The 144179-nt window shown below is 39.0% G+C and overlaps 3 protein-coding genes and 1 non-coding gene across 7 annotated transcripts; 3 read left to right on the forward strand and 1 right to left on the reverse strand.

The window, feature by feature from the left end:
• Nucleotides 1-6581: 6581 nt before the first annotated feature.
• On the forward strand, nt 6582-6745 carry LOC135270485 (U1 spliceosomal RNA). The gene has a single exon (XR_010338658.1). It is a non-coding gene; the product is annotated as a U1 spliceosomal RNA (small nuclear RNA).
• Nucleotides 6746-23116: 16371 nt separating this feature from the next.
• Nucleotides 23117-103187, reverse strand: WDHD1 (WD repeat and HMG-box DNA binding protein 1). 4 transcript variants are annotated; one of them, XM_064365884.1, is made up of 26 exons: nt 103130-103187; nt 102811-102903; nt 89843-89954; nt 87115-87266; nt 85494-85605; nt 85200-85250; nt 84161-84256; nt 79499-79591; nt 78164-78270; nt 77777-77918; nt 73588-73798; nt 68915-69102; nt 65910-66094; nt 62902-63143; nt 59146-59283; nt 55711-55867; nt 40277-40391; nt 39481-39612; nt 36591-36808; nt 36068-36177; nt 35831-35884; nt 31790-31833; nt 31244-31414; nt 29903-30033; nt 25842-25980; nt 23117-23912 (listed from the first exon to the last, which is right to left on the reverse strand). In XM_064365884.1, the coding sequence occupies exons 2-26, from the start codon at nt 102885-102887 to the stop codon at nt 23712-23714; spliced, it is 3378 nt and encodes a 1125-aa protein (XP_064221954.1). In that variant the 5' UTR covers nt 102888-102903; nt 103130-103187; the 3' UTR covers nt 23117-23711. The 4 variants fall into 4 exon arrangements, with proteins under 4 accessions (XP_064221954.1, XP_064221952.1, XP_064221953.1 ...); XM_064365882.1 differs by having other exon boundaries at nt 36068-36183; XM_064365883.1 differs by having other exon boundaries at nt 36068-36183; nt 102811-102961; nt 103130-103179.
• A 109-nt stretch (nt 103188-103296) lies between these two features.
• On the forward strand, nt 103297-120601 carry SOCS4 (suppressor of cytokine signaling 4). Its single transcript, XM_012451010.2, has 3 exons — nt 103297-103580; nt 108393-108520; nt 117563-120601. The coding sequence occupies exon 3, from the start codon at nt 117655-117657 to the stop codon at nt 118975-118977; it is 1323 nt and encodes a 440-aa protein (XP_012306433.1). The 5' UTR covers nt 103297-103580; nt 108393-108520; nt 117563-117654; the 3' UTR covers nt 118978-120601.
• A 10717-nt stretch (nt 120602-131318) lies between these two features.
• On the forward strand, nt 131319-143391 carry MAPK1IP1L (mitogen-activated protein kinase 1 interacting protein 1 like). Its single transcript, XM_012451008.3, has 3 exons — nt 131319-135860; nt 136775-137482; nt 139053-143391. Exons 1-3 carry the CDS (start codon nt 135780-135782, stop codon nt 139062-139064), a joined length of 801 nt encoding a protein of 266 aa, XP_012306431.2. The 5' UTR covers nt 131319-135779; the 3' UTR covers nt 139065-143391.
• Nucleotides 143392-144179: the final 788 nt, after the last annotated feature.

The following is a 144179-nucleotide window of genomic DNA, read 5'->3' on the forward strand; positions in this document are numbered from 1 at the left end:
GGCAATGGAGCAAGACTCTGTCTCAAAAAAAAAAAAAAAAAAAAAAGAAATGGGTTTTTGGCCGGGCACAATGACTCATGCCTGTAATCCAAGAACTTTGGGAGGCCAGGGCGGATGGATCACTTGAGGTTGGGAGTTCAACACCAGCCTGACCAACATGGAGAAACCTCTTCTCTACTAAAAATACAAAATTAGTCAGGCGTGGTGGCGCATGCCTGTAATCCTACCTACTCAGGAAGCTGAGGCAGGAGAATCACTTGAACCCAGGAGGCGGGGGTTGCAGTGAGCCGAGATCACACCATTGCACTCCAGCCTAGGCAACAAGAGTGAAACTCCATCTCAAAAAAAACAAAAGATGAAAGAAAGAAAAGAAAAAAGAATGTAAAATACCTCAGATAATTTTTATATTGATCACATATTAATTGATAATATTTATATATATATAGGGATAAATACAATGTATTATCAAAATTAATGTCACCTATTTCTTTTTTATGTGACTAACAGACAATTTTAAATTACATACCCATAAGTGGTCTGCATTTGTGTTTCATGTGATGTTTCTTTTTTTTTTTTCTTGAGATAGGCTGGAGTGCAGTCGCATGATCTCAGCTCACTGCAACCTCCACTTCCTGGGTTCAAGCGATTCTCCTGCCTCATCCTCCCAAGTAGCTGGGATTACAGCATGCAACACTATGCTCGGCTAATTTTTTGTATTTTTAGTAGAGATGGTGTTTCACCATGTTGGTCAGGCTGGTCTCAAACTCCCGACCTCAGGTGATCTGCCCACCTAGGCCTCCCAAAGAATAAGCCACCTTGTCCAGTCTCATGTGATATTTCTGTTGGATAGCACTGTGTCCAAATGTTTCCCAGACCTCAGAAACTCCCATAGTTCTTCAAGATTTTTGCAGTTTCTGCTATTACTGATGGTAATATTATGGAATTATGAAACTATTATTTTTTCACATTATATTGACAGACATTTTACATTAAAGTTATTTTTAAAGGAAGTTATAGATCATGGACTTAATATATTAGCTCAAGTTGTTAATACACATTAAATATATAACTCTTGAAATTTTAAAAACGTCTGTCTCTCAATAAATCTCTGAAACCATGACATGCTGCAGTCATACCAGGCCAACTATACACTGGGAAACCTTGCCCTGCACTGAGGAAGAGGGATTTAGAGGGAATTTCCTTGGGTGGTAGAAGCTCTTGCTCCAATCCCAAGCAGTGCTATTCCTGGCCACCAGAGAATTGGCCACCCAGAGTCATGACCTTGGGAGCAGCTGTGAGACAGAGTAGAATCTGAGCTTCAAAGGAGGGATGGAAATGCATGCCTTAGGGAGAAGACAACTTTAAGAAACACTTAGACAAGGAGCATCTCAGTGGCAATCGGATGGACCAAATAACAAAGATCTTTCTCTGTTTTCCATACATCCCAAAAACAGCCCCCCAACTCCTCATTCTGGTGTTGTTGTCAAAGGAAAAGTTGCCCCACCCTGACATACAGGGTTTGAAGTGAGGTTAAATTTGATTTAGGAAAATAATGTCAGTCTTACCCCCAGGATTGTGGAATAAAATTCAGACCCCTTAAACATATCTGCAACATGGGTGCCATGTCCCCCATATATATATAAATGAAGCTCAGATGGCTTAAGTGACTCCCCACCGTCATTACAGTTAACAAGTGACAGCCTGCTGGCTCCAAATCTGGAAGCCTGTTATACCCATTTGCTCCTGTTTTACAATAGGCATCACAGACACAACAGAGACATGGTCCTGCCCTCCACACACTTGAAATCTAATTGGGACCCCAAATATTTTTCCCCATTATGTATTAGGAAAACACCAGAAAATGTTTTCACTGGCAAATATAAATCCAATTCCCACAAATGGAATCTAAGGCCATGTTCGGCATCCTTCTGTTCACCGCAAATAAATTCCTCGTTATTTATTTTAATTTAATATTTTATAGAGACAGGGTCTCACCATGTGGCCCAGGCTGGTCTCAAACTCCTAGCCTCAAGGGACCCTCCCAACTCAGCCTCCCAAAGTGCTGGGACTACGACAAAAGTGATAATCCCCAGCCATTTATTTTATTTTAATATTTTTCTCTGACCACAAGGAAATGGTCATGTGGCAGCTGTGGTAACAAGAGCCCAGGCTGAAGTCTGACAGACATGGCTTCCAAATCCTAGCTCTGCCCTTCACTGTGAAACTTTGGGGAAATCCTTAACCTCTTTGGGTTGCAATTTCCTCACTTGCAAGAAGGAAAAAGTTGTTTTAAAAAATAAGAAATAATAGATGCATGTCGGGCGCTGTAGCTACACCTGTAATCCCAGCACTTTGGGAGGCCAAAGAGGGCGGATCATTTGAGTCAGGAGATCAAGACCTGCCTGGCCATCATGGGGAAACTCCGTCTCTACTAAAACTACAAAAATTAGCTAGGCATGGGGGTACACGCCTGTAGTCCCAGTTACTCAGGAGGCTGAAGCACAAGAAACACTTGAACCCAGAAAGCGGAGGCTGCAGTGAGCCAGGATCATGCCACTGCACTCCAGCCTGGGTGACAGCGAGACTCTGTCTCAAAAAAAAAAAAGAAAGTATGCAAAAGGCCTTGGTAAATACACCTAAGTAATAATATTATGTTGATCATAGCAAATAATCATTCCTTATTCTTTTTTCTCAAAATCTGCCATCAGCTTTAATACAAAACAAGAGCAAGCCTTTCATCTAAGGAAAAATACAAAGGCTAAATGGCATTTGTGTGGCTGCACCTGTCTGTTCACTTACTTAGTGTCACCATTTTCCTAGAATCAATATGATTATTTGCCTCTGGACATAGTTTCCCAGCAACACACATCTTGAACCAATTCAGGTGAATTTCCTCTGTCATTTATAGTCACCTGGCTTTTGCATCAAGTGGCTCTTTGCAGACCTCCATAAATATTAGTATTATGCCTGCTTCAGGGAAATGAGCAAATGTTAGGTTTATAGACTGCCTTTCTCTTGGGATTTTATAATACTAAGCAAAGAGCCATCAGCTGAGGCTGCCACATTTTCTTTGAAGGCTGTTGGGTGGGGTTTTTTGTGCCTTGAAAACAGAGCAGAAGAACAGATTTATCTCCAGGGTTTTCTGATCCTGTAAGAAAGGAGTAGTCCTTACTCAACAATCATTGCTAATAATCAGGAGAGAGACCTAGGAAATAATCCGATTTTCCCACACAAGGGTCTAACCTGACATTTTCTTTCTTCCCACTGAGAGCAGGCTGGCAAGCACCTTTAAGGCAAAATGACAGTCAAGTTATTGCCAAACCTTTTAGCAAACAGTGTATGAATTTTTTGTTTTAAGTGTAAATATTATTTATTTTAAATTCTCTTTATCCTTCCAAGCCTGATTTAAAAAAAAATTATGTTTGAATCCCCACAGGCAGGACATTCACTCTGATATTCATTAAGCGGGTTTTTGTGATTGCTAAGCAAGTTTATCACATGTTTAACAATAATAGAATGTTTTTAATTAGAAAAATAATGACACATTTTAAATTGGATTAAAATGTTATAATTATTTTGCTGTATTTTTAAAAATCAGTTTTCCTATGTATGGTTATATTTTATTTTGCATTTATTTTTACTTTTAAGTTTTCAAATTTATTTTTATTTATATTTATTTTTTTATTTTTTTAAGACAGGGTTTCACCATGTTGGTCAGGCTGGTCTTGAACTCCCGACCTCAGGTGATCCACCCGCCTTGGCCTCCAAAGTGCTTGGATTACAGGCATGACCCACTATACCTGGCCTTTTTTTACTTTTTTTTTTGAGACAGGGTCTCTTTTTGTCACTCAGGCTGGAGTGCAGTGACACAATCATGGCTCACTGAAGAAGCCTTGACCTCCCAGGCTCAAGCAATCCTCCCACCTCAGCCTCCTGAGTAGCTGAGACCACAGTGCATGCCACCACACCCAGCTAATTTTTTTACTTTTTTTAGAGAGGGGGGTCTCACTATATTGCCCAGGCTCGTCTCCCACTCCTGGGCTCAAGCGATCTGCCCACCTCAGCTTCCCAAAGTGGTGGGATTACAGGCATGAGCCACCATGCCTGGCCTTATTTTACAACTTTACATTTCATTGGCAACCTCCTTTCTCTTTTATTGTTATTATTAGCACTATATGGATTTTTCTGTTACAACAAAATGTTCATAGTTTACAAAAAGAGCTTATTATTAAAATCTTTTATTAACAACAGAGGTCTTCATCATTGGCTACCACTCAAGGACAATAACTAAGATGATTTTTGTCAGGGTCTTAAAGTTGTACCAGTTATAAACAAATTACTCTGTTTTTAAGATACTTTTAAAGATACTATTCTTTTTTTTTTTTTTTTTTTTGAGACAGAGTTTCACTCTTGTTACCCAGGCTGGAGTGCAATGGCGCAATCTCAGCTCACCGCAACCTCCGTCTCCTGGGTTCAGGCAATTCTCCTGCCTTAGCCTCCTGAGTAGCTGGGATTACAGGCACGTGCCACCATGCCCAGTTAATTTTTTATATTTTTAGTAGAGACGGGGTTTCACCATGTTGACCAGGATGGTCTCGGTCTTTTGACCTCGTGATCCACTCGCCTCGGCCTCCCAAAGTGCTGGGATTACAGGCGTGAGCCACCGCCAAAGATACTATTCTTTACTTAGATAAAAATCTAAAGTTCAGAGATATCACAAGCATGTGACCTTAGGAAAGTTATTTAGCCTCTCTTAACTCAGCCTCCTCATCTGTAAAGTGGGGTAATAATGGAACCCAGTTCAGACAGACCTGAGATCAGTTCCTGTCACATGCTGAGCAATCAATAAAGGAACACAGGAAATGTATGTTTTAAACAAGAATCATTTCCTGTCAAAACAAATGAAAAAGAAAGCACTGGACTTTTACTACCAGGTATCAAATGGGAGGCAATGTGTAGGGGGCAGCCTAAAGAAATATAAGTTGACTGGGTACAGTAGCTCATGCCTATAATCCCAGCACTTTGGGAGGCCAAGGTGAGGGGATCACTAGAGCTCAGAAGTTTGAGATCAGCCTGGGGAACATGGTGAAACCCTCCCTCTATGTTAAAAAAAGAAAAGAAAAATAAGTCATGTACAATCCACAGAAAATGTTATCTCTTGATTTAGCGGTGCTAAGCTTGCCTTTGTCAGAACCTGCCAGCCTCCCTCTCTGGCAGAGCCACGGCCAGACAACACAGCGGCTCTCTTCCCCTCTCTCGGTCAGCTCAGTGCCTTCAGGCAAGCATCGCTGGCCTGCACCTCTCAATAGCCCAGCACATCTTGAAAACTCTATCAGACGACACACAGCTGTTTTTCTACAAAGAGCAGGACATGTTATTTTCCTTTAACCCTTAAATGTCTAAATATTGTTCCAAGCAAAATTTTGTAATGAATTCCACATTTCTAATTTACTGCAAACTGTTTTTCAAACATGTTGAAATGCCTAGTGCGAAGGGAAAGAAATAGTACTAGATTTTCCAGATTTGTTTTAAATTCTATTTTATAATTTCAGATTTAAAGAAATTTGCAAAAACAGTCAAAGAAATAATTCCCATATGCCCTTAAACCAGACCCCCTAAATATTAATTCCTGCTTCATCATTTGCTCTCTCATTGCCTTGAGTCAACCAGTACTGTACACAAGTTCAACATGTTTTCTTTTTTTTTGTTTGTTTGTTTTTTGGAGACAGAGTCTTGCTCTGTCACCAGGCGCCAGGCTGGAGTGCAGTGGCGCAATCCTGGCTCACTGCAACCTCTGCCTCCCGGGTTCAAGCAATTCTCCTGCCTCAGCCTCCCGAGTAGCTGGGACTACAGGTGCACACCACCACGCCCAGCTAATTTTTGTATTTTTTAATAGAAACGGGGTTTCACCATGTTGGCCAGGATGGTCTCGATCTCTTGACCTCGTGATCCGCCCACCTCAGCCTCTCAAAGTGCTGGGATTATAGGCATGAGCCACCGTGCCCGACCCCAACATGTTTTCTTTACAGCCATTTCTTCATGTGAGCTGGGGTGCTCCCTACTGTCCTTGTTTCCTATAATTTACAACCCCACATAGGCTTTAAAATATATAGGTATTTATATGTGTATAGATACACACTTTTTGTTTTTTGTTTTTTGAGACAGGGTCTTGCCCTGTCACCCAGGTTGAAGTTCAGTGGCACAATTTCAGCTCACTGCAGCCTAGAGGGCCCAGGCTCAAGTGATCCTCTCTTTTAAGCCTCCTGAGTAGCTGGGACTATAGGTGTATGCCACCAGATCTAGCTAATTTTTAAATTATTTTTAAGAGATGCGTCTCTCTATGTTGCCCATCCCTGGTTAATTACAAATTTGCCACGTACTGCACAAGTATCAACCAAGTGATATAAACATATAGTTTTAAAAAATCAAATAGAACAAGATGAGCTAGGCTGGGTGCAGTAGCTCACACCTGTAATCCAAGCACTCTGAGAGGCCACAGCGGGCAAGTTGCTTGAGGTCAGGAGTTCAAGACCAGCCGGGGCAACATGGTGAAACTTCATCTCTACAAAAAATACACACACATACTTACCTGGCAGGGGAGATACTGTGATCACAAAGGTGGTTTTCCCAGGGCGAGGCTTATCCATTGCACTCCGGATGTGCTGACCCCTGCGATTTCCCCAAATGTGGGAAACTCGACTGCATAATTTGTGGTAGTAGGGGACTGTGTTCACGCTTTCTCCTGGTAAAAAATAAAAAAAAATAATAAAAATACACACACACACACACACACACACAAATAGCCAGGCATGGTAGCACGTGCCTGTGGTCCCAGCTACTTGGGAGGCTGAGGTAGGAGGATCGCTTGAGCCCAGGAGGTCCAGGCTGCAGTGAGCTGTGATCGCACCACTGTACTCCAGCCTAGGCAACAGAGCAAGGCCCCATCAGGAAAAAAAAAAGCTTATAATGGAAAGCCACAGTTCCACCCTCAGCTCTACTCCTGAGAGGCAGTATCTTTTAACCAATGCTCTGTGTTTTGATTCTTCCAGTAGTGACCACCACATCTTTAAATGATGTGTTTCAACTGCTATTTCTGTTTTTTGAGACAGATCTCCCTCTGTCACCCAGGCTGGAGTGCAGTGGAGTGATCTCAGTTTACTGCAACCTCCACCTTCTGGTTGAAATGATTCTCCCACCTCAGCCTCTCACATAGCTGGGACCACAGACACATGCCACCACACCCAGCTAATTTTTTGAAATTTTTGGTAGAGATTTCACCATGATGGCAGGCTGGTCTCAACTCCTGAACTCAGTGATCCACCTGCCTCAGCCTCCCAACGTGCTGGGATTACAGGCATGAGCCACTGTGCCCGACCTCAACTACTATTTCTTTTTTTTTTTTTTTTTTTGCCAACTCACTAAGCAATCAACTGCTATTTCTTACTAATTAGCTCCACACATTTACTTTTAACTTACTGCTATGAAAGACAAGAATTTAACTCATCTACCCCTCTCCCTGATAGTGACATCGCTATTCCTAGTTCTTCTACTGGTCATCTCTGTATCTTCAATCAACATGCTTAAGTCTCAAATTTTTTCCTGACCACCCTAGAAAGCGAATTGACCTCTCACTTTGTAAGCAGAGGACATTAGCTTACTAATTCCTTACCCTCATCCCTTCTAAAGACAGCCCCCCTATTTTCATATTATCAAAAATTTATAACATTTCATTCTGTTCTGTAACCACCATTCAAATTTCTATAATCTGTTCACTCAACAAGGAAGAAAACTAATAGGGAGAATTTATCTTTCCGTGACTATGTGCCCCCAAGTCACCCCAGAGCAAGTGGCATACCAGGATTCATTCTCCCCTGGATTGTGGCAAGGATCGTGATCACGTGTCACTCAGTGGAGAATGTTCCTGGAGTGAAACTGAAATGGGGATTCTACCTCCACTAGACTCCTTGATCATTCTTCATGTTTTTGGAGTTCTTTTCTTTTTTTTTTTTGATGGAGTCTCGCTTTGTCACCCAGGCTAGAGTGCAATGGCACAGGTTCAAGTGACTCTCCTGCCTCAGCCTCCCAAGTAGCTGAGACTACAGGTGTGTGCCACCATGTCCAGCTAATTTTTGTATTTTTAGTAGAGACAGGGTTTCACTATGTTGGCCAGGCTGGTCTTGAACTCTTGACCTCATGATCCAACCACCCTGGCCTCCCAAAATGTTGGGATTACAGGCATGAGCCACCGCGCCCAGCCTGTTTTCCAAGCTCTTAGTACTACCTGTTCATTCATTGTCCTGGCATCTGTGTTTCATTCTGCTTGCACCCTCCTTGTTGAGCTTTGTAAGCATGCAGGACCCTTAAATGTCAGAATATGCTGCTCTGGTTCTCCTTAGAAAATTTGCTCCTATTCTTTAGCACAGAAGCTTTCTATTTTAATTAGTTTCTGTCTTTTTTTTTTCTTTTTCACTCAAAACCATCGTTATATAAGGTTTTCTAGTTTCTGTCTTTTTAAAAATTATGATTGGTGGGCTGAGTGCAGTGGCTCATGCCTGTAACACCAGCACTCTGGAAGGCCGAGGCAGGTGGATCACAAGGTCAGGAGTTCAAGACCAGCCTGGCCAAGATGGTGAAATCCTGTCTCTACTAAAAATACAAAATTAGCCGGGCATGGTGGCACACACCTGTAGTCCCAGCTACTCGGGAGGCTGAGGCAGGAGAATCGCTTGAACCTGAGTGGCAGAGGTTGCAGTGAGACAAGATCATGCCACTTCACTCCAGCCTGCGCCACAGAGCAAGACTCCATCTCAAACAACAACAAAAAAATTATGATTGGTGGCCAGGTGTGGTGGGTGGAGGCAGGCAGATCGCTTGCAATCAGGAGTTTGAGACCAGCCTGGTCAACATAGTGAAACCCTTTCTCTACTAAAAATACAAAAAAATTAGCTGGGCATGGTGGCATGTGCCTGTAGTCCCAGCTACTTGGGAGGCTGAGGTAGGAGAATCGATTAAACCTGGGAGGCCAAGGTTGCAGTAAGCCGAGATTGTGCTGCTGCACTCCAGCCTGGCGACAGAGCAAGACCCCATCTCGGAAAAAAATATAAGTAAAGTACGCGCGCGCGCGCGCACACACACACACACACACTCGCTCTGTCGCCAGGCTGGAGTGCAATGGTGCCATCTTGGCTCACTGCAACCTCTGCCTCCTGGGTTCGAGCCATTCTCCTGCCTCAGTCTCTTGAGTAGCTGGGACTAGAGGCACGTGCCAGCATGCCTGGCTAAGTTTTTGTATTTTTAGTAGAGATGGGTTTTCACCATGTTAGCCAGAATGGTCTGGATCTCCTGACCTTGTGATCCTCCCACCTTGACCTCCCAAATTGCTGGGATTACAGGCGTGAGCCACCGTGCCCGACCACAAAACCATGTTTCTTTGTGTGGGAAGTAGAAAAATTCCTCTTTAAAGTTTCCTTTCTTGTTAAAGAATAAATCATAAGTGTACTAATAACTCTTTGTTAAGCCCAATCCTATGCAACTGTTAGACATGCCATACTTATAGGCATGTAGTACATTCTATGTCTTTGTATTTTAACCAAAATATCTGTGCTGGATGTGCTCACAGGCATGTCCCAGCTCGCAGCCTATGCCTCTTCCTTATTTGGACTTCCTTTTTGTTCTCCATTGCTTTTACCTGTTTAAAAAGGTTTTCAGTTGTTAGCCAATCAAGATTTAGTTTAGATTGTGAGGTCTAGCTCCAGCCAACAGAGATCAGACACAGCAGTAAGGATGACCCCAAATGCGTAAGGGATAAATATGTCTGCCTTCCTTTGTTCATTGTACTCTCGTGACAAAATGGCTAGTGAGGGTACCCTTCCTGCAGTCCAGGAAGTAAAAGTTGCATTGCTAAAAGATCCTTTGTCTCAGTACTAATTTTTCTTTGTGGCATTGAGCATCTGTTTCCAACAAATTGGCAACCCAGATGGGTACTCTCATGGCAAAACTGCTAACAAGGATACCTTTTCTATATAAAGTAAAAGAAATGGCTTTGCTGAAAAATCCTTTGTGCCAGTACTGATTTTTCTTTGCAACACTGAGAATTTACATATAACACTTTGTTGTTCTGGCTATATTTTTATTTTTAGCATCACAACTGCTACTGTACATTTGTCCCAGCCAGTCATCCAAGTATTTGTAGAAATTAACTGCACTGTTATGAATGTTTCACAGATGGATGAGCCAAAGCTGATGAGAAAACAAACGGATTCTGATCTTTTCACTGTTTGGGGGCTCTGAGTTTTATCTGGCTGAAAATAAATATGTTTTCAATCAGACACTACCATGGAGACACATGCACACACATATTATATATATATAACATATATATATTATCTATATGTTTCTTTTTCTGCTAGAAACGTAATGTCCACCTAAAAGCAGCTTAAACCAGTGGTTCTTAAAATTGACTGCATGTCAGAATCACCCAGGAGGCCTGGCTCCCATCTGGTGAGATCTGATTTCATTGGTATGGGGTGTGACCTGGGCATTACGAGTGATTCTCTCGTGCAGCCAAGGCTGAGAACCACTGGCTTAAACACTACATTTACTGTTTCACTTCACCAGAAGTCTGGAGGCAGTATTGTGGGCATGGACTCAAGCACTTACCAACTTTCTCCTTGGTCATTCTCAGCCTGTTGTCAATGTTTCCACATTGGCACAGATGACGTCTAGAGCTCTGAAAATAAAGGGTTCAAATACAGCAGGAAAAGTGAGGTCCAAAGCACTTCCTCTGCTGGGAGCAGTGGCTCACACCTTTAATCCCAGCACTGTGGGAGGCCGAGGCAGGAAGATTACTTGAAGCCAGGAGTTTGAGGCTGCAGTGAGTTAGGATCATGCCACCACACTCCAGCAGCCTGGGCAACAGAGTGAGGCCCTGACCAAAAAAAAAAAAAAAAAAGAAAAAGAAAAAGAAGAAAAGAAAAGAAGGAAGGAAAGAAGGAAGGAGAAGAGAAAAAAAGTACTTCCTTTTCATACTTGTCTTTACAGGTCAGCAAGCAAGAAAAATCATCTTAGAAGCCCCCAATTTCTCCTTATTTCATTGGCTAGAACACTGTCACCCATAGACCAATCACTGGCAAGGAGGAATGGGACTGCCATAATTGACTTATGCCAATTACTTTGTTGCTGTCAGGAAACAAAAGGAGGGTTCTATTAAACTAAGTAAGAACAGAGGAATAGCTATTAGATGGACAACCAGCAAGGTATCTCTGTTACCTTGTTATCTGAAACAAATCAGCAAAAACTCATCATTAACCATCAGCCTCCACCAAAACCAATTTTAGTTTTTTAATTTTCATTTTAGAGCACTTCTAATTTTTGTTTGTTTGAGATAGAATCTCAAGTGCAATGGTATGATTTTGGCTCACTGCAACCTCCGCCTCCTGGGTTCAAGTGATTCTCCTGCCTCATCCCCTCAAGTTGCTGGATTATAGGCGCCCACCACCATGCCCGGCTAATTTTTGTATTTTCAGTAGAGGCGGGTGCACACCACCACACCCAGCTAATTTTTGTATTTTTTGTAGAGAGGGCGTTTTGCCATGATGTTCAAGCTGGTCTCAAACTCCTGGACTCAAGCAATCCACCCGTCTTGGCTCCCAAAGTGCTGGGATTACAGGTGTGAGCCACTGGTGACCAGACACATTAGGGTTTTTCATTGCCAGTTGTAGAATATCCCCTGCTACCATCTTCCCCTCTCCCATTTTCTCCCAATGTTAATATCTTACTGAACTGCAGTTCAATGACAATAACAATATCAAAAACAACATCAAAACCAATAAATTGACATTGGTACAATCCATAGAACTTATTCATATTTTACCAATATAGATTCATTTGTGTGTGTGGGGTGGGTAGTTCTATGCAATTTTTTTTTTTTTTTTTTGAGATGGAGTTTCGCTCTTGTTACCCAGGCTGGAGTGCAATGGCGCGATCTCGGCTCACCACAACCTCCGCGTCCTGGGTTCAAGCAATTCTCCTGCCTCAGCCTCCTGAGTAGCTGGGACTACAGGCATGCGCCATCATGCCCAGCTAATTTTTGTATTTTTTTTTTTTAGTAGAGATGGGGTTTCACCATGTTGACCAGGATGGTCTCGATCTCTTGACCTTGTGATCCACCTGCCTCGGCCTCCTAAAGTGCTGGGATTATAGATGTGAGCCACCGCGACTGGCCTTTCTATGCAATTTTATAACATGTATAGCCTTGTGAAACTCCATCATAATCAAGATACTCAACTGTACCATCACCACAAGTCTCTCTCTTGCCATTCTTTTATAGCCATGTCAATTCCCAATTCACCTTTAACTTTTTTACCTTAGAAAAAAACTGGTCAAGCACAGTGGCTCACATCTGTAATCCCGGCACTTTGAGAATCAAGGTAGGTGGACTACCTTGAAGTCAGGAGTTCAAGACCAGCCTGGCTGACATGGTGAAACCTCATTTCTACTAAAAATACAAAACTTAGGCTGGGCGTAGTGGCTAACGCCTGTAATCCAAGCACTTTGGAGGCCAAGGCAGGCAGATCACCTGAGGTCGGGAGTTCAAGACCTGCCTGACCAACATGGTGAAACCCCGTCTTAAAAAAAAAAACAAAAAAAAAAAAAACACACACAAAACTTAGCCAGGCATGGTGGCTCACACTTATAATCCCAGCTATCAGGAGACCAAGGTAGGAGAATCACCCGAAACTGGGAGGTGGAGGTTGCAGTGAGCCAAGATCGTACCACTGCACTCCAGCCTGGGTGACAGAGTGAGACTCCATGTCAAGAAAAAAGAAAGAAAAATATTTTTAATAGAGACACTCTGTTGTCCAGGCTGGAATGCAGTAGCATGATTAGGACTCACTGCAGCCTCAACTTCCCGAACTCAAGCAATCCTCCCATCTCAGTCTCCAAAGAAGCTGGGATTACAGATATGTGCCATAACACCTGGCTAATTTTTCAATTTTTGGTAGAGATGAGGTCTCATTATGTTGTCCAGGTTGGTCTCAAACTCCTGGGCTCACACTGGCCTCCCAAAGTGCTGGGATTACAGGTGTGAGCCACTATGCCTGGCCTTCATCTTTAACTGTCATAACCAGTCATCTGTTCTTCATCTCTATAATTACGTTATTTAATAAATGTTATATGAATGAAATTATGTAGTTTATATTCCTTTGAGATTGGCTTTTTTCAATCAGCATAACGTCTTTGAGGTTAATCCAAGTTGTTGAGTGTATCAATAGTTTATTCCTTTTCATTGCTGAGTAGTAAAATGTACCATAGTTTGTTTAACCATTAACACATTGAGGGATATTTGGGAAGTTTCCAGTTTGGTACTATTACAAATAAAGCTGCTAAGAACAGTCATGAACAAGTCCCTGTGGAAAAATAAGTTTTCATTTCTCTGGGATAAATGCCTAACAGGGCAATTGCTGGTTTGTATGTTAAATGCATTCTAGTTTTGAAAGAAACTGCCAGACTCTTTCCTAGAGAGGCTGTACAGTTTTACACTCCTACCAGCTGTATACAAGCAATCCAGTTTTTCTGCATCCTTACTTGTATCAACAGCATTTGGTAACATCAGGATTTTTCATTTTGGCTTTTCTGAAAGGCCTGTAGTAGTATCTCACTGTAGATTTAATTTGCATTTCTGTAATGGCTAGTGATATTGAACATCTTTTTATGTGTTTATTTGCCACCTGTATAACCTTTTATTGAATGCCTGTGCATGTCTTTTCCTTAGTTTCTAATTGGATTATATTTTGGTTTTGTTTTTTAATGTTGAGTTTGAGAGTTCTTCTATATTTTAGATACACCCAGCTACTATTTTTAATCAGCTGCTATAACATTTCATATTTGGGGGAGATGATGTCATATACAGTCTCTATCTCACCAAACCACATTAATACTCCTCCCTCTTTGGAAACACCATCTATATCAATTCCAATCCAGTCTTCAGAGAGGAACACTCTTTTTGAGGGACCAGTTCCAATCTTGGGCAAAATGTTTCATTTGCTATTAATTTGCTCCAAGAATAAGAATGCCAACTCTTCATCCTTCTTTTTTCTAGTTTTTTTGTTATCAGAGCCACAAAAGCAGCTGCGGTAACATTGGGGGTGACAATTTTTCAGTTTGTTTTTAATTTTTTCCCCACTTTTCCAACTTCACTAGATTGGTTTTCTCTGCTCAGTGATGATCTCTCTTCTTCCCCACTTTAGCTTCCCTCTGCTGTGGCTGTGGCATCACCTCTAAATGACCATGTAGTTCAGTTCTGCAGATGAACTGATTTGGCTTCTGTGTCCAAATTCCAAACACCTGGGAGAGATATTAGATCCCCCAATATTGAGGTCAGTTGCACTTCCAGCACAGCTGTGGCCAGAGGAGGTGATGACAAGAGATATGTGGGCTATCCTGGAGATGTGGACTGTGCAGGCTGTCTGAGAAAGAGGTCTGAGCAAGAAATTACTGTCTCTTTCATTACAAGGATCATAAATAATAGGAAATCAGAGAGGTTAAGTGGTCCCCCAAGGCCACATTACCCCAGTGGTAGAGCTAAATATAAACCTTAAGCCTATCAAACTCCAAAGCTTGCACTGTATTGATTATGCCAATCACCTCACCAGCATGTTTTTTTTTTTTCTCTCTCTCTTAAAAAGCTGGGTCTCTTGGTGAGATAAACAAGTATCCACCATTATAAAAGAGACACGTAAATTCTAACAGAAATATACAAGGAGAAAGCAGAAGCTAAAGATCTATTAAATTAATTTACAGGGCTGAAAAAAATTTTTAAAGGAAAAATAGAAGATAAAGATCTGGTAAATTAATTTACAGGGTTGGAAAATTTTTTTAAAGGAAAAATAATAAATAAGTACAATTTACAGCCAGATGTGGTAGCTCATACCTGTAATTTCAACACTTTGGAAGGCCAAGGTGGGAGGACTGATTGAGCCCAGGAGTTCAAGACCAGACTGGGCAAGATGGTGAGACTCTGTCTCTACAAAACAATTAAAAATCAAAATATTTTAAAAAGTCAGCTGGGCATGGTGGCACACTCCTGTAGTCCCAGCTGCTCAGGAAGCTGAGGTGAGAGGATCCCTTGATCCTAGTAATTCGAGGCCATAGTGAGCTATGATTGCATCACTGTACTCCAATCTGGGTGACAGAGTGACACCCCATGTCTAAAATAAACAAACAGATAAAATACAACTTACAAGTAAAGGAACAATAGCATCATTCCCTTTTTAACAAGTCTTACAGTATTTTAAATTTATGCTTATATTACTATCCTCCTTATCAAAATACTTCAGTGTATTTATAAGCCCTTGGGTGATATGGTCTAGTCACACACGAAGTTAATTCCATAAAGTGACAGAAATAAACCAGATGGCACAAATCTTTGAACAAGATACATACTTTTGAGAAAGAACCCTTCAATTTTGTGCTTAAATCAGCATTAACTGACTTTCTAATGTTAAACCAATCTTGTGTTTTTAGGATTAAGCCAATGGGGCAGCTGAATAATATTTTTTAATACATTGTTGGATCTCGCCTACTAAAACTTTTACTTAAGATTTTTTCATCCTATGTTCATGAATGAGATTGGTTTAAAATCTGTCTGTCTTGCACTAACCTTGTCAAATTTTATATCAAGATTATGACAGTCACTATATTCCATAATTATATAAGACTGTAAATTTTACTTCACTATGTGATAGAATTTTAAACTCATCTACCCTGGTGGTTTTCTTTTTGAAAAGAATTCTAAATATAGACTAATTTTAAAAATTGATTGGTTATAGATTATTCAGATTTTCTATTTTTTCTTGAGTTAGTTTTACTATAACAACTTTATTGAGCCATAATTCATATACCATACTTTCACCCATTTAAAGTATACAATTCATTGTTTTGTTTTGTCTCACTGTCACCCAGGCTGGAATGCAGTGATACAATCATAGTTTACTGCTGCCTCAAATTCTTGGGCTCTAGACATCCTCCTGCCTCAGTCTTCTGAGTAGCTGGGACTACAGACATGCACCACCATGCCCAGATAATTTTTACAATTTTTTTATAGAGACGAAGTCTCACCATCTTGCCCAGGTTGGTTTCGAACTTCTGAGCTCAAGCAACCTCCTACCTCAGAGTTCTCAAAGTGCTGGGATTACCGGTGTGAGCCACTGTATTTGGCTAGCCCTTTTTCTCTTTTTTTTTTTCAATATAATTTTTTTTCTTTTTTTTGGAGACGGAGTTTCGCTCTTGTTACCCAGGCTGGAGTGCAATGGCGCTATCTCGGCTCACCGCAACCTCCGCCTCCTGGGTTCAGGCAATTCTCCTGCCTCAGCCTCCTGAGTAGCTGGGATTACAGGCACGCGCCACCATGCCCAGCTAATTTTTTGTATTTTTAGTAGAGACGGGGTTTCACCATGTTGACCAGGATGGTCTCGATCTCTTTACCTCGTGATCCACCCGCCTCGGCCTCCCAAAGTGCTGGGATTACAGGCGTGAGCCACCGCGCCCAGACCCTTTTTTTTCTTTTTTTAAAGATAGGGTTTCACCATGATGGCCAGCCTGGTTTTGAACTCCTGACCTCAGGTGATCCACCCACCTCAGCCTCCCAAAGTGCTAGGATTACAGGCGTAAGCCACCGCACCCGGCTGCCCTTTTTCTTTTTTTTGAGATGGAGTCTCGCTCTGTCACCCAGGATGGAGTACAGTGGCATGATCTCAGCTCACTGCAACCTCCGCCTCCCATGTTCAAGCATTCTCCTACCTCAGCCTCCCGAGTAGCTGGGACTACAGGTACGTGCCACCATGCGTGGCTAATTTTTTTTTTTTTTTTTTTGTATTTTTAGTAGAAATGGAGTTTCACGGTGTTAGCCAGGATGGTCTTGATCTCCTGACCTTGTGATCTGCCTACCTCGGCCTCCCAAAGTGCTGGGATTACAGGCGTGAGCTGCTGCGCCGGGCCAAGGCTATCATTTTCTTGATGGTGTTCCCCGCAACATCAAATGATGTTGACTTTATCTTTTTTTCTCTTGTTCATTGTAATTCTAGTACAAAAAGATTTACATCTATGTTTTCTTCTAAGAATCTTAATAGTTTTAACTCTTACATGTAGGTCTTAATCCACTATATGGTGTGAAGTAGGGCTCCAATTTCTTTTGGATGTGTCTAGATGTCCAGCACCATTTGTGGAAAAAGACTATCCTTTTTCCATTAAATTTTCCTGGCATTCTTGTTAAAAATCAATTAATTGTAAATGTGAGGGTTTATTTCTGGATTCTCCATTCTATTCCATTAATCTTTACATCTATTAAAAGCCAGTACCACACTGTCTTTGTAGTAAGTTTTGAAAATCAAGGGTGAATCCTCTTTTTCAAGAGTGTTTCAGCTATTTGGATCCCTTGAATTTGCATATGAATTTTAGGACCAGCTTGTCAATTTCTGCAAAGAAGCCAGCCATGGTTTTGATAGGGATTGCACTGAATCTGTAGGTAAGTTTAGGGAGTGTTTATCATGTTAACTCTTCTGATCCATAACTGTGAGATGGCTTTCAATTTATTTAGTTCTTCTTTTATGTCTTTCAACCATGTTTTATAGTTTTCAAAATGTAAGTTTTGCACTTATTTTGTTAAATTTACTACTAAATGTTTTATTACCTTTATCATAAATGTCTCATCAATTTTGATAAGCTCTGCTTTTGTACATAGCTGTTCATCAAAGTTTTTCAATTTATTGTCCTAAAATTGTAATACCTTGAATCAGTGTTCAACCAAAAACCAGTAGGATATATATATCTGTATAAGATTTCTTGAAATAAATTGGCTCACATAATTATGGGGCTGGCACAGCAAGTCTCAAACCCTAAATCCACAGTCCAGATCTTCAGGATTGGCAGGCTGGAAGCCTTGAGCATGAGCTGAAATTGCTATTCACAGGTATAATGTCTTATTTTTCCTCAGGGGAGCCTCAGTTTTGCTCTTATGGTCTTTGAACTGATTGAATCAGGCCCATAGAGATGATCTAGGATATTCTCTCTTCTCCAAATTCAACTGATTATGAACTTTAATATGATCCACAAAATACCTTCAAAATATATAGGTAAGTATTTGATTGAATACTGGTGACTCTAGCTTAGGTAAGTTAACACACAAAACTGATCACAAGCTTCTTTTTTATATCTGTATCATTTGTAGTTAATAAATCTCTTTTCATTCCTAAGATCATTTTTTGTGCTTTTCTCTCATCTTCATCAATCTTGTAAAGATTCTTCTAATTCATTAATCTATCAAAAGGCTAACTTTTGGCTGTCTTTTTTTTTTTTTTTGAGACAGAGTTTCGCTCGTTACCCAGGCTGGAGTGCAATGGCGCGATCTCGGCTCACCGCAACCTCCGCCTCCTGGGTTCAAGCAATTCTCCTGCCTCAGCCTCCCAAGTAGCTGGGACTACAGGCACGCACCACCATTCTCGGCTAATTTTTTTATATGTTTAGTAGAGACGGGGTTTCACCATGTTGACCAGGATGGTCTCGATCTCTTGACCTCATGATCCACCTGCCTTGGCCTCCCAAAGTGCTGGGATTATAGGCGTGAGCCACTGCGCCCGGCCTAACTTTTGGCTTTCTTATTGAATTATGTTTACTTCCTATTCCATTAGTTTCTTCCCTTTATAATATAGTCCCAAAGTGGGTAGAAATTAGTGTCAATCACAGACGACCACCTTCTACCCACTCTGGCACAGGCCATCCTTCCAATTCTAAGCTTGGGGCTGGATGTGGTGGCTCACGCCTGTAATCCCAGCACTTCGGAAGTCTGAGGTAGACAGATCACTCAAAGTTAGGAGTTTGAAACCAGCCTGGCCAACATGGTGAAACCCTGTCTCTACTAATAACACAAAAATTAGCTGGGCATGGTGACACGTGCTCTTAATCCCAGCTACTCAGGAGGCTGAGGCCAGAGAATCACCAGAACTCAGGAGGTGGAGGCTGCAGTGTACCAAGATCATGCCACTGCACTCCAGCCAGGGTGACAGAGAGACTGTCTCAAACAAATACACACACTGTCATTGTTTTAAGTCATTAAATGTTGGGGTCGTTTGTAATGCAATCATTATAACAAGCATAGGAGTTTGGTAAATGCCCTCAAAATGAAAGCTGGCTTCAACTTTCTGCTCCCCTCTGGGTTGCCACTTTCACTTAGTTTTTGGCTTCTGAGAATTCCTTACTAAATTGCCAGCACTTTACTGCATGTGAATGCGTGAGCCACCGCGCCCGGCCACCATGCATTTTCAATGTGACAGTAGGTTAGTATATCTAATCCACCATGCTGGCAATTAAGGTCATTTTGCTTTTAAAAAATGATCTTGGCCGGGCGCGGTGGTTCACGCCTGTAATCCCAGCACTTTGGGAGGCCGAGGCGGGTGGATCATGAGGTCAAGAGATCGAGACCATCCTGGTCAACACGGTGAAACCCCGTCTCTACTAAAGATACAAAAAATTAGCTGGGCATGGTGGCGCATGCCTATAATCCCAGCTACTCAGGAGGCTGAGGCAGGAGAATTTCCTGAACCCAGGAGGCGGAGGTTGCGGTGAGCCGAGATAGCGCCATTGCACTCCAGCCTGGGTAACAAGAGCGAAACTCTGTCTCAAAAAAAAAAAAAAAAAAAGATCTTTAGAGTTTATAAAGATGCACTACACTTGCAATAAATTCGAGAAATAGTGAATAAATCTGTTAAATTTTGTCCCCTATTTAATTCATTCTATCAGGTGGCCAATGTTAACATTGTCAGCAGTCATTTTAACCTTGTATGTTTTCTCTGAACAGTACTCTGTAATTCAAGTACAGTTACTGAGAGCACTCCAAACTGGTCTTCCAGTGGTTTCGAATATAAACGCTCTCAATTATGAGTAATGACTTTAGGAGAAAAAGAAACCCTATTTTTTTTGGGAAATTGTCTCAATAATGCTATGCAAACTAAGATACAAATGCTACCTAAATTGAATACTGGGTTGGCAGCTCAAAATGTTAGTTTGATAGCTGAAGAGTGAAAGTGTGATTTCCAAATGAAAGATATGGGGTGGAATGGTAGGTAAGAAAATGCTGGTTATATAAAACCTAAATGAAAAAATAAGGGTTGCTTGTAAAAAGGACTATGATAGGTACTAGAAAGAATACAGATGAACATTAAGTGACCAGCATAATGATGTAGATCTGTGTTTACTTACAGAAAAAAATATCTAAAATACATGAAATGGAAAAAAGAACATCTGCATAAAAAAAGCCTTAATGACATACACTAAAATGTTAATAGGGGTTATATCTGGGTATTGGGAATGGGGGTGATTTTTCCCTCATTCTTACCTATATTAAAAAGTATTTATGACCAGAACTGATGGCTCACACCTACAATTCCAACACTTTGGGAAGCCAAGATGAGCAGATACCCTGAGCCCAGGAGTTTGAGACCAGCCTGGGCAACATGGTGAAACCCCATCTCTATAAAAAATACAAAAACTAGCCAGGCTTGGTGGCATACTCCCAGCTACTTGGGGCTGAGGCAGGAGCATCACCTGAGCCTGGGGAGGTCAAGGCTACAGTAAGTTGTGATCATGCCACTGCACTTCAGTCTGGGTGATAGAGAGAGACCCTGTCTCTCAAAAAAAAAAAAAAGTATTTACCTCTAATAATTAAATACAATGCATAATTCTTGATTGTATCCTAAACTGGGGGCAAAAATGGCTAACAGGCACTTGAGGGAAATTTTATTATAAAATACAGGCTATGTAATAATATCATCTGTTAAATTTCTTTGGTGTAATTATGGCATTGTGATTATGCAGAAGAAAATCTTTGTTCTTAGAGTACCTCAGGGGTATTGAGGGATGCAGTATATGCATATTTCAAACAGTTCAGGAAAAATCCTATCTATAAAGCATACATGGTAAAATGTCAACAATAAGAAAAATTAGAGGAAGGATATATGGGTGTTTACTGTAACATTTCAAATTTTCTGTAGGTTAGAGATATTCAAGATGAAAACCTGGGGGGAAATTATATATTCCGATAATAAAACAGACAGGAAACAAAGAGGGCCTATAAGACAAATAATCACCAATTAAGATGCTTTCTACATGGATGGGTCTCATGCTTTCGTCTAAAGGGACTATCTGACATCTGTTTCACGTTAGTGACAGTGACTCACCCTAGGCTGCCGCACAGATATGAGAGGCTATAGATCACAGCAGAGTCCCCAGAGTTGCACATAACCCCAGGCCTACTCCCTTGCTCTCTGAAATAATTAGAAGACGCCCTTTGAATGAGTGTAAATCTGTAAAGAAACCTCCTCTGAGAAGTTTTTGCTTTTGGAGAATAAAATTAAGTATATGTCAATTTTCTATAGCATACAATCAGCTCAAACAGGCAATAATTATTGATATGATGATGATTAATATATTAATTTATTTCCATTTCTACTTTCCTACTATCAAGTCTCAATTCTCTGGAAAAAACAATGGAAAAAAACAGGTTTACTATTATATAGCAAAGAAATAAGGAAAACGTTTCTTGGTTTCAAAGTTCTGATTTGTAAGTTAAACCAAGTCAATACAAAAACCTTCCTTCAGGCAGATAAAAGTAGGGAATTAAAAACCCTTTTGTAAATCCTTGTTATTATCAGGTTGCTATGAATCTGAAATACAACACTCACCATTATATCCTTAAGCATTAGGTTGGCACAAAAGTAATTATGGTTTTTGCCACTGAAATGGCAAAACTGCATTTACTTTTTTACCAACCTAGTATTATAAACTATATGCAAAGCAAGTTGAGGAACCAAACACAAAATACATGTCTACAAACATGCTTTCCAAAGTATTATTTATAAAACCTTTACTTAAGATCTTAAAATACAAATTAGTTCATATAGTATTCAGAATCAAACCTAATGACAAAGCCAGATGAAATAAACAACAGCATCATCATAATAGTAACATTTATATAAAAGACTACTAGCTGGGCGCGGTGGCTCACGCCTATAATCCCAGCACTTTGGGAGGCCGAGGCGGGCGGATCACGAGGTCAAGAGATGAAGACCATCCTGGTCAACATGGTGAAACCCCGTCTCTACTAAAAATACAAAAAATTAGCTGGGCATGGTAGTGCATGCTTGTAATCCCAGCTACTCAGGAGGCTGAGGCAGGAGAATTGCCTGAACCCAGGAGGCGGAGGTTGCGGTGAGCCAAGATCGCGCCATTGCACTCCAGCCTGGGTAACAAGAGCGAAACTCCGTCTTAAAAAAAAAAAAGATTACTAAGTGTCAGAAACTAATGCTTCATTTCATTTAATTCTCATAACATCCCTATAAAGTAGGTACTATCATTATACCCATTTTACAGATGAGTGAACAAAGGCTAGAATTTGGGTTACTGGACCAACATGACCCAGCTATTAATAGTAGGTAGAGAAGTGGGCCTTGGAACCTAGGTAGTCTGGCTTTGGAATCTGCTCACAACCACTGTGCTATAAATGTCTCCAATATCAGCTATTAAAAAATCAGAAATGTATATCTTCCTAACCTTAATCATCAGGGGATAAGGAATATTCTTTGCTCCTTTATGTCTATAATTTTCAATATACTTTTTCCCTTTAAAGTTATTAATTATCCTTGATTTTGAGTCAGCTGATTTTATGTGACTGTTTCTTCCCCTCCCACCCCCAGTACACTGCCTTTATGTGTATTTGTATTAGTCCCTGTTTAGAATAACTAAAAATGTATGGACATGATTAAACCGTTTGTTCAAAATAAAAGAAGAGTTAAATACTTTCTGTAACTCTACTCTCTTATCAAGCCTTCAAAAATTTGCTGAGAAAAGTACTGCTGATGTTGACAACCAGAGTATCCCACCAGGGGCACATGCTGCCCTGGACTGCAATACTATCACGGCAGTGTCTTCAGTCCTTCTCTACTGTGTATAATGCAGAGCAAGATGGGGTTGGTGGTAGAAATTAGGGTAGTAAATATAAGATATATTTTCTAGAAATATATCCATTTCATGGAAAGACAATGTTAAGACCATATTAAACCAAATATAAAAATGAAAAAGTTTTATTTATATATAAAAAAATCCAGGCTATATAAACAGACAACTAACACAATGCATCTCTGAATGGCCCTGCATTTGGAGGCAGGGTAATCTACAAAGATGATAGTTTTTACATGTGCCCTGTTTCCTACACCAATATAATTATTACATTATCTTTGTTTTTTTGAGACAGTCTTGCTCTGTCGCCCAGGCTGGAGTACAGTGGTGCGATCTCAGCTCACTGCAGCCTCCACCTCCTGGGTTCAAGCGATTCTCCTGCCTCGGCCTCCTGAGTAGCTAGGACTACAGGCATCTGCCACCATGCCCAGCTAATTTTTTTGTATTTTTAGAAGAGGCGGGGTTTCACCATGTTGGCCAGGATGGTCTCAATCTCTTGACCTCATGATCCACCCGCCTCGACCTCCCAAAGTACTGGGATTACAGGTGTGAGCCACCACGCCCAGCCTACTACATTATCTTATAAAGACAAACAGTTGCTTCAAACTCTTTAAAAAATATATAATGAGTTTCCCAAAGACTCAAGTCCATATTCAAAGATGAGTAAAAAAAATCCATTACTTTCCTAGGGTCACTTTCTTCCTTTATTCCTGCTTAAATGCAAAAGCTGATAGTTTCTGATTTGTAGAAAAATCTAAAGGTTTCTGCTTTTTAGGCAAATCCAGATTCTCTTTTGCTTTTTCTTCCTGGTTTTCTGTTTCATCACTTTCATCAACTACACGTTTTCGCTTCTTTGCTTCAGCTCCATCACTTGCCATTTCTCCTCTGGCCTTGTTAGCCCAGGCCTTTGTAAAATAGCAGCAGTGAACAGAAAAGATTGTTAGGTAATAACAAATAGAAAGTAAAAGAGTTATTTACTTTTCCAGGTAATATTTTTATATACAAAGCAGAATAATTAGCACTTGAATTGTTAAGTGTTCTCATTGCTAACAAATCTTTTATTACTTAAATGCAGAGCACATTAAACATTTATATTACTTTTATATCTCAATCTAAGCTTTGCTTGTATTAATCATATTAATTGCAAAATACTATAATTGCAGTACTATGTAAAAAAAAAAACTTTTTATTCTTAGATAATTGCAGTTTCACATGCATTTGTATGAAATAATATAGAAAGATCCTGTGTAGCCTTGACCCAGTTTTCCCCAGTGGTAACATTTTGCAAAACTATAGCCCAACAATTACAACTAGGGGACTGACATGGAAACAATCCCATTTTAGTTCTACTCATTTGGGTGTATGTATGTATTTAATTTTATTGTAGGTTGGTTTGTTTACCACCACAGTCAAAATACAGAACCATTCCCACAAGCCCCAACAGCAACTCCAACCCCTGGCAACTACGACTCTATTCTCCATCCCGATCATGTTGTCACTTCAGGAATGTTATATAAATGAGTATACGTTCTTGGGGTCTGATTTTCACTCACTCAGCAAGAGCCAGACAAAGTCCACTCATTTCATCTGTCTCTTAAATCTCTTTTAGTCTATAATAGTTGTCCCCTCCTGCTTTATTTTCCTGGCCATTTCAAGGGCTCTTCAAGCTGTAGAATTTCTCAAATTAACAAACTGGATTTAAGTAAATGCTTAGGCTTTACCTTAAAAATACTGATTATATTTTTAAGCATTCGAAAACACAATCACACCCTTTGCCAAGTCTCTTCCTCTTTTGCAGTGTAAGGTGTTATTTATTCAGATACCATTTTATCACATTCTTTAGGATTTTTATCCCTTTATACTTACAAAAAATGAGAAACATAAAATTGTGAATGAGGTTCTAAATGACACAAAAGGTATTTAGACCAGATTCTGGCTTCCTCATTACGCAACACCTTTATTCATAAAACCCCATTTACCAAAGCAAGTATCTGTGTTACTAGGTGCCGTGCTGTGCCCTGCTATTCCTAAGGAAGTGAAACCTGAGGATTTAACAGGTACACCACACACATTCCTTCCACTTCTAACAGAGAGGCTGCTCCTTCTTTCCTTCACATGGCAGAAGTTCACGAGGAGCAAGCCAACCACCTGTCCCCATTTCCATGTGAGACACTGGAACAGAACACCAGTCTTTTTTTTCCCAAAAGGAATAGTCTCATGTAGTATTCAATGTGTAAGTAGATAGAATTTTAAAAAATTCTGCTTGCAAGAACCCTAAAGTAGTATTCAAAAAATGTGAACTCATTTTTACTTATTAATTTTCCCTCCCCCTAGAAACGGTCTCACTGTCACCCATGCTGGAGTGCAGTGGCACAATCATGGCCTCTGCCTCCCGAGTTCAAGCAATTCTGTCGCCTCAGCCTCCTGAGTAGCTGGGATTACATGCATGTGCCACCACACCCACCTAATTTTGTATTTTTAGTAGAGACAGTTTCTCTCTGTTGGTCAGGCTGGTCTTGAACTCCTGACCTCAGGTGATCTGCCCACCTCAGCTTCCCAAAGTGCTGGGATTATAGGCGTGATCCACTATGCCTGGCCTTTTTAAAAATCATGATCATTACTATCATTGTTATTATTATTATTTGAGATAAGGTCTCACTATGTTGCCCAGGCTGGTCACAAACTCCTGAGCTCAAGTGATCCTCCCGTCTCAGCCTCCCAATGTACTAGGATTACAGGTGTGAGACATCACACCCAGCCAAAAGGCATTTCTATGAGAATTTTTTAAATCTGGGAATTCACTAAGATCTCAATCTTGGCACAATTATTCTTACCTTTCTTTCTTCAGTTGACAATACTCTAAATCGAATCATTCCTTCTTTTATTATGTCTGTTTCATCTGAAAAGTCAGGATTGTCGGACAAAATATTACTTCTGTTTTCTTCCAGCCACATCTGGAACCCAGTCTTTGGCCTAAAATCACAATTATGTGAAAATGTTTTATACTTAAGACAGAGTTTAAAATGCCTTGTGATTTTAAGTTAGTAATCAACCATAAGTCTTTGAGACCTATATAAAGTAAGGAAGATACAGTTACACTTGTTAATATTCATATTAATATATATATTTCTTGAGACAGAGTCTCGCTCTGTCACCCAGGCTGGAATGCAATTATACGATCTCAGCTCACTGCAACCTCTACCTCCCAGGTTCAAGTGATTCTCCTGCCTCAGTCCCCCAAGTAGCTGGGATTACAGGTGTGCGCCACCATGCCTGGCTAATTTTTTGTGTTTTTAGTAGAGATGGAGTTTCACCATGTTGGTCTCAAACTCCTGACCTCCAGTGATCTGCCTGCCTCAGTCTCCCAAAGTGCTGGGATTACAAGCATGAACCACCACACCTGGCCTCATATTACTTTAAACTGCCTGGAGTCTGCAAGATCAATGAACTGGGAAAATCCTTTTTAAGGTCAATTCAAAAGGATCACTCACATTTGTATTTTCCAAGTGTAGCAACTATGAACTCTGTACTTTCAACTTTTTAATGAACACCGACAGGCTCAAGGTCTCCAGCCTCACTTAGCCCTTCTCTTGTAACCTGGTAAAATTCTTCCACATGTCCTTGGTAGGCTCTTTTTCCATTTCCCCAAACCTGCTATTTGAATTCCTCACGACTTTTCTCAAGCCACTTTCCCATCGCCTCACCCTTGCTCTCAGAGCTGACCTGCATCAGCATTAGGTAAAGCATGGACACAGCACATTTGTACATTGCATTAGATGCCACTCATGACACAAATTGTCTTTAAGTCACATAAGTGAAGGTTTAATGCAAATATTTAACATTTATTGATTATGTACTACCTATCAGGCACTATTCTAAAAGCTTTATGTATGTTACCTCATTTAAATGAAAATAACACTATGAGATAGATACAATTATTATCTCCTTTCCATCGGTGAGAAAAGCAAGGCTCAGAGAGGTGAAATAACTTATCTCAGGTTATACAAACAGTAAGAATCAGACCTAGGATTCAACAACTAGGCAATTTGACTCCAGAGTCTCTATGTTTAACCTACCAGCTATACAACCCTCACTAGATTGAACCTAAATGAATCCTAAATAACGTCTAAACTTTGTAATGTTTTAAAAAAAAATTATTTAAAAATTACTAGTATGACCATAATAACTTGCCCAATTCCTGAAAATACGCAAATTTTACGTAATGTTAACGTAAACCAATTTCCAGGAAAATAACAAAACAAATCAAAACAAATAAAAATCAAGGCTAAACAAAGGTTCTTGAATTTCCAAAAATTACTAAAGACCCAATTTAATGAAACTTGGGGCAATGTCACAAGTCTACTAACAGCATGCAATCTTCTGCTTCTAAACAGCTATTTTTAAAAAGAAAACCAAAATCAAACAATTCTGTCTTTCTTTATTTTGTTTTTTAAAGAGATGTGGGTCTCACTATGTTGCCCACGCTGGCCTCAAACCTCTGGGCTTAAGCAACCCTCCTGCCTCAACCTTCTGAGTACCTGGGACCACAAGAGTGAACAGCCACCTGGCTAAAACTGGACCTTTCTGATTTAGTATATCAACATCTGTGACAAAATAGTTGTTTCAACAGTGATAATTCCTTAAAATTTCAAAAAGCAAGTTTTCTGTATAACTGATAGTATGAAAAGTTGAATTATCAATCTTTTTTTTTAATTGGATATAACTTAACAAACTTGCAGCAGAATTATCAATCTTTTGTGGTACTGTTTCAAGAAATAGCATCTTGCTTTGTTGCCCAGGCTGGAGTGCGGTGGTATAATCAGCTCACAGCCACTTCAAATTTCTGGGCTCAAGCAACCCTACCGCCTCAGACTCCCACGAAGCTAGGACTACAGGCATGTGCCACCACACCTGGCTGATTTTAAAACTTTTTGTAGAGATGGGGTCTCCCTACATTGCCCAGGCTGGTTTCAATCTCCTGGGCTGAAGCTATCCAACCACATCATCCTTCCAAAGTGTTAGGCTTGGCCAGGTGTGGCGGCTCACACCTGTAATCCCAGCACTTTGGGAGGCCGAGATGGGCAGATCACTTGAGGTCAAGTTTGAGACTAGTCTGGACAATATGGCAAAACTCCATCTCTACCAAAAATTCAAATATAAGCGGGCATGGTGGTGCACACCTGTAATTTCAGCTACTCAGGAGGCTGAGGCACGAGAATCGCTTGAACCCAGGAGGTGGAGGTTGCAGTGAGCTGAGATCGCACCATTGCACTCCAGCCTGAGTGGCAGAGTGAGACTCTGTTTCAAAAAAAAGTGTTAGGCTGAAAAAAAAAGCATAAGCCACTATGCCCGGCCTATCATTTTTCTTAAATAAAATTTTCACTGTTTAAGACTTAAATTAAATTCAGAACAAAACAGGAAATGTAAAAACCACAGCTTCTCCCTCAAATTAAACTGATTAACATAAAGTTATTAGGAAAATAAGATGTACTTTATTTTATTATTGTTATCATTCTCCCTGGTCTGCTCAGCATGAAAAAATAAGATATATTATCGTAAAAATGAAATTGTGACTTTTCTTCTCTTTTTGTTTTTTTTCTGAGATGGAGTTTCACTCTATTGCCTAGGCTGGAGCGCAGTGGCACAATCTCAGCTCACTGCAGCCTCTGCCTCCTGGGTTCAAGTGATTCTCCTGCCTCAGCCTCCTGAGTAGCTGGGATTACAGGCATGAGCCATCATACCTGACTAATTTTTGTAGTTTTAATAGAGATGGGGTTTTACCATGTTGGCCAGGCTGGTTTCGAACTCCTGACCTCAAGTGATCCACCTGCCTCGGCTTCCAAAAGTGCTGGGATTACAGGTGTGAGCCACTGTGGCAGGCCAAAATTCTGACTTTTCAAATTTAACAGACACATTAAAAATAAATCCAGCATAGTAGAGATCAAGAAAATTGGTAACATACTGTGTTTACGGACAAAGAGAATATGAACAAATAGGAACACTCATATTGCTGAAGGTGTATAAAATGATACATCAATGCAGAACAATCTAGCATCGGAATTATAAGTGCACATTAACTTGAACCATACCCGAATCCATCTTATAGCTATATATGCATCTGTGAGAAATGCTATTCATATAAAATTATTCATTGCAGTACTGTCTGTACTAGCAAAAGACCAATAACCATCTTTTGTCCACAAGTAGAGAACTACATGAACTATGATATATCTATTCAATGGATATAAAAAGATTAAAGCTTTTATTTTTCTATCCATTCATTTATGCATTTTTCTGACAGCCTTGCTATAGTATAAAGAAGTTTTTTACGTAGTAATATAAAATAAGCTGCAAAAACTATTGTTAAGTGAAAAAAGTAAGGTACAGAATAATGTGTAAAACAAAAAAAACAAGTATGTATTTGTACATAAATAGAATAATTTTGAAAAGCTCCACAAGAAACTTGTTGAAGAGATTGTTTTTGGAGACAGAAACTAGTTGGATGAAACTACTTTTCCTCACACATCTTTTTGTATCTTTTGCTGTTTCTCACCATTAAACTATTTAAAAACAAACAAAAATTATTTATAAAATATAACATCCCAATAAAATATACCTACAATTTAAAACATACAATTTATTAAGGCATATTTTAATAAATACTGTAAACAGACCTTAATATTTGTGGCTTCCTTAAAGTCACAAGTGTCTAGAATGCCCACTACCAATGCCAATGTATTATTTATATTAAGGAATAACAGTGCTGCATAATTTTTATTGCTGGGAAGGAGGGGGAGGAGGGGTAAGAAAAACAAAAGAAAAAAAAAATTTTGTATTGTTGCTACCGTATGCTTTTTACTTGGACACTGCATGCTAAATTTCTCTATGTACTGACCTTTGGTTTTCAGTGTTTTGAGGACATATAGCTGGGGTTTCAGATAATACATTTTTAGGATTTTCTTCTTTCACTTCCTCAGTTTTGTTAGTTTGAGAAGTTCTTTTCTGGAAATAGGATGCTGCAGATGCCTATAAAAACAAACATGAACTCTGCAATGTTATAAGCAAGTTCTGAAAAATGTGAAGAAACATCTATAATTACTAAGAATTCTTATACTAACCTGTGAAATCTTGAGTTCTTAGTTGTAAATAAACAGGCAAAGACATGCAAAACCAAAACACTACACTTCAAATTCCATGTTTTCTAAATGAATACAATTATATGAAATAGAAAAGATAAAAAATAGATCTATTTTACTGATGACAAATTTAGGATCAAATACTTAAGAGAGTGGACAAAATCAGAATATAGAACAAGGAAAGATCAGGGCCATCTACAATATCAGCCATTATTCAGTAAGAATATACATCAGAGCTATCTGGGTGATTTTAATAAAAATACAGACAGACGTTTGAGCTTCTGGGGTCTGAGTATATATATTTTTAAAAAGTGAATCTATAAAAAAACAGCGGCAGGGGTGGGGACAGGATAGGCTGGGTGTGGTGGCTCATGCCTGTAATCCCAGCACTCTGGGAGGCTGAGGTGGGTGGATCACTTGAGGCCAAGAGTTTGAGACTAGCCTGGCCATCGGCTGAAACCCCATCTGTACTAAAAATACCAAAACTAGCTAGGCGTGGTGGCAGGCGCCTCTAATCCCAGCTGCTCGGGAGGCTGAGGCATGAGAATTGCTTGAACCCAGGAGACAGAGGCTGCAGCAAGCTGAGATCGTGCCATTGCACTCTAGCCTGGGCAACAGAGTGAGCCTCTGTCTCAAAAAAAAGGGTGGGCAGCAAGATAGTGGTCATGGAAGTCAGAATCTGCTATAAAGTGTGTAACAACTCATGAGGCAAAATAAGGAGAGATTATGAAACAAAAACACAACTGCTTTGGTGTTTTTTTTTTGAGATGGGGTCTCCCTTATATTGCCCAGATTAGACTCAAACTCCTGGGCACAAGTGAGCCTCCCACCTCAGTCTCCTGAGTAGCTGGGACTACAGGTATATGCCACTGTGCCCAACTGCAAAAACAGAATTGAACCCACTTCCTTAGCAAGACAATTGTCAGAATCTCCTATCCTATATCTGAAACAGTGAACAAAACAATCACAACCTCCTATCCTATATCTGAAACAGTGAACAAAACAATCACAGCCTCCTATCCTATATCTGAAATGGAACAAAACTGAAGACAAACAGATCCCATGCTGCTTACTGCAGATGAGGGTAGTTGAAACAGTACCTGCTTAGGCTTTGGCTTTGGGATCAGAGGCTTTATAATGGGAGACTTTTCATTATTTGTAGTTCGATTAAGTGCAGTGGATTTCTTGGATGATTTGGCCATATTATCTAAAATATTAGTTGAACGTGTTGAATTCATTGACATGGCTGGTTCTTTGGAACTGGCTGATACCTAAAGAGCAAACTAGTGTTAGCACTTTAAAGAAGAAAAATAAAATCCCAAGAAATTTATTTTTTCTTTAAATGTCTGTTAAGTTTGTATTGCTGTCTCATCTTCAGAACTAAATACATTTGGTACAATCCAAATTTAGAATGATACATATATTCCCAAATACCATATCTCCAAGAAAGATAGAAGTATCTTTCAAAACGCTAAAGGTACTTAGAAGGTAAGTAGAAAAGACAACTTTCAGCCTAAGTGCTGCTTTCTTTTGTTTCCAGATACATCAGTCTTTAAAGCCTCTAAGTCTGGGGAGAGTTATCTCCTCATCTGAAAATATTCCTTTGTATGGAAATGTATTTAAATAATATAAAACGAAGAGTTTACCTTGAAGGGATTTACTCGTCCTTGGCTGCTAAAGGTAACTGCACCTTTCACAAAAAAGAAACCCTTGCTTAACATGATAGAAAACAGATGACTTCTGACATCTATAATACTAAACAGAATATTTTAATCCCCATTAAATGAAAACAAATGCATTTTGCAACTTTTTAAACTATTAACGACAGACATCCTCTTTCCTACTTCTAAGCCAAAATAAAAGCTATTAAATGTGAACTATCCCAATGTGCCACTACGAAACATATTCAGTATGTACAGATCTTCTGCTACTGCTGAAGAGGGGTGGCTCATCTGAGCTAAGGTTAGTAATCCGTTTACTTGTGTTCTGCATCTCACACCCTCCTGCTTTGTCAAAAGACCTGACCTATCAAGTTTCTTGACACCCTACATCTTTGACTTTTCCCTATGTATTGGCCCCTCAAGTTTCCCAACTTAAAAAGAAACAACAAACAAACATTCTCTAAACCACATTCCTTCCAGTCACCCTTTTGTCTTGCCTCCAGCATCCAGCCTTTTTTTTTTGGGAGACAGAGTCTCACTCTTATCGCCCAAGCTAGAAGACAATGGTGCAATCTTGGCTCACTGCAATCTCCACCTCCCAGGTTCAGGCGATTCTCCTGTCTCAACTTCCTGAGTACCTGGGATTACAGGCACCTGACACCATGCCCGGCTAATTTTTGTATTTTTAGTTGAGATAGGGTTTCACTATGTTGGCCAGGCTGGTCTCAAACTCCTGACGTCAAGTGATCCATCCATCTTGGCCTCCCATGGTGCTGCGATTACAAGTGTAAGCCACCACGTCCGGACATCCAGCCAAATTTTTCAAGAGCTGTTGACACTATTATCATTTCCTCACCATCCATACATTCCTCCATATAATATAGCACTTCTAGCCCTACTACCCTACAGAATCTCCTCTTGCTAAGGCCCTCTATGATCTCTACATGGTCATCCGGTAAATATCTTTGTCACTTTATCTGCTCTATCAACGGCATCCCACATAGCTGACTGTTCCTTTCTTTTTGATACTTTGTCTCTCTTGACTTCTGAGATACTGCATTCCCTGACTGAGTTCCTTCTTCTCTGGGCCTGTGGACTCATTGTCTTCCAATAGTTGGTTCCTCCTCTCTCTCTATCTGATGTTCAAATGTTGGAGATTCCCTAGGCCTAAGCTCATTTTTCTTCTTGCTTTACATTCTCCCCCAATGCTTGCTTATCCATGGGAGGGAGAGAAGGGAGGGAGGGAGGGAGGGAGGGAGGGAGGGAGGAAGGAAGGAAAGAAGGAGGGAAGGAAGGAGGGAAGGAAGGACGGACGGACTTTCCAGTTGAGCTTGGCAACTTGCGCCTGTAATCCCAGAACTTTGGAGGCTAAGGCAGGAGGATCACTTGAGCCCAGGAGTTCCAGACCAGCCTGGGCAACAAAGTGAGCCCCTATCTCTATAAAAAGTACACACAAAAAATTAGCCAGGCATGGTGGCACACAACTGTAGTCACAGCTACTCAGTAGGCTGAGGCAGGGGTATCACTTGAGCACACATGAGTTCAAGGCTGTAGTGAGCTATGACTGCATCACTGCACTCCAGTCTGGGTGACAAAGCAAGATACCCTGTTTCCAAAAAAAAAAAAACACAAAAAAACTTTCCATCTAGCCAATAAAAATTACTTCATTTATCTTGTTTCTGAAAATACTTTATAAAAGTTTCCCTTTTGTCTCTCCTGCCAGAGTGCTAGCCCCTTGAGGCTTGGTGTCTCCCTGATTCATGCATCATGGAACACTCCAATTAATTCTTTAAGATTTAAGTGTGCTTAAGATTTTCTTTTATTACAAGAAACTGAGAGTTACTCTTCATGCCCTGAATTCCTACACTCTCTTCACCATCTTCAGAAACAGCTCCCCAATTCTGCACATTCTTTCTACCATCACCATCACCACCCTAGCTCAAGTCCCTATTCAGTCTCACTTGGACTGCCTCTGTAGTCTCTTTATTTTATTTTATTTTTTGAGACAGAGTCTTGCTTTGTCTCCAGGTGCCAGGCTGGAGTGGAGTGGCGCGATCTCGCCTCACTACAACCTCTGCCTCCCCAGTTCAAGCAATTCTCCTGCCTCAGTCTCCCGCGTAGCTGGGACTACAGGCGTGTGCCACCATGGCCAGCTAATTTTTGTATTTTTATTAGAGACGAGATTTCACTATGTTGGCCAGGATGGCCTCAATCTCTTGACCTCGTGATCCGCCCGCCTCAGCCTCCCAAAGTGCTGGGATTACAGGCGTGAGCCATTGCGCTTGGCTATTTTATTTTTTAATTTTTATTTACTTATTACTATTATTTTTTAGATGAAGTCTCACTTTGTTGTCCAGGCTGGAGTGTAGTGGTGTGATCTCCGCTCACTGCAACCTCCGCCTCCTGGATTTAATCAATTCTCCTGCCTCCCGAGTAGCTGGGATTACAGGCATGAGCCACCACACCAAGCTAATATTTTTTTGTATTTTTAGTAGACACGGGGTTTCACCATTTTGGCCAGGCTGATCTTAAATGCCTGACCTCAAGTGCTCCACCTGCCTCGGCCTCCCAAACTGCTGGGATTACAGGCGTGAGCCACTGCACCTGGCTTATTTACTTATTTTTTGATACAGGGTCTTGCTCTGTCACTCAGGCTGGAGTACATTGATACAACCAGAGTCCACTGCACCCTCAAACTCCTAAGCTCAAGATATCCTCCTGTCTCAGCCTCCCGAATACCTAGGACTATAAGTGTGCATCACCACGCCTGACTAATATTTTAATTTTTTACTTTTTGTAGAGATAGGGTTTCGCTGTTCCCTAGGCTGGTCTCAAATGTCTGGCCTCAAGTGATCCTTCCTCCTTGGCCTCCCAAAATGCTGGGGTAACAGACGTGAAACACCACGTCTGGTCAGTAGTCTATATCTGTTCTTCTTTGGCACAGTGTGCCATGCTATCCATCTGCTTAAAACCTACAACAGTCTCTCAATGACCTTAGAATAAAGAGCAAACTCCTGACTGGGTGTAGTGGCTCACAATTGTAGGTCCAACACTTTGAGAGGTGGAGCCAAGTGAATTGCCTGAGCCCAGGTGTTTGAGACCAGCCTGGACAACATAGTGATACCCCATCTCTATTTAAAAAAAAACCAAATGACCAAAATCCTTAATATGGCCTACACAGATCTGCATGACTTGGCTCCTGCCCATCACTCCAAAACCCTTCAGCACCACTTTCTCTTTGCTCTCTGAGCTTTTCACACTACCTTTTTGCTGCCTTCACTTCACACATACTGTTCCTTAAACCCAAATGCTTCTCTTCTGTTCCTGTTCCCATGCACCTTTGCCTTGCTGACTGTTATTCATCCTTCAGGTCTCTGCTGTAAACACTCCAGGAGGCCTGCCTTGGAGTCCCTACCCATCCTCCACCACTGACTAGATCACAGCTATGTGTTATATACTCTTTTCATACTCTACATGTTTTTAAAGTTAATTTTTAAAATCAAAGTAACATATGTCCACAGTTTAAAAAGTCAAATGGTGCTATAAGGTTTATGCTCCCCAACCCAAAAAAGGCCAGTAGAGCCCTACTCTAACCTTCTCTATCTCCCAGGCCCACTCCCTGAAGGCAACTATTTTCAACTCCTTTCAACTGTTTCTCCAGTATCCTGCATGTTTCTTTAGTGATACCAAGATCTGTCTTCAACATCTGTCTTCTCAGCTGAGCTAAAATAGCATTAAAATATAAATCAGCTGAGCTAAAATAGCATTAAAATATAAATCAACCAGGCATGTCTGTTTGGCTTCTGTACCCACCATTAAGTAAAATGCCTGACACACAATAGGCATTTAATAAATATGTTAAATGACCACAGCACAGCTTCACAAACAACATCTGGGATTAAAAAAACAAAAATATAAACAAAAACAAAATGGCCCTAAGTGGTAAGGTGCATTTGAGTAGATGTGTCACTTTATAGATGATTTGCAAAATTTCCTTGCTATTGCAAATTTATAAATATTTCTCACCTGACTTAGGTGAAACATCAGAGGAATTTGTACTTTTGGGAAACGAGTTCTGTCCTACAGATTAAAATAAAGCAATATAATGTAAATGGGGAAAATAGTCATCCTCAATATTCAACAACCAGACAGCAAAGAGGTCTGAAAAAAGTATGAGTATTCAATTTCCCTCAGTCAAGTAAAATGGGAAAAGCCACATCCATGATAGTTCTTATCATTTACGGGCTTTACAGTGTTTCTCACCATGCTTATGTATTTCCGGTTTTTCTTCATCATTAGCTTCTCCACTGTCCTTGGCATCTTCTTCAACTTGATTTCTGAACCTTGGCTGGCTCCACTCTGTAGCGGTACTACTGTAACTAAGAGAAAATTATATACATATACTTTTTTTTTTTTTGAGATAAAGTCTTGCTCTGTTGCCCAGGCTGGAGTGCCGTGGCATGATCTCAGCTCACTGCAACCTCCACCTCCCAGGTTCAAGCAATTCTCCTGCTTCAGCCTCCTGAGTAGCTAGGATTACAGGTGTACGCCACCATGCCTGGCTAATTTTTGTAGTTTTAGTAAAGACAGGGTTTCACCATCCTGGCCAGGCTCATCTCGAACTCCTGACCTTGTGATCTGCCTACGTTGGCCTCTCAAAGTGGTGAGATTACAGGTGTGAGCCACCATGCCGAGAAAATAATATTATTCAATAAAGAGCTATGCAATGACCAACTTAACATTCAAGAGAGTAAAGGAAAATTCAAACAACTGAATTATTTCTTACCCAGCATTCAGCTTTCTTCTGAAATCTTCTTCTTCTTCCTCTTCCACCTGGGTTGCTGTCAATTCAGCTGCCTTCTCTACAGCCAGTTCACTAAGTCTTTGAGCCAGTATTAATTTCCGAGAGCGAGAAGCATATTTAATGGCTAAATTCACAGCATTTTGAGTCATTAGATCAGCAAGTTCCACACAACGAAATTCCCGCTCCAGTTTACAAGAAAGCTAATCCAAAAAGGGAAAAAAAAAATCAAATCATATCAAGTAAAACTTTTTAAAGACACTGACACTAGTAAAACTCAGAAAATAGTTTTCTAGCTACTGTATCTCACCGGTTCTAAGATGCGCATTTTTACAAGTTTTAACATCTCCGAAATTGGAAAGTACCTTACAATTAATGGTGGGTCTGGCCAGGCGTGGTGGCTGACACCTGTAATCTCAACACTTTGGGAGGCCAAGGCAGGAGGATCACGAGGTCAGGAGTTTGAGACCAGCTTGGTCATAATGGCAAAACCCTGTCTCTACTAACAATAAAAAATTAGCTGGATGTGGTGGCATGCGCCTGTAATCCCAGCTACTCGGGAGGCTGAGGCAGGAGAACTGCTTGAACTCGGGAGGCAGAGGTTGCAGTGAGCTGAGATTGTGCCACTGCACTCCAGCCTGGGTGACAGGGCGAGACTCTGTCTCAGGGAAAAAAAAAAAAATTCAACGGGGTCAGGTGTGATGGCTCACACCTATAATCTCAGCACTTTGGAAGGCCAAGGCAGAGGGATCGCTTGAGGTCAGGAGTTTGAGACTAGCCTGGGCAACACAGTGAGACTCTGTAACTACAAAAAATAAATTAGCTGGGTGTGGTGGCATGCACCTATAGTCCCAGCTACTCAGGAGCCTGAGGCAGAAGGAACACTAGAGCCCAGGAGGTTGAGGCTACAGTGAGTCACAATCTTGCCATTATACTTTAGCCTGGGTGACAGAGTGAGACCCTGTCTCTAAAAAATACAAAAAAGAAAACCAACAAACTGAGAAAAATTGGACTTTGACGATTACTAAGAGTTTCCTACTTCATAGGGTATTAGAACTATTTTCTGCCTTAGATACTCCAGGTCTGATCCCTCAGCACAGAAGCCTTAGATATTCACCTGGATGTCCTTTTCAAGATATCTAGTATCATTTATCTCTAATCAGTACTTTTTTTTTTTCTTTTCCTTTAGCTCCTACAGCTGAACATCTAATCAGTACTTCTTAATCAGGATGGTACTCTGCCTTAGGGGGCATTTATTAATAAAAAGGAATACTTTGATTTCCACACTGACTATGCTGAGCTAAAGGCATTTGCCCGGGGGCCAGGAATGCTAAAGAACTCACCAATCAGCCGGGCAAGGTGGCTCACGCCTGTAATCCCAGCACTTTGGGAGGCGGAGGCGGGTGGATCACGAGGTCAAGAGATCGAGACCATCCTGGTCAACATGGTGAAACCCCATCTCCACTAAAAATACAAAAAATTAGCTGGGCATGGTGGCACGTGCCTGTAATCCCAGCTATTCAGGAGGCTGAGGCAGGAGAATTGCCTGAACCCAGAAGGTGGAGGTTGCGGTGAGCTGAGATCGTGCCATTGCACTCCAGCCTGGGTAACAAGAGCGAAACTCCATCTCAAAAAAAAAAACAACAAAAAACTCACCAATCTCCAAAGATACCAGTCCCCTATTGAGAAACACTGCCACAAGGAAAAGCTCCTCTAAGGCTAAATAGTAAATACATGAAACATGTTTCCTTACATGTGTGGTACAAAGTAAAAAGGCTGCTGTTCCTGGACCACAAAGTAACACTTTATAAAAGGAATAAAACTTATTGTACAATAAACTGAATTTTCTTAACACCAAACTTAAGGCCATGTTACATAAAGGTGACTGTAGTGAGTACTACCTTTTAAAGAGAAAGAGTTGCAGCCGGGAGCGGTGGCTCACGCCTGTAATCCTGGCACTCTGGGAGGCTACGGTGAGCGGATCACCAGAGGTCAGGAGTTCAAGACCAGCCTGGCCATCATGGTGAAACCCCATCTTAAAAAAAAAAAAGAAAGAAAGAGTTGCAATTTGCTCTGTGGTCTCATATACCACTTTTCTCTAAGAACCCTTTTCTTCAACTTTAAAATGAAAAGTCTGGACCATTCACTCTGCCAACAAATACTGAGGTCTATTATGTGTTAAGCACCAGGTCAATAACTGGCATACAGCAGTGAGCAGGTCTCTGCCTTCAGGGGCTTAAAGTCTAGTGCAAGACAAATAGATAAGAAATGATACCATACTCCTCTCCATAAACCAACCTTGAGGGGGGACACAAGCACAGGAACTTTAAGACACCCTGCTCCAAAGAGAAATGTACTTAAATATTCTACTCCCCAAACCTGGTGGCTGGCCACAAACAAACTTTCACCATACACAGTTGCCTAACCCAAAGAGGATGACAAAAGGCAGGCATACCTAAAAACCTGATCAAAATTCTTAAGATTGCCCAGCCCTGAAGATTAAAAGACAGTCGACACTCAAACTGTGTAAAATAATAACAGAAACCAGAGCAGTGGTTTATTTTCTTAACACCAAGAAAATGAGTGGTTCTCAGTCACCTGGAGGGCCTGTTAAAACAAACTGATAAGCAAAAGCAAAAGGGAAGTAACCTCAGAGATGTTTATTCCTGCACATAATCTTAGCTACAAGGTAATGTTTTAAATATTTTAACTGCAAGATCAACTAGAAAATAAAACTTTAAGGGGGAAAACACCAGCAGATAAAACTTAAGAATCTTAGGTTGTAGGATTTAGTCCTAATGCATAAACCTTTAAAAAATTCAACCTACATAAAAGCATTTAACTTTAATATTTTCAGTATATTTATTTTACTCACCGCAAGCATTTTCATTAAAAGTTCCTGTTGCTCTTTTGTTGCTTGATTTTTAGTGCTCTCTTCATATTCATAACCATTTTTAGCTAAATAATCAAGGTGGTTGTGAAATATAACTGAACGCCAAAACTGCTCCTACAAAAGAAATAAAATTGCTTAATGACAACTATCACCTTAATATGAGGGAAGTGTTAAATATTTAAGACACCAGTTTTCAATAAAATATTTTCTGAAGTCCTTTCTACAAGTTTACAATTCAAATTCTAGTATGATAGTATAGCTTAACTTTTTCTCCTATCCTTAAAAAAGGGGGTTGGGGAGGAATATAGCATTTAATACAGTTTCCTAGCTACCACAGTTAATGCTCAGAGAAACTTGGTAAACTAGCTTTTTAAAAGCTAATTTGTTTCTTATTTAGAATAACTAATTGCAATATTTCATATGACATTTGATGACACAGGGCTAGGACTAGGACTAGGGTCAGGCAAGCCAAGTGCCTATGGCACAAAATATATGGAGGCACTTATTCTCAGGGACATCCTCATCCTGAGAGTAAGTCTTTGCCTATGGGTCCCTAATAGTCACACCCATTTACTTAGTAGACAAAGTCCCTAGAAGTAGTGATGGCAATCAGCTGGCCTGGTGATCATAAGCAGTCCTCCTTCCTCCCTGCTACCCCTATTTATGTAATTATACAGTAATGAATATCCAATACTGGCCATCATGACAATTTTAAAGGGTATGTATCATAGGTACTGCATTAACAAATTCAAAGTGTTAAGATAAGACTTCCACATACCTCCATTTGTCCTTTCTCTGTTGCAATCTGACAGTAAGGAAGCTTAAAGGATAATATAGCAACAGCAGGGCGTGGAAGCGTCGGGGGAAACCGAGAACCTTTACAAGGAATGCACCTGTCAGCAAAGAAAAGTTCCACCATAAAAACTTGCTAACATGTCATAAAAACTGCAAAACTTGGGGGCGGTGGGAAAAAAAAAAACTGCAAAACTAAAAAAATTTTCAAAAGTTAGTAACTTAGTATAGTAATATCATTATTCTAATAGCTGGCTTAATTATATGTAACACATATCTCCTTTTAAAAAAGTGTTTTAGTCCGGACACAGTGGCTCAAGCCTGTAATCCCAGCACTTTGGGAGGCCAAGGCGGGTGGATCACCTGAAGTCGGGAGTTCGAGACCAGCCTGACCAATATGGAGAAACCCCATCTCTACTGAAAATACAAAATTAGCCGGGCGTGGTGGCACATGCCTGTAATCCCAGCTACTCGGGAGGCTGAGGCAGGAGACTCGCTTGAACCCAGGAGGCGGAGGCTACAGTGAGCCAGAGGTTGCAGTGAGCCAAGATTGTGCCATTACACTCCAGCCTGGGCAACAAGAGGGAAACTCCATTTCGAAAAAAAAAAGTGTTTTAGGCTTGATTAGGCATAAAGACTATCCCTATATGCATTTCAAGAATTGAAAAATTTCTTCTCACATCTCACTTGATTTATTTATTTTTTTTGAGACAGGGTCTCAACTCTGTTACCCAGGCTAAAGTATGGTGGTGTGATTACGGCTCACTGAAGCCCCAACCTCTCAGGCTCAAGTGATCCTCCCACCTCAGCCTCCCAAGTAGCTGGGACTAAAGGCATGTGCCACCATGCCTGGCTAACTTATGTATTTCTAGTAAAGATGGGGTTTTGCCATGTTGCCCAGGCTGGACTCGAACTCTTGGGGTAAAATGTGCCTCCCACCTTTGCCTCCCAACGTGTTGAGATTACAGGCATGAGCTACCACACCCAGCCCCACATCTCACTTTATTAAATGACGACCACTAAAAGTGAAATCAGCTCTCTTCATATTTTCCTTAGCAAACTGCCCACTTTTAAAACATAAAAATTGTACCATCAACACTTGTCATGGAATCCATGTTATCACCAAGATAAATGCTGATAAAGTTGCATATGGAACATACTCTAAGGTCAACCACATGCTTGGCCATAAAGTAAGTCTCAAAAATTATTTTTAAAAATTGAAATCATACCAAGCGTATACTCTGAGCCCATGGTAAAATAAAAATAGAAATCAATACTGAGGATCTCTCAAAAGCACACAATTACATGGAAACTAAATGACATGCTCCAGAATGACTTTTGAATAAACAATGAAACTAAGGCAGAAATCAAACTATTATTTGAAATAAATGAAAACAGATACAACATATCAAAATACATGGGATGCAGCAAAAGCAATGTTAAAAGGAAAGTTTATAGCACTAATGCCTATATCAGTTAGAAAGATCTCAAATTAACAATCTAATATTGCATCTAAAGAAACTAGACAAACAAGAACTAAACCCAAAGCTAGTGGAAGAAAACAATAACTAAAATCACAGCAAAACTAAACAAAATTGAGACTCAAAAATCCATACAAAGGATCAATGAAACAAAAAAATTGGTTTTTTGAAAGGATAAACAAGATTGATAAACTCCTACCTAGATTAACAAAGAAAAGGAGAAGCTCCATATGGTCACAATCAGAAAATGGCAAACTGATTCCACAGAAATACAAAAGATCCTCAGAGACTATTATGAACACTTCTATATGCACAAACCAGAAAATCTAGAGGAAATGGCTCACACTTGTAATCCCAATACTTTTGGAGGCAAGGGTGGGAGAATCACTTGACATCAGAAGTTTGAGACCAAGACCAGCCTGGGCAACCAAATGAGACCCAATTGCTATAAAAAAATTTTAAAGATTAGCCGGGCCTGGTAGTATGTATCTGTAGTTCTAGCTGCTCAGGAGACTGAGATGGAAGGATCAATTGAGCCTGGGAGGTCAAGGCTGCAGTGGGCCATGATCATGCTGGCCTGGGAGAGACCCTGTTTCAAAAAAAAAAAGAGAGAGAGAAAGAAAGAAAAAAGAAAATCTAGAGGAAATGGATAAATTACTGGAAACATAAAACTTCCCAAGATCGACTCAGAAACAAACAAATTTGAACAAACCAATAATGAGTTCCAAAACTGAATCAGTAACTTAAAAAAACGTATTAACCAAAAAAAGCCCTGGACCAGAGAGATCATAGCTGAATTCTAGACACACAAAGAAGAACTGGTACTGGTCCTACTAAAAATATTCCAAAAACTCGACTCCTCCCCAAATCACTCTATAAAGCCAGCATCATCCTGATAGCAAAATCTGTCAAAGACACAACAACAAAAAAAAACTACAGGCCAGTATCCCTGATAAACACAGATACAAAAATCCTCAACAAAGCACTAGGAAACCGAATATAGCAGCACTTCAGAAAGTTAATGCACCACAACCAGTAGGTTTTATGCCTGGGATGTAAAGTAGTTCAACATATGCAAATCAATATATGTGATTCACTACATCAACGAATTAAAAACAAAAACCACATGATCATCTCAACAGATGCATAAAAAGCTTTCATAATAAAGACCTTCAACAAACTAGGCATCGAGGAACATAACTCAAAATAAGAGCCACTCATGGCAAACCCAGACAACATCAGATGAATGGGCAAAAGCTGGAAGCATTACCCTTAAGAACTGGAATAAGACTAGCATGGCCACTCTCTTCACTCATAATCAACAGAGTACTGAAAGTCTTAGCCAGAACAATCAGGTTAGAGAAAAAAATAGGAAAAGAAACCGCTGACTATATGACTCTATACCTAGAAATGCTAAAGGGCTCCTAGTTACGATAGACTTTGGCAAACTTTTAGGATACAAAATAAATATACAAAAATCGGTAGCATTTTTATACACCAATAATGTTCGAGCTGAGAGTCAAATAACATATGCAATCCCACTTACAATAGGCATACACATACATAAAATACCTAGGAATATATCTAACCAAGGAAATGAAAGATTTCTACAAGAACTATAAAACACTGTTGAAAGAAATCAGATAACACAAACAAATGGAAACACATTCCATGCTCATGGATTAGAAGAATCAATATCATTAAAATGGCTATACTGTGTCTGAAGCAACCTTGGTTCACATCGGAGTCACAGCACCAAAAAAAAGAGAAAAAGACCATTACTTCCCAAAGCAATCTATAGATTTAACACTATTCCTGTCAAACTGCCAATGTCATTTTTCAGAATTAGAAAAAACTATTCTAAAATTCATATGGAACCAAAAAAGAGCCCAAATAGCCAAAGCTATCTAAAGCAAAAAGAACAAAGCTGGAGTACAGTTTGATGTTGGGTATCATAATACCCAACATCAAACTGTACTACAAGTCTAGTGCAAACAAAAGAACATGGTACCGATGCACAAACAGAAACACAGACCAATGAAACAGAATAGGGAACTCAGAAATAAAGCCACAAATCTACAACCAACTGAACTTTGACAAAATTGATAAAAATAAGCAACTGGGAAAGGAATCCCTACTCAATAAATGGTGCTGAGACAACTGGCTATCCACATGCAGAAGAATGAAACTGGACCCTTACCTATCACCATATGTAAAAATTAACTCAAGATGGATTAAACACTTAAATGTAAGGCCTCAGACTATAAAAATCCCAGAAGAAACCCTAGCAAATACCCTTCTAGACATTGGCCTTGGTAAATATTTTATGACTAAGTCCTCAAAAGCAACTGCAACAAAACCAAAAATTGACAAGTGGGACCTAAGTAAACTAAAGAGCTTCTGAACAGCAAAAGAAACTATCAAGAGTAAACAGTTCAGGTGCAGTGGCTCACATCTGTAATCCCAGCATTTTGGGAGGTCAAGACAGGAGGATTACTTGAGCCCAGGAGTTTGAGACCAGCCCAGACAACAAAGGGAGACCCGTCTCTACAAAAAAATTTAAAAATTAGACTGGTGTGGTGGCATGTGCCTGTAGCCCTTGCTATTCAGGAAGTTGAGGTGGAAGGATCACTGAGCCCCAAAATTCAAGGTTACAGTGAGCTGTTTGTGCTACTCCACTTCAGCCTGGGCAAGAGAGCGAGACCCTGTCTCAAAATAATGTAAAAAAAAGAGGCAGAAGAGGGAAAGCTTAAACATTATTGGTGGGAATGTAAATTAGTTGTGCTACTGTAGAAAGCACTTTGGAGCTTTCTCAAAGAACTAAAAATAGAACTACCATTTGATCCAGCAATCTCATTACTGGATACATATCCAAAGGAAAATAAATCATCCTTCCAAAGAGACACATGTACTCATATGTTCACTGGAGCACTATTCAAAATAGCAAAGACATAGAATCAACCTATGTGCCCATCAACAGTGGGCTGGATAAAGAAAATGTGGTACACAACACACCATGGATGCCACACAGCCATAAAAAAGTAAAATCATGTACTCTACAGCAACATGAATGCAGCTGGAGGTCATTATCCTAATCAAATTAATGCAGAAACAGAAGACCATATACTGCATGTTCTCACTTACAGGTAGGAGCTAAACACTGGATACACATGGACATAAATATGAAAAAACAGACACTGGGAACTATAAGGAGGGGAGGGAGGAAGGGTGGCCAGGGATGAAAAACTACCTATTGGGTACTATACTCACTACCTGAATGACAGTTTCAGTCATATCCCAGACCTCAGCATCATGCAATATACCCTTATAACAAACCTGCACATGACCCCATGAATCTAAAATAAAAGTTGAAAATTATAAAAAAATATATGTTAGCCAGGTGTGGTGGCTCATGTCTGTAATCCCAGAACTTTGGGAGGCAAGGTGGGCAGATCCCTTGAGGCCAGGAGCTTGAGATCAGCCTGGCCAACATGGCAAAAACCCATCTCTACTAAAAATACAAAAATTATCTGGGTGTGGTTGGTGAACGCCTGTAATCCCAGCTACTTGGGAGGCCGAGGCACGAGAATCATTTGAACCTGGGAAACTGTGCTATTACACTCCAGCCTGGGCAACATAGCATGATTCTGTCTTAAAAAATAAAATAAAATAAAAAATAAAGCCAATGAAGCAGATTCAATTTCATTCATCAGTTTGGGAATTCTTAGTACTGTTGGTATAAAGTGTTAAAAAGAGAAAATAGTCAGGCGTGGTAGTGGGCACCTGTAATCCCAGCTATTCCGGAGGCTGAGGCAAAAAGATATCGCTTAAGCCAGGAGACCAGCCTGGTCAACATAGCAAGACTTCATTCCAAAAAAGAGAGAGAGAAAGATGGTGAAATGCCCAATATAGGTAAGTGTTTATTAGATATTGGTCAGAGTGGAGCAGAAAATTCACTATTATTAGAAAGGCTACAATCTATACCTACTCTGATAAATGAAAGGTTGCCTTACATGGTAATAGGTCAATGGGCAAGGACTTTGTCTAAACCTGTTCTGAGTAGGCTATGTAAGTATTCAAACACACCCATCATGAGTAGTAGTCTTGCAACTGATTAACTAAAAAGCATTCATTAATCACAGAATGATTTATATATATAGAACTCTTTCAACTTATGTACTCCAATTTATTTATTAGAAAAGCACTGGAAAACCAAGGCTGCACACTTTAAGTACCATGGGCAAATTTTATATTTTAATAAAGTCATTTAAAAAGACATAATCTCTTGTTGAATGCTTACTAATAATCATACATTTAATTTATAGTATAGCCTTTTAATTAGGACATTCTTGAAGGGAGATACTAAGTAGAAGCTAGACCCTTGGGCTTAAAAATTTTATAAATATCTTCTAGTATTATCAAATGCCCACTAGAGTAATTAGAAAACAACTAAGTGACAATATCTAGAATCATTTTTAAACTACTCAGGCCTTTTCTTGTGAGACTCAAATATCCTCCCTTCTTTTTTTTTCTGACTGTACAATAAAAATATAAATGTTTTTTAGAGTTCCAATTTTTTTGAACATACAATCTCATTTCTTTCTTCCTTCTCTTTTATGATTTTATAAAAAATCTAGTTTTCACCATACAGTATGAGGTGGCACTGCAAATACCTCAAGTTTGAAATAATCTTGTGGCAATTCTCTCATAAATCTCTATTTAAAAGAATCAGTAGTTTACTAGTCATGCAAAATGAAAAAGAACATGTGCATTCATAAAAGATGAGTCCAAGTGCATATATATGTACATTAACAAAGTTAGAAGGAACACAGGAAACAACGCTAATTGCTTAAACATATTTACCTAAAAACAGGACATTTTACAGCTCACTTTATGGATTTACACACAGTAAACAATTATCACAAAGAAAAAGGAAATATTGAGTAGGATTTTATTAAGTTTCTTTCTAAGCTACATTTACATCAAAGCAGAGCACCAATTTGCATTTTCTTAACCTTTCCTTAACTTTAAAGACTTGAACTAAAAAGATATTTTCTGTTAAATATCCCTTTCATAGAAGAATTCTAGAAAAAAACAAACACGTTTAAACTGCTAATTTGGTGGGTTCTGATGGCAACGAAGGAGTTTCCTGAAAACTATGTGCACAGACCATTTGAAAGAGTAATGTAAAAAAAAAACCCCGAAAATCTGGTTTACTAAGAAGACAAAAGGGGCTGGGCACAGTGGCTCATGCCTGTAATCCCAGTACATAGGGAGGCTGAGGTAGGCAGATTGCTTGAGCTCAGGAGCTCAAGACCAGCTCTGGCAACACAGCAAAACCTTCTCTTTACAAAAAGTTTGCTGGGCATGGCGGCGTGCATCTGTAGCTTCAGCTACTTGAGAGGCTGAGGAGGGAGAACCACTAGAGCCCAGGAGGCAGAAGTTGCAGTGAGCTGAGATCATACCACTGCCCTCCAGTGTGGGCAACAGAGAGAGATTCTGTCTCAAAAGAAAAAAAAAATTACTTCAAAATTGTTTTCAAATTGACCACAAAACCTGTTCTTTTGTTATATTAAAAGAAGAGTTTTAAAATGCCAAATTGGCAGGGCATGGTGACTCACACCTGCAATCCTAGCACTTTGGGAGCCAAGGACGGCAGATCACCTGAGCTCAGGAGTTCGAGACCAGTCTGGGTAACCTGGTGAAATGCTGTCTCTACTAAAAATACAAAAAATTGGCTGGGCATGGTGGCACATGCCTGTAATACCAGCTACTTGGGAGGCTGAGGCAAGAGAATCACTTGAACCTGGGAGGCGGAGGTTGCAGTGAGCTGAGATCATGCCACTGTACCCCAGCCTGGGCAACAGAATGAGATTCTGTCTCAAAAAATAAATAAATAAAAATTAAATTAAATTTAAAAATGCCAAACTGGAGAAAACTAGATCCAGTGTCCAGATTAACCCTGCCCCAGCTAGCAAGTTTTGCTTTTTCTGCTATGTTAGACAGGACTCTCTTCTGCATTCAAGGGGACTTTGCTCACATCTCTTTCAAAGCACTTATTTGGGAATAGCATAATGATGTTTACAAGCCTACCTCTTGAAGGCCACAGCCTCATTTATCTTTGTGTGGTATAGCACATCTAGTCAGTACTATAATAAATGCTAATTCAATGAACACAACTAGAAAAAATGTCATTTTCAAGCATATTAAGTAACTTTCTTTCTTTTTTTTTTTTTTTTTTTTTGAGATGGAGTTTCACTCTTGTTACCCAGGCTGGAGTGCAATGGTGCGATCTCGGCTCACTGCAACCTCCTCCTCCTGGGTTCAGGCAATTCTCCTGCCTCAGCCTCCTGAGTAGCTGGGATTACAGGCACACGCCACCATGCCCAGCTAATTTTTTGTATTAGTAGAGACGGGCTTTCACCATGTTGACCAGGATGGTCTCGATCTCTTGACCTCGTGATCCACCCGCCTCGGCCTCCCAAAGTGCTGGGATTACAGGCTTGAGCCACCGTGCCCGGCCCTTGAAGTAACTCTCTTAAGAGTTTTTAAAAACTAAACAGAAAAAGAAAGAAGGTCACTGTTGGTAGAGAGCAAATTAGACTATAACACAGCAAAATTTGCTAACTCTCAGTTATATATTAACTAGGAGTGTCATGAAAAAATCTTTAGAAGAAACAATACTTGCTAAACTGAAGTTCAATTCAATAAGGGGTAGGGACACACCACTACAAATCAGTAATTTCTCATATTCATATATATATATATTTTTTTGAGACAGAGTTTCGCTCTGTTGCCCAGGCTGGAGTGCAGTGGCTCGATCTCGGCTCACTGCAACCTCCACCTTCCAGGTTCAAGAGATTCTCCTGCCTCAGCCTCCTCAGTAGCTGGGAATTACGGGTGTCCACCACCACACCTGGCTAGTTTTTGTATTTTTAGTAGAGATGGGGTTTCACCATGTTGGCCAGGCTGGTCTTGAACTCCTGACCTCAAGCAATCAACCTGCCTCGGCCTCCCGATGTGCTGGTATTACAGGTGTTTGAGCCACCGTGCCCAACTTCATATTCATAATTAAAGTTTTATACTGACTTAAATTAATCCTTTTTTTTTTTTTTTAAAGAGATGGCATTTTGCTGTTGCCCAGTCTGTTTGCAAACTCCTGGACTCAAGTGATCTTCCTGCCCCACTGTTTTAAGTAGCTGGGATTACAGATGTGCACCACCATGGCAGGCTCTCAAATGAGTTTTTTAATTTTGTTTTTTATTAATTTTTTAATTTTTCTTTTTTTTTTTTTACAGACAGGGTCTTGCTATGTTGCCCAGGCTGGAGTGAAGTGGCTATTCACAGGCGTGATCCCACTACTGATCAGCACAGGAGTTTTGACCTACTCCGTTTCCGACCTGGGCCAGTTCACCCTTTCTTAGGCAACCTGGTGGTCCCCTGCTCCCAGGAGGTCACCATATTGATGCCGAACTTAGTGCAGACACCTGATCGGCATAGTGCACTACTGCCCAGAACTCCTGGACTCAAGCGATCCTCCAGCCTCAGCCTCCTGAGCAGCTGGGACTACAGGCACACACCACGGCGCCCGGCAAGTTTTTAAAAATTATTTTTCACAAAATGTACTTTCTGAACAAAAGGATCTCTGAACAAAAAGAAAGCATAAATACTACTGAGGTGGGTTAGAAAATGCATTTAAAGTGAAAATAATAAAGAAAGAGGTATCACTAACTCACTTCATCTTCACAGAACTTCTGTGAAATGGGGAAATGTGAGGAAACAATGGCACAGAGTTTAAAGTGTAAGTAACACACCAGAGCTACTGAGCGAGGAATTCAGCCAGGATACCATAGTAGGCAGTGTAACTTAAGAGCTTGAGCTCTGGACCACTAGGCCACACTGCCTTTCCAGAGAAGACATGATTTGCTATCCTTAACACAATGAGAGCAAACAGAAGCATTAAAAATGCAAATAAATACGAAGATGAATTTCTTTATTTCTTTTTTATTTTAGAGACCAGGTCTCCTTTTGTCACACAGGTTGGGGTGCAGGGGCTGTATAACCTTGAACTCCTGGGTTCAAGCCATACTCTTACCTCAGTCTCCCAAGCAGGTGGGACTACAGGCATGTACCACCATGCCTGGCAAGGTCTCTCTATGTTGCCCAGGCTGGTCTCAAACTCCTGGCCTCAAGCAATCCTCCCCTGCTTTAGCCTCCCAATGTGTTGGGATGACAGCTGTGAACCATGGAAGCCTGGCCAAAAATAAATTTCCTGCTAGCAAGAATAGGTAAGTCTCATTAAACACAACAACAGGTTACTAAAAGTGACTGCAGAATTTTATTCCCTGAACTTCCATGTACCACTATCCATAGGAAAGAAATGAATAGTCTGTAAACATGTCTACATATAAGCAAAACTGGTGTGAAAAGTACAGTAAGCCATATTTGAGAAGTGTAGCTTCCAATCTTTGAAAAATATTTAAGGCTATATACCAAAAAAAAAATTAATTAAAAAATAAATGTTCTACAAGGGTGTACCAAACAAACAAACAAACAAAAAACACAGAGAGAAAAGAAAATATTCTTATTCAGGTTTATTATTCCAGCATAAAGCTAGGAAAATATGAAAACATTCTGCAGTTGTCAATTTATCATATATTATACAAATAAATACATTTCTATCAATAGACTTTTTAGCATATCTTCTCAGTGCTTCAAATGCTTAATGTATAAGATTCCCCTCAGTAATTCAATTATTCTATTCTAATTACTCAATTATTCTACAACAAGCTGGTCTTTATGAGAGAAGTATTTATTCTTTCAATCTATATGTCAACTAACTCCTATTGTTCCTACATTTTAATACAAAAAATATAAATTTTTTTTTGCCAATAACTAGATGTGTACTCTCAAACAAATTAATCTTTTTGGATCTTAGTTTTCTCATATGTAAAAATTAGAGAGAAAGGCAGGAGGTGAAGAAAGACAGCAACTAGACCAAAAGAACTTGGTAGTTCTCATGTTTTTATTTGTGTAGGGCTGCTGAGCTAATATAAAGGCTCTAGGAATTCACACAAGCACCATGAATTGTCTGTAGACCAAATACAAAAATAGTTTCTACTTTACATACTAAAAATTTCACATGTATGCAGATAATGTGATTTGTAAATACATTTTATACTAAAGTAAAATTCTTTTTTTTTTTTAAAGATGGGGTTTCACCATGTTGGTCAGGCTGGTCTTGAACTCCTGACCTCAGGTGATTCGCCCGCCTTGGCCTCCAAAGTGCTTGGATTACAGGCGTGAGCCACCACGCCTGGCCACTAAAGTAAAATTTTTAGGCCTACAGAAGCTTGTATTATCATACCTGCAATCCCAGCACTTTGGGAGGCCAAGGTGGGAGGATTGCTCAAGGTTAGTTCAAGAGCAGCCTAGGAAATATAGTGAGACTCTGTCTCAATAAAGAAATGTTCTCTATTAGCTGATACTAAATGTAGAGCTACTATAGCTACTATTATTTGGAAGCATGAATTGTTCAACATTGAAAAAGGACTCTTGGTCAAGTCCAGCCTGAATAACATAGTGAGAACTTGTTTCTAAACAAATAAATAAAAAGGGCTCTTATATTTGAAAATGTGAGGAGCTACCAGTATAGACAGTTTCTAAAATTCTTCTTAGTCTAAAAGCTATATTTTAGAGTTCATTATTTCTTTATCCACTGTTGAATGTAACAGTTAAATGTTATTAGCTATAATTATCATAGTTTTTAACAAGTTAAAATTCTTTACAGATCTTAAATAAAAAGCAGGTAAGAAATGTGTTCTAAAAGGTTGTGTGGGGGGAGAAAAAAAGGATTTAAGAAAAAAAAAAAAGCCAGTTAGATAAATTACTCAGGGTGTGAAAATTGTAACTTATAATATTGATGAAATACTTATAATATTAAATTAAATGAAAAAGCAAAATTATTCATTGCAGATGACTAATTTCACATAATGCAAATGAATAATTTCATATACCTCCTTAAGATAATGACATTCACTAACAAAATGAATAATCTTACTTGAATAAGCATTAGGCAGAATAGTAAAAATCCTCATAGGTTCAAATCTTAACCTACTATTAGGACAGACTATGAATTGTTTAATTCAAATTACTACATGACTAGATTCCTGAAAATGGACATGCAAGAAATCCCTGAGAACAACGTACACTATAAGAACTATTAAAAACAGTGAACGTGGTTTGGTACATGGCTTACACCTATAATCCCAGTACTTTGGAAGGCTGACGCAAGAGGATTGTTTGAGGTCAGGAGTTTGAGATCAATCTGGGAAAGATAGTGAGATCCCATTTTTACAAAATATTTTTAAAAATTAGTCAAGTGTGGTAACCTGTGCGTATAGTTCTACCTATTCAGGAGACTGAGGTGCGAGGATCACTTGAGCCCAGGAGTTCAAGGCTGCAGTGAGCTACGACTGCACCACTGCACTCTAGCATGGGCAAATGAGTGAGACCCTGGCTCTAAAAAAAAAAAAAAAAAATGTTAATGAATATAATTCTTCTGATACTAAATATGCCAGTATTTAGAATGTAATATTCAGTGATTACAAGTGTAAAGGCAAAACACAAAGAAATAATCAGTAATTCCTCTGCAGTTTTCTACTAAATTTGACTTTGCATTCCCTGAGACGATGTATTTTCTTCTCAAACATCCCACAATGCCAACCACTGCCTCCAAAAATAACTGAATTCTGCTTCGTGATCCGCCAACAAAACAGAAGCCAAAAACAGAAGATAGGAATTTGTTACCTTTTGGCTACCAAATCTATCTGCATTTGTGCCTATTTTCTTCCCTTTCACAACTGTTAAAATGTCTATTTTCCTATTTTAGACAGGTGATATAAAAGCTACTACTTTTTTTCTTTTAAGATTTCATTCCTTTCATTGGCTCCTTCTTTTACATTATCAATCTCACCTTCTTTACTAAATTCATTACCAAAAGATTACAAAAATGCTGTAGAATCACCCAAGCTAAAGAATCCCTTCAGGTCGGGCCCTGTGGCTCACACCTGCAATCCCAGCACTTTGGGAGGCTGAGACAGGTGGATCAAGAGGTCAGGAGTTCAAGACCAGCCCGGCCAACATAGTAAATCCCTGTCTCTACTAAAAAAAAAAAAAAAAAAAAAAAAAAAAATTAGCTGAGTATGGTGACGGGCACCTGTAGTCCCAGCTACTACTTGGGAGGCTGAGGCAGGAGAATTGCTTGAACCCGAGAGGCAGAGGTTGCAGTGGGCTGAGATCGCACCACTGCACTCCAGCCTGGGCACCACAGCGACAAGACTCTGTCTCAAAAAAAAAAAAATTAAAAAAAAAAAAAAATCTCTTAAAGACTTTATATCCTCCTTTAGGTGCCACCTCACATAGCCCAATACTCAAATTTCTTGATAAGAGTTATCACCATATTCTACTTTCATTTCTTTACCTCCCATGCCCACCCCAATCTGGAACTTAACATTTTATCATGCCATTAAAATCACTTTGATATAGCAGAGTCACCATTAACCTCCATGTAGCCAAATTAAGAAGTCTTCTTGAACTTATTTATTTATTTATTTATTTTATTATTATTTTTTTTTGAGACAGAGTTTTGCTCTTGTTACCCAGGCTGGAGTGCAATGGCGCGATCTTGGCTCACCGCAACCTCCGTCTCCTGGGTTCAGGCAATTCTCCTGCCTCAGCCTCCTGAGTAGCTGGGATTACAGGCACGCACCACCATGCCCAGCTAATTTTTTGTATTTTTAGTAAAGACGGGGTTTCACCATGTTGACCAGGATGGTCTCGATCTCTCGACCTCGTGATCCACCCGCCTCGGCCTCCCAAAGTGCTGGGATTATAAGCGAGAGCCACCACGCCCGGCCCTATTTATTCATTTTTTTACTGTCTTCTATGAGAAATAATTTGGTTAAAAGAAGTCTTCTTGAACTTAACTTCTGGCCTTATCTGATTTCGTGTACTGAAATGCTGCTTTGTTTAAAAATTCAATTTATTTAAATTTTGAACCAGTAATTCAAAGTTACATACTCAATTTATATGCTCGAAAAGTATAAAAACAAATAGAAAAGTCTCCTATACTATCCACTGAGTTTCTGAGAAGTAATTATTATTGTTAGTTTCCTTTTTATTGTTTCTAGGAATTCTTTTGCATATGTAAAGCAAATATAATTATATATTCTTATTCTCTCTCTACTTTTAACAAACGGTATTTCGCTTAACACATCTTGCAGATTTTTCTCTATCATTACTTTGTGTCCTCATCCTTTTTGATAATGGCTTTGTCAAGATATGATTCACATGATGTTGAGTTCACACAGAATGTACCAGCTATATCATATGGTAAGTATACAATTCAGCCAGGCACGGTGGCTCATGCCTGTAATCCCAACACTTTGGGAGGCTGAAGTGGGAAGATCCCTTGAGCCTAGGAATTTGAGACCAGTTTGGGCAACACGGTGAAACCCTGTCTCTACAAAAATTAGCTGGGTGTGGTGGTGCACACCTGTAGTCCCAGCTACTTGGGAGGCTTAGGTGAGTTGCTTCAGCCCAGGATGTCACTGCTGAAGTGAGCCATAATTGCAGCACTGCGCTCCAGCCTGAATGACAAAGTAAGACTGTCTCAAAAAAAAAAAAAAAAAAAAAAAAAAGGGAGAGTACATAATTCAGTCGTTTTTTGCATATTCACAGAATTGTGCATCTATCACCACTAATTTCTGAACATTTCAACACCCCAAAAAGACCTCCCATGCCGCACACAGCCAATGTATCATTTCTTACATGTGCTAGCAGCAGTACTTCCCAAACTTTAATGGGCACATGAATCAACATAAAATACTATTAGTCCAGGGCCAGGTGCAGTGGCTCACGCCTGTAGTACCAGCACTTTGGGAGACTAGGGTGAGTGGATCACCTGAAGTGACGAGTTCAAGACCAGTCTGGCCAACATAGTGAAACCCCATCTCTACTAAAAATACAAAACTTAGCTGGATGTGGTGGTGCATGCCTGTGTAATCTCAACTACTGGGGAGGCTGAAGCAGATTAGCTTGAACCCGAGAAGCGGAGGTTGTAGTAAACCAACATCATGCCACTGCACTCCAGCCTGGGTGAAAGAGCAAGACTCTGCCTCAAAAAAAAAAAAATTCTATTAGTCCTTTCTTCTATTACAATAATTAAGCAAAAAAATCTCAAAAAGCAGCTTAATTATTAATTATATATTTCAATTCTCAATTGAATATATATTCACTTTAAATAACTTTTATTATTATTTTTACTTTCATATTTATTTTATTAAAATAAAAGACAAGCCAGGCACGGTGGCTCATGCCTGTAATCCCAGCACTTTGGGAGGCCAAGGCAGGTGGATCACAAGGTCAGGAGTTCAAGACCAGCCTGGCCAAGATGGTGAAACCTGTCTCTACCGAAAATGCAAAAAATTACCTGGGCGTGGTGGTGGATGCCTGTAATCCCAGCTACTCTGGAAGCTGAGGCAGAGAATTTCTTGAACCTAGAAGGCAGAGGTTGCAGTGAGCAGAGATCACGCCACTGCACTCCAGCCTGGGCAACACAGCAAGACTTCGTTTCAAAAAAAAAAAAAAAAAGATAATAATAAAAGATGAAAAGCCATCTTTAACCAGAATTCCTCTCCCTGTGTGGCTGAAATGATGGTAAGGTCACCTTAATTATTTCTATCTTGTTCAACATGTTTCAAGTAAAGCAAGTGACTGAAAACTTCAGAGTGAATATGAACAAATTCCTAATTTAGTGACTATGGAAAGCAAGTAATTAGACTAAGATAAAAGACAAATACAGTTAAAGAGCCTCAGAAAAAGAATTTCAAAGTACTTTTAAAAAAGAGTCAACTTTAAACTTTTTTTAATAACCCACCTTAGTTGCTGGGGATTTTCATGGATACCAACCACCCAGTAGTGATCAGATTTTCCTTTGCAGTGCTCTCTTGTATTACATATAGGAGTCCATGTATTACCAAGTCCTCTGTTAAGCATTCGAACGATTCCTTCTGAATCCACGTAACAAGGGGTACCTAAACCACAACAGAAAGAGAAATCATTTGGAGGCATAACTACATGTTGTTAAAGAAACCCTATTTCAAATATATTATACATACCAAGGATTCAACCTTCCTTTCAAAAGCAAACACAAAACAGAAGCACATAATGTAAGATTAAAAATACTGTAAAATTTACTTAACCACAGAGTATTGGATTTGATATGACTAAAATTTACACAAATAAAACGAAAAAACTGAGTTTCAGTGAAAACTATGCCACCTGCTGGAAGATAACAACAATAATTTTAAAGCCAATTTTAGTGAAAAATTAAACATGAATCAGAAGGCTACCGGTTGAGAAACATTTAGAAAAATGACCAAAACCTGATACAAGGTAATCTTTATGAAATTTATCTTTAGTATTCTTCTTCCTCTCTCTTCTCTTTGTTGACCTCATCACTGTTCTGTCCCCAGTTGCTGGTTAAGCAATTCTTACCTAGGAAACAGGGAAGCATTCTTGTTCTCCACCTATTCTGCTTCCAACTCAGCAAATCTGTGACAAATTATCTGATTATCCCTTTTCTTATCTGTGGCTTCATACCCCTCTTACTCTGCAAACATCAGTTTCCTCAGGGTCTGGATCTAATTGCTACTTGGGAGAAAAAAGGCTATAGAAATGCCGAGTTATCAATGGTTTATATTATTAAAGCCTGAATGACTAATTCCCAACAGAAAACACATCTAGAAATGGTTGATATTTTAAAGAAAAAGTGAAGTTTCCAGCAATGTAAATGAAGAACATGAATCTCCAAAAAGAGAACTATTTAAGTCCACATGAGACAGGGTTGACAGGTGATTTAAAATAAGGTACATGCGGGCCAGGTGCACAGGCTCACACCTGAAATCCCAGCACTTTGGGAGGCCGAGGTGGGTGGATCACCTGAGGTCAAGAATTTGAGACCAGCCTGGCCAACATGGCGAAACCCCGTCTCTACAAAAAATACAAAAATTAGCTAGGTGTGGTGGCGCATGCCTGTAGTCCCAGCTACTTGAGAGGCTGAGGCATGATAATCACTTGAACCCAGAAGGCAGAGGTTGTAGTGATCTGAGATTCCGTCACTGCAATCCATCCTGGGTGACAGAGTGAAGACTCTGTCTCAAAAAAAAACCACAAACATGAAAACAAATGAAATAAGGTACTCCTCAGTGTCTTTCAAACTATCTGTCATAAGCCTCTAGAATTTGGTCTAAAATAGCACTTATCCAATAGAAATATCAGGTGAGCCACAAGTGTAATTTTTAATTTCTTAGTGCCAGCTACTCAGAAGGCTGAGTATCTGTTGCTCAGATAGTATCTGAACAACAACAACAATAACATTTTAGGCTGGATGTGGTGGCTCACCCTGAAATACCAGCATTTTGGAAGGTCAAGGCAGGCGGATCACCTGAGGTCAGGAGTTCAAGAACAGCCTGGCCAGCACAGTGAGACCCCGTCTCTATTAAAAATACAAAAATTGGCCAGGTGTGGTGGCTCATGCCTGTAATCCCAGCAGTTTGGGAGGCCGAGGCGGGTGGATCATGCGGTCAGGAGATCAAGACCATCCTGGCCAACATGGTGAAACCCCGTCTCTACTACAAATAAAAAAATTAGCCAGGTGTGGTTGTGTGTGCCTGTAGTCCTAGCTACTCAGGAGGCTGAGGCAGGAGAATCGCTTGAACCCAGGAGGCGGAGGTTACAGTGAGTCGAGATTGCCCCACTGAATTTGTCTCAAAAAAATAAACAAAAAACCAACAACATTAGCCAGATGTGGTGGCACAAGCCTGTAATCTCAGCTTCTCAGGAGGTTGAGGCAGGAGAACTATTTGAACCCGGAAGCAGAGGTTGCAGTAAGCTGAGATTGCATCATTGCACTCCAGCCTGGGTGACAGAGCAAGACTCTTAATTTATTCCTAATATAAAGAATAATAATAATTTAGAGATGGCATCTCCCTATGTTGCCCAGTCTGGTCTTGAACTCCTGGGCTCAAGTGATCCTCCTGCCTCAGCCTCCCAGAATGCTGGGATTATAGGCATGAGCCACCATGCCTAATCAAAAAAATATATTTTTAAAGAAAAAAAGGATGAAGTTAATGTTAATAATACATTTTATTTCATCAAAGATATCCCAAATATTATCATTTAACATGTAATCAATGTAAAAAAAAGTACTGAAATCTTTATTCTTTTTTCATGCTAAGTCTTCAAAATCTAGAGTATTTTACACACACAAGTATATCTCAGTTAGCCATATTTCAAGTGTTCAATAGACACACATAGCTACTATTGTAGTAAACAGTGAAGTTCTAGAAAATTCTAAGTTTTGGGTATAATCTGCAGGAAAAGACAGAATTAATCATTGATTTCTATCATCTCCTTGCTATCTAATAAACTTTCAGAAAAATGTATTTCCCTCTTTACCGATTTTTTTTGAAACTAGTATTGCTCTGTGGCCCAGGCTAGAGTGTAGTATGGTACGATCTCGGCTCACTGCAACCTCTGCCTCCCAGTTTAAAGCGATTCTCCTGCCTCAGCCTCCCAAGTAGCTGGTACTACAGGTGACTGCCACCACACCCGGCTAATTTTTGTATTTTTAGTAGAGACAGGGTTTCAACATCTTGTCCAGGCTGGTCTCGAACTCCTGACCTTGTGATCTACCTGCCTCTGCCTCCCAAAATGCTGGGATTACAGGCGTGAGCCACTATGCCCAGCCTTATTTCCCCCTTTATACATTTCTAATGAGAATTCTCACGAGAAGAGATTTCAGCCAGGTGCAGCAGCTCACACCTGTAATTCCAGCACTTTGGGAGGCTGAAATGGGCAGATCACTTGAGCCCAGGAATTTGAGACCAGCCTGGGCAACATGGCAAACCCCTGTCTCTACAAAAAATACAAGAATTAGCTGGCTGTGGTGATACACGCCTGTAGTCCCAGCTACTCAGACGGCTGAGGTGGGAGGATAGCTTGAGCCCAGGAGGTGGAGGTTGCAATGAGCCAAGATCACACCACTGCACTCCAGCCTGGACAACAGAGCCAGACCCTGTCTCAAAAGAACATAAAAATAAAAAAAAGATCTTGTATATAAAACAATGGCTACCTTGCCTAAAGACTGGAGTTCCCAGTTCTGCCAACATATTAAAATAGAAATTTAAAATATAAAATAGAAATAATTTGTCTTTAAAGAAATTAGGAATAAAACAAAATAATTTTCTTCTTGAAAAATGTCTTAATGCTTTATATTTGTTGTTTTTTTTTTTTAACAAATTTATCTTGCCTTCAGCGGAAAACCCAATCCATGTAAGGTAGGATTTCCTTGAAAGAGGAAGAGGGTCACCATGCAAAATTTGTTTTTTCTTTTTCCCCAGCTCTAGTAGTTGAACTCCAAGGCACTGATCCCCATCAAATCCTGTACCTAATGAGAAAATATAAATATAAATCAGGCATCAAAGGTTATACAGAGTAACATGTTACATAGATTATTCACATAAAGTCCTTATAAATGGGCATTTATTCACTCAAGAAATATGTACAGAGAGCTTACTACACACCAGCATTGGCCTAGATACTGGGGCTACAACAGTAAACAAAGTCATTGCTCTCATTAAATTCAAATTTCAGGTAGAAGACAGATTAAAAAATACAAAAAGAACGAAAAAAGTTATCAAAAAGTTAAAATAATGTTATACAGAAGTGGCCTCTCAGAAAGCAAAGTTTAAGCTGAGACATGAACTGCAAGCTGAAGCCTGCCTCCACATTAGGGGAAGGAACACAATAGTGGATGGATGGAACAGCTAATGCAAAGTCCCAAAATAGGAAGAACAGAGGGCTCGAAGAACACCAAGAGGTAGTATGGCCAGAACATGGTAATGAGAAACAATAGTAAGAGATGAGGTTAAAGAGGCAGGCAAAGGTCAGATTATGCAGGATCAGGAGATCACCTTGACAGCTATTAGAAGTTTGATTTTGATTCGAAAAGTGAAGTAAAGTCAGAGAGATTTGAGAAGAGGGGCATGATCTATATTTTGTTTTGTTTTTTTGAGACGAAGTATCGCTCTGTGGCCCAGGCTGGAGTACAGTAATGCAATCTCAGCTCACTGCCACCTCCACCTGCCGGGTTCAAGCGATTCTCCTGCCTCAGCCTCCTGAGTAGCTGGGACTACAGGCACATGCCACCAGGCCTGGATTTTTTTTTTTGTTTTTAGTAAAGACGGGTTTTCACCATGTTAGCCAGGATGGTCTTGATCTCCTGACCTCATATTCCGCCCGCTTCGGCCTCCCAAAGTGTTGGGATTACAGGCGTGAGCCACTGCACCTGGCTGATCTATGTTTTTAAAAGATCATCTAGACTGCTGTGTGGAGAATGGACCTTAAAAGGCAAGAACTGAAGCTAAAAGATTATTTAGGAGGCTACTATGACAGTCCAAGAGATGACATCTAGGTTGCATGGGATATTAGCAGAATAAATGAAAAGAGACACATTTAGAATGTGTTATCCATAGAATTGACATGATGATATAATTTTACTGTTGGAGTTGATTTAGGGGAAAGGGAAAGAGAAGAATCAAGGATAATTTTTAGACTTTTGGCTTCAGCCACTAGATTGCTAGTAGGCCATTTACTAAGATGGAGAAACTACGTAAGAAGCAAGTTTGGAAGGGAAAAAAATCAAGTTTTTATTGTAAGCAAATTAAGTCTGAAATGTCTGTCCAAACTCTAAATATATTTTGAATGGGCAACTGGATATATAAGTCTGGAGATACAAGGAGAGGGCAGGCTTGAAAGTCATAGACACTGAAATGTACTTAAAACCATGGATTTTGATAAAATTTCCAGAGTGGTTTCTCAAACTGCATATTTTTACCTATGAGTCATGGAATCAATTTAAAGTTCCAATTAGCATTTTAAAAAATTAAATAAAAAAAATTTAAAACTGAAATCAAAGAGTAAATATTGTCCATGGGACTTTTCAGATACATTTGCAGATATTTATATAACAGTAATACAGAATATATTTATTTTCTTCTTCTTTTTTCTTTTTTAAATAGAAACAGGGGCTTGCTATTGTTATCCAGGCTGGTCTTGAATTCCTGGGCTCAAGCAGCCCTCCCACCTCAGCCCCACAAAGTGCTGGGATTACAGATGTGAGCCACCATGCCTAGTCCAGAATCTATTTTTTTTTTCCGAAATGAAGTCTTGCTCTGTCACCCAGGCTGCAGTGCAGTGGTGCAGTCTCGGCTCACTGCAACCTCACCTCCCAGGTTCAACCGATTCTCCTGCCTCAGCCTCCCGAGTAGCTGGGACTACAGGCACAAGCCACCACACCTAGCAATTCTTTTGTATTTCTAGTAGAGACGGGGTTTCACCGTGTTAATCAGGATGGTCTTGATCTCCTAACCTCGTGATCCACCCACCTTGGCCTCCCAAAGTGCTGGGATTATAGGCATGAGCCACCGTGCCTGGCCCAGAATCTATTTCATACTGTGGCAAAGCAGGCAAAAAGACTGAAAGACCCTGACCTATAGAGTAGTAGAGAAAAAGGGGCTACATTCCAGCTAAAAGGTAGAGCCAACAAAAAAGTAAAAAGGGAGTTGCCAGTGAGGAAAAATATTTAAAGTGTGAAGTCACAGAAATCAAGAGAAGAATTTTCAAAGGAATTATTTTTTTAAAAAGCACAGAGATTGTCAGTTACCTTGATAAGACCAATCAGCAGAGTAATGGGGACTGAAGAAAGACATGAGGGGAGGAAAAGGAGCCAGCAACTTTTAAAAAGTCACATTCATCTACATCAACTAATGGGCAAAATAGCCAGCTAGCATTAAATGACAATGTTGAACTCACAAACATTAATATTAATTCTAAATTTAAATGGATTAAATGCCCCAATCAAAGACACAGACAGGTAAATTGAATAAAAAGTCAAAACCCATCGGTACGCTGTATCCAGATCTATTTCACAAACAATGACATACAAAGACTCAAAACAAAGAGATGGAGGAAGATTCACCAATTAAATCGAGAGCAAAAAAAAAACAGGAGTTGTAACTTTCGTCTCTGACAAAATAGACTTTAATAGTAACAAAGACTAAAAGAAACAAAGAAGGACATTACATAATGGTAAAAGGATCAATGCAACAACAGGAGTTGATGATCATAAATATATATGCACCCAATACAGGAGCACCCAGATACATAAGACAAGTTCTTGATGACTTATAAAGAGACCTGGACTCCCGCACAATAATAGTGGGAGATTTTGACACCACATTGTTAATATTCGATGGATCAATGACATAGAAAATTAATAGGGACATCTATGATTTGAACTTAGACCTGGAATAAGTAAACTTAGTGAATATTTATAGAATTCTCCACCCCAGATCCACAGAACATACATTTTTCTCAGTATCATATTACACCTATTTTGAAAGTGACTACATAATTGGAAGTAAATCACTCTTCAGCATTTGCATGGCATTTCACAGACTTAAATGAAATATTGGTTGGCTGTTTGTTATTTTATTCCCTTATTCCTTCCTGTCTCCGTTGTTAAGCACAATTATCGGCATAAAAGAGGTTTTTAATACCTATTTTTAGATTGCATTCCAGCCCAGGCAACAGAGCAAGAATCCTGTTCTCTCTCCCCCTTTTTCTTTCTCCTTCTTTCTCTCATTAAAAAAAAAAAAAAAAAAAGTCACATTCAGAGTTATTTTGGTCCTTCCTACTAGAAGTTATTTTTGTGGAATTTCAACTCTGAAAAGTTCTCTGGTGTGCTTACCAACTGGTAAGATTTAGACATGGAAGGAATCAACCAAATTCCATCTTGGAACTGTCTCTGTAATATAGCTCTATTAATAAAACATTTTCATGTTTATTGCTAATAGTGAACACAACAAAATTCTCTACATTTACAGATTACACTAATTCAAGATGAAGTATATAATCCAAGACGAAAAGAGTAGCAAAAAAGTTCAAGTAATTTCCATTTTACTTCAGGTCATAGTAAAATTATGAAAGACTGAAAAAAATCTACCTCTGTGATAAACAACGAAAAGCTGTTCTCCATGTCCTGCCATTGACACCACAGGCCCAGCAAGGCTGAATACCTCTTTTTGAACCCCTCCAATAGTAAACAATCGAAGAAGCAGGGCACTAGTAGCAGCAGCAGTCCATCCCTGACCGACACATATGGCTTCAATATCCTCATTCTGAGGCATGTCTATCATCCACTCTTTGCTCGAATCCCAAGAACTAAAGTGCAGGCAGTGAAGCTTGCTAAAAATTAAAACAAGACAGAAACAATCAAACGTTCATATAATATTTATATATGTAAGTAATCATGATATTTAACCACAAAACCAAATAGTTTACTTTCTATTATACACTAGTATAAGAAATTGCTTTAAAAAAGTAATTATGGGCATGGTGGCTCATGCCTGTATTCCAGCACTTTGGGAGGCTGAGGCAGGCAGATCACCTGAGGTCAGGAGTTCGAGACTAACCTGATCAACATGGAGAAACCCTGTCTCTACTAAAAATACAAAATTAGCTGGGCATGGTGGCACATGCCTGTAATCTCAGCTACTCAGGAGGCTGAGGCAGGAGAATCGCTTGAACTCAGGAGGTGGATGTTGTGGTGAGCCCAGATCACACCATTGCACTCCAGCCTGGACAACAAGAGTGAAACTCTATCTCAAAAAAAAAAAAAGTAATTATGAAATACCCTTAAAATGAACTATACTAAAACCATTAATAGTCATATTTTGCAGGATATTTAAATATACAGGAAAAGGCTCACAACATAATGTTAAAGTTAAAAAAACTAAAATCTATCAAGTGTGATTTTTGTATTATAAATGTATATAAAACCACAATCAAGTTTTAAAAGAGGAAAAAGCATCAAAATGTTAAGCAACAGTTCTCTCACTGCAAAAATAAAGTGGATATGGAAGACTAAAACAAGAAAAAGGAAAAAAAAATACATTATACCACCAATGAGATTACTAACCACTGCTTGATATCTTTCTAGTCTTTTTTTTTTTGCACATACATATATATATGTTATTATTATTAAATACAAATTTTTTTTTTTTTTTGAGATGGAGTTTCTCTCTGTCACCCAGGCTGGAATGCAGTGGCACGATCTCTGCTCACTGCAACCTCCGCCTCCCAGGTTCAAGCAATTCTCCTGTCTCTTGCCTTAGCCTCCAGAGTAGCTGGGACTAAAGGTGGGTGCCACCGTGCTATATTTTTAGTAGAGACGGAGTTTTGCCATGCTGGTCAGGCTGGATCTCAAACTCCTGACCTCAGGTGACCCTCCGGCCTCAGCCTCCCAAAGTGCTGGGATTATAGGCGTTAAGCCACCACACCCAGCCTGAAGGATACGAATTTCAAGTCGCATAGAAGATAGTAAAATTCATGAAGTTTATCAGTACTATTATCAGCTGAAGAAGAGATCAAGAGGACAACCTCATGATTTACAAAAAGCTAAAAAAAAATTTCTTTTCTTAAAAAAAAAAAAAAGCATTCTGCAATAACAAAAACCTGAAAAAATATTTTCTTTTCTTTTAAAAAACAAGCATTTGCCACCCATTGCTTTTCCATCATAATCTTTTTGTCAACATCTGTCTACCTATTTATTTACTTACCTACTAATCAAAACATGTAAAATCCAAAAAAACATTAAGTAGAAAAAGCAAATTGGTGACTAGTACATTTTTTGGTTTGTTTTTCCAATTTTTTTCCCGCTTTTTCAAAAAGTTTTTTTTTTTTTTTTTGAGATGGAGTTTCACACTGTCACCAAGCTGGAGTGCAGGGGCACGATTTCAGCTCACTGCAACCTCCACCTCCCAGGTTCAAGCGACTCTCCTACCTCAGCCTTCCATGTAGCTGGGACTATAGGCGCATGCTACCATGCTCAGTTAATTTTTGTATTTTTAGTAGAGATGGGGTTTCACCATGTTGGCCAGGATGGTCTCATCTCTTGACCTTGTGATTGGCCTGCCTTGGCTTCCCAAAGCGCTGGGATTACAGGCGTAAGCCACCACGCCTGGCCTCAAAGAGAGATTTTAAATATAATCCATAGTGATAAAAATTTACACTTAGTTGGCCAAAGCTAGGGTTGAATTAACTGCAAAGGGATATAAGAAAACATTTTCAGATGATAAAGAACATTCTATATTTCGATTGTGGTAGCAGTTATCTGTGTATATTGTATATCTTTGTCAATTCATAAATCTGGTACATTTTATTGTAAATAAATTACATCTCAATAAAATAAATTAGGCTGGATGTGGTGGCTCACGCCTGTAATCCCAATACTTTGGGAGGTCGAGGTAGATGGATCACCTGAGGTCAGGAGTTTGAGACCAGCCTGACCAACATGGTGAAACCCCATCTCTACCAAAAACACAAAAATTAGCCAGGTGTGGTGGCACATGCCTGTAATCCCAGCTACTTAGAGTTTGAACCCAGGAGGCGGAGGTTGCAGTGAGCCAAGATAATGCCATTGCACTCCAGCCTGGGTGACGGAGCAAGACTCTGTCTCAAAAAAATAAATAAAATAAAAATAAATGAAGTAAATTAAAATAAGGGAGATTCTCATAGAAATAAATCTGGAAGGATACATATCAAATTGTTAATAGTTATATGTGAGAGTAGAATTCTGGGAGGAGTTTTCATTTTCTGAAACTTCTATATTGTATACTGTTTTTTTTTCTTTATAGTGAATGTACATTACTCTTTTAATAGTAATAAAAAACACTTAATAATGTAAAAAAAAATCCCATCTCTCTTGCATTACTAATCATGCCATGTCATTTTGCTATGTAGTTAGAGCATGTAATGAGGGAACCATTAGGGCAAAAACAGACATATATTCTGAGGTATTTTGGATGTGCTAGTGTTTGTACCAAACTATTCCTTCTGAAATTTCAGACTACAAAAAATAAATTTTGCTTTATTAACTTTTTGTCTTTAATTTCAACAACTGTATCCAACAGTTTAACCGTACCAAATTCTTCCTAATAATCTTGAGTTTACCTTGCTAGCTCATCAGTGCTTTCACATGCCAACAAAATAGCTTCGTGGGAAAGATCTGCTATTGTATAATTCAAAGTGTTTGATAAGTGTGTTGCATGGTGTATGGAGGTATCATGGAACTCCACATCTATGGCATTGTCTTGCTCATCATTATAGCAGCGAATAATTCCAATAGAGTTCCACACCTACAAACAGGTAAGATTAAATATAAGTCTGAGAAAAACTGACGCTCCTAGAATCAGTAGGCCACAGTAGTACAAATTAACAAATATTGTAATTCAATCCGTAGTAAGATTTAAGTTTTGGGAGCTACCACATCTCAACTATCTCTAAAGAGTTTCTGACAGGAGTTGTAAAACCAGAGATACAATTACTTATTATTTCCTTCATGAGAAGAAGATACATATATACTTATTAATTAGCAAATGGAGTTTTAATAATATTTAAAAATAAATTACATGACTGTTACTTTAAAATTACATTACAGTTGTTGGCCTTTGAACAACCAAACAAATTCCTCAAAAGAAACATTTCAAAAATTGAGTTTTCTTACAAATATGAATGCAAATAACAACAGACTTTTTTCCTGTTCTAAGTAGTTATTTTATGATAGAATAAATATATACATTTTGGTCGGGTGTGGTGGCTCACGCCTGTAATCCCAGCACTTTGGGAGGCCGAGGTGGGCAGATCATGAGGTCAAGACATCGAGACCATCCTGGCCAACACGGTGAAACCCCATCTCTACTAAAAATAGAAAAATTAGCCTGGTCTGGTGGTGAGCACCTGTAGTCCCAGCTACTTGGAAGGCTGAGGCAGGAGAATTGCTTGAACACAGCGGGGCGGAGGCTGCGGTGAGCTAAGATCATGCCATTACATTCCAGCCTGGCGACAGAGCAAGACTCCGTCTCAAAAAAAAAATATATATATATATATATAAATATATATATATAAACACACACACACACACACACACACACACACATTTTAAGGAAACATAAATATTTTTCTTTTGGAGATAGAGTCTCGCTCTGTCACCCAGGCTAGAGTGCAGTGGCATGATCTTGGTTCACTGTAACCTCTACCTCCTGGGCTCAAGCTATTCTCCTGCCTCAGCCTCCTGTGTAGCTGGGGTTACAGGTATGTGCCACCATGTCCAGCTAACTCTTGTATTTTTTTTAGTAGAGATGTGGTGTTTTACCATGTTGGCCAGGCTAGTCTTCAACTCCTGACCTCAAATGATCCTCCCACCTCGGCCTCCCAAAGTGCTGGGATTATAGGTGTGAGCCACCGAGCCTGGCCTAGTCAATATAAATTTATACCACTTGGAAAATTTATCTTCCACTGATGTCCATTATAGGTTCACACTAGGCCCTAAAGTTTCTAATAAAATTAGTGCCAATATTTTATTTAGAGTAGCTCTAAATAAAATATTGACACAAATATTGAAAAAATTAAGACCTATAACTTGATGACTACTGATGGAAATAAAAACTTTTATTATTGTTAATCATCATCCTTAAACTTTACACAAAAATTTACGCCAGGCCTATACTTTTTTATTGTACTTTAAGTTCTGGGAGACATGTACAGAATATGCAGGTTACATAGGTATACATGTGCCATGGTTATCTGCTGTACCCATCAATCCATCAATCTACATTAGGTATTTCTAATGCTATCCCTCCTCTAGCCCCCCACCTCCTGACAGGCCCTGGTGTGTGATGTTCCCCTCCCTTTGTTCTCATTTTTCAACTTCCACTTATCAGTGAGAACATGTAGTGTTTACTTTTCTACTCCTGTGTTAGTTTGCTGAGAATGATGGTTTCCAGATTCATCCATGTCCCTGCAAAGGACAGAACTCATCCGTTTTTATGGCTGCATAGTATTCCATGGCATATATGTGCCACATTTTCTTTATCCAGTTTATCATTAATAGGCATTTGGGTTGGTTCCAAGTCTTTGCTACTGTGAACAGTACTGCAATAAACTTATGTGTACATGTGTCTTTATAGTAGAATGATTTATAATCCTCTGGGTATACACCCAGGAATGGGATTGATGGGCCAAATAGTATTTCCAGTTCTAGATCCTTGAGGAATCGCCACACTGTCTTCCACAATGGTTGAACTAATTTACACTCCCACCAACAGCATAAAAGCCTTTCTATTTCTCCCCATCCTCTCGAGCATCTGTTGTTTCCTGATTTTTTAATGATTGCCATTCTAACTGACATGAGATGGTATCTCATTGTGATTCTGATTTGCATTTCTCTAATGACCAATGATGATGAGCTTTTTTTTCATGTTTGTTGGCTGCATAAATATCAGGCCTATACATTTTAAAAGACAAAATCTGTAGAGTAGAAAACGTCATATAACCAACATAGAAATACTTAACTTTTTAAGACCTCAAACTTAAGGCAAAAGCTAATATATTCATTTATCTATTCATGAAATATGTATCCAATGTGTACTATATCATACCTTGTTCCAAATCCTAAGAATATATCAGTAAACAAATAAAAAAATCTTTATTCTATGTAGCTTACACTCCAATGAGCGCTGGGGTGAGGAAAAGGGGAAGATTTTTTTCCTCCATAGTACTTTCCGCCTTCTAATATATTATAATAGCAGTTGCCTTCTAAGAAAACACCTCCTTATTAGTGTTTTGGCATCAGTATAATCTTCTAATTAACAATGAATATAAAAAATAAGGTTTGAAAGTGTTGCCAAGAAGTACTGCAAGATAGTAATATTTACTTATGTTCATCTAATGTCATTTTGCAAAGAAGAATTTTATTTAATGTCATTTTCAATAAGGTTAAAATGAGACTAAAACTGTGAGCTAATCATAAAATAAACCAACCACAAAACTATAGTCAACCAGTGCTCCAAGCTACTTAATCAAAGTTTTAAAAATAGGTTTTATCCAACAAAATTAACTATAGTGAGAAAAAAATGCTGAAAACCTACTTAGAAGTTAAGTGTAGATCCAAAGCTTACCATGAATCTGTGAGTGAGATGCAAGGGTGTAGAACCTGACTGAAATGGCTTTTGCTGGGGAGTTGGCATAGGTCCATCATAAAATGGCCTTTGGGATGTTACAAGTGGTAGACTGTGAATGCCTCCTTCCTGATCATCTTCCTCCTCCTCTTTGAGAAGACTAGAACCAGTTTTTAGCATTGAAATATCTACAATACAAAAGATTATAATTAAAGGAATCATAAATACCAAAGATTTGTAAAAAGGAAAGCATTACAGAATCTAGTAACTTTTTCATTCATATTCAATGACACTGACATGCTATTTGCCTCTTTCACTATGTTAAAGAGATGCAGTGATGAAGCAAAAGCAATGGTGGGTAAAACTCCTGGTGCCTTGGCACAAATCAAGGCAGTGGCACCAGACTGTATTAGTACTTAATACATTGTTAACCACTACTCACTTGCAGTAAAAATATTAATTTTATTAAATCTCGACACTTACACAGATTTTTTATTTAAAGTTCTGTATGCTAAAATGAGAAGTGATGGTTGTCTTGAAAAAAAGCACTTATGCAATTGTTTTGAGTTGTAAGCTGAACTAACTGATTTTTTTTCACAGAACACTACTTTTACATAAAAAACAAATGCCAGATAAACTATGGCTATGCAGAATTGGATCTTTGGGAAACATTTTCTTGGAGATGAATGAAGTAAGCCTGTCAATTAAGAAAAATAACTGGCAGAATTTGTTGCCAATGATAAAATTTGAGCTTTCAAGTGAAAATTAAGATATTAGAGGCCGGGCACAGTGGCTCACACCTGTAATCCCAGCACTTTGGGAGGCCGAGGCGGGTGGATCACGAGGTCAAGAGATCGAGACCATCCTGGTCAACACGGTGAAACCCTGTCTCTACTAAAGATGCAAAAAATTAGCTGGGCGTGGTGGCGCGTGCCTGTAATCCCAGCTACTCAGGAGGCTGAGGCAGGAGAATTGCCTGAACCCAGGAGGCAGAGGTTGCGGTGAGCCGAGATTGCGCCATTGCACTCCAGCCTGGGTAACAAGAGCGAAACTCCGTCTCAAAAAAAAAAAAAAAAAAAGATATTAGAAAGCTTCTATTTGCCATTATGAGCTTCAAAACTTTCTAATATTTAGAAACTGCTGATAAGATTGGTATCAATACTAGTAGATATAATTTATGGCCAGGTGCTGTGACTCACGCTTGTAATTCCAGCACTTTGGGAGGCCAGGGAGGGAAGACTGCTTGAGACCAGGAGTTCAAGACCAGCCTGGGCAACAAAGCAAGATTGCATCTCTATAAAAAAATAAAAAATTAGATGGGCATGGTGGCCTGCATCTGTAGTCCTAGCTACTAAGAAGGCCGAGTGGGAGAACTGCTTGAACCCAGGAGTTCAAAGTTACAGTGAGGTATGATCATATCACTGCACTCCAGCCTAGGTGACAGAGAAAGACGCTATCTCTAAAAACAAACAAAAATTAATAAATTAAAAACAACAAAAACCAATATAATTTATATTAAATAATAAAAAGTGCCAATATAAGGAAGATCAATAAACTTCAGTGAACCAATATTATCAATTCATATGTTACAAAACTAAACATGATTTTTAAAAATCCATTCAATGTTCAAGTCAGACAACTGAATTTTTTGGTTCTGTTTTGTTTTTTTCTTAAACAGGGTCTTGCTCTGTTGCCCCACGTGGAATGCACTGTTGCAATCATGGCTCACTGCAGCCTCAATCTCTGAGGCTCAAGAGATCCTCCCACCCCAGCCTCCCAAGTAGGTGGGACTACAGGCACATGCCACCACGCCTGGGTAATTTTAAATTTTTCTGTAGAGAGGAAGCCTCACTATGCTGCCCTGGCTGGTCTTGAACTCCTGGCTTCAAGCAATCCTCCGGCCTGGGCATCCCAAAGTGCTGACATTACAGGTGTGAGCCACCATTCCCAGCCAAACCAATGAATTTTTAACATAATAGAGTTGTATGAGTTCACTGAAGTTTTCCGATTACACTTTGCAAGTAATCTTTAGGAAATGATCATCTTCTGAGTCTTAGTACATCATCAAAGAATATCCACAATTAACTGAATGTGCTACTAAAAGATTTCTTAAAATACTTCTCCCTTTTCAAATTACATATCTATGTGAGGCCAAATTTCCTCATATACTTCAAACAAAAACAGGCCAGGCGCGGTGGCTAACGCCTATAATCCCAACACTTTGGTAGGCTGAGGTGGGTGGATCACGAGGTCAAGAGATTGAGACGATCCTGGTCAATGTGGTGAAACCCCGTCTCTATGAAAAATACAAAAACTAGCTGGGCGTGGTGGTGCACACCTGTAGTCCCAGCTACTTGGGAGGCTGAGGCAGGAGAACTGCTTGAACCCAGGAAGTGGAGGTTACGGTGAGCTGAGATTACCCCACTGCACTCCAGCCTGGGTAACAAGAGTAAAACTCCATCTCAAAAAAACAAAAAACAAAAAACAAAAACAAAAACAACATATGGCAACAGACTTAATCCAGAAGTAGATGAGAGAATCCAGCTGTCCTGTACGACAGACATTACAAAGATTGCAATGCCACTCTTTTATTTTTTTGTTTTTAATAAAAAATTATTATTCATGTTTACATGAGTTTATTTTTATTTTTAATTAATTTTTAATTTAATTATTTTTAAATTTCTGAATTTTAATTTCTAATATGTAAATGACAAGAGACGTTAACTCTGTATAAATAAATGCTCTCTGAAGGGTCCTCAAAATTTTTTTAGAGTATAAAGCCTACTGAGACCAAAACATTTGAGGACTGCTGTTCTATAAACTCTTTAAGACTTTAAACAGCACAACGTAGCACTGCACATTGGCATTTTACTTGATAATGTTCCAGCATTATTTTAGCATGTAAGTTGTTATAATAGGTACTTCATTTGAAGATTTTAAATTACAATCTCAATTTCTAAATTTCAAAATCTACAATACTATTCAGGTTATCTATTGTTTCTTGAGTTAGTGTGGTAGTTTGTGTCTTTCAGAGAATTTGTCTATTTCATTTAAGTTGTTAAATTTATGGTCACAAAGTTATTCATAATATTGCCTTTATCCCTGTGATATCAATAGCAGCGCTGTCATACAGACACATAATGTTGAGTTAGTTTTAATTTTAAATTTTCTAATAGCTATTTTTAAAAAGTAAAAAGAAACACCCATAATTTTAATAATACAGTGCATTTAAAATATATATTATCATTTCAACATGTACTGAATATTAAAAATGTTCCAAGATTTTTACATTCTTTTTTTCATATTGTCTTCAAAATCTGGTTGCACTCTATGGTGAAACCCCATCTCTACTAAAAATACAAAAATTAGCCAGGCATGGTGGCAGGTGCCTGTAATCCCAGCTACTCAGGAGGTTGAGGCATGAGAATTGCTTGAATCCAGGAGGCGAAGGTTGCAGTGAGCCAAAATCACACCACTGCACTCCAGCCTTGGCAAAAGAATGAGACTCTGCCTCAAAAAAAAAATCTGGTTGCACTCATAATGTATCTCAATTTGAACTAGCCAAGTGCTCAACAACTACATGTGGCTGGTGGAACAAGTCTACGGTTCAATAGTGACGACCCACCCCTTTCATTCTCTATGTTAGCGATTTGTGTCTTCTCTGTCTTCATCACCATAGATATTTATCAATTTTATTGCTCTTTTTTTTTTCTTTTGAGATGGAGTCTTGCTCTGTTGTCCAGGCTGGAGTGCAGTGGCACAATCTTGGCTCACTGCAATCTCTGCCTCCTGAGTTCAAGTGAGTCTCCTCCCTCAGTCTCCTAAGTAGCTGGGATTATAGGCATGTGCCACCACACCCAGCTAATTTTTGTATTTTTTTAATAAGCAGTTTTTTTTGTTGTTGTTGTTGTTTTTTTTTTTTTTTTTTTTTTGAGATGGAGTTTTGCTCTTGTTACCCAGGCTGGAGTGCAATGCTGCGATCTTGGCTCACCACAACCTCCACCCTCCTGGATTCAGGTAATTCTCCTGCCTCAGCCTCTTGAGTAGCTGGGATTACAGGCACGTGCCACCATGCCCAGCTAATTTTTTGTATTTTTAGTAGAGACGGGGTTTCACCATGTTGACCAGGATGGTCTCAATCTCTTATCCTCGTGATCCACCAGCCTCGGGCTCCCAAAGTGCTGAGATTACAGGCGTGAGCCACCACTCCTGGCCTAATTTTTGTATTTTTGTAGAGACAGGGTTTCACCATGTTGGCCAGGCTGGTCTTCAACTCTTGACTTCAAGTGATCTGCCCACTTCAGCCTCCCAAAGTGCTGGGATTACAGGCATGAGCCACCACACCCAGCCTTATGGATCTTTTCAAAGAACCAGCTTTTGATCTCACTGACTTTCTCTATAATTTTTCTGTTGTCGATTTTATTGACTTTTGCTCTGTATTATTTCCTTCCTTCTATTTGTTTGGGGTTTAGTTTTCTTTTTCTAGTCTGCCATAGCAGAAGTTTGGATTATAGATTTGAAACCTTTTTAAACATTTAATGCTATAAAGTTTCCTCTAAGCACTACTTTAGCTACATTCTACAAATTTAATAATGACTTTAATAGTTCTAATAAAAAACCGAAAATATTAATCAACAGGGTAGATAATCACAAGCACAAAGTCAAGTTCTTACCAACTGAGTTTTCATCATCTTCTAGGATGTGACTTCGCTGTCTAGGACGACCTGAAGCCATCATGAGTTCTTTGTCATCCTCATCATCATTCACAATTCCTTTTGAAAAAGAAGGGATCTCGACTGCATTGTCATTTAGAAAATCACCAGCATTACTCATATCATCTCCATCAAAAAGATCATTGTAATCCTTTTCCACTCTGCTAGATACCTTGAACAAATTAATACAAATTAGAAAGTAAAAGTGAACAATTTAGAAAAACTCAATTACTAAAAAGGTAATCTTTTAATATGTACCTATACATTCTGCCAAATAGCAAACTCACTGAACAGATAATAATAATTAGTAAATGTATTTATGAGAATTGTATTTATATTTACACAATAAGACCCAGTTCTTATTTCAAATGCCTTGTAGTCTGGGGATGGGATAGGAGGATAGGGACTGACATGTAAACAAATATTGTATATGTCAAAACATAAAATAAGGTTCTATTCCTCAGATGCCATTCCCCAGAAAAGAAGTCATATGAATATGATAAAGTGCCTATAAAGTCTCTTATATTTTAAGACATTCTCTTATTTACTTTTATTTTGAACAAGATACTATATAAGATACATTTTCTTTACATTATCTCATGAGTTAGTGTTTTGATATTTATAAAAATAAAATGATAGAACCAACAGAAAAACTAGGCAAAGAAATTCAACATAGAGTCCTGGCATGGGGGCTCACACCTGTAATCCCAGCATTTTGGGAACCTAAGGCAGGTAGACTGCTTGAACCCAGGAGTTCAAGACCAGCCTGAACAACATGGTGAAACCCCATCTCCACAAAAAATACAAAAAATTTGCCAGGCATGGTGGCATGTGCCTATAGTGCTGGCTACCTGGGAGGCTGAGGTGGGAGGATCACCTGAGCCTGGAAGGTCGAGGCTGCAGTGAGCCATGATCCCACTGCTGCACTACAGCCTGGGCAACAGAGTGAGACCCTGTCTCAAAATAAATAAATTTTTACATCACTTTAAAAAGTGAAATGGTAAGCAGATACACTGCAAAGATCCCAAGTTACTCCTATAGGATGAATAAAAAATGTACAAATGTTAAGCCAATGGAAATTCATAGTTTGGTCTAAAAGTCTAATGAGAACACCATTAACAGATTAAAAAGTATTGCACCAGGCACAGTGGCTCACACCTGTAATCCCAGCACTTTGGGAGGCCGAGGCGGGCAGATCACCTGAGGTTGGGAGTTTGAGACCAGCTTGACCAACATGGAGAAACCCTGTCTCTACTAAAAATGCAAAATTAGCTGGGTGTGGTGGCACATGCCTGTATTCCCAGCTACTTGGGAGCCTGAGGCAGGAGAATAGCTTGAATCGGGGAGGCAGAGGTTGCAGTGAGCCAAGATTGTACCATTATACTCTAGCCTGCAAGACAAGCGCAAACCTCTGTCACACACACACAAAAAGTATCATATCATAAACCTTTTATTTTCATTTATTTATTTACATATTTAATTTTTTTGGACACACAGTCGCCCAGGCTGGAATGCAGTGGCATGATCTCGGCTCACTGTAAACTCCGCTTCCCAGGTTCAAGTGATTCTTCTGCCTCAGCCTCCTGTATACCTGGGATTACAGGTGTGCAACACCAAACCCAGTTAATTTTTGTATTTTCAGTAAAGACAGGGTTTCACAATGTTGGCCAGGCTGTTCTCGAACTCCTGACCTCAGGTGATCCATCCACCTTGGCTTCCCAAAGTGCTGGGATTATAGGTGTGAGCCACCACACCCGAACTCTCACAAACTTTTTAAATGGAAGCAAAAACAATTGTGCCTGAAAACTGGTGTTTAATAATATTAATGAGATAAAAAAGTATTTTTAAATCCATACATCGAAAAATATTTGAAATGAGTAAATTAATAACTAAGTGCTATAAGAAGATACTTAACCATTCCATTTATAGTCCTCAAAGTTTATGTGCTCAAGCTGGCAAAAAAACTGTTTTTGGATTTTTTATCTCTAGAAGATGACTCTATCTATCTATCTATCTATCTAATCTAATCTAATCTATCTGGATTTTCTTATTTAAAAAATGGGGAGGCCAGGCACGATGGCTCATGCCTGTAATCCTAGCCCTTTGGGAGGCCGAGGCGAGTGGATCACCTGAAGTCAGGAGTTTGAGACCAGGCTAGCCAACATGGCAAACCCTGTCTCTACTAAAAATACAAAAAATTAGCCAGTCGTAGTTGTGGGCGCCTGTTATCCCAGTTACTTGGGAGGCTGAGGCAGAGAACTGCTTGAGCCTGGGAAGTGGGTTCCATCTATGGAAGATGAGGATCTGGTGCCCTTTCACAACCACCTCAACTCCCAAACTTGCATGTACACTATTCTCTGATTCCAATTCTCCCAGTACAGACAGATATATCCTCTTTGTGATTCTCTCAATATACAGTATTTAGGTTATTATGATCATGTAAATGCTATTCATGACTGAATAATAAAAATAATAGCCAACACTTATAATGCCAAACTTATGAAGCATGCTAGACACTATTCTAACTATATATAATTCATTTAATCCTCCCAATAACCCCAAGTGGTTGGCACTATTTCTATCTTTTTATACAGGTATATATTATGATCACTTTTCCTTTCTTTTACAACTTTCTTTCCTGGAGTTAAGAAACTCTCTCTTTACATCTTTTCTCTAAGACAAATTTCCCAAAGATGATTTTTCCAATCCTGACCTGAAAAGCGTAAGACTGGCTCACAATGTTCTTGGAACCTAGTAGAAGTGAGATGGTCATTTCAACATTCAAGTGTCTAATCTTTCATTGAATCCTCTGTTTTCAGTACAGTATTTACCCCTTACCCAAGACAACTCAACTGTAACCAGTGTCCCTAGACCAAGGACAGTCTCTGTTTTACCTTTTCTAAAAAAACAAATCTCCAACATTCTGCCGAATGCATGTGAAGATGGGGGAGGGCAGGTACCCAGCTTTGAACACAGATGTTGAGACTAAAGGAATCTACTTGCTTATTAAATCGCCTCTCCTGTTTTCAGCCCCACTTTTGCAAGTACCTAGTGCTACCAAATTCTGAATCTCTGGGGATTCAGTGACGCAAATTGAGTAGCACCTCAGCTTCCAGACACTACAGTTTTAGAATTCAACTTTTTGAGAAGCTGAAGTGAGTTTCCAACCATCCATTTTCTTGCCTCCAATGTTTCTTTTTCTTTTTTTTTTTTTAGATGGGGTCTCACTGCCATTCAGGCTCAAGTGCAGTGGCACAATCACAATTTGCTGCAGTCTCAACCTCCTGGCTCTAGTGATCCTCCCACCTCAGCCTCCTGAGTAGAAGCATGAGACTACAGGCACAAACCACCACACTTGCCTAACTTTTATTTTTTTATTTTTTGTAGAGGTGGGGTCCCACCATATTGCTCAGGCTGATCTCAAGCTCCTGGGCTCAAGCAATCCTCCCAAAGCGCAGGGATTACAGGCATGAGCCACTGTACCAGGCCTCAAAATTTTTTTAATACTCATCCCTTCAACTGTCTTCTTTAACCTTATGGGATTATGCATTTAAAAAAATGTCTTTAGTGTCGTTTTAATGGGGATTTCAGGAGGGACAGAGATAAATGCATGTATTAAGTCTGCAATCTGCAACCAGAACCCTAAACTAAAAATATAAATAGGTACATCTGCCATGCAGGGTGAATAATGAACAAAAGCAAGAAGGTATAAAACAAGGTGTCTGTTTAAAACAAGAATGAACAAAATGAACAAAAGCGAGAAGGTATAAAACAAGGTGCCTTTAAAGTAGTTCAGTAAAGCTCTCTGACTAAGCAGAGGAGGTGTACAGGTAGTTCTAAGAGTGAAGGCTAATTCAGAGTAGAAATAGTCTGTAGGCCAAACTGAGACCTGATACAAAATACTATTTAATGAAAGGTATTCCTTGGAAAGGCATTATATGGAAAGAAAAAAAGTTTCTTAGTAAAATACACTTTGGAGACATCAGGTTGAACAAGTAAGTAGTTTTCTTTACTACAGGTTACTACTCAGCATCTACTATAGTAAACATGAAAGGTAATTTTCCAAGAAAGTAAGGCAGTTTATGGTGTCTTCCAAATCCACATGATAACAGAAACACTCTGAAGAAACTTGTACCATACTACTTGTTACCTTACTGCTTGATGTCTTTCCACTGGGGTCACAGACATTCTCTAGAAGACCTAGATTTCCTTCTGCATCAGTGTAAGATATTTGACCACAAGCAGGATGCCATGCCAGACCACAAATTGCATAACCTTTCTCATGTTTCACCCTAAAAGTTAAAAAGTAGGTTCTAAAAATATTGTCAAGAAAAACATATATATAACCTGTACATATATATTTAGGTAAATTTTAGTTAGAAAAGATTAAATGACTTTTGATGATAATTTATAAATAAGTTTTAATTATATTTTCATTCTGACAATCTGATGGCAGATTTGAAATGTTTCAAAATAAAACAAATACAAAACTAACAGAGATGAGCAAAGAAGAGACAAAAGATATACTAAATCATACCTTTCCACGCAGTCTTTGGTTTCCACATTCCAAACTATAATTAGACCATTAATACTACCTGCAGCTAAATATCGCCCACAGGGAGACCAGGTTACTATATTGAGGGTCTGTAAAGAAAAACAGTTAATAAATAATGATTTTGTAAAATTTCAAACTACTCATTACCAAATTCAATTTTCTTTTAATTTTTTTTCAAGAATTCGGAGGATAATCAACCTATTCAAATTTTTATATCCCTAATCTATATTATTTTTAATTATATTTGATACACAAATGACAAAACAAAGTTTGCTTATTTTCTAACCTTATTTTTCAATAATATTCAAGTATCACTACCAGCTATTCCTTTGTTTATCATGAAAAAATATACTAGCACAATTTCATTTTTAGAGTCAGGGTCTTGCTCCGTCACCTAGGCTGCAGTGTAATGGCACCATCATTACTCACTGCAATTTCCAACTCTCTTTCTTTCTTTCTTTCTTTCTTTATATTTGACATGCAGGTCAAGCAATTTCCACCTCTTAAGCTCAAGAGATCCTCCTGCCTCAACTTCCCAGGTAGCTAGGACTACAGGCATGCACCACCACACCTGGCTAATTTTTTAGTTTTTTTTTTTTTTTTTTTTTTTTTTTTTGTAGAAATGGAGCCTTGTTTTGTCACCCAAGTTGGTTTTGGATTCCTGGCCTCAAGCAATCTTCCTGCCTCAGGCTTCCGAAGTGCTGGGATTATAGGCATGAGCCACTGTGCCCAGCCACAGGCACAATTTTCAAAGCAAAATCTAAAAAATGTTATTATCTTAGAAAGAGAGATAATTCAAGACATTCTCTTAGCATTCACAATCAAAATGAAGAAAACTAGTAAGTGAAGTGAACTTTAATAAGACATTGCTGACCTACTGGGCTTATGTTTCCTTAACTGTGAAATACGTATGTGTGTAAGAGAAAGAGAAAATAGACCAATAACCCTTCTTGCTCTAAAATTTCAGAGTCTATAATCACAAGTCTCAGTGAAACTCACTTAACAATAAAGGCTAACTACTGATAATTTTAGAGTAACTTGTTCTAATACTATGCAAGGGTTAAATTTGACTTCTTATAAATTAAAAGATTTTTTTAGCAAATCTCACAAAGGAGAAACTTAAGATAAGACCTAGCAAAGACTTATTTAGTATCTAGTTATTGATCAAATGAAGAAAGGATGAGAGTTAGAAGGTGGACTACATACAAAAGTCAAGAGTTTTCCATTCCAATAATATTTAACTACAACTGTACTTAGGCAAACTACGCATTAAATACTCCTTATAGTCCACTGAAAGTGTCACTTTATAAAACCTACCTGAGAGATGAAATTATCTGAAAGATCAAACTGATGACTCCAAGTTTCTCTTCTATATAGCTTAACAGATTTTTCCACAGGAATTGCCAGTAACTATTAGAAAAGATAAACAATTCAAACAAAAGTTTACATTAAATTGAATTCGAAGAGGGAAAAAAGGCCAAAATTCATCCAGATAAATGTACAAGACATAAAAGCAAATTAGTTTTATTGTTTCTGTTTTTAAGACAGTGTCTCACTATGTTGTCCAGGTTGGTCTCCAACTCCTGGGCTTGAGGGATCTTCCTGGCTCAGCCTCCCAAGTAGCTGGGACTACAAGCATACACCACTGGCACAAATCTGGGCCTGGCACAAATCTGTATATTAATTGACAACTAAAAAAACTCAGAACATACTTAAAACTTCACTAAGCAAAAAATAGATGATAATCTGTCATGGGAAGAGAAAAAAATAAAGGTGATCACTCTATTGCTTGTACCAAAAAATGGAGAACTTGTAATTACTTAGTACTTTTAATACTACTATTACTTATTTTTTCTTTTTTTTGAGACAGAGTCTCGCTCTGTCACCCAGGCTGGAGTGCAGTGGCACAATCTCAGCTCACTGCAATCTCCGCTTCTCTAGTTCAAGCGATTCTCCTGCCTCAGCCTCCCGAGTAGCTGGAACTACAGGCACCTGCCACCACACCTGGCTAGTTTGTGTATTTTTAGTAGAGATGGGGTTTCAACATATTGGCCAGGCTGGTCTCAAACTCCTGACCTTATGATCCACCTGCCTTGGCTTCCCAAAGTGCTGGGACTATAAGCATGAGCCACCGTGCCCAGCTAACAACTTTGTATTTTTTTTTCTTTTTTCATTCTTTTTTTTTTTTTTAAATAGAGACGGGGTTTCTCCATGTTGGTCAAGCTGGTCTTGAACTCCTGACCTCAGGTAATCCACCCACCTTAGCCTCCCAAAGCTCTGGGATTACACACATGAGCCACCATGCCCGGCCCAACTGTGTATTTTTTACGTACACTGTCTGCTCGTCTTTGCTCATCTTTCTGATGGGTTTTTGTTGATCTGTAAGAATACTTTGCATACTATGGAAATTAGCTCTGCTTTACTGTTTCACACTTTCTTCCCCAGTTTGTCATTTGTACTGTGACTGTAATATTTTGTTTTGTTTTGTTGTTTTTGAGATGGAGTCTCACTCAGTAGCCCAGGATGGAGTACAGTGGTGGCGATCTTGGCTCACTGTAACCTCTGCCTCCTGGGTCCCGGTTCAAGCAATTCTCCTACCTCAGCCTCCCAAGTAGCTGGGATTACAGGCAGAAGCCACCATGTCCAGCTAATTTTTGTATTTTTCGTAGAGACAGGGTTTCACCATGTTGGCCAGTCTGGTCTTGAACTCCTGATCTCATGATCTGCCTGCCTCGGTCTCCCAAAGTGCTGGGATTACAGGCATGAGCCACTGTGCCTGGCCTACTGTAATATTTTGTATCATGCAAAATTATTTACTTTTTATACAATCAACTTTATTAATTTTATTTTCTGAAAAATTTCAAAATAAAAAAGTTGAAATAATAATATAGTAAATACCTGTGTATAGACTCATCATGTGGAAGAAAGCCTCCAAGATGGTCCTCAATGATTCCCACCTCCTGGTATTCATATCATTGTGCTAACACATTTGCTAAATCTCCTTTTATTAATGTTATATATAATAACTTTCCATACACATTTGGGTCTATTTATATCTTTAACAGGTACGTGTCTATTCATGACTAACAGCAAACTTTTTATTCTCATAACTTTATGTTTTATTATCTGATTGAATTAAATTATTTGCATCATTTTTCTTTTTCATAACTTTTCGTTTTTCACAGGGACTTTTCCTTTTTTTTTTTTTTTTAGAAACTAATGTTTATTTTCTTTCTTTGAGAGAGATTCTCGCCCTATTGCCTGGCTGGAGTGCAGTATTGCAAACTCGGCTCACTGCAATCTCTACCTCCCAGGTTCAAGCGATTCTCCTACCTCAGCCTCCTGAGTAGCTGGGACTACAGGCACGTGCCACCACACCTGGCTAATTTTTTGTATTTTTAGTAGACACGGGGTTTCACCATGTTAACCAAGATGGTCTCAATCTCCCGATCTTGTGATCTGCCCACCCCAGCCTCCCAAAGTGCTGGGATTACAGGAGTTAGCCACCAAGCCCAGCCAGGTTCAAGCGATTCTTATGCCTCAGACTCCCAAGTAGCTGGGATTACAGGTGTGTGCCACCACGCCCAGCTAATTTCTGTATTTTTAGTAGAGACAGGGTTTCGCCATGTTGTCCAGGCTAGTCTCCAACTCCTAGTCTCAAGTGATCCACCTGCCTCAGCCTCCCAAAGTGCTAGGATTATAGGCATGAGCCACCAAGCCCGAACCAATGTTTCTTTTTCTTTCTTTTTTTTTTAGAGACAGGGTTTCACCATGTTGGTCAGGCTGCTCTCGAACTCCCGACCTCAGGTGATCCACCTGCCTCAGCCTCCCAAAGTGCTGGGATTACAGGCGTGAGCCACTGCGCCTGGCCAATGTTTCTTTTTCATCAGCCTTATTTCCATGTTGCTTAAAAGCCTGTGCAAGAACAGCTTAAGACCACTCAGTGGTTGTTCCTATGAATTCAGTGGTCTGAGCAGTGGGGAGCTGTAGATCAGTCTTCTGTGGCAGGCTGAGTACTCCAGTTTTCAGGAGGGAAGTGCTAAATAGGCACAAAGGGCACCTGCATGTCTTCAGACCAGTCTACAACCTCAGGCTGAGTAGCAGCAAACTGAGGAGCTGGAGCAGTCCTTTCACCCTGAAATTCCTCCTTGGCCACAGCATTTTCAGCAGCAGCCTGCTCTCCTTTTTCAATCTCTTCAGGAACCCCGTAGTAGAGATCAGGCATGACCTCCCACAGGAAATGGTGCCATGCAGGACTTCCTGGATCGGATCCACCACATCAGCCCCACTGAGTGAGCTCCCTTTGTTGTTGCCTGAGATGGTAGTGTCTGCATAGCACAGAGGAAAATCTGTGTGACACAGAGCAATAGTAGGTAGGTTAACATAAGATGCCTCTGTGAGAGGCTGGTGATCACCCCGGGATTAGTCACCATAAGAAGCTGTAGCTCCTAAAAGCCTGACTGGATCTGGTCAGTGAAAGTTCGAGGAGTGAAGCAGCCAGCAATTAGAGTGACTCCAGCGGCAGGCAGCAGCAAACTTTAGCATGGCCCTCTGGCCAGTATTCCTAGATGATAGGACACTGACATCACCAGGGTTTTAGATGGCAACAACAGCGCAAGCTTCCAGCAGAAGCTTCTCCCAGGTCCTCTTTAAATTTATGATGTAGATGCCATCACTTTTCCTTTTATAGATGTACTGTTCCACTTGGAAGTCAAAGCGGTGCCACCTAAGTGGGTTCCTGCTGCAAGGAACCTAAGGACATCCTCCTTCTTCATTTGCAGGACATCGAGTGTTCCAGACACTGTGAAAGTTTCCCTTTAAGTTACGATGGATATCCAGAACAACGTCATATGGACCCTTCTCTGGGTAGCGCGGGAAGCCCACATGAGCTTTAGAATCAGCTCAATTTGGTCCTCCCAGGCATCTTATTGGTACTTTTATTTTGTTTTCTTTTTTTTTTTCTTAAAGTCTTCAGTTGAGATATTTTATTTTTGAAGTAGGGTTTGGCTCTGTTGCCCATGCTGGAGTACAGCGACAAGATTATAGCCCACTGCAGCCTTAATCTCCTGGGCTCAAGCAATCCTCCTGCCTCAGCCTCCCAGGTAGATGGGACTATAGGCATATGCTACCACACCTGGCTAATTTTCATTTTTTGTGGAGACAAAGTCTCGCTATGTTACCCAGACTGGTGTCAAACTCCTGAGCTCAAGCAATCCTCCTGCCTTGGCCTCCCCAAGTGCTGGGATTACGGGCATGAGCCACCACACATAGCCTGGTATTTTATACATAAATGTTGTCAAAACTATAGATCAATTTAGGGAAGCACTCTTACCTTTATTTACATCAAAAATTCCTTTCTAAGAATATGTTTCTATTTTTCCAAGTCTTCTTTTACTCCACTTGGTAGCATGTTAAAATTTTCTTTACATAGATCTTTCACATTTCTTGTACATTTAACCTGTTACTGTATCTTTTTCAATTTAACAGTAAATGTATTATTTTTCCTACATTCTTTCTAAATGGCTATGTTTACTTCCAGTTACCTTACTAAATGTTCTTATTGTTAGAATGATTTTCTTCCCCAGTTGATTTTCTTGGGACTTACTCATATAGAAACATTTCATTTGCAAATAATGAACATTTTCTTTCTTCCTTTCAAACTTCTCATATCTGTCTGTTGTCTAACTCTATCAGTTAATACCTGTAAAATGTTAAGTACTAACGGTGAGAGTGGACATAAGACTGTCTCCAGAGTTGTTCCATTAAGCATGAATGTGAAGAAAATATAAAATTAATTCATTCATGCAAAATTTACACTTCAAAATGAATCTTGAAAATTAGCATTTCAATACTAATTATTTGGCTTGGTACTCTAAAATTTATAATCTAAATTTTTAAAAAGTAACAATTAAAAAAACTATTCTTATATTCAAAGTTGAAAAGGACTGAATAAAACAAAGATTGAAAAATATCACTTACCTTCCCACTTTTTGGCTGCCAAGCAAGTCTGCAGATTGATTTTGCATTTATCACATCGTTGCATTTTTGTAGCAGTGACCAACTAACAGCACATGTCTTATTTTTAAAAAAAGAAAATTTATTCCCCTTTATGAAAATTCCCTCCCAAAATAGATGCAGAACTAAATATATTTAAAGGTTTCTTCAAATAAATATACAGTCTCAGAAAAACACAACTTAATGTACCTTAATTACAATAATACCTAATATATCTAAACTGCTTTAAGTTCTTCAAAGATATGAAGAGTACAAATCTTAAATAATCAGAGTACTTTCTGTACAGAAAAAACAAATGATATAATCACTGGATAAACATACACACACAAAATTCCAATATGTGAAATTCTTAGAATGACTACAGAAATAAAACTTGTAAGGTCTACTATAAAATGTTAAGGTGTCAAAGTCGGTTCTTTTAAACAGCTCAAGAATGAAGGGAAGGAAGTGTGAATATTAAGGCATATTTGTGGAGAATATTTCTATAGTCAATTACATTCATATTATCTCTAGAAATGCCAAGACATCACTGATTGCCTTGGGAGGACTTAATTGTTCCCTTGCCAATCTGGAGAACACTTTATTTCACACTTCCTTTAAAATCTTTATTAGGCTACATTTGAGTAAGTTGCATATGCGGCTCTCCAAATCAAGTGTGATCCATGCTTTATTTTTTATCCCCAGCATCTAACCCAAGGCCCAACGCATGGTCTACCTTGTAAATATAAAATAACTGGATGTATTTCCTTGATTTACAAAACTTAAAAAATTAAATATAAGCCTATCATTCCCCTTGTGATTGGGTACAAATGCAATTTTAGTCTTCAACATATTTACTTTGGCACTAGATTACTGTGGACTTTGATTACAAAAACAATATTTATGCTACTCAAAGAAACAAATTCTAAAGAAAAGCAATTATTAATTTGACCCAGTAATACAATGCATAACAATTTACTATAGAGTTGGGCAAAAAGCTTTAAATTAAAATTGCTGAGTTTACCTGATCTGAAATTTGCCACACTCTGACAGATCCATCACAACTAGCTGATGCCTGTAGGAATAAACAATACATTTCTCTATAGTCATAGCCATAATACTACATGGAAAGTGATTCAGTTAGTTAAATGAAAAAGCCTTTTATCAACTGGATGAAATTTCTTGTTAACTCTCTTACTGAATAAAACAAAGGTTGAAAAGTTAGAGAGTGAGCAGGACATTTTTTAGAGACTTAACAGGAAATATATTTTTAAATATATTCAGGAAAAACACAAAAAGAGAAGGAAAAAATAATTACCAGAAAGATGTCCTTAGGATCAAAGGAAAGACTTAAAACAGGGGCATCATGTCCTCGAAATGTTTTCTGTTGGCTGCTATCCATCACATCCACAATTTTGACTAGAAAATCACTATGAACAAAAAGAGTAATGCCAACGAATAAATGCTAACACAAAGGCCTCTCCTAAAATCTATGACCCAAATATTTCAAAATCACAAGCATAAATGCTGTAATTTCTTTATAGCAACTTATAAAATTTGGCACCCAAATTTAATGACTTTCCTTTTAGTTTTGCTCTATACATATGCTGAAAACACAAGTCGAGATTTCCCGTTATGCTAAAATACAAACTAAGTGGCTTCTTTAGTTACATCTTAAACTTCTATTACTTGCTAATCTAATTATAGCTACAACCATTTTAAAAAGTACTATACCTTTCACTTCACCTCATTAATTCAACCAATTATATTGTTTTCTCATGATAAACCAGCATCAAGGGAAACTCCAAAATATTCTGACTGTACAGTCCAAGTTCTAACTTAATTTTTTTTTTTGAGATGGAGTTTCGCTCTTGTTGCCCAGGCTGGAGTTGAATGGTGCGATCTCAGCTCACTGCAACCTCTGCCTCCCAAATTCAAGTGATTCTCCTGTCTCAGCTCCCAAGTAGCTGGGATTACATGAGCCCACTACCATGCCCAGCTAATTTTTGTATTTTTAATAGAGATAAGGTTTCACTTTTGTTAGCCAGGCTGGTGTCGAACTCCTGACCTCACATGATCTGCCTACCTTGGCCTCCCAAGGTGCTGGGATTATAGGCATGAGCCACCACACCAGCCCTAAAATAATTTTTTAAAATTTTGCATCAAGCTATGCTTTCAGTATTATTAAACAGGCCATCTGCAAAGCAATATATTTCTTTTTTTTTTTTTTTTTTTTTTTTTTTTTTTTTTTTTTGAGACGGAGTTTCGCTCTCGGTACCCAGGCTGGAGTGCAATGGCGCGATCTCGGCTCACTGCAACCTCCGCCTCCTGGGTTCAGGCAATTCTCCTGCCTCAGCTTCCTGAGTAGCTGGGATTACAAGCACGCGCCACCATGCCCAGCTAATTTTTTTTTTTGTATTAGTAGAGACGGGGTTTCACAATATATTTCTTTTCTTTTCTTTTTTTTTGAGATAAAGTCTCGCTGTGTCACCCAGGCTGGAGTACAGTGGTACCATCTCGGCTCACTGCATCCTCCGCCTCCTGGGTTCAAGTGATTCTCCTGCCTCAGCTTCCTGAGTAGCTGGGATTACAGGTACCTACCACCACAGCCAGCTAATTTTTTGTATTTTTAGTAGAGATGAGGTTTCATCATCTTGGCCAGGCTAGTCTTGAACTCCTGAGCTCAGGTGATCTGCCTGCCTTGGCTTCCCAAAGTGCTAGGATTACAGGCATGAGCCACCACACCTGGCTAAAGGAATATATTTCAATTCACAAAGAAGCACAAGTTTGTCCTCAAAAACCTTTACTAGATAAAAAAACATATATGATGAAACAACAAAAAAAAATTAAGTGATAGCCCTGAAAACATTACCCTGAAACAAATAAACGAGGTCTTTTGTTCTAACATTATTTCCTTTTCTGATGTCAAAGAGCCTTACCTAGATCCAGCAGCAATTTTAGTACCATCCCCACTAAAGACCACATGGTTTGCATTTGTAGTGAAGCGAGTCAATATACCATCTGGAACTCCTTCAGGAAATGTGTGGACTTGAATAGTATTATTAGAAACTGCAGTGACCAATTTTCCATTCTAAAAGAAAAATTAAGAAACATCAGCAAAACAAATCCAAATCAACTGGGAGTCTCTCCATAGTTAAAAATCCAGTAAGAAAAACAAAAAAAACTTAAAAATGTTGTTCATATCAAGAGAAAAATTACCACTAAATGTACAACTTTGCTGAAATGTACATTAGCAAAAAAAATTTGCTAGCTTTAGAAAAATGAATTGTACCTTTACCAGCCAATCCTTTAGCCTCTAATTTTTCTTTTACTTCTGGTAAGAAAAATATTCGAATAGTATTTTTATGGGAACTAAGTGTCAAAAAAATGAAGGAGATTCAAGCAAGCTTTTCAGAGAAAACAGAGCTAGACTCAAAATGAGAAGGCATGGCCACAGTGGCCACAACAGCATTGCCCTATGTTTCCACAACAAAATCATTATGTGTATTTTTAAAGTCTAAATGTAGAATCCATGGCAGAGACTGGAGTGATGTATCTACAAGGTAAAGAATGTTGAGGATTGCCACACCACCAGAACCCAGAAGACAGGAATAGAACATATTCTCCCTCAGAGCCGTGGGAAGAGCCAGCCATGACGAAACCTTGATTTCAGACTTGTTGCCTTCTGAACTTGCCTTCTGATAATTATCTATTGTTTTAAGCCCCTAAGTTTGTGGTAATTTGCTACATCAGCCTTAGCAAACTAATACAAGACCATGTTTACTTTTTTCTCCTTTATAGTCTTTTTCATATACAAAGGCAGTACATGCTCAATGAAAGGAAATAAATAACAATATGAAAATATTGGGCTGGGTGTGGTAGCTCAGACCTACAATCCCAGTACTTTGGGAGGCTGAGGTCGGTAGATCACCTGAGGTCAGGAGTTCGAGACCAGCCTAGCCAACATGGTAAAATCCCATCTCTACTAAAAATACAAAAAAATTAGCCAGGTGTGGTGGTGGGCACCTGTAATCCCAGCTGCTTGGGAGGCTGAGGCAGGAGAATCGCTTGAACCCAGGAGGCAGAGGTTGCAGTGAGCCGAGATCACACCATCACACTCCAGCCTAGGCAATAAGAGTGCAACTCTGTACCAAAAAAAACAAAAAAAAAACCCAAAAACATCCTGAGTAGAGGGTGAATTCCTAATTTTATGAAGTAATCTCCATTAACATTTTGAGGTTAAGTCATTTTAATTTTTTTTATATCTGTGTGTGTGTTTGTGTGTATGTGTATATATGTATTTATTTTAACAAACATAAGACTACACTATGTTAATTGTTCTGAATCTCATTCTTTTTCAACTTATTATACACTTAATTTTCAACTTATTATAAATATCTTTTCAGATGAAAATGAATAGAGATACCATATTTTTATAGTGGCTGCATAGTATTCCATTATATGGCCCTAAAAATTTATAAAATAAATTCTCTATCGAAGGACCCTTCAATTGTTTCTAACTTTTGCTATTGAAGAGTATTACTAGAATTGCTATTATGAATTGTGCTTTTATTAATATCCTTTTCCATATAAACCTGAAAATAGCCAGAAATAACTGTGTGCATTCTAATTTTAATATACAGTATCAATTTGCTCTAAAAAAAAGTTTCTCATTTATATATCCAGTCACTGTATATGATAAAACTTACTAGTCAAAGCCCTCACTATAACTGGGATTAGCAATATTTCTCAACCTTGCCAATCGTATGGGGAAAAAAGTCTCCAATTTTCAATTTTGCACCTCTTTGCTTATCAGTAAGATTTAACTTGCATTTAATGTATGTTGGTCATTTATGATTTTTCTTCTGGGGATGTATTTTCCAGTTATATATGACCATTTTAAAAAGATTATCTAAACATCATCTTATCTACCTTAAATGTGTCTGGGTTTGGAAAACATATGAATTCTGTGGAAAGATTTTTCTACCTAAACACAATACACTCAAGTTAAAAGTCATCACAGGATGGAGTGCAGTGGCGCGATCTTGGCTCACGGCAACCTCCGCCTCCCAGGTTCAAGTGATTCTCCTGCCTCAGCCTCCTGAGTAGCTGGGATTACAGGCACGTACCACTGTATCCAGCTAGTTTTTATATTTTTAGTAGAGACGGGGTTTCACCATGTTGGCCAGGATAGTCTCCATCTCTTGACCTCATGATCTTCTCACCTCAGCCTCCTAAAAAGTTGGGATTACAGGGATGAGCCACCGCATCCAGCCTTTCTTACATATATTTTAATTGGTCCACCATTCATATCCATTAATCACCTTTAATAAACCACTCAGTTTACCTTTGAAATTTTGGGGTGGTCAAGTATGGTGGCATGCACCTGCAGTCCTAGCTACCCAGGAGGCTGAATTGGGAGGACTGCTTGAACCCAGGAGTTTGAGAACAGTCTGGGCAACAAAGCAAGATCTCATCTCAAAACCAAAAAAATTGGTGGGGCAAGTTAAGGCATTATCATGCATTTTAAAATATTATTTCATGAGATAAAAAAAGGTATATCTATATTCAAAAATATTTGAATATTTTTGAATACAGAATAAATACAAGCATAAAAATCATATGCCAGTATCATTTCATATCAATTGATAGAACTGTTTCTACTACCTTTAAAGCACATGAATATGCCTTTTCTCCAACATTAATGAACTTAGGATCATCATCATCCAAGTCTTCCCAAATCCTCACATCACCATCACTTCCACAAGTCACAATAAAGCTGTGAAGAAAAGAGACAAATTAAAGTCATTGGGCATAGTGTCTCACGCCTCTAATGCTAACACTTTGGGAATCCAAGGTGGGAGGATCACTTGAGGCCAGGAGTTTGAGATTAGCCTGGGTAACACAGAGAGACCTAGTCTCTGCAAAATTTTTTTTAAATTAGCCAGGCATGGTTTGTGTACCTGTAGTACCAGCTACTTTGGAATCTATATAAAGAGCTGTGGCTGTTTAAAAGAAAAAGGTTAATGCTCAGCTGGGAAAATCAAAAAGCTTCATAAGAAAGGTAGTATTTACACTGGGAAGACAAAAAACAAGTAAGACTAGATATGCTGAGACTAGTGACGAGGGCAGTTCCAGAAGAAACCACATGAACCAAACTATGAAGTTAATACAGTACGAGGGAGTTTACCTGGAGTAGACAATTTAGGAAAGGAAAAGGAAAATGAAGTCTAGGTCACCTGTTTAGAATAACCTTAATGCCAGAGTAAGGTGGCTGGGCTCCTTTCTTATAGAAAGGAGGGAGGATCATTTGAGCCTAGGAGGTCAAGGCTGCAGTGAACCATGATGGCACCACTGCACTCCAACCTGGGCAACAGAGTGAGACTCTATCTCAAGGGAAAAAAAAGTCACCTAGTTTCAGACATAAGCTACCTCTATATTTATCACTTTTTAATGAAGTGAAGACATTAGTATTTTTTCTCATTTTATAAACATAAACCCTAAAAACAAACTGCTAATTTCCTTCTATAAAATAAAAGATGAGTTTAATATTCTAGTTCTTCTTTGGCATAAAATTATAAAATTTTAAGGCAGGGTCTCACTCCGTTGCCCAGTCAGTAGCACAATTACAGCTCTATACACCCTCCGCCTCCCAGGGTCAAGTGATCAACCCACCTCAGCTTCCCAAGTAGCTAGGACTACAGGCACGTGCCACCTCGCTTGGCTAATTTTTTTATTTTTTGCAGAGACAGGGTATCCCTACATTTCCCAGGCTGGTCTTGAGCTCCTGGGGTCAAGGGATTTGCCTGCCTTCACCTCCCAAAGTTAAGGGATTACAGACATGAGCCACCATGCTTGGTCAGCATAAAATTATTTATTTCTAAGAACATGAAAAAGATGAGTGGACAAGTGGTATGGCTCACGCCTGTAATCCCAGCATTTTGGGAGGCCGAGGCGGGTGGATCACCTGAGGTCAGGAGTTCCGAGACCAGCCTGACCAATGGAGAAACCCCGTCTCTACTAAAAATATAAAAAATAGCTGGGCATGGTGGCGCATGCTTGTAATCCCAGCTACTCAGGAGGCTGAGGCAGGATCACTTGAACCCGGGGCAGAGGTTGTGGTGAGCCGAGATCTGCCACTGCACTCCAACCTGGGCAACAAGAGTGAAACTCCATCTCAAAAAAAAAAAAAGATGAGTATATAATCATATATAATCTCTGCAATAGCAGGGACTGTATCTTCCTTGCCTACCATTGTATTCCCAGCACCAAACAGTCTGACAGAAACCTTAACAAATGTATACTGAATTAATAAATGAATAGATGTGCAAGCTCAATTATCCAAATGTGTTTCAAATAGCCATCTGTGTCTATCCTAACTTGTTTTAAACTTCTCATCTTTCAAGTGCTTTTACTCATTTAGAATGTGCCCTATCTGCACACATACAAAAAACAAGTAAAAACATAAAATGTAATGTATATAATAAAATAGAAAAACATATATTAAATAGCAAAAAAAGAATCTATATAAAGAGCTGTGGCTGTTTAAAAGAAAAAGGTTAATGCTCAGCTGGGAAAATCAAAAAGCTTCATAAGAAAGGTAGTATTTACACTGGGAAGACAAAAAACAAGTAAGACTAGATATGCTGAGACTAGTGACGAGGGCAGTTCCAGAAGAAACCACATGAACCAAACTATGAAGTTAATACAGTACGAGGGAGTTTACCTGGAGTAGACAATTTAGGAAAGGAAAAGGAAAATGAAGTCTAGGTCACCTGTTTAGAATAACCTTAATGCCAGAGTAAGGTGGCTGGGCTCCTTTCTATAGGGAGTAGATAGGAGGACTACAAGTCTCAGTTTGCCCAGGATACTCTTGGTTTATGTGTCCAATTGGCCCAGCATTTGTCCAAGATTTTTCACTTAAAAACGTATTAGTATTAGTTGCATCAAAATTGGGTAGGGTGGAGCCTGACCAACATGGCAAAACCCCAACTCTACTAAAAACACAAACATTAGTCAGTCATGGTGGTGTGCACACCAGTAATCCCAGCTACTCCGGGGGCTGAGGCATGAGAACCGTTTGAACCCAGGAGGCAGAGCATGTAGTGAGCCGAGATCACAGCACTGAAGCCCGGGCAACAGAGCAAGAAGCTGTCTCAAGAAAAAAAAAGGCTAGGGTGGGTTTGGCAGTCCTCTTCTTTGTACTTCCAGCTTCTGCCATGGTGTCATTTAATAACGTAACACACATGGAATGTGTCTCACTTAACACATGGTGTCATTCAGTAATGACACCATTACTAAACACACACATTTAACACACTCACATTTAAATTGGAAAAACGACCAGTGATAACCCATCTCCCCTTTTCCTATCCTTTCCTGATGCAATGTAACTAACAAATCCTTTCAGGGACAACATGTGAGGCATTCACCAATAAAAAACAAAATGAATTCAGACATAAGCCCCTAGGGATAGCTACTTCTTTCAGTCCCAATGGTGATGAGAGAAGTATTTCACGTTTTTGTTCCTATGCACTTTTTTTTTCTTTTGAAATGGAATATCGCTGTGTCCCCCAGGCTGGAGTGCAGTAGTGCTATCTTGGCTCACTGCAACCTCCGCCTTCTGGGTTGAAGTGATTCTCTGCCTCAGCCTCCCAAGTAGCTGGGATTGTAGGCATGCACCACCACACCCAACTAATTTTTGTGTTTTTAGTAGAGATGGGTTTTCACCATGTTGGCCATGCTGGTCTCAAACTCCTAACCTCAGGTGATCCACCCACCTTTAGCCTCCCAAAGTGCTGGGATTACCACCACACCCAGCCCTGATGGACTTCTTGGTGTATCAGCAGGTGCACTGGAGGAGATGTACAAAGTTGGAGGTGCCACTTGGTGGAAACAGTGGAAAATTACAGTGGAATTAATGAGAAATAAGCAGTCCTCTGAAGAGCTTTTAGAGTAGTCTGAACATTTTTCTAAATGGTTTTGTCCTTTATTGTAACTAACTACCCATTCATTTTATTGATTGCTATGCTTTTGAAATTTTGGGAAAAAAATAAAAACCAACACAACCCTTCCAGTAGCAATGAGCTAAAAAAGTATATCAAGTACATATTTAATAAAAGATTAAATACTAAATTTCTGCTTCTCAGGAAAGTTGATAATGAAAATATAACTTGAATAAAATGTTAGTTGACATTTACCATGGGGCTATAGTGATAATACCAACCACAGAAAAATCAGATGAGAAAAAGGTCCTGAAGAAGCATCAGCATCTATTCAAAGTTAGTAGTTATCTTGAGAAGGCTGCCTGAAAACTTTGACTGTACTCCTGCAGAAGGTGGGTTTATATCTTGTCAAGCATGATTCTTCTTACGAATTCAGTGCTCTCCAAAACAACTTTCTGAGGTGATGAATATGGTCTGTATCTGGTACTGAGCAATTGAAATGTGGCTAATGTGACAAGAGGAACTGAATTTTTAATGAAGTTAACCTTAATTGATTTAAATCTACATAGCGGCACGTGGCTAGTAGCTACTGTGTTGAACAGTGCAGCGTTTAAAAAAAAGTCAATTGTTCTAAAGTAATTTTGTTCATTTTTCATTCCAAGTTTTCTGGTGCAAGCCTAAAAAGTAAAGTGACTATTAATGGGTTGTCTCCATTATCAAAACAACTTTCAGATGAGATCAGGTGCATTCAGGGTGGTATGGTCATAGACAGCAAAAGAACTTTCAAACAGTTAAATGATATAAGTATTATATTAATGTCATCAGGAGCTTTAAATAGAAAATTGGCCAGATTAATTCCAATAATAGTTTACTCAGTTTATAGAAACAAAGTAAATCTTTTGGGAGTTTTTATTCTGTTTAAAGTGAAACATCTGACATCACTGGGGAGTCTATCTGAATTTATGTAAAAAGTCTAACACTAATGATAAAATTCTTAATTTTTACAGTAATACAAATACAACTTTTGGCAGGAAATAGTAAAGTTAAGCAGTCCTGTGAAAGAAGAGCTTTTAGAGTAGTCTAAACATTCTTCTAAATGATTTTATCCTTTATTGGATCAAATAACTACTTATTAAATTTATCGTTTTCTATAGTGCTGTAGAAAACAAAATCAACATTCCTTTTTTTTCCCTTTTGAAACACCCACCTCGTTCTCCCCAAGTGCTGGAATTACAGACATAAGCCACTGCACCTGGCCAGAAAAATAAATGTTCTTACTATATTAAGAAATATATGAAACACAAAAGTACTTGGATTTGGAATTACAATTCATGATTCTGTCCAAATGAGCTGCAAGATAACATATCAACAAAAAAGAAGCTATACTTGCCAAATTTTCAGATTTCATTTATATCTAGAATTGCTGAATAACAAAATTTTTGAAAAGAAACATGTTTTGTTTTTGTTTTTGTTGCCGAGGCTGGAGTGCAGTGGCCCTACCACAGCTCACTGCAGCCTTGACCTCCTGGGGCTCAAGGAATCTTCCCACCTCAGCAGTGCACAAACCAATGTTAAATACACAAAAAATACTAGCACTGCAGGACATACTTTTTCCCTCTGCTTAGAATGATTAGGCTTTTAAAATCTTTGAGCCTTTGAAGAGTGACTCTGTAAAATAACCTAAGTGTCCTACTGTAATAATACTATTATTATTAGAAACAAGTCCTGTAAATTTTAGTTGCATTTAGTTGAAAACAGATATCTTTAATCAAAGCATTCAACTCAAGCTTTTGAAGCTTTTCATGAAATGCAATTCCTGAAAACAAAACTTATGCACAGGAAGACACTGAAATTTATCCCTACAAAAGCAAGTAAGAATTGAACAAATTGTACATAAAAAGCTGAAATGATGAATGATTTAATTTTAAATTTCTATAACTGTACTTTGGAATATCTTGACTTGTGGAAGAATCTTTCGATAGAACTCCTATTTTTAGTTGTATAAATTTATGTTCTGTGCCAGAATGAAGTAAGAGTAGGCTTAAAATCTGTGAAACATCCAAAAGAATCACAGACAACTTGATGAATTTTGTCCTTAAACAGTGAAGACCGTATTAGTGAAGAAGGATACCCTGAACGGAGATAAAAAGATAGAAACTATAAAAATACTGAGGCTGAAATATCTACCCATTTCAATTAAAACAAATTCTTAAAAATTATGACTCTCCCAACTAGTAGAATTTGCTCTGAGCCTGCCAGGTACCTTAGAACCTAACATTTTTCTCATTAAAAAATGTTATGGCCTAAAGAAAAGAATTAATTGAAGATCTTACTTCAAATTTATTCAGCATAAAATATAACTCTGAAGAAGATTCCAGCTAATTTTATGAGAAAAACTAAAACACTATATTAAAAATATATTTTTCAGAAAAATATCAGCAATACCATGGGACAGACAGGCTAAAAAATTGATTAAAGTACACAAATACATACCAGGAATGATTATCCTATATATGTTAATGTTTAGATCATATGTTTAATGTATGGATATAATCAGTGTAATAAAATATTATTTAAATTTTGTTTTAAAGTATTATTTAAAATATTTTTATTTTTTTCTTTAGTAAACTGGGTAATTGTTAATTTATATATCCCTAGAAAATTGTACTTTTGTTCCAAATTTTCAAAATTACTGGCATAAGGGTGTTACTGTATTCACATGTCTTGAAGCCTTTATTAGACCTTTTTTTATCTCTAATATCGTTTTATTTGTGCCTTCTCTTTTTTGATTATTCATGACTCGATAAAACTTGCTTCTACCCCCAAGAAACCAGATTTTAGTTACAATATGTATGGGATTTGCTTTAAAATAATAAAGAGTAAGGCCAGGTGCTATGGCTCATGCCTATAATCCTAGCACTTGGGAGGCCAAGGCTGGAGGATCAATTGAGGTCAGGAGCTCAAGACCAGCCTGGCCAACATAGTTAAACCTCCTCTCTACTAAAAATACAAAAATTAGCTGGCTCTCATGGAAGGCATCTGTGATCCCAGCTACTTGGGAGGCTAAGGCAGGAGAATTGCTTGAACCCAGGAGGCGGAGGTCGCAGTGAGCCAAAATGGCGCCATTGCACTCCAGCCTGGGTGACAGAGCTAGATTCTGTTAAAAAAAATCCACTATCAGTATCTGGGCATGAAGACTAATTATATCAAGACTTCACCCACTTTATGACATAACCTCAATAAGTCAATGATTACAAAGGCATTTACTACCTGGACTCTATCCTCAGAGAGCAACATTCCTTCCCTAATCTAACCACCTCTCCTTAACCATTCTATTGAGTGTCATGAGATTCATGGTGAGGCACCAGCAAAATCTCTATATACTCAGCTTTCTTTCTGGTCATTCCTCCAGGGTCACTGCTTCCTCTTCAACCCTCTTAAGTAGCAACTGATTTCTTTCTATACCCCTCTGGTACTGGAGACAAAATCAAAACCATCTAGTGTCAATGTCACTAATTCAAATTCCTCCGCTTCCATTATATCTTGAATCCACTTCAAAGTGTTCATTCTTACCACTCCATAAAACTTGCCAATGACCTCCACATTGCTAAATCTAATGGCGAATTCTCAGTCTTCAACCTGGCCCACCAGGAGCATTTGACAGAGTTTATTACTTCCTCTTCCTCAAAACACTTCATTTGGCCTCTAAACATCCTTCTTGTCTCTCAGTTCTCTACTTTTCTAGCTACTCTTTCTTAGTCTCCTTAGCTGGATCCTCTTTAACTTGATCTCTAAATATTTTGGAGTACCCTTGAACCTCTTTTCTTATCTACATTCACTCTTTCCCTAGGTGATTTCATCCAAGTTCACAGCATTAAATACTATGTATACACGGACAATTCCCACATTTAGATTCTTAACCAGGAACTCAATCCTGAACTCTGGGAGGTTTCAGTTAAAGATGTAAAGGTGACCCTTGAACAACATGGGCATTATTCGTTCCGACCCCTGAACAGTCAAAACTCTGCATATAAATTTTGATTTTCCCAAAACTTTACTAATAGCCTACTGTTGATTAGAAGCTTTACTGAAAACATAGTCAATTAACACATATTTTTTATATATATCATATGCTGTATGATATAGAGTACAGGAGAGAAAAGAAAATATTATCAGGAAAATCATAAATAGAGAAAATATATTTACTATTAAGTGGAAGTGGATCATCATAAAGGTCTTTATCCTTGACATCTTCACATTGAGAAGGCTGAGGGGGAGCAGGAAGAGGACTTGGTCTTGCTGTCTCAGAGGTGGAGGATGGGGAGGAAGTAGAGGAGGCAGAAGAGGCAGACAGCGACTTTATAAAAACACATCATAATTTCTGTCTGACTCTTTTGTTTTTTCATTTCTTTAAAAATGTTTTTATACAGTACCAATTCTTCTTCCACCATTTCCTTTAGTTTCAGTGCCCATATCACAGAAGGGTCTATGTTGTAAACTAAGACAAAAGCAGTCTTGAATAACAGGAACGCTTTTGCCAGATTGACTAAAGTCAATTTGTTTTCTGGCACTGCTTCTTCTACAGCTTCTTCCTTATCACCTGGCACTAGTTTGGAAGCACTCATTTCTATCAAATTGTCTTCTGCTAACTCTTGAGTTTAGTGTTTATTAGCTTTTTTTTTCTTTTTTTTTTTTTTGAGACAGAGTTTTGCTCTGTTGACCAGCCTGGAATGTGCAGTGGCATGAGCTCGGCTCACTGCAACCACCACCTCCCAGGAGAAGGTGGCATGTAGGATTACAGGCATGCACCACCGTACCAAGCTAATTTTTTACATTTTTGGTAGAGATGGGGTTTCACCATGTTGGCCTGGCTGGTCTCGAACTCCCGACCTCAAGTGATCCGCCTGCCTTGGCCTCCCAAAGTGCTGGGATTACAGGTGTGAGCCAGTGTGCCCGGCCGTGTCGGTTAGCTTTTGAATGTCTCTAAGGTCCATATCTTGACATACTTCACTCCCTATCTTTTTTGCCATATCCACAATCTCCTTTAGGATTTCGATGACTGGCTCTGCTGTCAATCTTAAGTCATGGACAAAGTCTGGACGTGGTTTCCTCCAGCAGGAGTTTATTGCTTCGGGCTTGATGGCCTCAGAGCTTTTTCTGCGATGATGGCATCTTCAATGGTGTAATTCTTCCAGACTTTCATGATGTTCTCTTTATTGGGGTTCTCTTCCATAGCAGTAACGATCCTTCCCATAGATTAGCTTGTGAAATGAGCCTGTAAATGTCTGTATGAACTCCTAATCTAGAGGCAAAATCAGAGACACTGTGTTTGGGGGCAAGTATATCACTTTGACACCTTCAGTACTGAACTTATGGGGTTCTGGGTAGCCAGAAACATTGCTCAACATCAAAAGAATTTTAAAGGCGGTCCCTTACTACAAGATACTTTCTGACTTCAGCCACAAAGCATCAGTGAAATCAATCCAGAGAAAAAGGTTCTCATTGTCTAGGTCTTCTTGTTATACAACTAAGAGACTGGTAGCTGGTGTTTATCTTTTCCCTTCAAGGTTTGGGGGTTAGCAGCTTTATAAATAAGGGCAGTTCTGATCATAAACCTGACTGTATTTGCACAAAACATTACAGTTAGCCTTCCTGCCTTAAGTCTTCGTGCTCACTTCCCTTCCTCACTAATAAATGTCCTTTGTGGCATTTTTCCCCCAAAATGGGGCACTTTTGTCTGCATTAAAAACCTGTTCACCAGCCTGGCCAACATGGTGAAACCTCGTCTCTACTAAAAATACAAAAATTAGCTGGGTGTGGTGGTGCACGCCTGTAATCCCAGCTACTCAGGAGGCTAAGGTAAGAGAATCACTTGAACCCACGAGGTGGAGGTTGTAGTGAGCCAAGATTGCGCCACTGCATTCCAGCCTGGGAGACAGAGCCAGACTCCATCTCAAAAAAACAAAACAAAACAAACAAAAAACCTGTTCAGGCAGATGTCCTTTCTCCTCAATTATTTTCCTAATGGTGTTTGGAAATCTGTCTGCTATATCTTGGTCAGCAGAAGTTGATTCTACTGTTAATATTGATTTTTTTTCTTTTCTCTTTCTTTTTTTTTTTTGAAATAGAGTTTCGCTCTTGTTACCCAGGCTGGAGTTCAATGGCGCAATCTCAGCTCAATGCAACCTCCACCTCCCAGATTCAAGTAATTCTCCTGCCTCAGCCTCCTGAGTAGCTGGGATTATAGGTGCCTGCCACTGTGCCCGGCTAATTTTTTGTATTTTTAGTAGAGACGGGGTTTTATCATGTTGGCCATGCTGGTCTCGAACTCCTGACCTCAGGTAATCCACCCACCTTGGCCTCCCAAAGTGCTGTGATTACAGGCGTGAGCCACCATGCCTAGCCATCTTGACATTTTCTAAGCCAAATCTCTTTCAGATATTATCAAACCATCCTCTGCTGGTATTAAACTTTCCAGGCTTAGATCCTTCACCTTCCTTTTACTTTTGAGTTGTCATATATAATGACTTCACTTTTTCTGGAACCACATTAGAGTCTATGGCTATGCCTTTCTATTGCAATCCTATACCCACATAAAAGCTGCATTTTCAATACAAGAGTTATTTCACAAAAGGTGGAAGGTTTTCATGCCTGCTGGCATAGCTGAAGTAAGTGTCTCAAATTTCCTTTTCACAGTGGTCCTTACACTGGATTCATTTATCCTGAAATAGTGAGCAACTGCAGTTGCAGACCTCAATCTACGGGACATATCAAGCAATTCAATTTTCTCTCTTAATGTCATGACTTTTCTCTGCTTCTTGGGAGTATGTCCAGCATCACTAGTGACACTTCATATGATTCTCATGATGTTACTCAAGGTTTACGGTATCGTACTAAACATGATGAAAAGACAACAGAGATGTCTTTTTACTGGGATAGGCACTTTACTGGAGAGACAAACTGCTCATAAGCATCATACAGTGTTTTTAGCAGATACGACATCATACAATGTTTCTAGCAGATACAACATCTATATCAGCATCATACAGTGTTTTAAGTAGATACACTTAAGCTTACTAAAACAGCAACAGGAGGTGACTATGAAATTATTAGTAATACAGTGCATACTGCAGTTAATTTTATGCAGTTATGATTTGACACTGCATCTTTATGTTTGTTTATATCTCTTGACTGCAGATGGTCTGGAAATGTTTGTGTAAGTTTTAATACATTTTAACTTTCTATAATACATTTGTGTATATTTTATCGTAAGAAATGATAAAATAGGGCCGGGTGCGGTGGCTCATGCCTGTAATCCCAGCACTTTGGGAGGCAGAGGAGGGTGGATCACGAGGTCAAGAGATCAAGACCATCCTGGTCAACATGGTGAGACCCCGTCTCTACTAAAAATACAAAAAATTAGCTGGGCATGGTGGCACGGGCCTGTAATCCCAGCTACTCAGGAGGCTGAGGCAGGAGAATTGCCTGAACCCAGGAGGTGGAGGTTGCGGTGAGCCGAGATTGCGCCATTGCACTCCAGCCTGGGTAACAAGATCGAAACTCGGTCTCAAAAAAAAAATGATAAAATGCACTAATATCTACAAATACTTTATACACTCATGACATATTTTTTTCTTAATTTTTCCACATTTATAGGCTACGTGGTTCGTCTGCTAGTTTTTTCAAATTACTAGAAATTGCAAAAAAATTTTCTAATATGTATATTGAAAAAAATCCATGAATAAGTGGACATACACAGTTCAAATTCATGTTGTTTAAGGGTCAACTGTATATTTCTATCTCTAGCTCACATTTTTCTCTAGGCTTGAGACCCATTTATCCTACTGTCTACTTTACCCCTCTAGTTGAGTATCTCAGAGAAATCCTACAATAATCATATCAAATGTAAACTCAATCTCCACCCACAGTTCTACCTCTGAAATATGCCCTTCTTCAAGTGTTGCTGTTACTTGCAAATGGAAGCATCACTTTCTCAACTGTAACATCCATAAACGTAGACGTTATCCCTGACGCCTCTTTCTCCAGCCTTAATATCTGATCCATCCTGTTGACTTTATCTTTTTAAATATTTCCTGAATGTATCCTCTTTTCTAAACAACCATGTTTACTCTAGTCCAAGCTTCCATCACACTTACCCAAACTAATACAGGTATCTTCTAACAGTCTTTCTGCATCCAAGAGTCCTCCTCTGCCAATTCATCCTCCATGCATTTTCTCAAAAACTAATCTGATCACATCTCTCTGCTTCAAGTCTTTAATACCTTCTCAGTGCTTTTAGGATAAAACAAGACTCCTTAATAAAATCCAGAAGGTCTTGGATAGGACATTATGGTCTACCTTCACAGATTCATCTCTCATCAAACTCTGCATCACTCTCTACAATTTAGCAAGGCTAGTTTTCTTTCAGTTGTTTGGGCATACCATGATCCCTGGCCCTTTTGGGCCTTTACACACGGTGTTGCCTCTGCAGAATATGCCATCACTCACTACCCTACCGCCACCACCACTCATCTCTTTATACTGCTTACTGCCTAATCAGTCTTCAGATGGCCTCTCAAGAAACACCTCCTCAAAGAAGCCTTCCATGACTCCTTTAACTTAGATGACCTTCTCCTCATACATGTTTATGACTGCATATATTACTATTTCTAAATACACATTTATTTTTGTTACTAATTTGTGCTCAATGCCTGTCAATCCAAAAAGACCTTAAGCTTGATAGAGGAAAAAAAGCCTGGTTCACTCTATTTTTTTTTTTTTTTTGAGACGGAATCCTCACTCTGTCACCCAGGCTGGAGTGCAGTGGCATGATCTCAGCTCACTGCAGCCTCCACTTCTCTGGTTCAAGCAATTCCCCTGCCTCAGCCTCCCAAGTAGCTGAGATTACAGGCGCACGCCACCATGCCCAGCTAATTTTTTTGTATTTTTAGTAAGACGGGGTTTCACTATGTTGGCCAGACTGGTCTCCAACTCCTGACCTCAAGGAATCCACCTACCTTGGCCTCCCAAAGTGCTGGGATTACAGGTGTGAGCCGCCATGCCCAGCCTGGTTCGCTCTATTCTATCTCTAGTACCCAGCAAAAAAAGACACACAAATATTTTTTCAATGAATCAATCAACATAGGAATGACAATGAAAGCCGTGCAATCAAGCAGTACTGCCTAAGAATGGGACTTGCAAAGAGTAAAAGGGACCAGAATAACCATAGGAAAATATTACAGTTTAGGAATCAAGCAGAGAAAAATGTGGTGTTTTTTTTTTAAAGCAGTCAAAAAGTTAGAAGGAAAAAAAAAAGGAAATAGCTAAATCACTAATGCCATGGAAGGATACAATTCCAAACAGAACAGGCCACCGAACTTGACAAATAGGCAGTATTCTGTGATCTGACAAAATTAATAATGTGAGGCGCAGAGAAAGGGAAAATATGTGGGGAGAAGCTCGCACCTTTTCATCCTCTGGAAGTATGATTTATAACTTTGTTAATATACTAAAATTACCATGACGGTCCGAATCAAACAATAAATCTAAAGAAATATGCGTGCCATTTTAGATTTCAACATTATTTCTCTCTATCCACATGAGTCATTTTCGGCCGACTGCATATATAATGTTTACGGATAAATGTTTTAACATTTGCACCTGAAACGTTCTGTTTTTCAAAGACCTTACCTTCCAGAATCATCAAAACAGACCTCCGTGTGTCCCTCTGTATGTCCATATCTCATTGGCTTCCGTGTGGCCGGCATCTTTTCCTTTATCTACCTGAAAATGTTTTATAAAAGCCAGTCTTTTTATCTGAAATGAGAGAAAAGCCGCGAGGCTGGGGATCGGAAGACAGCTTAGTCTCCTCCAGGGCACGCTCTCCGCAGCCCGGTTTCCCCCTCCCGAGTGACACCAGCAGGATAAGGCGGAGGGTCTGTCAGACAATAAGCCGGGAAGAGAACACGCATCTCCTTGGCAGGAGAGGGCAGCCAGAGTAGGGACTCACCCGGGTGACCGAGCCTCCGCGACTCCGGTTCCTCAATAGCCGCTTCCCGCGCTTCAGCTCGCTCACCAGAACGCGCCTGCGCCGACCCGCCCACTCCCAACGCAGGTCCCGACAGAGGTCGCGGAGTGGTGACGTCAGCGGCGGCGCCCTCCGCGTGGAAATTAGCCGGTCTCCTGGGCAGTGAGGGAGGAAGGGAGGAAGGGAGGTAGCTGAACACGGAAGTGGTGGCGGCGCCCGGGGACCTGGCTGAGGCGATGACTGTGACGGCTGGGATGGGACCAGAACGCCAAAGCGGGATTGGGGGTGGCAGAAACGCATCTGCTTTGTAAGACCTACACGAGGTGCCGGAGTGGTTGGGCCTCCCCTTCCCACTTAAGCAAGCGCCCTGAGTGATGGCGATGGTGATAGCAGCAGTTACTCTGGCAACCCCAGTTAAGCTGCGCTCCAGGAGGTGAGTGGGGGAAGGGTGGCCGCTGCTGGTCTCGTAGGCCGGGGTCTTGTTCCTGCCCTCCAGGGTCTCCTACCGGGCAACAATATCCAGATCCCTAAAAGGATCCGGTCCCTTTTTGGGGCCCAGTTAGCAGACAGATCTTTGAGCATCTTCTCTGGAGAAGAAGGCGAGATCTTTTCGAGCCTCTAATCTTGGCATAATTCGTGCCCTCACCTTGTCGCTTCTGTAGCGATAAAGGAGGAATGACTTAATTTCAGTTCCGGTTGGTTACTCTTGGTCCCTGAAGGTATGGGGTATATACATTAATGTTTATTCCTTGCGATTCTATATATCCCTTTTGAAGAAAGTAATTTGTGTTCTCTATTCAGAGCCTACCTAAAGTTTACTGAAGTGAATGTTTAGAACCAAAAGAAGAGTTATAACTTAACTGCGTTGATTGCTTACATTTGATCCATGCAATATCTGCTAGAGTCTTGGCCACTAAGTTTAAGTTTATTATTTTCTTGTATCTTCATATTCTCCAGATTGGTACACCAACCTCTGATGAAAACCTTCAGAATGATATTCTTTCGTTCGTACTTATCTTTGAGAATTTTTCAGTGTTTTTATTATACCTTCCAGTACCGATCACATTTAGTTGATGACCTAAGTGAGATGTTTTCTTCAGTTGAAGAGGTTTCCCTATTTTTTTTTTCAATTTAGTTCCATTGTGAAAAGTTGCAAACACACAGGCAACCGTCGTGTTCTTACCTTCGATGGCATTGTGTGAGGTGTTGTTTTTAGTACTAGAGCTCCAGATAGCCTTGCTAGACGCAGAGGTTTGTATATGAATGAAGGGGAAGAATGACTGGCTTAAAAAGAACTTAGGATTTGTGGAAAAATAACCCACCGGTGATTTCCCGAAAGAGCAATGTTACCTGAGATGATGCTTTCTGAGTGACCTAATTTTTCTTTGGAGATCATTTTTTTTTTGGATAGACCCGTTTATAAATGTTTTGTTCAAGTAACTTGCTGTCATTGGTTAGACTACATGGAATTCAAGATGAACTCATATAATATTCAACTCTATGTTGAATAAAGCATGGTGAGATTTCTGGTTAGTACTATTCAGAGCTCAGCATAAGAAGAATCTCCAAATTAGCACAAGTTATAGCTACAAAATGCCTTCACTGTAATATCTATAATATCCATGTGACTTTAAGATTATGATTGGTGTCCGCACATCTGTCTTTTTCTATCAATCAAACCATTTGATTCATAGGTTAAAGAACAATTTTCTTTGCAGATTTCACATGTATAATAAGAGCTTGAGCCTCCGAGTTCTACAGTCCTAGGTTTTAATTCTACCTATCACTTATGTGACCTTGAATATGTTCCTTTACTGAAAATCGAATTCCTCATCTCTAAAATGCAGATGACACCTATCTCCATTGCATTGTTAGAGTATATAGGAGATACTCATAGATGTATAAAAGTAATTGTTATTAATGTCTCATGTTATTAAAGGGGTACTTTGGGTGGGTATTTAGTGGTTTTTGTTTAGAGTGGAATTTGTTTAAATAATTATCCAGTAGATTTTTCAAATGTTAAAAAAATGTATTCTTGCTGTTGCTAGTATAATGTTTTCACAGTTGCATTTGTTTCAGTCAAATGCCGACAAACGGTAATACCTTCAGTGAATTTATGGTCTTGCGGAGGCAACTAGACATTCAAACAATATGGACAAGATGATTGTGCAGTAATGAAGGATGTGTAACTTAAATATTAGCAAACTTGTCTAGTTAGTTAAAATAATACAGTTTTTAAAAAAGAACTCAGTGTAGCCATGTCACTGATATGAGTGTCGAAAATTTTCCAAATAGAGTTATTTATCATTAACAATGCTTATCTCATAGGTGTGGGTGGCTATTTGAACTGACTAAAAATGATGCCAAAGTCACAGATTGAATTGCAACGATGGTTAGCTTTGCTGTGTTGTAACCACTTATACTACCCTTAGGCTCACTAATTTTGTTGGTGTCAAGGGCAATTGAGTGAGAAAACATGGGTACATTTGCCATTCTACCAATGATAGTATTACCTATATAAAATCATATGATCTTACAGAGCTTATCTAAGAGGATATACCAATATTGGCTTATGGAAGGAGTTTTAAAAATAATTTTCTATTAAAATATGTACTTGGTGCAAAAGTGATTAATCTTGTGAAAGGTAAGGCTGGAAGAGTGTAACAATAGCCAAGGAGACCAAAATATTAAAAAAGAAACATTGAAGGCACTTTAGAAATGCTAAGATTTTTGTATTTCTGAATGTGTCCTGAAACTTACTAGCCTATTTAATAATTTTGGGGTAAAGTATTATTTATTTGGTAAATAGTACTTGTCTGTATGTAAACTTCATATGACATAAAAGGCAATACAGTAAAAGTCCCCCTCCTACTCATACGCCCAGCTACCCAGTTCCCCTGGCTAAAAGACAGCCAGTATTTGATTCTTATATTACATTAACACTAGATCCTTACTACAGCAAGATGAGATAATCAGTGTTTTATAGATAGAAAAACTACTACAGCAAGATGAGATAATCAGTGTTTTATAGATAGAAAAACTAAGGCAGAAAAGTTGTGATTTATCTCACACACCTTTGCAATGTCAGAGCTAGAAATAGAACCCAGGTCTTTCACCTAGTCCAAGGTAGTCTACCACACTGATTCTTGAAATCATAGTTGTTGCCACAAAACTTAGAATGTAGTAAAACATAATGTCGGCCAGGCATGGTGGCTCACGCCTGTAATCCAAGCACTTTGGAGGCCAAGGCGGGCAGATCACCTGAGGTTGGGAGTTCAAGACCAGCCTTACCAACATGGTGAAACCCCGTCTTTAAAAAAACAAAAATAAATAAATAAAAGAAAAAAAAAACAAAAACATAATGTCTAAAGTCACCTTTTTTTTGAGATGGAGTCTCACTCTGTTGCCAGGCCAGAGTGCAGTGGTGCTATCTCGGCTCACTGCAACCTCCGCCTCCTGGATTCAAGTGATTCTCCTGCCTCAGCCTCCCAAGTAGCTGGGACTACGGGATGGCCCTGATCTCTTGACCTCATGATCCACCTGCCTTGGCCTCCCAAAGTGCTGGGATTACAGGCATGAGCCACCATGCCCAGCCTAGAGGTCACCTTTTACTGATTTGTAGGTAAAACTTGTTACCCAACTTTAAATGTAAGCATATGTAATTGTTATAAAGCAGTGAAGAGAATATAATAAAATTTTGTAAAATCTTTGCCTCTTTTCTATTTAAATCTACTTACTAAGTTAGCTTTTTAAAGGCTACAATTTTTCTGTTAAAGAATTTAAAACTTTTTAAAAGAATATATTTAACATCAGGAATAATATGGTGCTTCGTGATATTTCAGAAATGCTTGAGCTTCCTTGACTTCATATTTCTGAGGCACATTTTTATGCAGAATTTTTAGCCTTACATGTAGTCTTTGTTTCCCTTCTCCTTTTTCTTAATTTTGTTACTTTCCCATCTCTCATTTTTAATCATGGAAAAGTCTGAGTAATATTAGGAAGCGGCCAATGTTTGTTTTCATTAAGTTCAGTGTATGTTATTTTCATACATTTTATTCTTGGCAGTAAAAACATGAAGTAGCTGGCATTATCCAGATTTTACAGTGGGAGAACTTAAGCTAAATTAGATTTTTTTTTTTAAGCAGGTAACATACCTAGTGAGTGCAAAGTCTGAATTTTAGCCCATATTTGACAATTTAGCAGCTCACACTATTTCATCTTCACCATGCTTATTTTTAAACATAGCATAGTGAAAAACAGTATAGGCTGTTAATTTTTTACAGATCTTTAAAACTTCCAAATTTTCTCTTTATGCTTTATTGACCTTATGAGAAAAAAGAACAAGAAATAGGCCAAAATGTCAAAATTGCCTACTTTTAAGTAATGGAATTATAGCTGTTTTCCCCTCCTTTTTAAACTTTTCTGACTGGCCCATATATTATACAATGAGCATATATTGTTTTTATCATAGAAAATTACAGATTAGAAGAAAAAATCTGTTCAATCTAATTTATTCCATAAAGTGTTACAGTACTATATCTTAAATATTCTATTTCTTAAATTCTGTTAATCTTCCTTCTACTTTTAGAAGTTCGGGTACTGCCAGCTCATAGTTTTCTGCTTTCTTCACTCTAGATTATCCTCTTCAGTGATAAGGGTTCCTAGACATCTCTCCTTATCTTTAGCTAAAGCTTAGGGAAATGTACACTCATGTTAACAGATAAGCCCATTAATGTTTCCCCAAAATTTGTTCCACAAAAGGATTTGTGGCAAAGTAAAGACAGGAAGCTATGGCTTATGCAGATTTCTTTACTGAGGGATCTCTTGGGAACGCTTGCTCAATATGCACTGTAATCTTTGAGAGAAGAAGCATTTCCCAAACTTACTTGACAAGAGAAGCTTTTTTTCTCCAGAATATGTGTTAACATCTTTCAGAACTAGTGTCCACAAGAGTACAGGTGGGCAAAAGTGACATAAGCAAACTATACTTAGGAAAGAAAGTGGAAAAAGTGGGGAGAAAGGGAAAGGAGGGTGCAGTGCTACTAAATTGATGATTCGTTTTTAGAAAATTGCCATTAAGTCCCATGAGCCCTGGCTCAGTAGCATGAAAAAAGGAGATACTTTAAAGTATTTACTGGAAAATGAAACTGTATTGCTTTTGTAATGAGAAAAACATTTGTTTTTTAGTCAGATATTTTTTCATACAAATAAACCCATTTTCACATTTTTTTCTTAACATTCCAAGGAGTTCATCTGTTGTCTGCTATCCATTGACTTCCGTTTGTGGAGCCTAAATGTTTCTACAGAATCCAACTCAAATACACGGACTATGATCAGAATGCTTTCAAGGAGTTTTTGGGCACATGATGGCAGGTAAACTTTGGAATCATGAATTTGGTAGGGAAAATCCTCAGGCTTAATTACTACCATATTAACAATATATTTGTGCATTATTAATGTAGTGTACTGAATTAGTCTTTATAAGATCAAATTTATTTCAGTGTAGTATTTACATTAATTGTGGTCTTAGATGTATGTCAGCATTGTAGACATAAGTAGTTCAATGAATAATTAATATATGCAATAATGCTGTTATCCAATATCATAGAGAATACTAATGAATTTCCAGATAAAGGAAGCTTATCCTTTTAATTATTGGATTTTAATTGTTTTCTGTAGAAATCTTGAATTAAAATCACCTTTTCAGCCTTAGTCAGTATTACTAAATATTATTTAAATATTTTGTAGTGAAAATTGACGTAATGGGCACTCATTCTGTTATCATTGTCATTGTAATTTGTGGTAGAATCTGGGACCAAATAGTGGCAGAATCTAGAAACTTGTTTTCTTGAGAAGGCTTTTATGTAAACTTGCTTTTTAGATATTTGCTTTTTGCTCATTAAGAAATATGACTTTAAAAAAAAAAAAAGATGTCATTCTGTACTCCCCAGGGCAATGTCACATAGCTGCCTTCATAAAAAATTAATTATTGAATCAAGCCAAAGCAGCCTTTTCCCAAGTGATTCTTTCACCTTCTTTTTAAAAAGGATTTTTGTAGCTACAATCAAAGATCTTTGATTTGTCAGCATCTTTCAAACTATCACCTTTGATTTTTGTGTCACATAAAATTATTGGTGAAGCCATCTTGTCATATCCTCTTGTACTTCACTTATGCAAAGTTTTCATAAAATTTTAAGAATTAATGATAGGCTATCTGGAACAACTCGTTCAGATTAAGAATGCTACACTGTTTTTTGCATTCAGATTTTACATGTATGGACAAAATTCCAAAGCACATTTTCAAAATACTGATCTTTAGTCTTTATAACAATAAAAATAATTTTTCACTCACTAAAATTAATAGTTATTTTTATTGAAAGAAATATGATTTTTTTTCTATTTTAGAATTTTGGTTCAAAGAAGCTTCTGGAAGAGATTAGAAAATTCTCTTTTAAGTATATGAAAGTTTGATATATCTCTCATTTTTTTAATAACAGAATCAAATACTAGTGAAAGAAATTCTGAATATCTTTTTTCTAACAAGATCTCTCCATAGCATAGGGTTATTTTTAAGCAGTTACTTTCTTAGTAATTATTAAGCTTTTATATATGCCAAAAAGTATATGATTAAATGCATGTGTTTTTTAAAAATATATCTATCTGCGAAGTAGCTTCTGAGAGCCACTTGTTATTTCAGTAATGGTTACGAAATTTGGAAGTCTGATATTTTGTAAAAGAAAAATATATAACGACCAGGCACAGTGGCTCATGCCTGTAATCCCAGCACTTTGGGAAGCTAAGGCAGGCGGATCACAAGGTCTGGAGATCGAGACCATCCTGGCTAACACAGCGAAACCCCATCTCTACTAAAAATACAAAAAATTAGCCAGGATAATCTCTTGAACCCAGGAGGTGGAGGTTGCAGTGAGTTGAGATCATGCCACTCCACTCCAGCCTGGGTGATAAGAGCGAGACTCTATCTCCAAAAAAAAAAACAAAGAGCCAGACACAGTGGCCCACGTCTATAATCCCAGCACTTTGGGAGGCTGAGGCAGGCAGATCACTTGAGGCCAGGGGTTCGAGACCAGCCTGGACAACATGGTGAGGCCAGGCATGGTGGCTCATGCCTATAATCCCAGCACTTTGGGAGGCGGAGGCAGGCAGATCATTTGAGGTTAAAGAGTTTGAGACCAACCTGACCAACATGGTGAAACCCTGTCTCTACTGAAAATACAAAAATTAGCTGGGTGTGGTGGCATGTCAGTAATTCCAGCTACTGGGGAGGCTGAGGCAGGAGAATCACTTGAACCTCGGAGGCAGAGGTTGCAGTGAGCCAAGACTGTACCATTGCACTCCAGTCTGGGTGTCTCGAAAACTAACAAACAAACAAAAAGATATAAACAGTACACTGAAAGTTAATAAAGAAATGGAGAGGGCTGGGTGCCATAACTTGTAAGCTTTTTGGAACTCCCATTCTTCTCTTAGGAACAGCACAGACAAATGTCCGTCTGACAATGCATGATGGTAACATCATCAACCATATTCAGTACTAATATTAGTTTTTGTAATTTTTAGACAAATATAAATAGAAAAATTTTCTTCTGACTTTGAAGACTAAAACATCTGATGACATTCTGAATGACATTTTGCTCTATTGATAGAGCAAAAAATAACATTTTATAAAAGTAGGATTTCTTGAGCATGAACTTACAGTTTTCTAGCAAAAGAACAGCTATGTGAAATTTACATAAAGCTCTAATTCTGAGATAGATACAAAACAGTAACTAATCAGAAGTTTTTATTGCATTAACTCCTTTTTTTTTTCCCTCGAGACGAAGTCTGACTCTGTCACCCAGGCTGGAGTGCAATGGCGCGATCTTGGCTCACTGCAACGGCAGCCTCCCAGGTTCAAGCCATTCTCCTGCCTCAGCCTCCCAAGTAGCTGGGACTACAGGTATGTGCCACCATGCCTGGCTAATTTTCGTATTTTTAGTAGAGATGGGGTTTTGCCATGTTGGCCAGGCTGGTCTCGAACTCCTGACCTCAGGTGATCCACCCACCTCGACCTCCTAAAGTGCTGGGATTACAGGTGTGAGTCACAGCACCCAGCCTGCATTAATTAAGTACAGGTAAATGTGTGGAAAACTCAACTAGGGCAGTGATATTTTTTACTTTATTTTATGGACATCTGTAGCATTAGCATACGTAAAAACGGTTAACCTAAAATCCAGACACATTTGATTGACTGGTACCTGTGACATACAAGTTGGTAAGCCTTGCAAAAGAAAACCTGTTTTGCATGTAAACTTGTTCTTTGGGCGAAGACATCAAATCATTCTGTAACTTCATGGTCTGTTGAGTTTCACCTCTATCTGACATGTGGTTCCTTTTTCACTTTGAAACATTAGTTTTCCTCCTGAAAATTATATTTGCTCACAAAAATCTCTTTACTTTGTAGTAACATTGGGCTAGAGACAGAAGTATTCTGTGATTTCTTATGAAGAAAACTGGCTTAGGTGCTTTAACAAAACAACATATATAGTCTTTGTTTCTTTTTTTAAAAGAAAAAAATGAACATATATGTTAACATATATTGAGTACTTAACACATTTAGGACCTGAGCTGAATACATGCATTATGTTATGTAATCCCGAACAGCCCAATGAAATAGATGGCATTAGTACCTCAATTTTACATATGAATGAACTGATGTTTCAAGGTTATATGGCTAGTATAAAACAGTAATTGGACTCAACCATGTTTCTAATGCCTGCCGTCACTATGCTGTGGAAATGCATCCTTGCCATCCATATACATGTATAGAGATACTGAGAATGTTAAAGTGGTTACTGCTAGGGGATGGGATTATGGATATATTTGCTTTTTTGTTGAAACTTTATGCCTGGTTTGGGTTTTCCATGGTGAGCATAAATTTTCCCTCTCAGAAAGACTTAGTATTTCCTCTTTATCTCTAGGCTTCTAAAATTAGAATAATGTACTTTGATATTGAGTGGGCTCTTTCAGTATGGAGGTACCTGTCCTTTAGTCATGGGAAATTTTCTAATATAGTTTATTTGATAATTTCTCCCATCCATTTTGTTATTTTCTATGAAATGCCTGTATTAATTTCTAATGCTCTTGTCTTTTCTGTCTACTTCACCATTTTTTCCTATTTCCTGTATCAGTTCCTAAGCATACCCACCAACTTTTCTATTAAATATTTTATTTCACACCAGGTACAGTGGCTCACGCCTGAAATCCCTGCCCTTTGGGAGAAGTGGGCAGATTGCTTAAGCCCAGGAGTTTGATACCAGCCTAGGCAACATGGCAAGACTCCATCTCTACAAAAAAATACAAAAATTAGCCAGGCATGGTGGCATGTGCCTGTAGTCCCAGCTACTTGGAAGGCTGAGGTGGGAGGATCACTTGAGCCCTGGGAAACAGGTTGCAGTGGGCTGAGATCATGCCACTGCACTCCAGGGTGGGTAACAAAGTGAGACCCTGTCTCAAGAAAAAAAAAATTATGGCTGCTTGCAGTGGCTCACATATATAATCCTAGCACTTTGGGAGGCCGAGGTGGGTGGATCACAAGGTCAGGAGTTCAAGACCAGCCTGGCTAACATGGTGAAACCCCGTCTCTACTAAAAATATTAGCTGGACATGGTGGTGGGCACCTGTAATCTCAGCTACTCAGGAGGCTGAGGCAGAGAATTGCTTGAACCCAGGAGGCGGAGGTTGCGGTGAGCCGAGATTGCACCACTGCACTGCAGCCTAGGGGACAGAGCGAGACTCTGTCTCAAAAAAAAAAAATTATTTCAGCAATCATATTTTTAATTTCCAAAAAAAAAATCTTATTCTAGTTATTCGCCCCTCCTTTTATTTGTTTATTTATTTATTTATTTTAGAAGGAATTTGGATCTTATTACCCGGACTGGAGTACTGGGATGCAATCCCAGCTCACTGGAACCTCTGCCTTCTGGGTTCAAGCAATTCTCCTGCCTCAGCCTCCCAAGTCGCTGGGATTACAAGCACCACGACCACGCCCAGCTAATTTTTGTATTTTTAGTAGAGATAGGGTTTCACTATGTTGGCCAGGCTGGTCTCAAACTCCTGATCTCAGGTGATCCGCCCACCTCAGTCTCCCAAAGTGCTGGGAGTACAGGCGTGAGCCACTGCCCCAGCCCCACCTCCTTTTTATAGCATCTTACTTATTCATAGTTGTAATATCTTCTCTTGACTTGAAAGAAGTCAGTTTTAGTTTCTGCTCTTTCCATAGTTGTTTTCTCCAACTTCTGTATATTTTGTTATTTCATATATGTTAGAAACTTTCCTCAAAAGTCATATTAGTCTGTTCTCATGCTGCTAATAAAGACATAACCAAGAATGGGTAATTTATAAAGGAAAGAGATTTGACTCACAGTTCCACATGGCTGGGGAGGCCTCACAATCATGGCAGAAGGTGAATGAGGAGCAAAGTCACATCTTACATGGCAGCAGGCAAGAGAGCTTGTGCAGGGGAACTCCCATTTATAAAACCATCAGATCTCATGAGACTTACTACCATGAGAACAGTATGGGGGAAACTGCCTTAATGATTCAGTTATCTCCACCTGGCCCTGCCTTTGACACATAGGGATTATTGCAATTTAAAGTGAGATTTGGGTGGGTACACAGGCAAACTATATCAAGTCTGATGACCCATGAGTGTTCTTTCCTAGTTTAGAGTGTACAACTATGCTTCCTGGAAGCTGTGTGTGAGTAGGCAGGGCCTGTGGACATGTGTGCTTCACTGCATGCTTGGGTGGTCTTCCAACTTTATATTGGAGGATTCCCAGCTGTCAGCTTTGATAAGTCTTTTCTCTTTGGCCATTCTCTTTTCCAGAAGAGTGTCTTTCACTCTTCTATTAGAGAGGTGTAAATCTAGCTCCTGGAGTTCTGGGAGCTGGATGGCAGAAGAGAGCAAGGAACTTTTAATTTGTTGCTGTTGTTTAGGCCCGATCTTCTTCTCTACCCTCGCTGTTTCTGCTATTTAAAGTCCCAAGCCCATCTGGTTCAGTTTCTCCAAATAATAAGTGTCCAATTTGCTCTAGATGTGGGATAAGAACAGAAATCTACCTGCTCTTAGGCAGAATGTCACCTTATCTCCCATGTTGCACCCTGTTCTCCACCCACACTTTCGGTAGCATCCAGTGCCTGTGGGTCCTGAACTTTACCTGCTCTGTTGACTTGCGTCTTATCTGTGTTACCTCTGTGCCTGATGCCTCCTGTATCTCTGCTGCTGAATCAGTTATTGTTCATTCATTTTCTGTACTTCTATTTTATGACTTTGGTTATAGATATCTGTTCATTTCATTGAAGAAGAGGTTTGTGATTTTATTTCTCATATTTTCTTGTTGATTGGACTGACTTCTGAGAGAAGGAGGGGCAAAAAGATTTTCACTCTGCCATTTTCTGACTGGGGTAATTTTTGTTTTATAATGAGAAAAAACCAAAAAGCTGTTTTCAGCTTGAGGGGAAATCAAGTTACACTACTCATTGAGAAATTTAGGGCCAGGCTCAGTGGCTCACACCTATAATCCCAGAACTTTCACTTGAACCCAAGAGTTGAAGACCAGCCTGGGCAACCGAGGGAGACTCTGTCTCTACAAAATAAAAATTTTTAATTAGTCTTGCATGGTGGCACGTGTTTGCAGTCCCTGCTGCTCCAAAGGCTGAGGCAGGAGAAAGACTTGAGTCTGGGAGGTCAAGGCTGCAGTGAGCTGTGATCGCACCACTGCACTCCAGCCTGGGCGATAGAGACCATCTTAAAAAATAAATAAATAAATTTAATGAAATGGTAACAGTTATGACTAAGAAAGCATTATAATCACTGAAAGATTTTATAAGGAGACTTGGTTGCTTTTGAAGGTAGCAAGAAGTTTGAGAGAGAAATTGAAGTAAGGCCTTGGTAAAGGTGGGAATGTCGTCAAGGACACAGAGAGCTTAGCTCTCATGTGAAAGTGAAGGAAGAGAAGGAAGACATGTCACAATTTAGAGGTAGCAAAGAGACAAGATTAGAGGTCACACTCAGAAGTGAAGTTCATTTAGTAAATAAGAGCGCCAAGCATTTCAAACTTTAATAAATGACTCTTGATATTCTTCAGCCCACCTTGTTGCTTCTAGTTTGTGTTCAGTGGAATTTAGTCAATGAACAGCCAAAGCATGCAGTTGAATACAATCTTGGCTATGCTAAGTGATGAAGTTTCTTTCAAAATTAGATAAGAAATATTTTTCCCTAAAGATCTTAAATGGTTATATATCACTGAGCATATTAAATCAAAATACAGGTGTTCCTCCATATCCATGGAGATTGGTTCTAGGACCCCTGCAGATACCAAAGTCCATGGATGCTCAAATCCCTTAAAATAAAATGGAATAATATTAGCACATAACCTACCCCGTCCTCCCAAATACTTTTAATCATTTCTAGATTACTTATCATACCTAATACAATATAAATGTTATATAAAGAGTTGTTATACTATATTGCTTTTAATTTATTAGGTTTTTTTTTCCTTGAACATTTTCAATCTACAATTGGTTGAATCCGAGGATGGAGAACCCATGGATATGGAGGACTGACTGTAATAGCTATAATCACCAGATGGTGTTTTTTTTTTTGGAACTGGGGTCTCACTCTGTCATTCAGACAGGAGTGCAGTGGCACAATCACAGCTCACTGCAACCTCTGCCTCCCAAGCTGATGCAATCCTCCCACCTTAGGCTCCCGAGTAGCTGAGACCACAGGTGTGTGCCACCACACCCAGCTAATTTCTTTGTATTTTTGTTAGAGACGGGGTTTTGCCACATTGCCCAGGCTAGTCTCAAACTCCTTAGCTCAGGCAGTCGACCCGCCTCAGCCTCCCAAAATGCTGAGAATACAGATGTGAGCCACTGCACCCAGCCTTAGAAATAGAGTTCTTTATATGGCAAGTCTTTATTATTAGTTCACACTTTTAAGCACTTGCCAGTCATATTTTCCAATACAGATACTTGTTTCAAATCCTACTACTTTGAAAATTGATTCAAGTGTCTGTAGACATTTACTTGACTGTTGGGATTTTTAAAATTTTCCTCTGACATAATCAAACTTAATCATATCAGACTGTTGAGTATGACTGGATTTTTTTTTTTTTTTAGTTACAAAATTTATGTTTCATTTGCAAAAAAATTGAGATTATAGGACCCCTTTCCCCAGTTCCTGGCCTAAATCTCTTTTTTTCTCCCCCCACACCCAGACCGGAGTCTTGCTCTGTCACCTAGTCTAGAGTGCAGTGGCACCATCTCAGCCCACTGCAACTCGGCCTCCTGGGTCAAGCAGTTCTCCTGCCTTGGCTTCCTGAGTTGAGTAGCTGGGATTACAGGCTCCTGCCACAATGCTTGGCTAATTTTTGTATTTCTTTTTTTTCCCCCCCTTTAAAAAAAATTTTTTTTAATAGAGGTGGGGTTTCACAGTGTTACCAGGATGGTCTCGATTTCCTGACCTCATGATCCACCTGCCTCGGCCTCCCAAAGTGCCATGATTACAAGTGTGAGCCACCGTGCCCACCCAATCCTAAATCTTATTCCACATAAGAATACTTAAGTAAATTTCATTTACAAACAATCATTATTAGTCTTCATGAAACTCGGTATTTTACATTGCAAATTCTAGTATGTTTTACCAACTTCAGAGGAAAGGCAGTGCCTTACAGAAATTTATCTGCTTGTTTTCAAATGATCAAAAATACAAAGGCATATGTGTTTAAAATGGCAAATTTTTATCCAATTTTATATTTTCTAAAAATTGCCTAAACTAATAGTAAAGTTGACCAGTTATTGAAGTGAGTTTAAAACACTGCACTGGAAATGCTTACTGGGCATTTCTGTTGTTCAGTGGTGATTGTTTATTTAATAAATTCTTACAGCTTTACAACTTAAAATTGTTCATATTTTAATCAGTAGGGAAGGAAATATGGAGAAGGTGAAGGAACTATGTAGGGTAGTAGTTCTCAAACACCAGCTCATAGATTTGTGTCTGTCTCCTACAAAGAATTCACTGATCTGCTGTGAAATAAGGAAACTGTGGTAAGGAGAGATAAGCATAAGATATACTTCAAGACTAGAAACTATTAACATTTGCACATTTATTATGGTTGATAGAGGAGGCTTGGCTTTTTCTGTGTCACACTGAAAATTATTAGCTATGAGAAAGGAACTCTCTTCACTCTATGGCACTATTAAGTTATCATATATATTATATAGCATTTTATTTAAGTGGGAACAAACTTTTTCATGTACTAACCATGCTTTTTCCTCTTGTGTCTAATTGAAAGCTTAATATGTAAACTAGACAAGGTAGATGACAAATGGTTAATGGCTTTTTTTTTTCTTTAGATACATCCAGAAAGTGCCCAGAAGAAACTTCCTGTTGGAAAAATAGAAAAAGCAGTATTTATAACATTAGAATTTGTGGATAATTTGTTAAAATGGCAGAAAATAATGAAAATATTAGTAAAAATGTAGATGTAAGGCCCAAAACTAGTCGGAGCAGAAGTGCTGACAGAAAAGATGGTTATGTGTGGAGTGGAAAGAAGTTGTCTTGGTCAAAAAAGAGTGAGAGTTGTTCAGATGCTGAAACAGTGAATGATACAGAGAAAACTGAAGTTTCTTTAAGGAACCAAGAAAGGAAACACAGCTGTTCATCCATTGAGTTGGACTTAGATCATTCCTGTGGGCATAGATTTTTAGGCCGATCTCTTAAACAGAAACTGCAGGATGCTGTGGGGCAGTGTTTTCCAATAAAGAATTGTAGTAGTCGGCACTCTTCCGGGCTTCCATCTAAAAGGAAAATTCATATCAGTGAACTCATGTTAGATAAGTGTCCTTTCCCACCCCGATCAGATTTAGCCTTTAGGTGGCATTTTATTAAACGACACACTGCTCCTATAAATTCCAAATCAGATGAATGGGTAAGCACAGACTTGTCTCAGACTGAATTGAGGGATGGTCAGCTAAAACAACGCAATGTGGAAGAAAATATAAACTGTTTCTCACATACCAATGTTCAGCCCTGTGTCATAACCACCAACAACGTTTCGTGTAGAGAAGGTCCTATGACTAGCTCTGTGATGAACCTGGTTTCAAATAACAGTATAGAAGATAGTGATATGGATTCCGATGATGAAATTCTAACACTTTGCACAAGTTCCAGAAAAAGAAACAAACCCAAATGGGAATTAGATGATGAAATCCTGCAGTTGGAAACACCTCCTAAATACCACACACAGATTGATTATGTCCACTGTCTTGTACCAGACCTCCTTCAGATCAATAACAATCCATGTTACTGGGGAGTGATGGATAAATACGCAGCCGAAGCACTACTGGAAGGAAAACCAGAGGGTACCTTTTTACTTCGAGATTCAGCACAGGAAGACTATTTATTCTCTGTTAGTTTTAGACGCTATAGTCGTTCTCTTCATGCTAGAATTGAACAGTGGAATCACAACTTTAGCTTTGATGCACATGATCCCTGTGTCTTCCATTCTCCTGACATTACTGGGCTCCTAGAACATTATAAGGACCCAAGCGCCTGTATGTTCTTTGAACCACTTCTATCCACTCCTTTAATTCGGACTTTTCCTTTTTCCCTGCAGCATATATGCAGAACAGTTATTTGTAACTGTACAACTTATGATGGCATCGATGCCCTTCCAATTCCTTCTTCTATGAAATTATATCTGAAGGAATATCATTATAAATCAAAAGTTAGAGTACTCAGGATTGATGCACCAGAACAACAGTGCTAGTAACAGGATAGGAATATGGGAATGATAACATATATTTTCATTTAATATTTTATTTTTCTTATGCCACTTTGACTTTTTCTACGAAGGCAGTGGTGTCCAGAGAAATCTCTGCCCTAAATTTTACTTCTAAATCCATTTTTTTAATGATACACTAATTGTTTAAGGTTATATACACTAGAGCCTAAATAGATATTTTTTAACCAGGTGTTTGGTTTTTGTTTTTACCGTGTAGATTGTATACTTAAATTTTTTCTTTCCTGAATTTATACATGATCCAGGCATATTTGAAATTTGGTAGGCATTGCAAACACATTTGAATATTCTGTATTTCATACTTTTCTTCAAAGGTAATCTTATGTTTTTTCCTACATGTGAAATATTTTTTTGATCTATGCCATTAGTATTATATATAAAATATACTTCCCCGTCCCCCTTTTCACTGAGTTTGACATTCTTCAGTAAAGCTGAATGTTGTAATTCACCATCCATACTAATGTTATTGACTTTTATAACTTACCATTAGGGATATTAAAGGTAACAAAACCAAGTCAAACTTGATGTGTTTTCATTTTAAATATTAACTCTAAAGCAGGATTACTAAATTTGATTAATCTGGTTGATGAGAACCAAATGAAAACATAACATTCTCAAGGTGCACTTACTCTTCTGCAATATGGCTGGATCATTTGTCATTCCTGAATAGGTCTTTCTCCTCAACCTAGAAGAGTTAAACCATCTTCAAAACATAAATCTTGTTCCTTTCTCACTGGAAGCTTTGAAAATAGTGATAACACTATTAGTAGCTCGTAGTTACTAAAGTGCTAAAGCAATTATGGGGTTTTTCTGTATTAGCTTATGAACTGTTACTTCTATTTAGCCCTTTTATAGAAACTCAGCTATTACTTTGGGGAAATTCCACAGTCTATAAGCAGCTGCAAATTTCCACTAGTAATCAAAGAGTACCTAAGTAGTTTTTTATTATTTTAAGTTGAACTTTTATAAAGATTCAAGAAATAAACATGGAGCTGAGTATTCAGGAAGCTTAATATTGTTTTTGGTTTACAAGTTCCAAATAATTACCCCATCTTCAGAATTAACTTACGTCTTTAATGTGGCTTCAAGAAAAAGGAAAGCCATTTGATAGCTACATGACTTACGCCATACAACACAGTACTGGACAAAAGGGGTGATCTTTTAAATTTACTGTCCCAGAAACAGGGTAACATTTTTAGAAACATCTTTAACCCAGGGTAACTAGTAAAAATAAATGGAGTGGTATCCTATCTAACTTCTTTTTTTAAAGAATCAATGAATAATAAATGTAGACAATTTTTCTTCTGGTGAGCTGTCTAACCCTTTGTACAAATTGGCATTTTTAATATGGTAATTGATTTCTTGATGCTAGTTTAGCTATATTAGGAAACTGCTTCTACCTGGATTGAAAGAAATTGGACTCATAAACTTCCAAGTTAGAACAATGTTTCTTCATTATTGTTGCTTTTACGTGAATAGCATTTCCCTATCTGGCAGTTCTGCTGTTAAGATGAAGATGACATTTTTCCAAAATAGCTTTAAAATAAATTTTTAGTAATTATTACAAAATTAAACAAGGAAAATCTCTATTGCCATTATCTTCTATCATTTATTTTTCCTCAGTGATCTCAAGCTTGTCTTAGTCTCAATGAGATGTAGCTACAAAAATTGCACCTCTCTCAGCAGTGATGAGGCTCAGGTTATCATAACACCAGTGTCAGGATAAATATCTCTTGTAAAGATGATGTTTACCTTTTCCAATGTTAGAGAAGTCTCATACTACCTCATCTTTATTGTGGCGCTTTTGTAGATCACTGAGAAGCTTATCTTATTAACCAATATAACACTTCCTAAATATCCATCTTTGGTGAAACAAAATAGTGTGGTAGACTACCCATGATTATAGTTTTTTATCAGAATTTGATAAGACTTTCTGTTTCTGTGAAACAATTATTTTAAATATTTTTCTTTTAAAAATAACTTTTTATCAGTACAGAAAAACCTAAGGGATGATTAGCTTACAAATATTCTGTTAAGGGGTAGTTTTATAAAGAAAAATGATATATAATTATGTTGTCTTTTATAGTGTTAAAATTAGTATTTATATGAAAGTCAAGATCTAAGTACCTTTTCATATAATTCAAACTGATTGCTTGTGATATGTTTTCTCTGGCTTTTTTATTTTTTCAACTTCAAGGTATTAACAGCTGTTAACACTTAAAAATACTGCCACATATGTAGCCTTGAAGTAGATGGCCTAACAGAGCAGGGAAGAGATTCATTAACTTTGAAATGATTTTTATTTTTCCTTTGGTATTTGCTACCGTGAAAAGAAATTTGGAAAGTAGATATATAAAGACTTGAGAAGGGAATTTTTTAAGGGAAAAAAGAGAAAATAAAAGAATAATAATTTTTTTTAAAAATATTAAGGAATTGGAATTCAGAAAGGTTACCCCCTTCCTCTGTGTCTTTGTGAGGATACACTTGGAAGAACATCCAGTATTCAGAAACTAACCTATACAAAATGTAAACAATACATTGGTTGCACTATATAAATGAGTAAACTTTGAGTGGAACAATGTGGGAACGTATAAATTTGTCTAAAATTTTGTAACTCTATGTTGAACAGTGGGAAGATTTGAAAAGTGTAAATTCCAGAGTTGAGAAAGCATTTAGCATGGTGGAAATGTGGAGAGCTTATTGGTGAGAGAGAATGGAGCTAAGAGAAATAAGATCAAATATTAAAATTAGGAATTTAGGCATTACCTCAGGGAAAAGCCTTGACAGTGAAAAGAAACTACTTAATTGCTAATAGCTAGTCTGGACCAGACACTTAACTGTGCTTTGGGAATCATCCTGGGCAAATCAGGAAATAAACTTGACTTTTCTATTTTTCTCTGAAGCTTTACAAGACATACTCCCACTCCCATTTTTTTCCTAAGCCTACAGCATCTTGATTCATAGTATAATTCCTGAAGTATGCTGAATGTACTTTTTAAGGTTCCTTTAGCATTTTTGTATAGAGTTATATGTGATCTATCTATAACCATGTCATTCACCTAAATAATTCATAGAGGGAATGGTTTAATTTAAAGGAAGACCTAATAGGAAGAAGATTAAAGGAAGCTTTTAGTCAGCCTGTGGCTAGATTTATTGATTTGGTGATCAAACCTGTGTTCTTTCCTGAATTTCAGCTAATGGCCAACTGTGGTCAAAGAATGTCTTTCAGTTAAAGTTTTGACTTCTTAATTATAAATAATATAAAGAATGTCTTAGTAATTAGAAATCCTTTAATAAGTAGAACAAATGTGGCAAGTAGGACTCCCATCATTACACAAATTCCATTTATTTTTATAAGAAAAACACATAAACCATTATCATTTATTCATGAGCCAAAGCCATTAAGCAGATAAATCTAGTTATCAGCTTCCTGTCTCTGAAGTTTGGATCATTTTATAGATCCATGCGATAGAGAGCTTCCTTCCTATGAAACAAAAACTTTGAGAGCTCTTTTGTTTGTTTGTTTGTTTTTGTTTTTTTGAGACAGAGTCTTGCTGTTGTCAGCCCAGGCTGGAGTGCAATGGCATGATCTCAGCTCACTGCAACCTCCGCCTCTCGGGGTTCCAGCAATTCTGCCTCAGTCTCCCAAGTAGCTAAGATTACAGGTGCCCGCCACCATGCCCAGCTAATTTTTGTATTTTTAGTAGAGATGGGGCTTTACCATGTTGGCTAGGCTGGTCTCGAACTCCTGACCTCAGGTGATCCACCCACCTCGGCCTTCCAGAGTGCTGGGATTACAGGCATGAGCCACCGTGCCTGGCCAAGATCTAACTCTTCTATTTATTTTTCATTAAAAATATTTCTTGTCACTTTTAGCTATAATCGAAATCCAATAAACAACTTAAGCATTCATTTTGGTAAAGCAAATTTCAAGGAAAGTAAACAAAATTATAAAACATTTCTGGAGACAATACAAGAAAAACAATGTTTAAATGTAGCATAGCCTGTGTAATGTTAGGTAATGTAATGCACAAGTGAATAAAAGATTTTAAGTCAAGCAAACTACTGTTTCTACTTTGGAGGAAAAAAGTCAGTTTTACATTTTTATTTTAAGGAAAGAACAGAAAGCACAACAGTTTTTCTTTATTAATGGCCTACTAAATATGAGCAGTGCAAGAGTCCACCTGTGCTATTCTTACACAGTAAAATATTAGACACAAAATGGAGGTAACTTTTTTAAATAGATTGGCTTGGAAGTTGAAATGTAGATTAATGGATATAACCCAATAGAAAGGAATTTTCAAATAAAGGCAAAATCTATATTTTTCTTTCTAATTTTGAATAGATTACTCAGTCCTAAATCATCTTTGCCTTTATTTCCTATAAAATGTAGATGATACTTGTCACTCTACTTCCTGGAGATTAATTCTTCAGCAAGAGGTGACCCTGGGAGCATACTTTAAAATAATTGCTGTACAGCAATTGAGTACTAATGTGATGACAGATTTTCAAAATATTTCCTTAGTGGACCCTGCAGAATCACATTCACTTCTCTTAGACTGTAATAGGCTTTCTTGGCTTGTTTTAATAGTAGAGATAGCAGTACAATTTGAATTTATGGTTTAGGCTCTGCAATTAAAGGAACAATTGCAATTTCCTCCTACTCTTCATATGGTCTGTGTAAAACTGATGTTTGCCTAACTTATTTTAAAAGTTGATTACATTTTCAGAAAATAAAGGTAATCACTTTTGCCATGGTTATAATCAAATCTAAGCTTTCAGACTTGAGAGCCATGGTGTAAAACTCAAGGAGGTTTACTTAAATTATGCTGACTTTGCTAGAATTGGATTAATTCTGTATAAGCCAAGTATGAGTTCATATGTACTCGAATATACACTTTTCACAAAGCTATTACTCTTGTCATCAGGTTTGTATGATCTACTCCTTACCACGAAAGAAGTAGACAATTGCCATTTTTATTTCTAATCCTTAAGTTGAATATTTCTTCTTGGATGTAAGTTCAAATAAATTGATCTGAATAAATTTTCATTTCTTCTTAATTAAAACTTCCTATGTAAAATCCAAAGGCTTTGTGTCTTATTTTAAAACGTTATTATATGTCTTTACTTTACACATTCAAATTAGAATCTGAAAAAGATAGAGAAATCCATATTCTTACATATTTTCTAATTTATAATACACTCCTTTAATTTTTAATGTTTGGGTCTTCCAGAAGCCGATGCCAAGATGTGATTAGAGGTGCAAGAGATTTATTTGGAGTGAAACACCTATAAAGATAAAGGAGAAGGGAGCAGAAGGTGGGAATTCTTCATACCACACTGAAAGTCTGACACCCGGAAGGAAGGATTGGGTAGGGTTGGCCTCGGACTAAAGTGCACCCACCTTCAGACTGCTAGATGAGGACTTGGTTCCCAAGCAAAGGTTGCTTGTAGACAAGTCCACAAGGGACAGGAGTGGCCTAGATCTAGACCCTCCCCGCCAAAACGTGCTCAGCTACTAGCTGATTGCAGGCAAGGATAAGTTGGAGGCTATCCATTACTGGTACACAGCACCACGTCTAGGGTATGGTGAGACACTTGGGCACAAATATTTGACTAAAAGACTAAGGAAGACAATGTTTTGGTGCAATATTCTAAAATCAGAATTTATGCAAAAAAAAAAAAAAATTATGATGAGCAGGATACCAGATTTAAAATCAAACCTGACCAGATTACTGACTTCCTGTTGCTTCAGGCTTCAGCATAGCTCCACAAGGCACTGCTGGTTCACTATCCAGTGAGGACAGGGTAGGTCCACACTAGTCGTGTAATTTTCCATAGGCCTGTGTGCCCTTATCCAAAAATAAGACTCTTGGCTTAGGTATTTGAAATTCCTCTGTTGCCCTGTTTTCAGTGTGAGAATTGTGTGTGCTATGAAACACATCCAGAGATGTCTTCCTTTAAACAAGTTCATAGTTAAATGTCCACCCACTGACCCACTAATGCCTTACACAAAGCAAGATGCAACTGTACAGCATACTTTAAGGATATTTTTACATGTTAAAAAAATGTATATTGGCCGTGCACGTGGCTCACGCCTGTAATCCCAGCTCTTTGGGAGGCCAATCCCGCGGTTAAGAGATGGAGACCATCCTGGCCAACATGGTGAAACTCTGTCTCTGCTAAAAATAACAAAAATTAGCCGGGCGTGTGAAGTGCACCTGTAGTCCCAGCTACTCCGGAGGCTGAGACACGAGAATCACTTGAACCCGAGAGGTGGAAGTTGCAGTGTGCCGAGATCGTGCCACTGCACTCCAGTCTGGCAACAGACGTGACACTCCGTCTCAAAAAAATAAAAGTATATTGCATATATGTATATATTTTGCACACCATATAATTATCACATCTTCATAACCTAGTTAGTAGGTTCCTTGACTGGGGTCATGTCATCTGTGCCTGACACAGGAGATGATGTTTATTCAAAAATGAACATGAGGGCCAGGCGCGGTGGCTCACACCTGTACTACCAGCACTTTGACAGGTCGAAGGGTGGTGGGGGGATCGCTTGAGGCTAGCAGGGTGAGACCCCATCTCTACCAAAAATACAAAAATCAACCGGGTGTGGTGGCACACGCCTGTAGTCCCAGCTATCCGGAGGCTAAGATGAGAGGATCGCTTGAGACCAGCAGGCAGAGATTGCAGCGAGCCGAGATCGCGCCACTGCACTCCAGCCTGGGTGACAGAGGCCCGTCTCAAAAACAACAACAACAACAAAACATGGGAGAAGAGGCACTGATGAGGAAAAATGTGCAAAGACAACAAATATCAATTTATCAAGCTATTTGCAAACGTCTTCCCTTTCCTGAATTAATCTTTTCCCTCTCCCCACTTTTGGCCCAGGATCTGAGTCCTCAGGTCAGGCCGAAATCTGAACGCGTCCATACCCAGCCTTCTTCGAGGCCTGGCAGTAAAAACCGCTGAGCAAAGGGAATCCAGATTCAGCCCTCAAGCCACTCAAGACAAGTTAGCAATTTCCGCCGGGCTGCCCTGAATATTGCAGGCCACTGGCGCTTCTCCGAGTCCTCGGAACTCCGGAAACTCTGGGAGCTTTCAGCCCGCCCACCAGGGGAAAGAGGCCCGGGGCCGGGGCCAGGTGGATCCCAGCCCCCCGGGTCCAGCGGGTCGCAGTACCGACAGGGGCCTGCGGGGGGCGCACGCGGCGCGGCCCGAGGGGAGGGGGTGCGCGGGCGGAGGAGGTGCGCTTGGCGCTTCCTGTTCCGGCGCCAGGAGGAGTCGCGCGCTGCTGCTGCTGTTGCCGCCGCTGCTCTCGCTGCCGTCAGTCAGGCTGCGCCCGCTTCTCCAGGGCCCAGTCCCTCGGACCCATCGCCACTTTTAGACCCTGCTGCGGTCTCGGATCTTGCCGGGTGAGGCTGCTTCGGTACTGGTGGGAGTCGTGGAGGGAAATCGGGGAGCTGGGGTTGCGGATCCCGCGGGCGCGGCCAAGTGGGGAGCGGACGCGGTAACGGAGATGCGTCGAGTCACGTCCAGTGCTCGGGCCGTGGTCGCCTCCCTGGGACCGGAGCTAAGGGGTTCTCTCGGTCGTCTTCCTCCACACTGCGGGCTGCCTCCGGATCGCCCCCCAGGGAGAAGGCTTCGGAGGCCGCTGACGTCGCGGCCGACGGGTTTCTGGGCGCCTGACGTCAGGTCTGACTGCGGGGCGGGGCGGGCGCGGGCCGGCCCCTCCCCCACTCCTCGGCGGGCGCGACCCGCTCCGAGGCCGGTTCGCTCCGGTTGATCCCGGACTCCCTTTGTTTGTGCGTCCCTAAAGGGCTGCCGGCCTCGTGCCCCTTGGCCCCGATTTCCCCTCTACCCACATTCCATTATACCCATTCATTAATTTCTAATAAAAAGGGAAAGGCCTTAAAAGATTCTAAGAATCTCGTACGCCTGTTAATAATCCGCAGTGTGACAACGTTCTGGTTATGACTTGCTAGAGGAATTGCTCACGGCTACATAAGGTGAATACCCAGGGCAAACCACGAGAAGGGCAGATGTTCAGTGATCTCCTTTTTTAGAACTGAGGCGCACATACCTACGACAGCTTATACATAGCTGGAGCGTTTTCCTCTTTACCTCGAAAACCAAGAGTACAGCTTTTAATAGGTAAAGATTCCAGTGTTAAAGTATCAGGCCAGACTCACTCGACTGAAAAATTTTTTTTTACCTTTACTGCTAGAGAAATACACACTTGGGAGTTGTAAAGGTCTGTTTTGAAAACGAACCCTTATTACTTAGAGGCAAAGGTAGCCTTCAGAAACATTTCCTAAGTTCTTTGTTCAGTGCTGTTCTTTGGGGGAAGAATAGAAATTCTTCATGCTGGCATCTCTGAGCCCGCAATGCAAAGCGAGTTTGCTTCAGAAACTTTTGGAAGGAATTGCAAATATTGGAATGTTCTATTCCTCTTTCCAGGAGGAATGGATAATATCTATCCCCAGTCTCTTAGCTGAAACTCTTGAAGCAAATGGGTTTTGATTTCAAAAATCCTTAGGTTTTATCTTTATCTTTTTAGAAAGACAACATAGTAGACAAGAGATAACACCCCCAGCAGAGTGGGGCACCGCATAATCCAACATTAATATTTGCCGAAATATATGTGAACATTCATTCTAAGTGGGGCCTGATAGAAACTATAAATAGCATCAGGTCAAGTTTTGCCACCATGTAAGTTTTCTGCCAAACTTGGGAAAGTTTCTTTCATTTTCAGAGATCTCTGGATTGAGAAGGGCAGATAAAGATTTATGGACCTAAAAGTAGCCATCGTAAAAGCTAGTATCTGTTGAGTTGTTGCTATATTCCAGGGACTGACTAAGAGATTTGTTTATTATCCAGTCTCACAGCAAATCTATGATGCAATCTTCCTTTGCCTCAAGTTTGGAGAGTTGGACTTGTCAGCTCTGGCGGAACCAACCAGCAAAGAGCGGCAGTTTTAGCTAGATAGTCATACGTTAGCGTTCACTCTTTTACCTGTAAGCTAGATGTCCATATACAAAGAAAGACAAGAGAATTTGGTACTTGTTTTCCACCCAAGCACTATTTTAGGCACTTGGCTGGGCAGAGAGTCCCATTTAGTTCCTCATCATATTACTGGCCTGTTTTTTTTTTGTTTTGGTGTTTTTTTGTTTTTTTTTTTTTTTGACTGTGTGCTTTTCACAAATAGTATGGTCTGTTCTTTATAGTTGAAGAAGCAGGTTCATTCAGATGAGCGACTACTAGTGAAATAAGTCAGACCTTCATCTAAGGTCTCTCTGCTAAGACTTTCTTACCCCTTCCCTTTCTTGCTATTTTCTAACCAATCTGAATGCTTATACGTCCCCACAGATTCTCCCAGTTTTTACACTAACTGCTCTTCTTTCCCTAGGTCCCATTTCACCACTGGGCGTAATTCTTCTCCCAGCTTTTTTTTTCCCACCTATATACAGGTGGGCTAAGGCCGAAAAGGGTGTTAGCCTTGTCCCAGCTTTTATGGTCCTTATAGACTGCTAAAGACATCACATCTCAGGAATCTCCATGCAATACTACTGATTTCTCTAAAGCCCAACACATTATTTGGCACATATATTCCAATAAGTATATAACTAAATGCCAAGAAATATTGCAGGTTGCATATCCCTTATCCCAAATGCTTGGAATCAGAAGTGTTTCAGATTTGGGGATTTTTTTTTTTTATATTACACAAGTTAACCATCCAAAATCCAGAATGCTCTAATGAGCGTTTCCTTTGAGTGGCATGTTGGCACTCAAAAAGTTTCAGATTTTTGAGTATTTCCAAACCCCAGTTTTTGAGTTGCCCAAATGTAAAAACTATAATCAGATAAATGAACCAATACTAAAAACTAGCATGTATTCTACCTAATTTATATGTATATATATTTGAGACAGAATTTCTTTCTTATCACCTAGGCTGGAGTGCAGTGGCGTGATCTTGGCTCACTGCAGCCTTCGCCTCCCAGGTTCAAGCGATTCTCCTGCCTCAGCCTCCCAAAGTAGCTGGGATTACGGGTGCCCACCACCACACCCAGCTAATTTTTTTGTATTTTTGGTTGAGACGGGGTTTCACCATGTTGGCCAGGCTGGTCTTGAACTCCTGACCTCAGGTGATCCACCTGCCTCAGTCTCCCAAAGTGCTGGGATTACAGTTGTGAGCCGCTGCGTCTGGCCAATATTTTATATTTTCAATATGATACATACCATCCCCCTACACCAGACAAATCAACCCAAAAATTCTGGTTTCACTTAGTTTCGCCTAATAAATATCTAAATTTATATGACACTTTATAGATTAAGTGTGTTACTATTAAATTTGTATGCAGTGGGTGGGAATTATAACTTCCACAAATGGGAAAGTGGTCTCTTATTGAGAAGTTTATTTTTGTCAAAAGATACCATCAAAAGGATTGATGTCCGGGTTTCATCACTGTGTAGTCCCACACTGTTTATCACTCCATCACAATTTAAAGGCGCTCTCAAATATCCATGAACTCCACTAGTAATTCATGGAGTTCAGCTTTTTACCCTAACAGCCATGAGTTTCCAAAATTTTGTTTTAGTCTTCTAGTGTATGTCAAGAGAAATTTTGTACGTTTTAAAATTACTATTCTTACTGCTCAGAGAATAAAAATTATTTTTCAGATGATGGGTGGATCATGCTATAAGATAGTAACAAATTTTTGGAAGTAATAGCTTTAGATTATTCCAAAAAGAAAAATGAAAGCCCTTCTTGAGTATAATTTTTTTTTATGAGTTCAAGGTTACATCGGCCTCATTTTAATAACTTTTTTTTAATTTATTTTTCTTTTCAAGACAGAATCTCACTATATTACCCAGGCTGGTCTCTAACTCCTGGGCTCAAGCGATCTTCCCACCTCAGCCTCCTGAGAAGCTGGGATTACGGGTGCCTACTACCTCACAGCTTAGAATACTTTTTAGAAAACCTAAACTTTTTATGTTCTGCAGCTCTCCTCATTGAAGCATTCATATCCAACTCTGTTTTTCACCTTTTCTAATGAAAGTATTCTCCAAAGAGCAAATTGGAATGGTTCCAATTATAGTTGTCCCTGCTTTATCCTGGGGGACACATTGCAAGACTCCACAATGAATGCCTGAAAGAGAAGTCTATATACACTGCCGAAGCCTAAATATACTGTGCTTTTTAGATCTAATGGCCAAGACAGACTGATAGTGTATACAGCATGGATACACTGGACAAAGAGATGATTCACATCCTAGGCAGGACGGTGCAAAGTTTTATTTTGCTACTCAGAACATAGTCTTGCCCCATTTAAAACTTAGGAATTGGATGGGTGCAATGGCTCATGCCTGTAATCCCATCACTTTGGGAGACCGAGGCGGGCAGATCACTTGATGCCAGGAGTTCGAGACCAGCCTGTCCAACATGGTGAAACCCCGTCTCTACCAAAAATACAAAAATGAGCCAGGTGTGGTAGCACGTGCCTGTAATCCCAGCTACTCAGGAGGCTCAGGTAGGAGAATCGCTTAAACCCAAAGGCAGAGGTTGCAGTGAGTCGAGATCAGGCCACTGCACTTTAGCCTGGACGACAGTGAGAATCACCTCAAAAAAAAAAAAACAAAAAAAAAACTTAGGAATTGTTTATTTCTGGGATTTTCCATTTAATATTTTCAGAACTTGGGTAACTGAAACCATGGATAAGGGGGTATTACTCTAACATGAACACTGTTTATTCTAGGTATGGAGAGCTGGTCACTTTCCTAAGACAGTGCCGTAGAACAAAACTTGTTACTAATTACTATGCTCAGGGCTTTATTATTTAATCACAAGATTCTAGCACCTCCCCTATCTTCCAAAATTTGATTTTTGAACTTTAAAATTTTGAAGTAGTATTGTGAATCAGTTGACTATTATTAACTTGTAGAATATATTTTCTGTAATTCTATGACTAGGTAACTGTATTTGTGTATGTTTTTCCTCAATTGGGAGGGAAAAGAGTAATTCCCGGCCGGGCGCGGTGGCTCATGCCTGTAATCCCAGCACTTTGGGAGGCCGAGGTGGGTGGATCACGAGGTCAAGAGATCGAGACCATCCTGGTCAACATGGTGAAACCCCGTCTCTACTGAAAATACAAAAAATTAGCTGGGCGTGGTGGCGCGTGCCTGTAATCCCAGCTACTCAGGAGGCTGAGGCAGGAGAATTGCCTGAACCCAGGAGGCGGAGGTTGCGGTGAGCCGAGATCGCACCATTGCACTCCAGCCTGGGTAACGAGCAAAACTCCGTCTCAAAAAAAAAAAAAAGAGTAATTCTGAAAACTGAACAGCAAGACCATTTGAAATTGAATGGTTTGCTTTGATTCTCCACTCCAGAATTAATGTGAACTTGGATACAGAATCATTTTCTATTTCAGAAAAGCTAATCTTGTTAAAAAAGCATGTTAGTCTTACAACTTAACATTATTTTCTACATTGTTAGTCCTAAGAATTTTATTGTGTGATGTTAAATCTTAACATGGGTTGTGTGTCTTTTTTTGATATTCTGAATAAAAAGGATATAGCAGTTGGGATAGGCTTGGGTTCTTGGCCTTCATGTTCTTGTCCTTTATCATTCCTCATGATAACCAAGTCAAAATTAGAAATAAGATGCTAAGAGACGAGGTGTGGTGGCTTATGCCTGTAATTCCATCACTTTGGGAGGCTAAGGTGGGCGGATCACCTGAGGTCAGGAGTTTGAGATCAGCCTGACCAACATGGAGAAACCCTGTCTCTAAAAAAAAAAAAAAAAAGAAAGAAGATGCTAAGAATACAAAGGTGGCTCTATATTAATCAATACTGTATTGATAGGTCAAAGGAGAAAAACCATGAGATCAATTCATTAGATGCTGAAAAGTCTAAAAAAATTTTTAACAAAAGATACTGAAAAATCTTGTAAATTTAGTGTCTTCTTGCTTTATTAACTAATGAAATAAGAATAAGTAATAGCATAGCCATAAATAAAAAACTTTCTAAATGTAATTTTTAAAAATCTCAAACTAAAAATGAGAATCATACTTAAACATTAGAAGCATTCCCAGGAGAGTTGGAAACAAGATTGCTATGCCTGCTATCACTACTTGACATTTCACGTTTTAAGTCCTAGCAAGTACAAAAGAGAAAAGAGGCGTAAATATTAGAGAAGGAAAATTATTTTTTGCAAATGGCATGTTTTTTTTGTGGGGGTGGGGAGACCTGGAAATCCCAGAAATCAAGTGAGAAACTTTGAAGAATAAAATAATTCAGTAATATTGCTTACTTATCATCAATGGGTTCTTGGAAAGTGCAACTTTAAGCAAAGTGATGCATAGCAAAACGAGTTTTACGCTAGGTTAATTAATATAAACAAGAGTTAAATTCCTACAGCATATTTCTGGTCAGAAAAACATCACTAAATACTTCTAGTATTAAGCATTTAAATGATGTCTACTAAAAATTTTAAAACTTAGTTGGATGTGGTGGCGGACGCTTGTGGACCATGCTACTTAAAAGGCTGAAGTAGAAGGATCACTTGAGCCTGGGAGGTCAAGGTTGTGGTGAGCTGTGGTCATACTACTGCACTCCAGCCTGGGTGACAGAGCAAAACCCTGTCTCAAAACAAATTGAAATGAATGTGAGCTGTGTATACATTTAAGAAAGATGAATAAAAAGGAAGATAATTATCTGCCTCCCTGTTCCAGTTCAGGGTCTCAATGGCTAGAGCCTTTCCTGGCAATTCAGGGCCCAAGGTGGGAACTAGCTCTGAACAGGACGCCATACCATCGCAGGGTGCTCTCATGCACACCCACACTCACCGATACTGGGCTGTGTAGACACACACCCATTCATGTGCATCTTTGGGATATGGGAGGAAACTCAAGCATTAGAGAAGACCCATGAAGATGTGGAGGGAATGAGCCAACTTCACATTGACAGTGACCTCAGCTGGAACTTCTTTTTTTCTCTCATCAACATTAGAACAAAATAAAGTTGAATGAAACATTTTTTGAGGACCTGCTGTAGACTAAAATTTTAAAACCCTGTCCCATATATGAAAAATCAGAAAATATAATGAAAGAAAAGAGCCTATTTACAACCACAGGAAAAAGTTTAACAGTTAGAAATCTACTAAAAATACAAAATTAGCTGGGCATGGCGCGCGTGCCTGTAATCCCAGCTACTCGGGAGGCTGAGGCAGGAGAATTGCTTGAACCCAGGAGGCGGAGGTTACAATGAGCTGAGATCATGCTATTGCACTCCAGCCTGGGTGGCAGAGTGAGACTCTGTCTCAAAAAATATATATATAAAAATAAATAAATTCAGAGGGAAAACAATAGAAAATAAAAAATATAATTATATAGTGCTTACATTGTTTTAAGTAATATAGAGATGCTTTATACAGGAGGATGTGCATAGGTTATATCCAAATACTATACCATTTTTATATCACGTACGTGTACATCCTGGGATTTGAGTATCTGTGGGGTTCCTAGAACCATTCTCCGTCAGATATCAAAGGACCACTATACCTTGTTCTTGACCAAGAAGATTTGACATTTTAAATATATCAGATGTTCCTCTAGATTAATTTGTAAATTTAATACATTTCCAACTAGAATGCTAACAGGTTTATTGATTTTTTTAATGATCTGGAAAAAATAAAAATACATATACAGGAAAATCTGAAGAAAAAGAGAACAATAGGGTGACTCAAATGTTTATTTAAAATATATTGTAAAGCTTCTGTAATTAAAATGGAATGATACAGTTGCAGACCAGTACAAAAGAATAAAATCAGCTGGGTGTGGTGGCTCACACCTGTAATCCCAACACTTTGGGAGGCCACGGCAGGCAGATCATTTGAACTCTGGAGTTCAAGACCAGCCTGGATAACATGGTGAAACCGCGTCTCTACAAAAATTTAGCTGGTCAGAATCGATTGAGCCCAGGAGGTCAAGGCTGCAGTGAGCTATGATGGTGCCACTGCACTCCAGGCTTGGCGACAAAGCAAGACCCTGTCTCAAAAAGAAAAGGAAAGAATAAAGTCCACAATATCTGTGGGACATGAAGGAGGCTCTATAGCCTGCTTGTTAAGAGCCTAAACTTGAGTCAAACTATACTGGGTTTGAACTGCTTCTCTCCTTGTCATTAGCTCTGGGACCTTAAACAGGTTAACTTGCCAAACTACCTCTTCTCCAGCTGTAAACTGGGAGTGAAAATAAAATTTGCATCATAAGGTTCTGGAGCTACCAAGTGAGGTGGTGCACACTGCCTGTTCCACGGTAAACATTGAATAAATGCTACTTATAAATGGCAGCAGTAGAGTGTGGTAAAGGTAGCTTGTCCAATTAGTTGAGAAAAGATAGATTATTTGATAATTATTCTTTGGAAGAATTTGAAGATTTTAAATAAGTTAAACCATAAAAATATGAAAGCAAGGCTAATCTCAGAGTAGGGAAGGACTTTGTAAGTAAATCACAAAAGCCAGAAGCCACATGTAGGAAAATATTGATAGATTTGATTTCATGAAATTTAAAACTTTTGTACCAAAATATGCCATTTAAGAGATCTACAGATGAAAGGAGTTTGGGAGAAAAATTTTAATCTCATTATGAGAACGAGTCTCCTTAGTATCTTATAAAGCTGAGAAAAAAAGATGTACTACTGAGCAGTAAAATGATCAAAGGTAAAGAATACATACATACAGTCCTTTATATAAAATCAAAGAACAAGAAAAATTAAGTCAAAAATTTACTGCCATGGGGCATGGCAGTTGATTGGAAAGGAGCATGAGTAAACTTTCTAGAGTGAAAAATGTTCTATATCTTGAGGTGGTTACAGGGATGTATACAGTTGTCAGAACTTGTTAATATAAACTCTTAAGATCTCTGCATTTGGTTGAGTGTTAATTACACTTCAATTTAAAAATTGGTAAAAGTAGTTCAGCTATCAGTAAATTTAAATTTGGGGTTACACACCGTGGCTCATGTTTATAATCCCAAGATTTTGGGAGGCTGAGGCAGGAGGGTCCCTTGACACCAGGAGTTTGAGACCTGGCTTGGGCAACATACTGAGATGCCTATCTGTAAAAAAAAAAATTTTTTAATTTAAGAAATTCTTGAGGCATGGTGGCATAAGCCTGTAGTGCCAGCTATTAGGGAGACAGACAAGAAGATGACTTGAGCCCAGGAGATTAAGACTGCAGTGAGCTGTGATATCACCACTGCACTCCAGCCTGAGTGACAGAGTAAGACCCTGTCTCCAAAAAAAAGAAAAGGAAATGTAAGTTTAAATTAGACGCTAATTTTTAGTATCATCATTATAAACAATAAATTTAATATCCAGTGGTAAAAGAGGAGTTAAAGAAATGAGTGACTGTAAATTGACGTGGACTTTTCAAATGGATTTTTGATAAATTTATCTGTTGACTCTGTAGATTACATGTCCAGTGCTTCTTCCTGGTGATAGATTCTCACACATGAACAAAGATAAATGTTCAGAGATGTTCACTGTATTATATTTAAAACAACCTATACTGCTACAAAAATAATGTAAATGAAATTACAAATCATTTGTGTATGATGTGCAGCCATGAAAAGGGACAAAGTTGATAGAACTGTATGAACTGTTGTGGAAAACTTTCCTATGTAAAGAAAAACACTTTACAAAAAAGATTCCATTTAAGTAATAATAATGTATGCATAGAAAATTCCTTAAGGAATATTTAAGAAATGGTGAACACTGATTTTGAAATTTTTCTTTCTTCCTTCATTTCTTTCCTTTTTTTTAGGAAAATGTCTGATGAATTTTCGGTAAGTTGATGAGTTTATCCGTGATAAGTTTTTCATTTCTTAAGAAAAACAATATGGCCCTAACTGTGGGCTACATAAATCTTTTCACTTAAAAGAGATTCTTTTAGCTGGGTGTGATGGCATGTGCCTGTAGTCCTAGCTACTTGGGAGGATCCCTTGACCCCAAGAGTTCCAGGCTATAGTGAGCCATGATCATGCCATTGCACTCCTGCCTAGGCAACAGAGTGAGACCCTGTCTATAAATAAATAAAAGAGATGCTTTTTATGATTCTTGGCTTTGAGGGTGGGGGAGGAATTTTGATAGGTGATTTGCCTTAGTTTACTTAGATAATATGTTTGGAAATGTTTCCTATATATCTTTATGAATCCTTAAATGAAAATTTAAGATGTTGCTTCTTTTGTTCTCTTTTACCCTGATAGTATTAATCAAAGCCAGCATTTATTGGGAATTATTATATACCAGGCACTTTGTTAAGTATACTACATGAATTATCATATTTAAGCCTCAAGTTAACCCTAAAACAGTTTTTGAAAAGAAGCTCTATCTCAGAGTATGTAACTCCTTTGAGGTAAAGCCAGGATTCAAATCCATATCTTGACTGTTCTAGCCTCTTAATTACTATACTTTGTTATATTAATACAGCAGAGAAATGAAGCATATGATTAGTTGTATTTAGAAAACTTGAGCTTCTTTGAAGAATTTGTGTTGTAAAGTTGAGATTCAAAGTAACACCTCAAGTTTTGTATTAAATAGAGTATTTTTTATATGAACAGCTTAGCTTTTGAAGATGTTCTTGGAGTTTATAATCCCTCACCCTAATAGCTTACTGTTTATTTTCTGTGGGTTTATAATAGTGTTTGGTATGACTTTTCCCTAGACAAGATAGATAAGATGTATCTGTTTTGTATTTCAGTTGGCAGATGCACTACCTGAACACTCCCCTGCCAAAACGTCTGCTGTGAGCAATACAAAACCTGGCCAACCTCCTCAAGGCTGGCCAGGCTCCAACCCTTGGAATAATCCGAGTGCTCCACCTTCGGTGCCATCTGGACTCCCACCAAGTGCAACACCCTCTACTGTGCCTTTTGGACCAGCACCAACAGGAATGTATCCCTCCGTGCCTCCCACCGGACCACCTCCAGGACCCCCAGCACCCTTTCCTCCTTCTGGACCATCATGCCCCCCACCTGGTGGTCCTTATCCAGCCCCAACTGTGCCAGGCCCTGGCCCCACAGGGCCATATCCTACACCAAATATGCCCTTTCCGGAGCTACCTAGACCATATGGTGCACCCACAGATCCAGCTGCAGCTGGTCCTTTAGGTCCATGGGGATCCATGTCTTCTGGACCTTGGGCACCAGGAATGGGAGGGCAGTATCCTACCCCTAATATGCCATATCCATCTCCAGGGCCATATCCCGCTCCTCCTCCTCCCCAAGCCCCTGGGGCAGCACCACCTGTTCCATGGGGCACTGTTCCACCAGGAGCCTGGGGACCACCAGCACCATATCCTGCCCCTACAGGATCGTATCCTACACCAGGACTCTATCCTACTCCCAGTAATCCTTTCCAAGTGCCTTCGGGACCTTCTGGTGCTCCACCGATGCCTGGTGGCCCCCATGTGAGTGTTCAATTTGTTATTTAAAATGTACTGATTGTACATAGGCACAACTGAAAGATTGTTTCTCCCCAGTTTTGGATGGGAGATTAAGAAAGCTTTTAAGGTTTTAAAAGAGGGTGGGTGTATATTAAATGAGTAAATTTCAAACCTTCATGTGAAGCATTTAAAAATGAAAGCACTATTTTAAGTATTCCTTGTGCTAAAAAGAGAAATTTTCCAAAGATCCCCAGAGACTTTGTAATGTAGTAAGCAATGTCCTCAGTAGCATCCTTTAGGTAAACTCTGAGATTCATTTCATTGGGATGTTTTGTTTTATTATTATTTCTCAGTATTGTTTTGTAGCATCATACCAAAGCACAGTTCAATACAAGCAGTCTCTACCTGTCTGGCCTGATAGAGGTAGATTTTTAGAGAATCCAAGGCAATGAGTAGATAACGTTGCTCATCTTTCAAGCAATTCTCGAACTCAAGATTATACCCCTATTCTTTATTGTCAGTTTACATATAATGCTTTATGCTTTACTGTCGCCAGCGTGTTAGCCTGTTTTGGTCATATAACTGAGTAGAAAAGTACTCCTGTGAGGTAAGCCAAGTGAGTATCCAAATGCAGAGTAAAGAATTTTCCTGCCGGGCGCGGTGGCTCACGCCTGTAATCCCAGCACTTTGGGAGGCCAAGGCGGGTGGATCACGAGGTCAAGAGATCAAGACCATCCTGGTCCACGTGGTGAAACCCCGTCTCTACTAAAAATACAAAAAATTAGCTGGGCATGGTGGCGCGTGCCTGTAATCCCAGCTACTCAGAAGGCTGAGGCAGGAGAATTGCCTGAACCCAGGAGGCGGAGGTTGCGGTGAGCCGAGATCGCGCCATTGCACTCCAGCCTGGGTAACAAGAGCAAAACTCCGTCTCAAAAAAAAAAAATAGAATTTTCCTTAGGAAAAAAATTGTTAACTTTTGTTTGGTTTTGTTTTGTTTTGAGACAGAGTCTTGCTCTGTCACCCAGGTAGGAATGCGGTGGCATGATCTCAGCTCATTGCAACCTCCGTCTCCCGGGTTCAAGCAGTTCTCTTACTGCAACCTCCTTAGTAGCTGGGATTACAGGCATCCGCCACCATGCCCAGCTAATTTTTGTATTTTTAGTAGAGACGGGGTTTCACCATGTTGGCCAGGCTGGTCTTGAACTCCTGACTCAAGTGATCCACCTGCCTCAGTCTCCCAAAGTGCTGGGATTACAGGCCTGAGCATCTGGGCCTGGCCAGGAAATAAAAATCTGTTGACTCTTAACACACAAATAACTAGTCATATCTTCAGTTAGATTAGTCAGACATCCACTTCAGCTATAAAGGCAAAAAAAAAATCCATTAAGTACCCCCAAATTTCCTCCTTGCGTTAGTGTAATTTCTTGCTATATATATTCTCTAAAAATATTTGGTTTTGCGTTAAGTGTATGCCATAGTAAATGACGTAACTCGCTTTTTGGATTTATTAAGCAATAAATTTAAGCCATAGTAAGGAGTTAATAAACTCCATTTGCAAAATCTAGAAGTTGACTTTTTCTTTCTTCTATTGCAGTCTTACCATTAAGTTAACAATGGACGAAGAGATGACGCTTTGCTTTTTGAAGTACATCTATATGCACATGAATGCATATATAAAAATTGCTGGTTTCACTATTAGAGGGCATTCATGAAAGAACAACTCTTGGCACCTCTCAGAGAAGATAACTGCCTCTTGTACTTGGATGTGTAGTACATCATATGTATACAATCAGATAAAAGCATAGAAGTAAATCATTCGGATGTGATTTTTATTTGGTTTTCATGGAAATTTAAAGTGATTTAAGTATATCGAATAGCCCTTTGACAGAATTTGTTTAAACTATGAAACTACACACTTAAAAATCTAAGATGATGTGTGGATTATTGTTAGAATCTGCAACTCATTGGCAATTTATTTCAAGTATTTTTCTATCATCACTTTCCCCTCCAAATAAATACACTTTGAGAATAACCCCTCATATCTAAACAAATGATGCCTCTCAACATTTTGAGCTGCTCTGTCAGATAAATAAACCTGGTCCTCTTGAGGTTATATTTTGGATATACATTTTTAAACTGTCAGTAATTACTGTCAGATGTGAAGTTCAGTAGACAGCCAGTGTTCATTTTTATCCTTGAGCTTTTAATAAAAACTTCCTCGTTTGTTTTTAGTCATATGGGCCATACAGCACTAAAATCTGCTCTTTATGGAAACTAATTTTTTTCTTTTTAATCCAGGCCAACATGTATGTAAATTAAATATTTAGATAATTGATTATCTCTTTGTACTACTTGAGATTTGATTATGAGATGTGCATATTACTTTGGAAAGAGCTCAAGGAAGGAAATAATTCTCTCCTTTGTTTTGAACCTCAAACTAGATAAACCCTAGAAATTGCTTAATTGCAACAAGTAGTTTTCTTTCCCACAAAAAACTGAGGCAGCTCTTCTGCCCAGGGCATTCCCTGCAGCCACCCCCACCCCATTTGCCCTTGGTTCTTTAGAAGGAGCACATCCCTTGATTCCTCCCTGATGCGGTAAACTGGCACACTCTAGAGGTGTAAAACATGAAACAGTTGTGTTTAGAGAACCTTAAGTCATGCAGATATGACAGTTCTCTTTGTACAAGTGTGAATCAAAATAATGTATCTTTCAGAGTCTGGTTAAGCTATGTCATTGTCTCCTGCATAGTTTCCTGAGTCTTTTTGTAAAGTGCTTATGGCTAACAGTTCAGTTCTGTATTTGTTGACAGGTAAATAAGTGGAGTTGAGTGCCATCTTTGAAAAAATTACCCTCTAGCTCTAACACTGAAAATAATAAATTGTAGATCTCTGCAACTGAGTTTAAAGCAGTGTGACTGTATTGCTTAAATATTAAGTATTGTTTATAATCACCAAAAAACAGCCCTAGTAGTTTTTTGGCACCTTATGTTTAAATCAGATTCTTAGATTTGGGGTAGACCTGACCTTGTTATTTATTAGATAACATTTTGAATGTATCCATTGGATTTCTAAAATGTATTGTGAATTTTCTCAGACAAACAGGATTTATGCTGGAGCTATGTTTTTGCTTAGAAATAAAATATTTAGTTTATTTCTGCTCTAATTAAAATGTTAAGAATGCCAAATGCTGCCAGTTTTTTGGTTTGATAGCTACCTCCTCTTAAGAAAGCAGAATGGTTACCTTTGAGAGGAACTTTCAGTGTTTAAGCCTCCATTGTGTTAACTAGATGATAGATTCAGGCGTTCAGAAATGAGAAACTAATGTGTTAACATATTTTCAGACTGGGGAAAGTTGTTAGACAGCTCTTACCATAGTGACAAACGTCATCATTTTTTCTTTCACGTCTCTGTAAGGACAAGTGTTAGCTATCTACAATACTATTGGACTCTTGTCAAAGTAGCCCCCAGTCGACAAGGCAGGTAGCCTTAGGAGTCACAGCTTGAATTGTCATCAATATCAAAATGTCAGTTAACCATGGAGAGATAAAATGATCTGAAAAGTGAGATGGCTGCAAAGATACCTCTTCTTATAATTACTTTAGCTGTCTTACATTGGGATAAGCTGACAACTTAGCAGTATTTAGTTTAACACTACAGCGGATATAATTTGACTAGGAAGAAGAGATAGCAGGTTAAGGATTCTATAAATGTGAAGTCCATTGATTTGGGGAGAAAAATCTGTTGCTAAAGGATATGAAGGGCTATGAATACAATTTGTGATTACTACTCCCAATAAGCATAACTTTGCTAGTGACCCACACTGCCCATGTGCCCTAAATGATACTGCCGTTGTAGTCCCTTTGTTTTCAAGGACTTTACGACTGGTATTTTGGGGATTTTTTTTTTTTTAATATAAGAATGGAGATAAAAGGGATAATAGAATTTGCTTTTATATTCTTGGTATTTTTGTAAAGCATCTTTTCTTCAATTCTTGTTGGCATTCTGGGCCAAAAAGTATTTTAGGTTGGTTCCGTGTGGAGTTAAGAAAGGCAGGAGTTTTCAGTGGAGGAATGGGGAACAGCACAGAGAAAGGCTTTTTTCCTTTTTAAAAGGGAATAATGTTGCTTTCAATACAAGACATGATAGGCTGAAATTGGTTTATGGAAAAGACTGCTTATTAGCAAGTATGTTTGGTCTTAGTGGGGATACAGGTAATAGAATATGCTGACATTTGGGCTTCAGAGGAAGAACTTTCAAATACATCTAACAGAAATAGTTGAGATGTGTTCAGAAATACTGTTTCTGGAGTTGGAATCTTAAGTTTTGAAATGTTGATACCAAAAAGACAAAAATTAAAACATAGACCTTAGGTCCTCATTCACACACGGTTCTCAAGAATCAAGCGGAGTGCTTCAGATACCTTGGCTTGTCTGTCCCAGCCTGCCACCACCTCATCTTTTCATGCTTTTAAAGACACCATTTACAGCTCTGACTCAGCCCTATTTTGTGTAAAGTAATACATTGATTATTCAGAAATAGACAATACATTTTTTAATTACCCAAGGACTGACTTCCTTGTCTACTTTACTGTCAGTTGTCTTCAGTAGAGAAGAGTAACAGGGCAGAGAAGAATAGTATATATTTTGCCTCAGTCAGTCACACCACCACAATGGACTATTGGAATATTTTCTAGAAAACCAATCAATTTGCCCTTGATACATTACCTCACAAATTATTAGTGCTACCTGTGGCACTCAAATGTACAGCTTTTGAAACTTTGTGTAGATGAAAATAGCTCTACTCAGAGTTTTTGTTAAGACTGTGCCTACTTTAAATATCAATTGCCTACACTTCTAAACAATAAGTGCCAATGTCTCAATTCTCTCACCCTCAATGACAGAAGCTAGCTTTATCAAATGCCAGGGTTAGAAAGCCTGGAAATTAAGCACAAACTTTCAAGTTTTTGAAAACCATAAGCCTAAATTCAGATAAATCACACTGATCTATTGTACTATGCATAGAAAGTTGTATGTGGCTTTCAGGGAAGATTATTTTTTGATTTTAATAAAGCAATATTTAGTATTGAAGACACTTCAGAAATCTGCCATGTAAAACAAAAATTGCCAATAAAAATCAGTATTTTGTAAATGCCAGGCAAGCTTCTAGCTATCGAAAACATCTGAGTCATTTATTCAGTAGATGCTATTGTCCTTGATCCAGGTTCTTTGCCAGCTACGAGGGAATCCCTGTTCTTGAGAGGCTCATAGTCTAGAAGTAACATTACAGAATTGGTTAGCACACCAGTCATTATTAGTTTACCTAGATAAACGTGTTGTTAGGGTTGCTGCTGGTGGAAATTATAACCAGCCTTTGGGCATTTTAAAGGGCAACATGTGGCATACCTTTTCTAAAAACTAAGAAATTAATGTTTTTCAAGATTGTAGTGTTGAGCACAATTCAAGTGTGCAAAGTAACAGGATAGTTTGTTTGCCTCTTCACTTTACCCCTGGATAAAGACACTTTCACTGCCTGTCACTGATTAACAGATACTGATTTGTTGCCATTAAGTAAACTTGACTGTGTGCTCTATGAAAGTTCTTTGTAATTTTCTTGAAATTGTGATTTTTCATTGACAGTAATGACAAATTTAATGTATGTAATTGTCTATACATTTGAAGTTAAACTGCCTAAAATGTGATTTGAGACATATACATTTGTTTGTATTATAAATTGTAAGCAATCAGTTTGAGTACTAGGTTTTATCACCTGCTGCTGTATTTGTAAACAAAGAAAAATGTTGCTTTAAAAAGTAATTATAATTAGGAATAGGCTATGGATGTGATACTTGATATTTTTTAAGATAAACTTGTTTGCTTTTGTGTATTATACCTGAAAACTTTTTTTAAAAATGTATTTTCATGGTTTCACAGATTTTTTCATGTTTATTCTTTAGGCCTAATTCTGGGCTTCTCTGAGCAAGTCCAGAGCCTAAGTAACACGAATTTGTTGTCATAAAGGAGGAAGAAAGGGCCTGAGATACCTCTTTGCATGTGACCTACATTCACTAAGGATGTCTGGAAACAACCATTCCTCCACACACTCTCTTTCAGCAACATGGTGTCCATTGTGGTGATTTTCTCCTTTCAAGGCTCGGCTACTCTTTGTAACCAGATTATCTGCATATACAATAATATGAAGTTAGGGAACTTTCTCTGTCCCCACTCCCCTCACTCCCCCACTTTCTGTTATCAAAGATAGTTCTACTTTTGTCATTAACTGCTACACATTTAGCGAAGGTCACATTATTAAACTTCGTGGAGTGTGCCATTTTCCCACAGCAGGTTTTGCTGGCGTTCCTTGGAACTCCAGTTGGAATAGGGCAATGAATGAATGAATGCTTTGCAGTACTTCTATTTTTGGAAGGATTTTCTTCTTTTTGCCTTATAATTGAACAAAATGCAGCTGTAAAATTTTAAATTGTTTTTGATATGTTACTCAATATCCCATGAAAGTATCCTCCTAAAGTGGAGCTATGAAATGGATGGTGCAATAAGACCATTCTGGAGCAGGGCCAGTTTCTATTTTTCCTGTTGTGAGATGACATTGCTCTGACAAACACGCTATCCTGTGTTACCTGACCCAAGCAAGTGCTTTTTTTAAATCACCGTATTAATAGTCTTCGCACCAATCCTTTTGCAACCCATCTCAAAAGCAAAATA

Source organism: Aotus nancymaae, unplaced genomic scaffold (assembly GCF_030222135.1).
Source record: "Aotus nancymaae isolate 86718 unplaced genomic scaffold, 86718_ANA_hifiasm-v0.15.2.pri h1tg000062l, whole genome shotgun sequence".
NCBI classification, from domain to species: domain Eukaryota; kingdom Metazoa; phylum Chordata; class Mammalia; order Primates; family Aotidae; genus Aotus; species Aotus nancymaae.

Coding starts and splice junctions, on each gene's coding strand:
- WDHD1 (XM_064365882.1), bottom strand. CDS start 102,887: ATGCCGGCCACACGGAAGCCAATGAGATATGGACATACAGAGGGACAC. Junction 78,271..79,498: donor CAGATAATTTCATCTCTCAG/GTAGGTTTTATA, acceptor TTTTCTTTACAG/ACCCTCAATATAGTAACCTG. Junction 39,613..40,276: donor CAGAGAAAGGACAAATGGAG/GTATGTGGAAGT, acceptor TTTCTTTTGTAG/GAGCAGTTTTGGCGTTCAGT.
- SOCS4 (XM_012451010.2), top strand. CDS start 117,655: ATGGCAGAAAATAATGAAAATATTAGTAAAAATGTAGATGTAAGGCCC.
- MAPK1IP1L (XM_012451008.3), top strand. CDS start 135,780: ATGGTGAACACTGATTTTGAAATTTTTCTTTCTTCCTTCATTTCTTTC. Junction 135,861..136,774: donor AAATGTCTGATGAATTTTCG/GTAAGTTGATGA, acceptor TTTGTATTTCAG/TTGGCAGATGCACTACCTGA.